The sequence below is a fragment of the Protopterus annectens genome, chromosome 15.part0, assembly GCF_019279795.1.
Source record: "Protopterus annectens isolate FY-2018-M chromosome 15.part0, PAN1.0, whole genome shotgun sequence".
NCBI lineage: Eukaryota > Metazoa > Chordata > Ceratodontiformes > Protopteridae > Protopterus > Protopterus annectens.
In genome coordinates this window covers 286,633,791-286,777,969 of record NC_056749.1, presented here as the reverse complement: position 1 = coordinate 286,777,969, position 144,179 = coordinate 286,633,791, and positions in this window count along the sequence as shown.

Sequence of the window (144,179 nt, the reverse complement as noted above, 5' to 3'; positions counted from 1 at the left end):
GTCTTATTTTTAAGCTAACATGTTTTAAAAATCCGTATAAGAACTGTCGTATTTTGTGGTTGCTATAGCTAGGTTGTTTTGTAGCACTATGTAAATTGCTTATTTTTCTTCTCATATGCTTTACTATATGTAACAATATGTAACTATGTAACATGTATGTAACTATCTGACTATGTTGGATCGTTTCTCCCTGAGCATCCGCTGAAAATGGACATGTATCCAGTCGGACCATCCCGGTCAACAAATGTAAAATAAATAAATAAAATAAATAAAGTTCAGGTAAGTATCTATGTGCAAGTGTGTTGGTTAGGGGCTTGAGTGTGTGTCAAGTGTGTGTTGTGACTGTGATGTGTGTGTGTGTGAGGGACTGTAAAATCTGTGCGTGTGAGTTTCCCTTGTGTGTCTGTGTGATCTCGGAGTTAGTATATTTAAGTAGGGGGGCACAGGGGGGCCTGTAGTGTAGGATGATGTGTTTGATTGTGGGGGGAAGTTGTGTGTGTGTGTGTGATGTATGTGTGTTGTACATTCGGGATTTTGAATTTCGTGCTTCTGGTCTTTTGGCATTTAGGGGTTTTGGCTATATGGTCTTGAGATTTTGAAATTCAACATTTCAAAATTTTGAGATTATGTAGTGAACCCATCCCACCAGGCAATAACATCACTGTAATGGAAAGCCTGCTTAAATGGATCTCCAGCTCCCTACCACATGAAACCATACTATTAGGGGACTTCAATATTGACTGGCTTAACTGCTCCAGTCATAATCCCTCTGCCTTTATTAACCTCCACAGGTTTACCCAAACTATAACTACCCACACTAGAATTGACAAAACATCCAAACGTCAGTCCATCTTAGACTGGATCCTGGTATCTGACCCTACTCTTGTACAGAAATCTGGCTGTCTTCCAGATACCCTAAGTGACCATCATCCAACCTACCGAATTAGGAACAGATCCCAAACCATCAGCCAACCTATCCTCAGAGTAGTTCGAAACAAAAAGACCTTTATAGCTACTGACTTCATCAATGCCCTAAAAAGCTGCAACTGGACTCCTCTAAAATAACTATCTCTGGACAAAGCCATCGAATACTTTAACATAACTTTCATAAAAATATTAAATCATCATGCACCCCCAAAAACCATTAGAATATAATAGGGGTCCGATGGCTAAGAAAGGATACTAAAACTATAATGAAAGAAAGGGACAAGGCCTGGATTCAGTATCAGAAAAGCAAAACCACTACATTGAGACAAAACTATCTAGAGCTCTGTAACAAAGCCAAAAAACAAATCAAACTAGACAAATCTAACTACTATAAAAATATGCTCAAAACCCCCCAAAATTCTAGACCACAATAAATGGTATACTACACCCAGGAGAGTCCACTACTGCAACCCCCTGTGCTGCCAAATAACCATGAAAACATTCCCACTCAATTTAACAAATTCTTTATCGAAACAGTCCAGACCCTTGCCAATGCCCAAAATAGCATTAGCAGCCCCACACCAATAACTACATCAACCCACCCCAATATACAATACAATACCCCCAGTTTTCACCTTCACTCTGTGTCCACCAAGGCAATTTCTAAACTCCTTAGGAAAATATAGCCTATCATGTCTCTATTCTCATAAATGGATCCCAATTAGAATGCAAAGTTCCCACCTCATGGAAAACATCACATATTATTCCACTGCACAAAGGAGGTAACTCCTTAGAGCTCACCAACTATCACCCAATAGCAATCCTATCACCTTTATCCAAAATATTAGAAAGAGTTCCTCATAATCAACTAATGCAGTACCTCCAAAATAACAACCTACTCTCCATATCCCAGCATGGCTTTAGACCTTCCCATAGCACCACCACAGCATTACTGTCATTCACCAATATAGTTAACCACCATAGAAACAAGGGTCTATCTATTTCTTCCATATTCTTAGACTTATCAAAAGCCTTTGACATGGTAAATCACAGTATGCTTCTTGAAACTCTATCTACCCTAAATATAAGTCCCCCCTTTATAGCATGGTTCAACAGCTACTTATCTGGCCATCAGCAAGCAGTCCTATGGCAGGCACAACTGTCCCCCCTGTTACCAGTTATGATAGGAATCCCTCAAGGAGCCATCCTTGGCCCTTTGCTGTTCTCTTTCTTTACTGACAACATCTCTTCATCCTCACCCACTGCCTCAGTAATACAATACACAGATTACACCACGCTTATACCTGCTGCCCCCACCCTAAGTGAACTACAAACCCTAACCCAAAATAACTTCACCCTAGCCGAAACTTGGTTCATTAACATTAAACTTCTTGTTAATCCCAAAAAAAACAAACTAATTATTTTCAGCCCAGGCAGATTTCCTCCTCTAAATAGTTATTTCACCATCTACTCTATAGAAAACATTCAAGTTTGTCCAACCACACACACTAAACTGCTAGCTGTAGAAATAGACAATAACCTGAGGTTCGACGTCCACATATCACAAACCATCAAGAAAGTTAATAAAAAACTTGGACTCCTCTACAGGAACAAACAGTTTATGACTAAATGCACCAAAGCAACCATCACAAGGACTCATCTTCTATCCACCCTCCTCTATGCCTCTCTCATCTTGACTAATCTCAGCCAAACCGATCTAAATAAAATAGAATCTTGGTACAACACGATTGCTACTGAAGCCTAATATAGGTCCCACCACTGTCTATCCCTTAAGCAGCTCAACTGGCTTGAGTTGCTTCATATACTTATACTCAATCAACTCCTATAGCACACAAACTGTACTACCTTCCTGAGAAAACCCCAGCACTTCAGCATCTAATTCAGCCCCACATTCCCTCTAGAGCCTTAAGATCTAGTAACCAGAACCTCATAACTATCATCCAACGTAGAAATGATGCCAGTAAATCCCTCTTTGCCAGCACCATTGCTAAATCCTGGAACACATTACCAAGCCAAATAATTTCTACCACCTCCTTTATTCATTTCAAAAAACTCCTGAAAAAAAATTAAGTGACTGGCTATGTTCATGTCACTCACCAGGCTAACCCAAACCAAAAGAATGTTTCTTTGGACAGCTAAGTATAAACAATTCCCCTGAAAGCTTGTGAACCCATTGATATTTATTTGACAAAACTTATAACTGTAAAAATACTACAAATGCCGTTTTAAGTTTATTATGTACCTCAATTATTGTCTACTATAAGAATTGTTTATCTCTAACATATTGTGTATATTTGCTAGAAGTATGCTCTATTTGTTCTCTTCTCTCATGTACTGTATTGTATTGTGGAGCTTTTCTCCCTGGGCCTCCTCTGAAAATGGACCTGTGTCCAGTGACTTTCCCGGTAAACAAATGTAAAAGAAATAAATAAATATAGGTTGTGTTTTTCTATATTGCATTAGAACAGGTTCTGTAAGGAAATTAATTGAGATTATTTATTTTATCCTGGAATTTCTTTTAGATTCTGATGCTGAGTCTGTAGTTTGTTCAGTTCTTTGTATTTGTTTTCTTTCAGATGTAAATCCATATCTCTGGGAATGGGACTTGCATAGTTGTTTTTGACAAAAGCTGCTGTTTCGTCAGTGTCATTAAAAGTTTTGATATATGATTTTTTTTTTTTTTTTTTGCAGGAGAAAGTACTTGTGTTTTGATATTGTTTTCTATCAATATTTTAACAAAAGGCCAACACATTTTCCTCATTTGTATAGGTTTTGCTGTGTAGTCATTCTCAAATCTTTTGTTATATTGCCCACATTTTATAGGATTCTTTTGCCCATGCTGATTTTAATGCAAGTTGTCTAAAAAGGAGAGGAGTTTATTATTCTGGATCTTGGTGGTGTAACAGGACTAGTAAATATTAATTTCCCAGTAGACCAATGACCCTTTCAATTTCACAGGAATTGCTTTCCTGAAGGTTTAGAAATGTGGAAATGCATGCTATGAAAAAGTAGTCATATCTTCTCCTTAAATTTATTTAGAAGACAAAAATCCTAGTGTTATACCTTCCCTCTTTATTTTCAAAGTCATCCATTTTATTCTGCAGACAAGTGTACCATTTCAGATCGTCTGTCTGCATTTCTTCTTTGAGTCTTCCCTCAACATCTGTTTAGGCAGTTTCAATGTCTGTAGGATTGGTCATTTGCTGATGAATAATTTATTTCAGAATATTTATTAAGGCAATTTTTAATTATGCAGGTTTTCCTGAAATCCATCTGTTTTTAAAGACACCTACTGAAGCATGGACATTATTTGTTCCAAGTCTTTCTTTAGTGAAAAGAAACAGTGTGACTGTTTTCAGTTGCTCATCATTTCTTGTGCATTTAGTACGTGTCCAGAATATTTTGATAGAAAAATGTCAAGAAATCCTCACAGTTTTTGAAGTATGTTGAGGCAGGTAAGAACAGAACTTTTTACATAATAAATTTTTCCAAATGTTATTTCCCTGTTTAAACAGTAATAAACCTGCAGAACTCCAAAATGTTGATCCTTTCACTTAGTCATTCAGGTTCTACTCCCCCCAATTATATCTGAAGAATAATAGGTTGAAACTGATTATTTATTACTGATTGGACATGTGACATTCTTACTCATGGTCATGTGATATTGTATGTCTGCTTCAACATAATCTTACATTCTGAATTGTTCCAGTGGGAGGAAAGCTCTTGCAGTGACCAAATAAAGTTATATCTTTTGTTTAGACTATATTTCCAAAGTTTGTTTACTTTAAAAATTTACAGACATAAGATATATTTGTTTTTTTTTTGTTTGTTTTGTTTTTGACCAATATTCTCTTAGTGTTTGAATATTTCTTGATGTTGCATAATAAAACAATTGCTGGTCCTGATAGCTGTATGTTAACATTGTTTATTTTTAAATTAATATGTTTAAACACACACTGTGAAGTACTGTCATTTATTGGTGTCCAGTAAATAAACACAAATACATATTCATTAACAATTTAGTAATATACAATGTACTGATATATACAATTTACAAAATAAAAGGCTTGGTGATTCGCAGAATTGAAGACTTTGTCATTTGCAAAGACTTTTTCAAATTATGTACACATTGGAGTAAAGGAGATTCATGGTGTTTAGAGAAGAGGAAGTAGATGCAGAATAAGAGAGAAAAGGAAGGTGAGGTACAGAAGTAGTTAAGTTGAGACAGGAAAGTGAGGGAAGGGCATGAGATTTTGAGTCCTTGGTTATGGAAATAAGGAGCAGTGAGACTAGTAGAATGAATGCTTTAAATTAATAATGGAAATGGAGGAGAAGAAAAGACTGGAGTAGTTTGGGGTAGAAAATGAGGAAGGTACAACAATTTGAGTGTCCCGAAGGGAAAGGGACTAAGGAATAGTGTAAGGTATAATTGATAGGGGGATAGTAAAATGCAGAAAAGGGGAGCAATCCTAATGTAGAACAATAGAATAGCTATACAGTAGCCAGAAAAACTTTTAGTGAAAATTTGAAAGAGTGAAGATTATTTGACTATAAAGTATGAGTACAGATTGAGTCCAGCAAATTTTCGAATTTATTAATCTTAAATTTATTTTTTTATATCATTTGATCATAAGAGGTAGTTTACCACACTGTTGTGAAGATTGGTATGGAAGGCTGGAAAAGCAGGAGGTTTATGTAATAATTTATAAAGTCCAAGTAGCTGAGTATATTCATATGGTTAAGTAAGTTCTAACCACTCTAAATGCATGAGGCCAGAGCAGTAGTGTGCTTAATAAGGTGTGTTAGCTGTGAATTTTAACTTTGTTGTAGCATTTTAGAAATACTAAAAAGTTGTAAAGATAGGTGTTCTGCTTTTACACACACCCCAGAATTCACGTACGCTTCATGCAAGAAGAAACTCTTCTTGCACGGAGCATTCTGTGTAGAGCATCAGAGCGCCATTACTATTAATGAAGACAAGCTGCTGTAGTACTGCACGGACACGAAGCTGTGTACAAGTGCAGGGGGGTGTGTCTGAGAGCAAAGCTCTCACAATATACATGCCCCCAGCACGGAAGTCTGCAGCAGCAAGAATGTTTTATCCGTGGACACTATGTTAGTGTCCATGGATAAAAAAGAAAGTGATAATGCACATTCAAATATGAACTGTGTTACTGCAAGAACAGCTAAGAGCATAGTAAGGGCTTCAAAGGAAATTTGCTACCGATTTATTTTTATAAATGCAAAGAAAATGGGTACACAAGACAATCAGTAATGGGGGGCAAGCAAATGAATTCACAGAAGTACAAGTGGAAAGGAAAAGTGATATGATAGTGGGGGAGTAGGGAGTTTTATATATATATATATATATATATATATATATATATATATATATATATATATATATTTATATATATTTGTGGGAAAGATGTCCATTGTTTTTTTCTTTTTTTCCAAGAAGCGTAGAGACTGAAGGTAGTAAGTTGATGTGGGCAGGAAGGTGGGTATGCAAACAGTAGAAGGGACAGACAAACAAATGAAAAATATAAACAAACCCTGGGATTCACGTACACTCAGTGCAAGAATAAGCTCTTCTTGCATGGAGCATTCTGTGTCTGTGTAGAGCAGCAGTGCGGCTTTAATATTAATTAAGGCGCACTGCTATAGTACTACATGGACATGGAGCTGTGTACGAGCGCAGTGGGGTGCGTCTGAGAGCAGAGCTGTCACAATATACACACCCCCTGCATGGAAGACTGCAGCAGCAAGAGTGTTTTATCCACAGACACTACGTTAGTGTCCGTGGATAAAAAAGAAAGAAAAGTTTGCACAAGCACATACACACACAAGTCCCCTAGTATGTAAGCAACTATGTAAACACTGTCCTATTTATTCCCCCATCATCAAATGTTACCCCAGAATGTGTGCAGGGAAAAGCCAATGCAAAGCCCTTGTCAGTTCCCTAATATTCAAACAGCCCCCACAGACAATGGTGGAGAAAAGAATGTCCATACCCCTAGCAAAATAATTAAAACATGCATGTTAAATTTGTTTTATATTAGTCCCCCTCTGCAATAAATTATACAGTGTAGCAACAAACTAAACAGCCCTTACAGGTCTTGTACCCAGGACCCCATACACCATAGTCAAAGCACTTAACAATTAAGCTATATCAGACATACAATTTAATGATGTTTTTTTCCGAACATATCATGCAGTCTAGTTATTAAACATTAATGGAAAAAAAAATGTCAGTCCCAGGTGTTTAACCCAGGAGCCCATACACCATAGTCAAAGCACTTAACCACTAAGCTATGTGAGACGTAGATTTTTTAATAATGTTTTCCTAACATATCATACAGCCTGGTTATTAAACATTAATGGAAATAAGAACAGAAAAAACACAATGTTTGCCAGGTAAAGCACCCTCTAAACAGGAAGCCACGAGTATTGAAAAAAATCAGAGGTGTGCACCATGGAATGAAACGACAGAATGCTTTCAAAGTTAATGAAACTCACAAACCTAATAAAATCCCAAGTTTTAATATAAAAGGCCAGACAAACGAACAAGTAGACTGCAGTGGTAAGCGCATTAACTTTGAAAGCATTCTGTCGTTTCATTCCATGGTGCACACCTCTGATTTTTTTCAATATTAATGGAAATAAAACCATCAGTCCCAAGTATTCAACCCAGGAGCCCATACGCCATAGTCAAGGCATCTAACCACTAAGCCATTTCAGACGTAGAATAGCATGATGTTTCACCTATCATAGCATGCAGTCTGGTCATTTCAATTAATGGAAAAGAAATGTCAGCCCCAACTCTAGGACCCCGTACACCATAGTCAAAGCACGTAACCACTAAGCCATTGGAGATGTAGAATAGAATGATGTTTACCCAACATATCATGCAGTCTGGTTATTTAAATTAATGGAAAAAATATGTCAGTCCCAAATCTCAAGGCGAGGACCTTGTACACCATAGTTAAAGCACTCAACCACTAAGCCATTTGAGACATAGAATATCATGATGTTGTACCTACCATATCATGCAGTCTGGTTATTTAACATTAATGGAAATAAAATTGTCACTCCAAAGTCATTAACCCAGGACCCTGTACACCACAGTCAGAGCCCCATACCAGTACACCATTTGAGCTACAGAAATATACACGATGACCAACACAGATATAGCCATACACACATTTGCCACACATGCAGTTAGCAGCCCTGCCTATCCTGTCATTCAGTCCATACTGTTACAGAGTTTTGGCACACAGCACATGCCTTATTGGGCTGAAGAGTGTCATCAGTTACCTGTATGGTCGATGGTGACAGCGGTCCTCATACAGTGGACCTAGGGACATGTACTGGGGGTACCATAGTGTAAACATATTACACCCGGTACCTCACCCACATTGCATGTAGTACTCACTCATGCCCATGATAATGCTATGACAAACCCACAATCACACATTTACCAGGAATGAAATGCAAACCTTTGCTTGCCTATGTAATTATTGCTATTACACTGATATGCATTTATCGCACGTGCCACAGAGCTAGTAGGTTGAATATAGTCCCATGGCTCTCCTAAGGTGTGATACATCACCATCTCTTGTAATGTTTGGCACTGTGCAGTGTATTTGGAGAATGTGGCCTCAGAATGCTGTTTCCTACAAATATGCACACAAACACACACTTGCAAACACATACACATGCACACACACTCACATATGCCAGGACTCAGAGGGTAAACCACACCTGTCTGCTCATTGGTAGAACAGTATTATGCTGGTACTGCAAGCTCAAGGTAGCCCATAGGGTGAAGGGTGTCACAAGGTACCTTTACAGTGCAGTACAGCAGCAGTCCTTTCTAACTATAGCACTGGGGGTTGTAGTGGGTGAGAGAGTCCTCAAAGTATTTTCAACCACAAGTTTACAAACTCACAAACACTGTTATATTCAGTAACGCACAGAGACACATTTGTCAGTACTGAGGTTCATTGGTGCAGCTGTCCCTGGGTATGTACCAGGCTAATGTCCATGGAGATATGAGAAGAGTAGGGCATGTGAGTACACTGGTATCATGGCACCTGACATTCGTCAGCATGCCATCTATCGACTACTGCCATTTGAATGATCCCCAGGGTGACAGTTATGTTCACCATTCACTCTTCTGGATTTCTCTTGAAGAGGCCCAGTGAGGTGCTTTGATTGAAATGTATGCAACATATATCGCATAACGTGGCCATTGTCTGGGTTATGGACCTATCTCCAAGCATGTTATGTTGAATGTGGTAATGTGGTTGAAGTATCCATGGCATGTGGTGCATACAAATTGTGGTTTCCTAACTGTGGCATTTGTAAAACAGCTGGGCAGACATGGCATCATCAGTCAAGCAGAGATTGCCTGTAAGTAGCGAAGATGTGACTGGTAACACCCAGAGGTTTTGGGCTCTTTCCATATCAGACAGTTGTTTCATGCCTAGGGTTATACATGTCAGGTACACTTGCAGCCTACCAAGTTGTTGAAGGTGTCTACTGAGTTACATGGCAAATGAGCCACTGGACCTGCTGATTGGCTTAATGAGCGGGGAGTAGAGGGAGACATTGACCTCTTCATTCCTGGATGACACACCCTTAGTTATGCAATGTGCCACATGGAAGGACATTCTATCCACAGTGGCAGTGTGGTGGTCAGAAGAGAGGTTGCTGTCAAGCTGTGTTCACAAACCTCCTATAAGGACATCTGTCTCCATTGGACTACCACCATTGTGGTCATTTTTGGACAACACATTGATTCAACAGGGGATTGTGACACATTTCGTGACACTGAGACTAAGGCCAGTGTTCTGACAACAGGTGGAGGTGTCAGTGGCAACTTTATGCAGGATGTTAACATCATGTGGTATGTAAACAGACCCCCCCCCCAATTAGCAGTTTTCTGAAAACATTGTTAACCACAGTTCATTTCTGCTGAGCTAGATATCAGAGCCACACACACGACTGGACACAGGAGAAGAACCTGTGATACTCCACACATGACTGTTTGGCAGTCTGACACCACTCATGACTGTTTTGCAGTCTGATAGTAGTCCGCTGCTTTCACACTGTGAGATCTATCTGTGAGCCCATTTGCAGACCACTTAGTGATATAGGGATTAATGAATAGATGAGTGTGTTTGCCTATGATTTCTGTGTGTGAAATTGCATCACAGGACTACAAGCGTCACATATCCTGTTTTTGGCTCCATATTCTTCTATAGTAATATCACATTACAAACAGATTATAGGACTCAAGATTGTCCACAGTACAGTGGACATTTGGTAGTTTGCTGGGTGGACCACACAAAAGTGTAGCAAAACCCACCTCCCAATGGATATGGATTACAATGTTAATGATGCAACCACAGACAGACACACCCACACACACACTTGCCAGGACCGAGCTGTAAACCCCTACCTAACTAGTTTACTGCACTATAGTATTACGCATTTAACAGACACACCATGAAGCTTACATATTTGAGAGCTGTCCAAAGGTATCTTTAACAGTGAGTGACATCAGCAGCAGTGATAAAGGAGGGGAAAGCAAAATGTAGTAAATGCCAATGGGCTCAAAATCATCTCTCTATAACTACAGACACTGTCACACAAACACACACAGTTTTACATTTGCCAGGACTGAGATTAGAACTCCTAACTAGTTTACTGCACTATAGTATTACACATTTATCAGATGTGCCGCGAAGCTTACATATTTGAGAGCTGTCCAAAGGTATCTTTAACAGTGAGTGACATCAGCAGCAGTGATAAAGGAGGGGAAAGCAAAATGTAGTAAATGCCAATGGGCTCAAAATCATCTCTCTATAACTACAGACACTGTCACACAAACACACACAGTTTTACATTTGCCAGGACTGAGATTAAAACTCCTATCTAACTAGTTTACTGCACTATAGTATTACACATTTATCAGATGTGCCGCGAAGCTTACATATTTGAGAGCTGTCCAAAGGTATCTTTAACAGTGAGTGACATCAGCAGCAGTGATGAGAGCAATGTTTAAAGGAGTGAGTGGGAATGGCCTCAAAAGCATTCACCTATGAACACACACACAAACAGACGTACCTTTACATTTGACAGGACTGTGATTAGGATCGCTACATAAATAGTTATTGGTACTCTACTGTTACACAGTTATCAGACGCATGAAAAATCCTATAGGGCTGAGGGCTAACAAAAGGAATTTGTACAGTGACTGACTGCAGCACATGTTCTGATATTAGGTAATGGGATGTGTACTGGGTGGGGATGGAGTAAAACAGCAATTCCTTCACACACACACACACACACACACACACACACACACACACACACACACACACACACACAGCAATTCCTTCCCACACACACAGTTGCCAGGACCGAGATTGGAAACCCTACCTATCTACTTAGGTTCTTTAGTAAGTTATGGATTTACCGCACCCACTATTGAACTTACAGATTTGAGGCTTGTCCGAAGGTACATCTAAGGTGATAGACATCAGCAGATAGTGTATAGTGAAACTATGGGATGTGTACTGGGTGGGAAAGGCTTCACAATGGTACTGTCTCTCTCACTGTCTGTGTCTCTCTTCTCCATGTATATGTTTGAATTATTGTAGTATATTGGCCTTAGATTGTGTGCGTATCACACAAAACAGATTGGGACTTACCACATATCTGACACCTGCAGCTGGCTGTGGGTTTTCCTGTCCAGTGTGTTGTGTTGTGTGTGTGTGTGTGTGTGTGTGTGTGTGTGTGTGTGTGTGTGTGTGTGTGTGTGTATGTGTGAAGACCAGTCAGTTTACATTTTGGTGTGTGTGCACAGACATCTGCAGATTACACATATCTATGGTCCATTGTGGTTCAGACATGGGCTTTATTTCTGCAAGTATAGGGCATGCCCAGTATGAGCTTCTGTATTGCATGTAGGGATCCATTCTCCAAGTGTGGGAGCATGCCCATTATGAGCTTCTATATTGCTTGTGGGAATCAATTCCATGTAGAGTTGTACTCCAGTCCATGGTTTTGTGTGCTACAGCTACACCTAGCAAGCTATTTTTTCAGGATATATGTAGATAGGTTGCCAGTATGGAGACACAATTGGTCCAAACATGGGGGGATACTGTGTGTAACTACGTTTCCCTATTACTGTCTGTGTTACTTGTGTAACATGTTCTGTTTTAACGTAGACTTTTGGACATATGTACTGTTTTACAGTGTAATGTATTGTGTCATCAACTACTGACAGATATCATTGTTTGCTCACAGTTGTTTACCAGGGAAATACAAGAGCAATGCAGCAGAGACCAATATTGGGAGGCAAAGACTAGACATTGTGGCACAATCCTGCCATTGTGGAGGGGTGGCTACAGACAATTGAGTGATGGGTCTGTGTAAATGGTCTAGCACCTTGGTGCTAAGCTCGCTTAGGATCCCCTTCTTGTACATTTCTCAACTTAACTGAATGGCTATATCCTGCTGTGGGCATACCTCTCAGCTGTACAGATTTGGTGAGGTTATCCAAATGCAGGACTCGTATAGCTGGTGGATTTCCCTTCACATTCAGGGGGAAGTATGAGCAGACATTACAGTTTGAGACTTCACACTCTCCATGATATCCATGCATGTATGCCCCCCCCCTGTAATTCTATCCTTTTCCCAACATTATGGTACCAATATCTCAGACAGATTTCTATAGTTTGACCTTTATCACAGCAGTATTTATGTCTTGGTCCACAATTCTTGCACTGACATGGAGAGGCATGCTACTGGCATTTGTCAGCATGGCCTTGCATTTGTTTTCTGCTTAATGTGTTATGTTTTTAGTTAGGACCCTATGACATTCTGTATGATGGCACTATGGGTGAAGCATATGATGGCACTATGGGTGAGCCATGGGCATTTGCCAGAGGCCTGTAGGCCACATGAGAGTGGTGCAGGCCACTGCATTTTGTCACTCATACGTTACCAGGCTGCAAGCCAGTGACTTCCCTGGGGTGACATGGGCAAGTCGGTGAAATGTTCCTGGCAATCCTCCTAGTTCATAGTGATGCATCAGTCTGGATGTGTGCAGGGTGCTGCCTATGGCTAGGGACACACCTGCATGGGACACCATGTTAGCATGCTGCATCCTGTGTGTATTCCATAAAAGATGTGCTGATTCTGACATCATTCCCAACAGCAAGGATATGACTGATGAAATACCTGTGGCTGTTGTGGGGGGTGGTGGACTGAGTGCATGTGTGATATGGAAGCTTATGGCACCTGACTCACAGATATGACTGGGATCTTTGCCTTCTCCTGCCTTGTATGTGTACATCAACAGTGTGTCATTACTTTATAACTGTGGTTTATGTGGGCTGCCAGTGATTGGGCAGACAACCAGTATTCCATATTAGACAGACAACTAATATGATGCTAACCTCTATATTTAATTCCAAAGGTGTGTGCAGTTCATAGTTACTTTGTAGGCACTGCATAGAGTTATTCCACCTGTGTACTGTTTCTTTGTATGGACCCCTGTTCATAACTTGTCCAGCTTTCTGACAGTAACACATATTGACATCTGAACAGTGAGTGTGTACAACTAGTAACATAGGTGTAGCTGAATAGCAGATTGGCTGGCACTGCAGTTGTTGGAACATGGCCCTATCAAACACAATACTGTACCTAGGCCACTGAGACACAACATCCAGGCCTACATGCTGTCCACTTACAGACAATATTAAACACTCTCAAAAGATTGATACACTGACCCCTGCATATAGTGGACATAACCAGTTATCATGTTGATTGGGACAGCTCAGACAATCTGTGTTCCACTGATATTACTCTACAAACTTACATGTTAATGCCATTTATACATGGGTTTGGAGGGGAAAATCTGACAACTTTACACATTTCCACGGACTGCACTGGTATTTCAGTTATACTCTGCTTCCAATTAGTATTGTATTGTGCCCTATCTTGCAGACTGGAGGCATATCAGTAAACTACACAAGTTAGATTGTAATGGCATACATTTTAGAGTTTCAGACTTCTTACTCTTCAGAACTATACTGCGACTGCCAGACCTGTTGTAGTATGTATGTGTAGGTCTGTAGGGAGGCTGTTCACCATTGCCAGCATTTATGGAGCTTTGCCCAACCATTATTTCCGGTCATCTACACCTGTCCTACTGGGTGAGGCTTGGGGGGGTGGGAATGGGAACACTCATTGACATCCATGTGTGTGACCTGTGGACACCCACACTTAGTCAACCCACCACATGTACTACAGTGGGGGTTGTCACCCTGAGTACTACTGCTTAGCATGGGGACACCAGTATTGGTTATGGGTTTCATGCTGTCCCATGTAGCTGTCAGCTATCTGCTGCTGTCCCATTTGGCCAACCAATTCCCTTCCATGCTTGCATCCATAGCATAGCTATAGCTATCAGAATATATTACTCCATTCAGTAATTGATAGTAAGGGTGACATACCTTGTGTCTGGGGTAGTATTGAGGATGGTGCTGGAGGGCTGACTATGTAGGATGCATGCAGTACACTCCCTATACATGGTAAAGTACAGATAGTGTCATATTTGGCATCCCTTCTACTGTATGTGCGAGTCAGAGAGAGGTATCAGTCCCTGGGTCCCTACAGTGTAAGTGTATGTGCTATGCATTGCCTCTTTGCCAAGGCATAGACATACTGGGCATGCCTCTGTCGGCCTCTAGGGCCATGCTCAGGAAGTTCATCCTCCAAGTCCCTCTGTGCCTGTGCTGACCTTGGCAATGGTGGTGGGCTGTGTGTCCCCTTCCCATGTTGTTTCTGCTGCGGCTGTTTCCGCAGGATCATACTATGTAGCATGGTACATACTGTGCACATTTGTCCACATGTAGCTGGATAGTACTGCAAGGCTCCACCGAATATGTCAAGGCAGCGGAACCGTGACTTGGGCATCCCAAACAGACACTCTGTAATGGTCCTGGTTTGTGCATGTGCCTCATTATGGCATTCTTGTTTGGGGGTGTGTTCATTTCTGATGGATGTCATCAGCCACAGATCCAGTGCATAGCCAGCATCCCCCACTAGATGGCCAATTGGGATGCCCCCCCCCCCCGGCAAACCCCTGATACAGCTGTGAGGAATTTCACATGTGGGAGTCATGATAGCTTCCAGGGCTGCCAGCACATACTTGCATGATAATGCCCTGGGAATCGCACACAACCTGGCTGTTTATGTAAGAGAAGCACTTGCGGTTGATGTAGACCCTACTCCACTCATGGGGTGGTGCATTGATGTGGATGTGCATGTGGTCTATGGCACCCATTACCTTGGGTATTTAGCTACATGGTGGAGAAGACACTTATTGCTGGTGAATTCCTCACAGGTGTTAGGAAAGTGGATGTGTGTGGTAGCATGGCATCCAGGAACTGATGGAGTACTCTGGATGCAGATGCCTGTGACTCCCCCATGATATTCCCAGTAGGTGTTTGGACAGTACATGTAGCTTGTATTCTTAATGCTACACATACCTTAGTATCCACTGGGATGGGTTCCCTTCTGGTTGTTCTGGATGTGAAGCGATGCCGGCACAGCTTCACAATTTGCTGATGTATATCCCTGTCCACCCTATAATGCTCTACAATCTTTAGGTCATGTAGCCGCTGATAGGTCACCTTGGGTCTGAACACTCTCCTCCTCCTGGTTCTGCAGCAGTTGGCAGCATTATCCTCCTCACCACCGTCAGCCTCCAGCACATGGTGATGTATCCAGGCAATGACAGCCACTAGCATTTTGTCAGTTTAAGTTCCCAGGTTTACTCCAAAAGTGCAGAGTTTGTGAGGAAACGCAGACTGAGGAGTGTTTCCATACTTTCTAGTGGTGCAATGCTACTGCTGCCTGTCAGATTCACTCTTTCTGATTCATTCCAGATGCCAGCTTACTTGCTCATGGCTTGGATTTAGCCACTGTGAGTGTTAGACACATTACTGGTCACTTGTGGATGATTGCTTTATTCTGCTGTTGCCCTTTTTGTAATTAATTTTTACTTGCATCTCCTCATATTTACAGCCCTGCAACTACCTGCCAGCTGTATTATATTTGCAGGGCCCATTCTAAGTTGCAAGACTCCCATAGTAGTGATTCTACATCAGTTCACCTTTATTTTGTGCTATTGCCCTTTAATTCTATTTTACATGTCCTCCCATCTTCAGATCTGCAGCCACCTGTCAGCTGTATTATTCAAGTGCTTTCACTGGCCAATTGTGGGTTGCAGACTCCCATATTGTTGGTTTGTACAGCATTTCCCTTGTTCTGATACTTCCTTTGCCTTTTCCTTCTACCCTTCCTCTTCCAGCCTGTTGGAAGTGTAAACAGCAAGATTTGTCCCTCCCCTGCATGTGCACACTCTCTTCAGTTCAATGTGTATGAGTACACAGCCTCAGACACAACCCCTCTCCTAGCTGTGCTTAGCTAAGCAGACACCAGGCAACAGGGCTCCAATGTGTTTCCAGCAAGCATGACACACACCCTTTTCATGTTCTTTGCTCAACCTGTCTACACAATGGTGTTAGAGCACCTACATGGTTAGGTGCAGTCTGACACTTAGAAATGTTCCCCTCCAACCTGTTTTTCAGTATAACTCCCCTCATTTGCATAGGACTGATTGCTAATTCCTAGTAACTACACTCACACTGAGCCTTCCCCCTTAGCAACCATTATTCCCTAGTATTGCTTACATATGCATGTCATTGACTATAATGGCAAAATCATGAATTGTGTGATAAAGGCTTATTTCACCTTTATTGGTATTTTCAGCCCGATCCCATTGGCATGCCACTGCCCTATGCTTAAATGGCAGGAATCAGCCAAAAAAAAGTTATAATTTTATAATATTTCTTCTATTTTTCATGCCAATGGCCATATATTTGGCCATTGGCATGCCTAACCCTTATAATACATGCTTTTGTATGAGCTGTCATGCCTCCGTTTTGTAGTTTGCAGAAATGTATTCAGCTACTAGCTGAATACATTTCTGCAGTCTACATTATTCCTGCACGGACGCCTGCCTGCTTCCTGGATCACAAATTCACCTCATTTGTATGGTTTTCACCAGCAGATGGGGTAATCAGCATACAGGAGCTGTATCCGTGCAGGAATAGTGTAGGGGCGCTCATACACGTGCCAGGAGCTCTATCATGGATCGCTCGGTGGCCTTATTGAGTGCAGCAGCTCTTGCACTATTCCTGCATATTGTGCAGAGCTTGCTGAATCCTGGTGACAGTCTCCATCGTTAGCCTGTTCATTTTCTAGTCATTTTCTACCACTTGTAGAATCGTTTCTCAGAGGTCTTCGTATTTCTTTCTTTTCTTACATTTGTAGCTCTCCCATGTCTATCTTCTCTTTAGCCCTTTTTCCTTTGTCCATCTTAATTTCCAAAACTACAGGGGGCTGATCAATAGAAAATTAAACTTTCTGTTTTTCATTTATATTTTATTCCCACACAAATTGCTTTGGCATGTAATGAGCAAATAATTATGGGGAACATCTGCACTGATCAATCATATCTGAGAAATTGAAAGGCATTAACAGCTGAAGAGAAAAACAAAGATGTAGACCAATATCATTGGCTCTTTCATGAACTTCCACTGATTCCTTGCAATGCCTCCTCACACTGCCAGGCTTCTTGAGGCTTTAGATTTCAGTCCACATATACTGAGTATTGATTGCCACAGTATATAGTCATCTTTACAACCTGACTCTTCTCTGGGACTTACTTTGGTAGGATCCTTGTTATCTAGGGACGTACTTCATCCAGTCTTCACAGCAATATCCTTGTAGCACACCACATTATGACAAAACTACAAATGTGGAGATGAAAACCTGAAGTACCACAAGCAATAGCAATAGTGTAGAACCTTTTATTACAAAAGATATTATGATAAGAATTACTGGGTTGTTCACATATAACAGAATTCTCAGAGCCCTTAATTCATATCTCACTGGTTGTTGTTTGCCAGTTTCATACAACTCCATCAAAAAAACATTACATTTATAGATGTGTCTAGGAAGAATGTTGCATCCATATTTTCTCTGACTCTAGCACTTATGTCTTTATTTTGTAAAAATGTAACATTACTAGCATTTGCCAGTATAGGTTGCTTTCTAGTGTTTTCCTCCTCAATCAATGCATCTTCTGATTTAATTATATCAGAATGGTCTGCTTTTCCTTCTTCGACTGCTTTACTAAGCATCTGAGATTGTTTGTGGTAAGTCAGAGGTAGCAGGGAATTAGAAATTCTGCCACTATGAACAGTTCCCAAGATCTCTCTTGTTACTCTTTGTTCCAAAGAGATATACTTAACTATGCAGGCTTTCCATCATCTTTCTGTTATCTGATTTTACTGCTGCTGTTCGAATTTACACCAGAGCTATTATTCCTTATTCCCTTTTTACTGAGGATTTTACTTTACCATGCCCTCTTCTGCAAATAAAACTTCATAAATAATAAACACATCAACTCTTCAGATTATATAATTTTAAATACAGAATATGTGCCCCCATTGTATTTGTCACTTTTTCCCTCATTTTACATTTACATGACATACTAAGCAGGGCAAATGGGAATTATATCATACATCAGACCACTAAAAACAGAATACCATCTACAGGGGTGTTAGCTTGTCATTTTTTTTATTTGTTACATTGCTTATATGTTGTCTTTGTAAGAGACTTGCTCAGGGTCAAAGACTAATGCAGTATGTGTGTGATCAGCCAATTAAAATAGACCTTATTGCCAGCTAATTTGTATGTCTCTCAGTGCAGATCATCACTTTCTTGCAGTAGTTAACGGTGACATCCGATGCATCATGTTAATACAGGTACCCTCCATTCACACTCCCAGACATAGTCCACACCTTCAAACACACAATACATGCCACATAGCCCATACCTGTCCCTTTGATGTGACATTCTTCAATGTCTACTTTTTACTGCCATGGTACATCACAGATGATTGCATGTGGTCATTAATGTATGACATTAGAGTTATTGTTATCCAACAGTAAATGTATGATGGTGCAAAAGCTGTTATACTGGCAGCTTTCCAAGTTTATAGAATGAATAATAAAAGTCTGTCCCCGATTTTGCCCTCATTAATTTTGGCTTTATTTTGATGTCTTATGATGTGACATTAAGAAGTATACTTGATGTTTCCTGTCTCCGTCCCTTGTAAATCACAAATTGTTTCAGGCACTGAATAATGCTTCAGATTGTCCTTGTATGCTAAAAAAAAAAAAAAAAAAAAAAATCCCTGCTGTATTTCCTGTGGCAAGGCTGAAGTTTTAAAGGCTTATCCCCCTTTGTAGTTCTCATTTTTATTGTCATTATTTATTTTTACATTAATCACTGGTGTCTAATTTTGGTGCAGAGGTCTAATATCCTCTGTGTCTTTAAGGAATGTTATTTATAGTATCCCTCGAGTCTTGTGTTTCCCCTGTATGTCTGGTACTTCCACCCAATACCCATTATCTTTAAGTGTCATTAGGGCATTAGATGTAAGAGTTCTCCATAGCATCATGTAGTTCCCCACTTTTCCATGTTTAGTGTAACTGCTATTAAGGGACAATTATAGAATGTACTGGGTAGCTAGAGACCCCCAACCCATGTCTTCAGAGTTATCCCTAGTGACTAGTTTTCCATATGACCTAATGTTGCAGGCTTTAATCATTAGTTAAGGTGTGTGTGTTTGTGTGTGCATGCATGCGTGTGTGTATGTGTGTGTGTGTGTGTGTGTGTGTGTGTGTGTGTGTGTGTGTGTGTGTGTGTGGAAATCTGATAACCACTGCAAAATGCCTATACTATTCATACACAAACACACATTCATTACGCATATGCACACACCTAACCTTTCCAATTACTCTTTCTCCTACTGTGACCTCATAGGCAGGCGTGCATTCAAATATCAAGCACAGCTGCATAGATAGCTCACTGTGACGCTCCATGTCTTCATGTTGCAGGACGGGTCTATGTTAAATGAACGATCGATCAAAATGTTGAGTACAAAATACTCAATAACATTTGATCGCTCGTTCACTTAATTGGACACTCCAAATGCCGAAATTTGGAGTTCCAAAATGTTTTGGCTGGCCATCCCAGTCAGTGTAGCATGTGACGTAGACATGCTACACTGTTCGGAATGGCTACGTCACAGGCTGCTTAGTTTAACATACCAACTCTGAGATCCTCTACATTGGGGAAAGGGCAATTTCCCTTTCCCCAATGTACAACAATCTCGGAGTTAGTATATTTAGTTAGGGGGTGTGTGGGGGCGAAGCCCCCAATTTTATTTTAAAAGTAAGTGCGTTAGTGTTTGAATGAAGCGAGTGTGTAGGGGTTTGTATGCTTTGGTTGTATGTGTGTGTTTTGTATATTAGTGAAGGGGACGTGTGGGACAAAAAAATCTTTCAATTTTGTTTGTTTTGGGCTTTTAAGGGTTTGAGGTTTTGAACTTACGATCATAATGTTTCGAGTATGTTGTACTCGACATTATGATCATTCATTCATTTAACATAGACCCTTGCAGGGCCATGGTAGGGCCATGTCTGAATACAAAAAAATTACTATGAAGAGCAGTCAGTAACTTTTCTGTATCAGGTTATAAAATGCAGAACCATCTTGCAACTGCCAAGCTGCTCCAACTTGGAAATAATGCAAATAAAATTGTATAACTGTTAACTTTATTACCACCTGCTCTGCTTGCAGACTGAAAAAGGTCAGTAGACTAGTTCACCCACCCAGTTAACAAATAAAATAAAGTGAAACAATACAACAGAAGCATAGTTAGGTCAGGACAAAAAGAACATCTGCCCGAGGTGCAAAGTATTAGCCAGTATTTAATTTGCTGTCAAACCTGAACACTGTAGAGCTCCCACTGTAGTCTAAACTGTAGCAACTCCTTGCTACACTGTTGCAAGCAGTTTGCTACAGTTTAAATGTCAACAAAACATATTTCTTTTTTTAAACAAAACCCAGACTATAGCAAACCATGAGGGGTATAAACTGTAGCAACTGCTTGCTACAAATGTAGCAAGTAGTTTGCTGCAATTAAAAAAAACAAACATTTTTTTTTCTTTTTTGGTTAACAAACATTTCAGGAAGGAGGGAGGGGGGGTCAGAGGCAGGGAGCACAAATGAGACCTGAGTGGCTCTGGGGCAGGAGGAAGGGAGGATTTAATATATGGCCACATGACTGGTGTGCCAGTACATGGAGTGAGGAAGTAGAGAGTGAATATGGCACTGCCAATCTGCTTCCTACAGTTTTATATGCTCCTTTTTTGTTGCTCTAAATTTTAAGAGCTGTGAGGATGGGTCACAACTTTGTGGTGCTGGCAGAAGGCACTAGCTGAGCCAGCTATGCCTCTGCATTCAATCCTAGGGTTTACAAGATAAAGTCATTCATCAATTAGTAGCCTTAATCCTCTGTAGTAAACTATCAGTCAGATAGCCAATAGAGCAAATCTAAAAACATCAGAGCCTTTTCTAATAAGACAAGAACATCAATGGAATATAGCAGTAACATACAAATTCACCATAATCAAAACAAAAACTTGATTTTTGTTTTTGCGGGGTAATAAGATCCTGTTCTTGAACAAGTAACTCTGTCTACTTAAATATGCTAACTTAATAGTTCCACAACTCAGGAGAAAAGACAATGGCCACTAAAGTAAAACATATGTCCTTCTCTGGTTCTACCTGACATAGTCGAAACCACACAACACCGACAACCACATCACCGACACCACATATTCGACAGTCCATAAACACGAAACCACACATAACCAATAACCGACGGTACACAAACACGAAACCCCATACACTGCACACACCACAATAACAATTAAAACAAAACACATCCCCATTCCACAAACCACACACACAACACAAGCACACCAAAATCCTTACAAGCCCACACTAAACTAACCCTAAGGTCCACTATCGCACACTTACCTACCCGCCTCCCTAACCCTAACTCACTTAACCCGCCTTTCCCTAACTCACTTAACCCACCCCTACCCTAACTCACTTAACCCACCCTATAATCTCCACACTTACCACAGCCTTTCCCATGTCGGCATCCTCATGGTGTTGTCATCCGTCGTGTCGGTCTTCTGCATTGTCGATGTTCTGCCACTCGCGATTCAGGCGGTCTTCTTTTCTTTCGATCTTCTGGAGGTCTTCTGGCTGTTCGGCGCGTTCAGGTAGAACCCCTTCTCTATAGCTTTATTGTTCTGTTGCACAAAACAATACAATTCAGTTGCAAACTCAGTTCAGATATGACAACAAAGACCAACATTTACCACCACCACATTTCCAATGCTTCCAAACTAATGAAAAGAAAAAACAGACAGCATGTATCAAAGATAGTGTCACATAAATCACACTAGAACAGCAATTATTGCTACAGTTGCCATTTTATATATGTGGTCCAGTAAAAAAAATGTGATTGTGCTGTTTTATCTCAGCCATATGATACACAATCTAAATTATCTTGCTTCTGGAATGACCTTCAGTACTCACTTTTCATAAAGAAGAAACATCTCATTGATAAAGTTACACATTTCAACATTTCTTAACTTTTATTAGTGATTACATTTATAACTCTGTTTAGTTTCACTTTTTCTGCATACTTTTAATATGGATTATAATATGCATTAGCATAAGTACTTACAGCTGATTTATTCATTAGCTGACTAAATGCTTAGTAGAAGCGTTTTCTTCTAATAAATATTTGAAGATACTGAAATTAAATTAATAATTAGTCAACGTTATAAGAGCAGTCAATGCAGAACTAGATTTGTTGGAATGAAAGGGTTCCCACAACCTGGCTTATGATTATAAGAACAGCTACTGAAAGTTAACCTGCATTTGTTTTTTTTTTTTGTTTTTTTTATTATTATTATTATTTTTTTTTAGTTATGTGGCAAAAGGCTTTTGTACAAAGAAGTGGAAGCTAGCAACATGCAACAGTGCGTTGTTTCACTTATTATTATTATGGAGGTATTATGAATTAAATTCATACTCAGAACCATTCACACTTAATTATCATCTAATTGATTTGATCAACTTTAAACTGGTAAGAGAAAATGAATTTCTTTGAGGTCTGACGTCCTGAATTTTGGTTTAGTTGCAAATAACATATGGTGCTCTGTCCAATAAATGCTTTAGTCCTGTCTCCCAATGCACATCCATTCTACTACTAAATTATGTGAATGTCAAATTAACTCACAAACAATTTTGAAACTCTACCCATATAAAAAGTGCAACATCACAGAAACATCAAGGTATGAAACTGTAACGATGAAAGGTAATTGCTGATGAAGACCCTTGAACTCTCACACAACACAAATAATAAATTGCAGTCATAACTGTTCTCGCAGGAGTCTACATTGAAATTAAATATTGATTGCTTTACAGCCGTACCACTTATGCAGTGTATTTGTATTTGTTGTAGGAAATATTACTGAGCTGCTGTTTTTTTTATTAAATGAATTTCATAAATTCTTTAGCACTAATGGAATCAGTGTTTACATGTGAAATAAAGGCCTCACCATTTATTAGTTATCTAGTAAAGACTGCTTTGCAATTAATGTACATGTTATACTCAGAATGGCCCAAAGCAAATGTATAATTGGTCAGGGGTAATTTTATTTCTAGTCAATCTGTATGTAGCATAAATAATATACTCATACTGTTCACCATTGCTTTGATATAACTGTATGGCCTGAAATCTTATCAACTGTAACAGGCAACTGATATATACTTTCAAAAAAAAAAAAGCAATGCATTCTGTTATTCACTTTAGAAAAAGTGGTAAAAATTATGAATCACCTGTCATTTACTCATTACTTAATTGTGCAATTATCTAATGACGGCATTTTAGTAAATTATTTAGCAATCTTAAAATAAATTTCACTCAGTTATAATACTAAAACAAGGTTAAAGATTTCATCTTTAATTCAGTTAGTACAAATTATTTGTAGACACAGCTGACCCTTTTATTTTCAGATGATTATTACTGATAGTTTTTAAATATTACAACAGTATTGCTTAAGAATTACCTTAAAAAAATAGGACACATTTGATATGATTGCACTTTAGGATGCATAGCTGCCAAAGAAATGTGAAGTTAGTTTGGTTGAACATGACTGCTGCTGCTGTTGCATTTTTGAAACTGTGGAAGGGCATTAAACTTATAGGTTCATAGGATGATACTAGGCTGTTGGCCTGGAGGCCCTTATAAGCCTAGCTAATATTTTCACCCATGTTCCCTCAATGTCAGCACCTGTTTTTGCTGTCCACCAGGGACACAAATGGGATATCAGGGGTATATTTTCTGTTTCCCATCCAGTTATCCAGGTTCCTCTTAAAGAGGGCTAGTGAGGTACTCTACTTGACATGGAGAGGAAGTCTATTCCATAGATGGGGGAGTTGTTGGGACACAAATCTATCCCACCAAGAAGTTCTATTGATGTCACAGACCAGGTTAAGACCTTGCTTGCAGATTGCGCAAGTGGAGTTTGACTTACAGATATGCAGCAACTCCATCAAGGCTGAAAGTATTAACAGTATTACAAGGAAAAACTTATTTGGAAGAGATATTGCTGCAATTTATTAAAAAATCTAAAGCCAAGAAGTACTTGCATATGCGTGTTTTAGCTTACGGAAGAGAGTAATCTATAAAAAAACAGTATTTTCAGGAAATGCTAACAAGTATATAGTACTTTAATTGGGCAGTAATCAGTTACCGATTAACATTTACATTTGATAGACTGTGATGATAGGTTCAAAGGTAAACACTTTTTCTATCAGTCTGCAAACTACTATATGCATAGCCATTAATTAGAAGTCAGGATTAATGTGAGGTGAGGTAAAGATCTTAACAGTTATGCCACTCTCCCCTTAGCAATGGGAAATATTAATAAGGGTACACTGGATGAAATGAACAATAAACCATTACTGATTAAAACTAGCAGCAGTTAAGTTATGATGACATTTTGTCCTCACACAATAAAATAGATTGTCAGGCTGCATGGTACACAAAGCTCAGTTTTAAGATAGATTTCTCTTCTATATATTTTTTCATTTTTGTAATGGGGAGAGGAACCTAAATATCATTGCCAGTGATAAGTGTGCCACAGTTGTAGTATGAATTGCCAGTCATAAATGGGATTATATTATGAGATGCAATGTATTATAACCATCCTGTGAAAAGTATTGGATGGCTGCAGAAATGGGTATAAACACCTTGTGTTTAATAACCATTGCAGAGTAACAGTTCAATATTTCAGACAAGTGCATTAAAAGAAAAATACATGCTCCTAGTAAACAGGCTTGGTAACAAGCAATACAGTTTCTTGTTCTTTTCATTTATTTCCTGTGGTACATAAGTTAATCTTATTCTGCAGAGGCCAAAAAAGATTGATATCATGCATGACTTCAGGTCGCCAAATATTGCTTATTGTTTATTCTGCTGAGAATGTACAGCCAACAATTGAAATGCGCAACATGCAGCAAACTAATAAAATGCCTGCTCAGTTCAACTCTTCCCTTAGATTTGTTTATTGGTTTTGACTCTTTGTTATATCCAGTGGAAGGTAGTCTGGCTACAGATATATGAGAATATGGACAGCTGAGAAATGTACTTTGTTTATGTTTAGAAAATTTTCTACTTAAACTATGGGCTGAATGTCCACTATGAATAAACATTACTGTATTTGTGCTTTTTGGTCTTGCCACAATACAATCCTGAGTTTTTCTTTTATCATAAGACATTTTTTTTCAAAAAGACTTCAGTGTGTTTTACATATAGCTTAGAAAAAAAAAACTTTGCACATGCTTGGGTACATTTACAAAAAATGTATGTTGTTAAACATTTTTGTTCCATAATTAATTTGCTATGTTTCTGGTTATAAAACTGCATTGTTGTGGCACTCCATGAATCATAACATGATTAGTCTTTAAAATATGGCTTTTACCATGTGAACTATGCTGCCTTAAACACAAACTCCTTATAGATTATACATGATTACTGCATTACTATCCAGGGAATACAGAGTACTGGAAATGTATGTATTTATTTGTTTTAAATAGCATAATCCTGCACACAATGACATTGTGTGTTTTATATTGTATTCTAGGAGCATAAAATGCATTTAACATCGAAAAATGGTCTTCCTAACAAAGCAAAGCCCTAAAGGTTAAATACAAAGGTTACTGATTTTCTTGTAATACACACCACTGACTGCTAAGATTCAAACATGCTTTGGAAATCTCCCATGCATTCCCAAACGTTGCTATTCATACTCCAAAGCTGCACATGCACTATAGAGCAGGGTTACCTTTTCATATCTTATCCGTGGCTTCATAGTGGTAATATGATATTTCAGTTAGAGTGAAGGAGTCCAAGCATTTTCTCCTCCCTAGCCCTGGAGTAACACACAACAAAACTGGCATAGTCATTGGTGCTTGGATTTCTATATCTATTTAATCATATTTTATATATTCATTAATTTGCCGACACATACATTGATTTGGATCTGAGTAATACTGTGCTTCTACAGAGCTTCACTTCAGGATACTTTACATATGGTCATAACTGCAAGTATTGTTAAACATATAAAATTAATTGTTGCATATTTATTTATTTTTTTTGTTTGTGGATAAAGGCATCTAGTATAAGCTAGCATTATTTATAAAGAAACCAATAGTTTTTTCATAAAAGCAAAATAAAAAACAAAAAAATAAAACCTAAGTGTAGCAAATCTAAGAAAATATAAATTATCCAAGCAAAAAAATCAAAGTGTCACCGAGATTCAAAGGAAGATGTCTTTGTTTTTGTTCTAAAACTACACATATTTCACACTGTTTTTGTCTTAAACAAACCCCCGGATTCATGAAGCTCGGCGCAAGGCCGGTGTAAGGCTTGCGCCGGCCGTGCGGCGTATATATGGAGTAGTAGCGCCGTATGCATATTAATGAAGGCATGCAGCCACCACAGCCACGTGCATAGGAAACGTGCGCGAGTGCATGGGGCGTACCGAAGTTGCGGAAGAAGGTGTGTCAATGTCGGTTGTCGATGAGCAACCTAAACTGCTGAATAGTAAAGTCCGCCTGCAGTAATACTCGCACCTATCAGTGTCCGTGGAGACTGAAACGTATACAAAGCATGCAAGATAGTCCCTGCGAACAGAAAAGGAAGAAGCAAACACAAATGCACAATAGGGAATAACAGGTCCCTACCCTTGAACAAATGACAGAAAAACTGCATGCCCGTGGTCCAACGTAGTGTTTATAGCTATACCATGTGGAAGTGAAACATATCATATGCTAGGGTGCCACCAGGAGGTACGTCCAGCCCAATGGAGAGGGTCATCAGCTGACCCATAATGTGAGGGAGGGTACATAGCTGTGCAGATGTGTCCATAACAAAATACACGAGGAGAAAAGTAGATATATGTAGTGACTGTCATGTCCGAATCATATCCCACAAGGGATGTAATAGTCACATACAAAAGGTATGTCTGTATCCCACATAACAAATGTGATAGGGAATAGAATACACATGTAAATGAATCAGGAGCATAGAAACAGCTACAACAATAAGGACACATGTAGGCCGAAAGGAACAGTATGACCCGTACCATCGACTAAGAATACCACCTGTCCCACTTTGCGAGCGACAGTACCGCTGCGGCCAGATGTGTCCTGACACAAGCATGTAAACATGGCAAATGTGCAGAGATTATAGGACATAATTATCCCTCAGACGTCATGTAATAGTGGCATTAAACAGTTGTTCTCCACACGTATATTACATAAATGTCATAAGAAAATGAATAAGCCACTGAAATGCTACAAGACTAAAGCTTATAAAAAATAGTGAGCCAAACAGCCAAATAAACTGAGAAAAGTAGAATGAAGTATCCACCAAGCACAAATAAATCGATGCTCAAAGGAAAAAATGCTTTAATAAGCACTGTAAAAAACACTCCAATACAAAGACCGGGTCTAGAAATACAAAAGCAATAACGTATCCACTATCACGTTTTTGTCGCCAACTTCATCAGTTAAACCAAGACTAAAGCTTAGATATAGGCAAGAGTTGTAAGTTCTATCTGCCGAACTGAACGTGGGTATGTGTCGGCGTAGAAAATGTGTTGTGTCCACCGCAAATGTGACATTGCGGCCAATTGAAAAGGTGGAAACAGTACCGTAGACTGTGGGGAGGCATTGTCCACAACAGTCAGATATGTGGAAGGAATAGCATGGACACCAGAAAAGGTGCCATCCCCCCAATGAGTACAACAGGTGTGCAAATCCCGAGAGTCATCGGTAGAAGCCAAACTAGTATGTGACACAACCGAATGGGTAGTACCCGTGTATACCAACTAAGTAACGAAAGTGAAGTATGGGCGTGTACCCATGTGTGTGAGGTATAGCACGTGGGAAGCAAACATGGCAGGGTAGTCCACACAACCATAAAGGTACCCGACACCTGTAGGGCAGTCAATGTGCTACTCTGGCCGTGTCATGGCCCAACAACAAAAGTAGTGAGCTATCGGATGTGAGTAATTTGCATGTGAGGGGTGGATGGGTAATGGTAAAACCCGCAAAGGCGACACTGTGTCGTATGCAGAAGAGGTGAACCAGAGGTATAGGAGGGGGCAGCGGGTGAAGTGGACATAAACACAAACACATGGAGAAACAGCTGCAAGACGAGCAGACAGGCCATAGTGTAGAACACAATCCCACAAACATATGTATCATGTAAATGTGCGATCAAAATGTATAGATATGTCACCGTCACATACCCACAGGTTGGTCTTGATGGAACTGGCCATAAGAAATGCAACACACCTGGCTGCATAATGGGCTACCCAGCATACCCTCCACATCACACAACCCAGCCCCATAACAGAACGTCCACCAAATCCACCCGTACGTGGCCCACTGGTCTATTGCAGGCACAGCTACACATACTGACCCCTACGCATATGTAATAGGTTTTGTCACCCTAGGCAGTGTCAGGATAGCAAACCATGTATTCCCTGCATGTTAAACCCCCTGCACATTTTCATAAAGCCAAAATACATTTCGGTATCGTTTCTGTGTGGAATGGTCCAATTTCTGGAATATCCCTTACAGGATAAGTAACCTGTGTAAATAGTGGAACGGGTACGACGACAAGATGTGCAATCCTGTACATATCCGGACACAAGTCAGAGCGTGAAGTACAGGTCCAAGACACTGTCCAGACCTGAGTGGTCATGCATAACCCAGTACTCAGGATAAAACACCTTCCCGTGACGCACGTGTTCCCACACAAATATGCGGGAGAATATATCGCACACTCGCATAGTGGCAAATGGCAGAAGGGTGAGGAAGACACCCGACATTAACAGGAGAACCCTGATGAAGTGTGTGGGATACCTAGTGTGTGCCGGCATGACCGACCATACCAGACAACCCGTGTGAGTTAGATATCTGGACAGAGCCGTGACTACAAGTGAGACAAAGGTACAACAGCAGGTACAATATGCAAAGATAGCTGTTAGAAGTTATTCATGTATGTGCAGTCTGAGTACCCGGGAAGTCCACTGGGTGAAGAAGTGCCCAGTAACAGCGGAGGCCCGGGTAGAAAAGCCCCACAAGCAATACAAGGAAATAAAGGCTACATAATGTTAAAGGTAAAATACAAGAGTAAAGGCATACAGTCAGGAAATACACATGCATAACATGTGCATAATAAGACAGTGCAAATCCAGAGTTTGTAGTGGTAATACAGAAATGTACAACAATGACATACTGGGAGTCAAGTCAGTGTCAGCTAAGTCTGGTTAAGCTGGAGGGTAGAGAGGAGCAGGAGTATGGAGAGCTCAGAGGAGTGAGATCCGTAGAATGTATAACAGGTGCAAGCAGGAATATATCCATGTGGATGGATAAACATAGATATATCATAGAATGGCAGTTTGCACAATGGCATTAATGTCCGGAGTATGAAGTCTGAAACTCAACTGTCTGCCAGCACATCCCGACATCTGTCCCTAATGCAGAGCTACTGCTGTGCCAGAACACAACAACGTATTACAGCGGTTCATACCATATCACTCAACTGTCCAGATATTCGCAGAATGACCTGAGTGTTGGCTCATAGTGTTGTGTGCCTCCGACAACCTGCGTCTGTCCCGTAAATAGGTGTGGATTGACGTAACGAAATAATGAGCATTAAGTATAACACTCCACATCCCTCAGAAGAGTCATGACAATGCAAAACCTAGTATTCTATCAACGTTATAAGCTTGTAAGGAAACTAGTTAAAATGTGTCCCTCTTACTCTCCCCATCATGTAGGGTTTGCGCAGATTTGTTGCTCAAAGAGGTCAAGAGGTATGGTCCGTACATATGTACAGTAACAAGCCATGACATTTGTGTAATGTACAACTGCATACCTGTAGTCACAACATGTCCCAGAAAATAATCCCCGTATGAATGAATACAGGTAATAGTCAAATGTGAATGGGAACCCCCCCCTCTCCCCTCACCATGGAGTATGGACCGTAACAACCCCACCCATAATATGTACAGCCAACAGAATAAGCTCCTGATAGGTGCCCAAACATGTGTCTATAAATACAGGTAAAATGTTCATAATAGGGAGATACTCCCTGTCCACATGCTTCATCTGACATTTGAACTTGGCCAGGGAAGTTCTGTTCACCAGGCGGACATGCCCATACCCAGATTACTACATGAACACCCTGACAATCAGAAACGTGTATGTGATACGACTATATGCCCTTGTGTTCTGCATATCCTCGGAGTGATTAACAATGCAGCTGGGGTCCACAGCAGTAGGCAGTACGGAATGTATAATATGTAGTACCGTGTTTCCCACAGCAGGGGAATGGATGCCTGTGTTGTAAGTGAAGCGGTGAGGCATATGTTGATGTAGCTAAGTACTATGGGTATGCATATCAATGAGGCGGAATAGCAACAGAATACTGTTTCTGGCATTCGTCCAACGTGAATGCAGTCCCGGTTGACCTACGACCACTGCAGATATCCCTGTAAAGTGTAATGAATGCGTTCGTGCTGTACACACAGTTAAATACGTAAAGGTGAACCGTGTGTTTCACACCAGTCCGTAAACTGGACTACAGATGAGTAAGTGTTATGGTCAGACGTATGAAAGGCCACGCAAGCACACATTTATTAAACAGATGTAACCCACAACATGTAAATGCAAGTGCGCCTGTGCGTGTGTGATCCGCTCACAGCATAGTAAATGAATGCTGTTTCCCCCACGTTAGATATACATGGCTCAAACCTGTTAACCCCATAAAGTATGAAACTGGACAAAGGCATGCAAACTACCGGTACAAATAGGGACAAACCCCAGATATGTGCCAGAACAAACATAGAAAGTGGATAAAATAACGGGTGTGTCAGTAGCATGGATTCTCTGAAGGGTATGCAGTCGTAACCTGAACTGCTTGCCAGTATTTCCCAACGTAAGTCTTAAATGAAATGCCACTACATTGCCAGATAGACACAAGTTTATGAAAAACATACCGAAGATAAAGAGGCAACCAGCTGTACACTCTGCGACAATCTGTACAGTGGAAAGGTATGGTATGGATATAGATATATGTGTATACACATAATCCACAGACGTAAACCAAAGCAAATTATGAAATGAGGACTGTACATGTATATATGTATACACAACAAACATATGTCCCATAGATATGACATATGTACATAAATAGGCCACAGCATAGCTAATATGGGTAGACAAACAGACATGCACGAAAGGTGAATAAACCGCTGCCTTCCAAACCATTGGCCAGAAAGTGACAGTCCAGCAAGTTCTACACTTTAAACATGCATATAGGTGTCCATTGCAGGACCCCAAAAATTGATCCATACGTAGTGTCAACCGACATTGATGCAAAATAAGTGACCTCAGCAAATACGATACAGCTGTACATGCAACAGTAGCAGGTGCAAGGGTAATGACACATGTGTCGATAGAATGTATGACGTACAAACTGATATCCAGAGAGTGGGGAGTGCATATAAGTGTCTCCACACTTTAGTACCACTCACATTAAACATGTGTAATGGGTACTGTGGAGGGGTGTCAGGTATGGGAATCATGGGTATGCAGAAATGGGCCTAGGTGTTGTTTGGCAGAGATTTAGTAGGCCCGCCCCGTGGGAGTGATGTGGGTATAGCACACGCCTATATTCTCAATAATGGGGCAAACCATCCATTGGATATTGCGTAAACCATTGTGGGAATATGTAGGGCCCTATATCAGTGTCATGTAGGCGATTATCATGGATGGACATGCGTACGACCAAGATGGTAACCATAACTGGCAAACTGTCAGAATAAGACAGCTGCACTAAGGCATAGTACATGAAATACAAATAGGGACTATATTAGATATACCCCAGACAAAGTCAGAACATTGATAGAATACTGGCGTAGCCAGGAATATGAATGTTATGAGTGTTACTAATCATGACATAGAAGTGTCAGTCACTATTATCTAACCGCACAGTTCGTAATGCCTTGCCAGTAATTTACCAGAAAGGCACATTACTATGACAAATGTAACAAGAGCAAAGGTCAAACATCAGGGCGTTTACCCATAATGTGTACAGGTTAGGGTATGAAGGTAACCTGTCCAAAATACATGTACAGAACTAGTGATACTAGGTGGACAGGTGAGAAGAAAGACATCAGGACAAATGACAAAACATGTACAAGTCAAACGCATGTACTCCGACAAATGTGAATGACAACGTATGCCCTGTGAAAGTCAATGTGGAAGGTTAATAGACTCAAAAGAAATGTGTCCCTCAGGGTGTCATGCAGTGTCACCGCTACAATGTCCAGTCCCCCATACTCGTACGTGAGCTCTGCCACTGACGGAAAGAGCAAATACCGGCGTACACATACAGTACATGATAGACTAATTAGTGTGGATAAGCAGCTGTTGGCCTGTGTGAGGAATACAACCCTCTGGGTGGGTGTGTCCTGCAATATAAAAGTAATGGCATGTGGCTTGTGATGCCACCATACAGTGTGTGTATTGGTGTCCGAAAGTTGATATCTTGTATCAGACACACACTCCGCAACTGTACAGATTTACGCAGAATGTGCAGAGTTCTGCCTCATATGTTTGGTGTGTTCCACGTAACATCAGTACCATTCTGGCAAATTCCTGATAACTGAAGTCATGAAATAATGACAAACATGTGTGTTTAAGACACCAAATCCATCAGAAAAGTCATACGAATGCAAAACCTATTATTGTGTCAACTATCTACGTTTGTAAGAGCAACATGTCAATACTGCCCCTATGTGTCCCACTATCAGTTAAGGCTTTGTCCAGATGTTTGCTCTAGGAGGTGGAGTGGTATGATCAGAAACAGATACATGTGTGAGGAAACAGTATTATCGACTGCAAGATAACGCAGAAGGTATGAAAAGCGCTGCAGTAGGACGTTCAGTACTGTCCGCAGGTATGTGCTGACATGTCAAATGACACAGCAGTCTACATGAAGTACCTATAGGGCTGTCACCTTTACAAATGATGATAGTGGGACATACCCACAGCCATGCACACAGCACAAATAGACATACACACAGCAAAACTAGCCCATGATACATGAAGCCTCCGGCGTGTACGAGTAGAGTGAGAGTACAGCAAGGATAGATGTCTGCCAAGCTATACAGCAAATGCCTGTAAGGGCGTGTAACACCGCCCATAACACGGACGTTGCATGGACAATGTTGGGATTTGCAACATACCTCATTGGTATGTGAAAGCTATGCAAATATGCGATACATGAAACAGTCAGCTGTCCATGCAAGAGCAGAGTTATGGGCAGAAAATATAGATATATATATATATATATATATATATATATATATATATATATATATCGATACAGACATACACACACAGACACACACGTGGCAGGGTTGTGAGCAGAACACAAACGTAACCACTGTACCACACAACAGCATTACGCAGTGACAGAACGTGCAACCGTGAGTAGTAGATCACGGAAATCACACAGGCATACATCTAGCCTGTAGACAGCGGCATCAAAGGCAAATACGCCACACAGATGTTATGGTGAGTGAATACTGTAAAAGCAATGTACTGTTGTCATGCAGCTGGAAACACACACACACACTTGGCAGGGCTGGGAATCGAACTTACACATAACTACCCTATCACACTACAGCATGACGCATTTACAGAACGCGCTACCGAGATTACTAAACACAGCAGACCCACAGGCATTCTTCTAGGTGCATGTCAACATCCGCAAAGACATCAGCAGGATACATCTGTGGTGCGAAGCATCTAAAAGCATAACCTGAGTCCCCAGGCGGACGGGAGCATACACACACACACACACACTTGGCAGGGCTGGGAATCGAACTTACACCTAACTACCCTATCACACTACAGCATGACGCATTTACAGAACGTGCTACCGAGATTACTAAACACAGCAGACCCACTGGCATTCTTCTAGGTGCATGTCAACATCCGCAAAGGCAAAGACGTCAGCAGGATATATCTGTGGTGCGAAGCGTCTAAAAGCATAACCTGAGTCCCCAGGCGGACGGGAGCATGCACACACACACACACACACACACACACTTGGCAGGGCTGGGAATCGAAATTACACCTAACTACCCTATCACACTACAGCATGATGCATTTACAGAACGCGCTACCGAGAGTACTAAACACAGCAGACCCACAGGCATTCTTCTAGGTGTGTGTCAACATCCGCAAAGGCAAAGCCGTCAGCAGGATATATCTGTGGTGCGAAGCATCTAAAAGCATAACCTGAGTCCCCAGGCAGACAGGAGCATACACACACACACACACACACACACACACACACACACACACACTTGGCAGGGCTGGGAATCGAACTTACACCTAACTACCCTGTTACACTACAGCATGACACATTTACAGAACGCGCTACTGAGATTACTAAACACAGCAGACCCACAAGCATTCTTCTAGGTGCGTGTCAACATCCGCAAAGGCAAAGACGTTAGCAGGATATATCTGTGGTGCAAAGCGTCTAAAAGCATAACCTGAGTCCCCAGGAGGATGGGAGCATGCACACACACACACACACACACACACACACACACACTTGGCAGGGCTGGGAATCGAACTTACACCTAACTACCCTATCACACTACAGCATGATGCATTTACAGAACACGCTACCGAGATTACTAAACACAGCAGTCCCACAGGCATTCTTCTAGGTGCGTGTCAACATCCGCAAATGCCAGGACACTGGCAGGGATTGTATAGAGAGTGTAGGATCAGACATAGTACTGTCCCACGGTAGACGTATACAACCACACGGCAGTGGTATACTCGGGGCAACTATACATGTATGGAGCACTACAACAATACATAGACACAGTACGCACCACAGACAGTACACCCTTCCAGATAGTCACCCAGTGTGTACTTGGTAGGCATCCATCCTGACGTTGAAGACGGACATCCATTGCCTGGATGACCACCATGGCAATACAGGATGTCAACGGCCATGCCCATGCACAGAGGGACATCACCGACACAAGGTGTCACTGGCCATGGCTGCACACCTGGTAATATACGTCAGTTCGGAATGTACTGTGTGTCGATCTACACAATGGCGTACTGGGCATGCTCACACACTTAGCTGTTGCAAAGGGCCGTCTTGCATGCAGATGGAGTGTAAACATGGAAGGTCTCAATTTGGACTGTACCGTGTGTCCATCTACACAACTGTGTACATGGACTGTTCTGTGTGTCCATCTACACAACAGCATACTGGGCATGCTCACACACTTAGCTGTTGCAAAGGGCCGTCTTGCATGCAGATGGAGTGTAAACATGGAAGGTCTCAGTTTGGACTGTACCGTGTGTCCATCTACACAACTGCGTACATGGACTGTACTGTGTGTCCATCTACACAACAGCATACTGGGCATGCTCACACACTTAGCTGTTGCAAAGGGCCGTCTTGCATGCAGATGGAGTGTAAACATGGAAGGTCTCAGATTGGACTGTACCGTGTGTCCATCTACACAACTGCGTACATGGACTGTAGTATGTGTCCATCTACACAACAGCATACTGGGCATGCTCACACACTTAGCTGTTGCAAAGGCCTGTTGTGCGTGCAGATGGAGTGTACACACAGAAGGGCACAGTACAGAAGGGCACAGTAAGGTATAACTGTCCTCACGCACAGGGCGGTCACACATGCAGTGACCTGTACACACACAGATGCCATCACAGCTGTCACAGGTGCAGGTCACACATGTACACACTGCAGTGTACACTGTAGCTGTCAAGTCAGCACCATGTCATCAGTGCAGCACTACACAGCCTTACAGTACCACAACACCATGTGACACATGACAACTGGGCTGTACAGAGGTGTACACCAGCTGTGCAGAGTACACATGTACCAACAGGGATCCAACAGGTGTTATGCATTGCAATGATACCAGTATACATGAACAGGTCGGCTCAAGACATACCACGGCCCTTACACAGCTGTGACACCTGACTGTTGCTGTACACCAATGAACACACGTCTGGATATGTCATACATGTGATTGTGTGGATGTGTGCATGGACTGCACACACAACACATACATACATAGCCTTTGATGTACCTCGTGCATAACAGTGGCCTAATCAATGCTACACAAGTGAATGGAAGGTGGGTCCATGTCTGTTAAATGCTCACACTACAGGGGGTAGCAATGTTGACTGGGACACATACCCTTGTACTGGTCGCCTGTGACACCCGTGGTATCATACCACAGTCCATGTGTTATGTATGTCAATACACATGTCCAACAATAGCAATGCATACAAACATGGCAACAGGAGACACATGTGACATATGTACTGTGCATGCAGCAACCATGCATGTGCAGTGGCTGATGTCCGTAAAATAGTTGCACCTAACTACGACATGCAGTCGCAATGTAGACCCATCATTGACACCTGTATACGGTGACATACAAACAGCACGTATGGAGGGATGTGTGTACATAACATGGTGAACCACCTGTGTAGATGTATGTGTGCAGGGGGTGGCTCACAGTTGTGTCACACACCATCCTATCATGCCATGTGCAAACAGTACGCTATGTCGCTGTTACGTGACGGTGCTGACATAATGCATACACAGCGGTCAGGTGTTACCAACTATATGTCACATGGCACCTGTAACACCTACAACCTCCCGTGTGCATATAGCAGCACATTTGCAAGATATAGCGTTGGTACACATAATGCAATCAATACCGCTGCATGTCTATCAAACGTGTCATCATATGGCAGGTATATCATTCCCAGCACTGCCATGTGTGTCCGAATGTGTGACCAGAGATGCCACATATCGTGAGGAATATGTCCCAGTTGTTACACATCCCTGTACACCGTTGTAGAGATCTGTACATACGTCAGTGTGGGAAGCATGACGTCGGCCGGTGTGGTGCATCACACACGTTGGCTGTCCGTATACACGTGTGGTCACCACAGTGTGTGTGTGTCTGTATGTATGTCTGGTGCTTGGTTTGAGGGTGTATGCTAATAAACGGTGAGAAATGATCACTAACCCCACGTGGTGACTAACCTGTAATGGTGATGCAGTGCACTACCCTGTTGATGCCATAGGTCCCAGCCATACTGGCTACCTGTGCATGTTCCTTCTCTGTGACACGTCGTGTGGGTGCATAGTACTGATGGCCACATAGGCAAGGGTCCCCACCTGCACACTATGGGGTGTGCGTTATAGTGGTGAACACCCCGTGAATGTGGCCATGTTCCCATACTGTTACAGGGTCCTACTGCTGCACAGTGTGGCCTCCAGCTACCAAGTGACACCTCACATCATCATTGGCCAGACCGCTGTGTACAACCCCTGAACCATGTCACCATACCTGTAATGTGTCCTGCTATGTATGTCATGTCTCTGTCCAGTGTAGCCTGTGGCACTGACCACATGCATCAGGTGCAGTATATGTGCGGACATCTGTGTCATGTTGGTGTTTCCAACAGTCAGGTTGAGGGTACATGTAGCATGCTGATATTGCCAGACGTGCCTGTGAGTAATCCACAGTTACACGTGGGGGACTGCAAACACTGCTACCTGTAGGCCCATGCAAGTACACCATAGGAGGGAACTAGGGTATCACAACCAACATGGTGCTACAGATGTAACTGAGACACATACCGTGAACACATTACAATGCATGCTGCACCTGCACTACATGGTATGACCGGTGCATGTCGACAGTACACAACCTCTGTCACATACACATCTCTCAGTATTCACACACAACCACTGCAACATACACATCCCTCACTATGCATACACAGGTAATATTACATACACCTCTCACTATTCTGTTCACCCTGTGCATCAGAATATTTGTGCATAACCCTGCACCGATGGTGTGGATGACAGGGATGCAGCACAGGCTTCATCATATGCACAGGGTGATATGTTTGCCAGGGGCATAGGCTGCACCAATGGATAACATCATGTGTGTGTGTGTAAGGGCCTGTGAGTTGATTGGACATGTCTGTTCAGAATGCATGTGGATGTTGTGGAGCCCTACAGTTGTGTTTGCTGTGTGCGTGTATGCGTGTACACAGTTCTGCCATTTGTGAGGCCTACACGGGGTATAATTGACAGCCCCAGATTGTACAGAGCAGGTTGTAAAGCTCACTGTGTCCGTCCATGGCCACGTGACCTGTGCCTGCCTGGGGTTGCACGGGCACTACCAGGTGGAGGTACAGAGTGGCTACTGTCTGACGACACATGTCCGCTGGAACTGTGTCCCCGCTGAGAACGTCCAGGGCCACGTCCACGTGGCCTGCTGTGTCCTGGTGTTGACAGCGCAGCACCAGCTGCACTGCTACTGCTACTGGCACTATGGGAGTGGGCATGTGAGGTGGCACGCTCACGTCAACCTACACTAGGTGCTGTTGCTGGCCTACTTCCACATGGCCTACGCCTCACTCCTACCAGATGTTCCAGCACAGACAGCTCCCACTCGTGGATTGCCATGCCTCGGTCAAGGATTCCGACCATTTCACCCAATCGCCTATCCAGAACATCAGCAATCTGCTGTTGAGCATTTGCCAATGCCTAGATGTTGTAATTTAGGGTATGGATAGCAGCCCTCTGCAGCCTCTGCCCTTCTCTGTTCTGCCGTTCAGCATGTGCCTGTGCTGCCATTACAGTCTGGAACATGTGTCTGGTGATACCAGCTGCTGCGCTCTGTCCTGCAGGTGCATGTCTGCCAGAGGTCCTCCTACGAGCAGCACTGGCCACATGCCTGTGTGGCACATCTGTAGTCATTACACTGACACCATGGTGTGTAGACACACCTTCTGTAGCCACCACACGTTCCTTTTCCACGCTAACAGACGCTGATTGTCCTTCCTCTATGGCCACTTGTGATGCGGTATGTGTTGGCAGCAAAACTGTGTGCGGGGAAGAGGGGGACATAGCTGGGATGGTAACCATTGGCACAGATTCAGCCCCTGACAACCCTGCCTGTACCTCATGCATATGTTCATCACCACTAGTATCTGTGGGGACACTAACATCAGATGGACCGCAGGAGGGTAACCCACCTACATCACCTGTGAATGCAAAGAAATACTGTAAAGTACAATACACACAGACACACACACACAGACACACACACACACACACACACACACACACACACACACAGACACACACACACACAGACACACAAACACAGACACACACAGACACACACATAGACACACACACACACAGACACACACACACACAAACACAGACACACACACACACACACACACACACACCATGCATGTGATTTGTCAGATGGCATGCAGCATGCCTGCGATACAGCAGAGGGCATGCAGCTCAGACATTAATAGTGTTAGTAAGCATACCTCCCTGGGGTGCACACTACAGCAAGCAGGTATCATATCAGTAGCCATGCAGTTCACACAATCATGGTAGTATGCATGCATCCCCGTGATACACCATGTGGCCCAGAACAGGATAACAGTACACATGGCTGACGTGACCTTGACATGTAATCTGCTGACGTGCATTAACATGCATACATGTCTGACACAATGGTGTCCTGACACATGTACAGCATCATAATGGGCTTCACATTGCAGTGTTGTGTGTATGCCCTACAGATAGAATGCATGTTTAGCAAATGTGCATGAGCATGGGAGGGTAGTGTGAGCCATCTACATTGCTATACAGTGTGAAGTACAGACACTGTGCCATTGCATGGCATCATGAGGCATCTATGTTGCTGTAGAATGCATAATATGTACACATTGCATAGCCATAACTGCAACACAGTCGTGATGTTCAACAGAACATATACGGTAGACTTCAGTGACACCTCCAGTAGCTGTGCACAGGCTTTTAGGTTGTCCAGTGTACCACATCAACTGTATAATCGGTCAACTAAGGCTATAATTGGACCATGTCTGGACAATGTGCAACAGGGTGTATACACATCCCATGTACTGTGCGGCTACATGTCTCTGGCCATCCCCCATGGCCATGTGTGCACATGTGTTGGCCAATTGTGTGTGATGGCCATCTATCTCACATGTCTGTGTTGTCCCATATGACATACACCCATAGATGTCAGATATGTCACAATCGACAGGGCTATGCAGACAACAGGTTGTATGTTTGGTATGTGGGGTATAGGTCATGCGATAGTGTGACAATATTGCAGACAGAACACTACATGTCTGGGACATGTCAGGTGGCACCTCACAATTTGTGCACCCAATGCAGGGGCATATGACACAATGGTGACACCTGTGGGCTGCCCATATCACAGCTCACTGTGTGCGTACCACACATGTTGTTCCAATGCATACTACATATGCCTCCATTGTAGAACACCTCCACCGTTGTATGCACAGCTGACCACACATGTCGCAATGACAAGTACTGTGGTTTCAAGTCGGTGTATCATTTCATTTGTATATATTGCACATGGGTGGCCTGTGTGAATGATGGGTGATGCGACCTACATATCGTGACTAGAACAAACATCAGGTGTGCAAGTTTTAACTGGCCACATGGCAAATAGATCTACACTGTAACATGCCTGATACTGATGACAGTCTCACCTGCAACGGACTCATGTCTGTGTGGCACGCCAGAGGTACCTGTATAGGGGTGACACACCAGTATGAACATTATCCATGACTGTATGACAGCCACAGGTTGCACTGTGCATGTGAACACATTCACCTGTGTAATAGCATATAGTATGCACATGTGCGCATACACTGCGTAGCATACTGTAGTATGCAGCATGTGTGTCCACATACCTTGCATATGTTGTTACTTTACATAATGTACAGTGACACATGCAACTACATGGAATATAATAGCCATATGTGCAGTACTGACTTACCAGGCAACTCCAGGCTCATTGGTTGGGAGACACCCACCTCCACGATGGCACCTAGTGTTTCTGGATGCTGTTCCCTGGGTGTCCCCAGACTGGCCAGTAGCTCCTCGGTGTGTGTGAGTGGGGGCTGGGTTGGTGGCCCACCACCTGTTCCACCTTGTTCCCTGGCGATTGCAGTAGCACGCTGTTTTGCATGTCGTATCAAGTCCGTGCAGTGTCTGCGCACCTGCTGGTAGGTGCGGTTATGGCCATCCACATCGTTCACCCTCCTGCGTAGATCCTGCCACAGGTCATCCCGCTGCTGGGCATGCTGTGGCACATGGCTGAACAACAAGTCATAGTTGTCATGGAGCTGTTGGATGAGGACATCATCCTCCTGGCGGCTGTATGCTGGGAGGCGTGTACGGGGCATTATCTGTAAGACATAATGATGGTGACAGGTCACAGTTTCAGAGATGTACAGAGATACTGCTGCACATACATTTCTATGACATCTACTACATCTCCACAGTTATCTTTGCAAAGCATCATGACACTGACATGACTGACGTGTTTGTGTCACACACATGTCACACTCATTATGCATTGGATATCATCACCATATATGTGTGTCACCTCATTACAGTGTTCATACTCCATGTAAATGCTGTCTTGCTTTGGGCATGTCTATTTGCCTGCACTTGTGTTCTTACCTATCTGCACATGCCTGGATGTGTCCACGGTAATGCTGTTGACCTGGATGCTGTGTATATGTCACATATCAAGACAGACACAGCCGTAATGGACTTGAGCAGTGACAATGCACACATATGCATGGACACCTGTACATGCATGTGTTTTGCCATATACATCTACACAGCACTGTACAACTGTTCAACATCCTGCCACGGATCACCTGTATTGCACATGTGATAGACATGGGACAATGGCTAGTCAGACGACATTCGCAGGGATGATTATCAGCCATAGCATGTGCGGGCATGGTTTCCAAGCTGTAACAGACAGCCATTATGCCACCGCAGGGTGCATCAGTGCCACATTACTGATCCAGTCAGTTGATAGTACATCTACCATGCGGCCATCACACCATGTATGACTGGGATGACATGTGCAGCTTTGCTGGACAGGGTTGCATGGTATGGTGGGAGTATGTCACATATATGGCACAGGGATCTGCCCAGCCTGTGGCGATCCTAGTATTAGGACGGTGGCTGTCCATGACATATGTCTTGTAGATCAGGATATGGACATGTAGCATGTCCATCATCATGGTGTAGCAAATGTCTTTCTGCAAGGTAGACAGCATGCTGCAAAGTGGAGGTGAGGATTGTGAAGGCTGGTATCGCACATCCATGCATAGCCATTACCCCTTAAAGGTGGTATGTGATCCAATATTGGTCACCACAGTGCTGTATATGCCTGTCCGGTGATCTCTGTGCCCATGGATGGAACCCTGACATGACATGGGTACCTCATATGACTACCTAAGGGGCCTGGAGACATCACCAAGTCGGGGGGCGCACTGCACAGCACCATCCCTTACACAGTGTCCATAATGTTGACCACAGCCTAGGTAGTAGTTTATGGGTACAGGGATGTTCACCTAGTGGTGACAATGCTGGTATCATCCATCAGACTGTGCACATATGTCACACACCTCACCCACACAGCCCATTCTGTATGTTGTTCACAACACTGACACAGCTATACTGATAGGTCATGGCCATTCACAGCCTTACATACACAGATGCCTAACATTTGTCTGTGTGGTGTGGGCTACAATGAGGGTGGGGTACAACACATTAACCCTGTTCTACTGTAGCTGGCACTGGTGTGATGTGCACATGTCACTCTTGCACCTTTTGTAGTTGTGAGTCTGTCAACATACCACTGGTGGAACACTCCTGGGACATACAAAGGTATGTGTAATCAAATATCCGTGCTGCCTTGTACATCTGTACTGCTAACATCTACAGTGATAATGGTTCATGGACATGCACACCATACTCAGCAGGGTTATAGTGCGGTGCCACCCAAAAATGACTGTCATCACCACTTGTGGGTTGATATTATCCAACACCCCATCTGTATTGTATGGTCATGCTAGGCACTTGTTCAGAACTTGTGAGCCTATCATGCGCTACTGATTACTATAGCACCCATTCCACACCATTTCCCACAGGTACACTGGCTGTCCTACACTTCCCAGCTTGCTTATGGTACAACAGCTGTTGTACACATGTAACATACATATCCTGTGGAACATGGTTGTATATACAGGCATGTCCAACTGTCACGTACCAGTGCTACTGCCTGTCTATATGAGGGATATGAAGTACATATTGCAATAGAGCAATTGTCTCATGTACACATTCAATGCTCACCTCCCAACATACAACACTACAGCCTGTGGGGGATGCACTTCTGCAGCCGTGCTGGGGGCATAGCTCTCAAGTGTATCTCATTACGAGGAACGTACCCCATTTGGGGTTCTAAAAGGTGCATGTTCCTCAAGGTTCCACATTGAAAGGGTCTGTCACACATTCATTGTTGGAAATTGTTTACCTGCTAGCCATGGCTAAATAGATGGGAATCATATTAATTCATTAGAATATCTTTTTTATACGTAAAACCAGCCTATTTTAGCCATCATATGCCCTTCCTAGTTGAAGCTGTTAGTAAGCCGGTTGTAAGTGTTCCATGTTTTGCCCATTTGTCACACAGTATGAGGGCTAATGTTCCTCATTTTGGGGACAGGAGGTTGACAGCTATGGCTGGGGGTAATGCTGTCACCAACCCTGACTGCACCTGACAGTCATTTGGGGATGTGTAACATTTGCAACACACCCCACCCATCACATAGTCTCACATGATCTACACCACTGGCCACACCTATGAGGACAACTTGTGCAGTACATCTCCACACTCAGTGTAGGCACCAGAGGTAGCCCCCATCATGGAAGACAACATCACCAGCTTATAGCCCACAGACTCATGTGTGCCCATCACATACAGGCAATAGGGAGTTATAACATTCAAACACACCAGTCATAGGTGACTCTGTAGGGAGTCACACTGCAGTTCCACACAGCAGGCTACACAAGGTGATAGTCACTTACATCTTGCTGTCGGGTAACTGCTTCTGCAACATAACCTATGCACCCATGCCACACCTCACCAGGTACAATGTGACTGTCTTTCTCTATGTTAGTGTGACTGCCCTGTGATGCCACTTCACAGACTACGTGTGCAGGGACATGCAATAGCTCACCAGTCTTATAGCCCTGAGGGTGTGGGCCAAGCCCCGGGGAGCATTTTGCATTCGTCCAGACACGATACCACTGTACAATGACTGACTGTGTCACTTCTGGTATAGAAACTCAAAACCACGACAAGTAACAAAAACGGACTTCGTTCAAACAAATCTTCAGTCTTTATTACACCAAAAATCCACCAGATTGAGCGCTTTCATCTGCCCTAAGCAGATTTCATCAGAATTCTGATGAAATCTGCTTAGAGTTGTTACTTGACTGTGTCACTTCAACAGTTGCCTATGCTCCTATTGTCATTCCACAGGCATCTGGTATCTGTCCGCTTTGACTGACCTGGTCAAACACAATGCTGTTGCACAGATGACTTGCACCTGTCAGCCCTGGGAGTACAGCTCACATGTAAGGCTCTTGCTGCTTCTATACTGCCTGTCTTGCACAATTTTCAATAACTGTCACCGTCAGAACGGGAACTGGCAAGCACGACATGGGGTCATGTGACACAATGCTTGCATCTTCCTCTGTGACGCACGCAGGCAAGGCACACCTTATAATGCACCACTCAAACATCTCTGCAGTGACTGGGACCTGCCTCTAGGCTCTGCAGAGCACACCTGCAATGACAGGTTATAGACGGACCATACCTTTCAGGCACATACCTGGACCGGCACACCCACAGCTGAGGGGTTCCCATATCCCACTATGTTGTGCACACATCCTGGCTAGTTACTTAGCACAATGCATCAGAGGTGCTCCACGTGCAACTAACTGTGTCCGGGACCGCCATACACATTGTAACAAGCTACAGAGTCAACATCATACCCCATGGTTAACATACCTTATTTGTTGGTATATTGGACAGTGGGCCTCAGACAGCTACTACTGATGTGTGACTGACACTACCCCACACTTAACTGGAATAGCCACTCATGTACCGACACATCCATGAGTCATAACCTCCGCTCTGCTGGATCAACCCATACACACCACCTCCAAGACCTACATTAACCTTGACATGAACACTACCACCATGTGACTGGTGTTACACACCTGGGGTTATCCCCTCATTGGTGGATTCTGAACATATGCTAATCAACCTTGTTAGCCACATCCCGGCACCACACCCATCACAGCTTACACAGTACATGAGTACTACAACACCTACTATAGACGTCTGCTGACAGCGGTTGTTAACGTCATGACACCCGTGCAGATGGACAATGCACATACAAATGCTGACACATACCCCAGTGCACTTCATTAGCATGTACACAACTGCATGGATCATGCTATTCCACACAGAGCCATGATGGTACACACCAGATAACAGACGCCACTCTGGTGATCATGTTCCATGGACATATGATGTACAACAACAGGTGTAGGCTGTTGCACAGTGGTGTACATTCTCATGGGTGGGGTGGCTAACTGGTCAGCCGTGGTAGGGCCACAGGGTCCCTCATCACATACTCCAAGACTAGCTATGTAAACATGACTGTGACACATTCCGGGGTGTACCACCAGACATTATGGTGGTATATCAGTAGTCGATGGCAACACCCACATCTGCTGTCACATACAACAGTCACTCAGGAACATTACAGACCCAGGTGATGTTAGCAACATGCTGGAGGATGGATTCAATGTTAACATTACACCCTCTCACTCACTACAGGGCCACAATCCATACAGGAACATTGTGGTGTCCCTATGGTCACACCTACACAGCACTGACCTGCACTCTATATGTCCTGGGACACTGGCCCCATGTCACCTTCCAACGTCCCAGGCTGTGATGTCCACCAACCTCTGCATGACATGTCTCCCCACTAGGCCTCCATATTCAGTAATAGCCTTGTTTCAGACATTGTAGCCCCTGAATGGCACACAGCAGCATTTATCACACTACACACAGGTGGCACCACAATGCACGAGTGGGACTATAGTCCTACACACCTGACTGGACTGTTCTGCATGGCTATGGGGCACATCATCAAGGACGTCATTCACAGAGACATTGTTGGTCTCCCGTCCTTTGCTGCCACCCGGGTTGGGCTTGTTAGGGCCAGAGCATGGCCCCTACACATGGTGGACTCCTTTCATACAGTTACCAGGGCAGTTGCTGATGGTACGGGAGTCCACACATCCTACATTGTCCTCTCATTGCCTTTCAGCACCATTCTCCATTTTGGTATTGACAACATACACATCCACCTGTACATCGTACCCTATGTCTCCGGATGTTATGCAATGTGGCTCATGGACAGGACACACACAGTGAGGCCAGCATACCATAGTACCTACTACATGTCAGGTACATTTGGCATACCACAGTCCTCAGTCATAGGGCCCCTCATGTTCAGTATATGCTTCCCTGCGGTACAGGCTAGCACAGGGGACTTTCCCTGCCTAGCTTTCAAACCCCTGCCTACAAAGTGCCATGATTGCTCCACCAGCTGATACTGACTCCATCCATACGGGTGTCACTGTGACAGATACATGATATGACTATCATGGCATCAAGCTGCATGACACAAGGTGCATGAACATCACCTTTGCATTACACCATTCACCCACTGACTATCACATGGATGGTAGTCCCCTACATACATATCACATTGTACATGTTTGCAGTACACACATATGTCGCACCCACTCCTGTGGTTAACGTATTGCCACTGTGGCGTGGATATCCTTCTACGTGGCCACACCTATCTGTACTGGGTGTGTAGCTGGTACATAGGCACCCATTGTACCTCTGAACTCAAGACATCTACACACATTCAAGGGTACACCACCCCATTTAGGGTGTACCTTACACCATAGCTACAGCTTTACATACCACCACATTAACACACCATGACATTTACTGAGCTCCGACAGTTTAAGTATGCGGCTGCACTACGGACACCGCATCTGTACACATTTGCATACTACATACTCAGGGGTGACCTCTGCTGATCAGACAGGGCCCATGTCCACAACATTATTAATGGATATACTCCTCATACGCAACATAAGCAGAGGCCACTGTAAGCAACATGCTCATGGATATGTGCACACACGCCACAATGAGTGGGATGTGCTTGTGGGTTACATTCCCAAACCGGACACTCACCATGCTTGGGAACATAAGTCCTATGTACATCACACAGGGACACTCAGTAGCACTGTTCATGTGATACCTCCCTTGGTGGTTGGGAGACACATGTAGGCCTGGGATCACTGCAGTGGCTGTACTGTACAGAGGTGCAGGTGACACATGGCTCTGCTGTTCACAGGACACTACCCTAGAGAGGTGCCACTAGTGTGAACACTGTAGTTGTGCTTACACATGGACTTGCCAGACTGCATAGTACCCCACTATGCACCTGTGAAGCTATTACATGTCCTTTGTGCATGGTTACTTGGTAGCCCTTCCCATTTAGATTAGCTATCATGCTATTACAATGTCCCATGCCTACAAGCCATATGTATCCTGTTATTGTACATGCCAATAGACGATACCTGTGGTATGCATGCTATGCCTGTTATGCTGTGTAGAATATCTGTCATATCTACCTATAATACTATACATTACACATATTTCACATAGTATCCCATAATGCAAAGCATACTTGCACAGCGGGACCACCTTAGATATGTCATTAACATTATATGCCCATACACATGCGTGCTGTGACAGTATATCAACATATACTATCCCCTGCTATGGCACGTCCTTATTGGACATACCCTACCACTGACGGCGGGTTGTATGGAATTGTTCTGTTTAACGTCCTCATGTAGCATCCCTTGTGGTGTCTGTGCTGTGTACCTTGTGTCCCACTGCTGGATGCACAGTTTCTACAAGCGTTAGTATGCTCAGCAAGACATCACTACATAAATACCTTTCCCCACTTTATGCATTGCGGACACGTTTAATTAATGCAAACCAGGCTATACATACAGTAAAACTAATTAATACAGATCATGCTATACATAACCTTACATATCGGGTGTCCTACATACCTTGTTACCGTTACGGCATTTCGTTTCTATCTCTCTCACAGTGTTTCAACTGGTATTCAGTATGAGCATATGGTTTGAATGTCTGGCAAGTCATCCTTATATACGTCGATACCTGTAACATGTGGATTCATCCTGCCAATTGGTGTTCCTGAGTGACTAATTACTTGCATATCAGCTGTGCAGCTACTCCATTCGCCAATTACGTGGCAACAGTGGGGTATAATTGAATTCTCCACTTGGGCGTTGCCTATTTGCCCTACCTTCGGGGAGACGGTCTGTATTGTGTTTCGTTATGTGTAATTGCAACTGCTATGCATGGAGACAAGTATACTTTGGATTCATGTCCCCCGTGGATTGTGTGTGACAGGTAGAGTATTTGGTTCAACATGTGGGTGTAACTGTCATCCCAACGTCTGATAACGGAGTATTGCAAACAAAACCGGTAACATGGCTGTTTGTTCCATTATACAACGCCTGCAATTTTGCATGACGCCTTTAATTGTGTCTCTCACACAGTATGTTGAGGGTTCTGCAGATGTAATTGACTGACTGAATGTTTGTGCTGCTATTGCAGTCTGTATTGCTTTAGTTTCTAGTGTGGGGGATGTCGGTGGGTGTACGTTGCATATACAGGTTTGTGGGCCTTGCATTTCTACATAATCCGTATATATGTGTGTGGGCTCCGTCCCTAATTACAGAGCTAACAGTTAGTAGACTTATGTTACGGGATTGTACGTTGGGCCATTGTTAATTGGTTTCTATATCGTCTGCAGGTGAGCTTGCTACTTGTATACCTCCGTAATTGCAGCGATATATCAAGGGATATGTGTAAGTGACAGCTATCCCTTGTATTTCTGTCCCAGATATTTGCAGTCATTGTGGTTGTGTTGGTAAAAGAGCCTGTTTGCCATGGGTTGCCACCTTTTCATACGGTCATTGTTGGACACTTGCGGGACACACAGCGGTGTTTACAGGCCAACACATAGCCATGGTCAGTACACAGGTTAGCACATACTTTTATCCTCAATACATGCCTATTGTGTGACTTTGGCTACTTATCATATTGCATGTAACATTTACGTTTCTTACATACAGGCATAACTATTAAATACGACTGTTACATTATATATGGGACATATTTATGTCCTACCATCTCGAACATTTGCCCTTTGTACTGTTTTATGTCAGGACACACCTGCCCAGGGTGGGGCTGTCCCTCCTACTGTGGGACATGTAGTAACCGTATGCCTACGGCTAGCAATACCCACACCTACCGTACTGATCTGCCTCTGACTTGGCACTAACACATGTTGCGGACACACACACACATTACAGTCACACAGAGACGCACACGGCACCCTCAATGCACACTTACACAGACTACGGCACTCACCTACGTGGACCGCAACACCGGCAGCAGTGACTAAATGTCCCTTCATATCATCATACTATTACTCGTGGCTGTACTGTTCCGGTACTGTGTTCTATCGGTCTTTCAGCCTCGTGGTTATGCATGTCGGTATGTTACACATTCCATGGTTGGCGGTATCCTATTTATTTGTACCTCCAAGGTGTTATGAATGTCGTTGAACTATCTATTATATTTGCAGATATCGCTGAATCCATCTATATCACCATATATCACTCTATTGCCCTTTCTATCTGTATTATATATATGCATATGTGTACATATATATATATATATATATCTATATATATATCTATATATATATCTATATATATATCTATATATATATATATATCTGGCGGGGAATGTGACAGGCACACAGCACCACCATATGCTGTAAGGCTCATGTACTGTTCAGGTGTTGGCATTCCGTGTTCCACTAGCTGTTGTGTTTACAATGTTTGAGGGCTGCCTATGTAGGAGTCACACATTGGGCCACCTATACATTACAATTTACAGGTGGTCATGTTTGTGTGCCATCCATTTTACTGTGTGTGCAGGTGGAGAGGTGTCAGTCCGTAGGGGCCTACACTGTCAGAGTATGTGCTCTACGTTCCCTCTTTGCCAAGGCGTAGGCATATTGGGCATGCCTCCGTCTGCCTACTGGGGCTGGCACAGTGTGTTCATGGTCTGAATCCTCTGTGCCTGTAATGGCCTTGGCAATTGCGGTGGGCTATGAGGGCCTTCACCATTTTGTCCCTGCTGCAGCTGCTTCCGCAGGATCATATTATGTAGCATGGCGCATACTATGACGATGTGGGCACACGTGCCTGGAGAGTACTGCAAGGCTCCACCAGATGTATCCAAGCACCGGAACCGTGATTTCAGCATCCCAAACACACGCTCTATGATGATTCTAGTTTGTGCGTGTGCCTCATTATGGCGTTCTTGCATGGGTGTGTGTGCATTTCTGATGGGAGTCATCATCCACGGCTCCAGTGCATAGCCAGCATCCCCCACAAGATGGCTATGTGGGATGTCCCCCCTGACAAATACCTGATACAGCTGTGAGGCATGCCAGATATGGGAGTCATGGTAGCTTCCAGGGCTGCCAGCACACACATCCATGATAATGCCCTGGGCATTGCACACGACCTGGCAGTTGATGGAGTGGAATTCCTTGCGGTTTATGTAGTGCCTACCATGCTCACCAGGTGGTGACTTGATTTGTATGTGCGTGCAGACTATCGCACCCAGTACCTCCGGGTAGTGTGCCATACGGTGGAAGTGGCGCATATTGCTGGCCAACTCCTCCTGAGTTCGGGGGAAGTATATCTGCTCATTGGCATGTGGTAACATGGCATCCAGGAACTGGTGTAATACCCTGGATGCTGATGCCTGTGAGATACCCATTATATCTCCAGTTGGCCTTTGAAAGGTACCTGTGGCCAGTATCCGCAGGCTTACACATACCTTCGTGTCCACTGGGATGGGTTCCCCTCTGTTGTTTCTGGATCTCAGGCGTGGCCGGCACAGCTCCACTATTTGCTGTAAGATGTCCCTGTCCACCCTGTAACGCTCTACTATCTCCAGGTCATGTAGCCCCTGGTAGGTTACCCTTGGTCTGAACACTCTCCTTCTCCTCCGAGGCCTGCGGTGGTTGTCGGCATCATCCTCCACAACACCGTCAGTCTCTAACACATGCTGATGAATCACAGCTATGGCAGCTCCCAACATGTACATTTTAAAAGTTCCCCGTGTGTTTACACCTATGGTGCGGTGTTTGGGAATACACACATGTTTGTTGGGTGCTTTCACACTTTATACTATTGTGCTGTGAACAACGATGATGTCTTAGGGTGTGTATGTACGATCGTAGCTACAGGGTATCTCATGTGTTTTACTGCCAGAACTACTATTGTGGTGCCTTTGGTGTTGAATTACATTTGCCTGCCGTGGATTACCTCTTGACCTTCCCTTTACATTTCTGCATGTTGCACCTACCATTTTCTGGCGTGCATCCTGCAGCCTACTTTCATTTGTACTTTCCTGGACCTGGTGTATCTTGCGTTATGTGTGCTACTGCTGGTCTGCTGTCGGTTTGCTTTGCTCTGCTGTGTCAGGTCTCCTATCTTTGCAATCCAATACCTCCCCTCCTTTCTTTGCATTCCAATGCCTCCCCTATCCTGTTTTGCAGGTTTCTGCAAGCAGACTTGTCAGCTGCCGTCGATTGGCCATCGTGGGTTGATTGGTGTTGATTGCTCATTAGTACTCCAATTACCCTACTTCCACATTTCCTTCTTTTCTTCCCCTGACCTTCCTGTTTGTGTTATTGTTTGCAGTGCATGCATCCAATTACTGGGTTTCGGGCACGTTTTCATCCCCGTACACATGCGCTTTTGGGCACCATGTGTGCTCTCAGCTAAACGATTCTATACCTTCCTACCCACCCCTGTCCTGCAGCTTTGCTTAGCAACGGACAGGCCAGATTTGCATTGCTCCAATGTGCTTACTGCTACGGTGGCACACCCCTCTGCTGATGTCATGTATCTCCTCTGAGCCACTCCTTGGTGTTATACCGCTGTGCCGTATGGTACAACCTTCATCCGGCGGGACATTTGCGATTCAGTATTATCTGCCTCATTTGCATGGCATTGACTACTAATTCATAGTTACTGCACGGAACACTATCGCAGGCCCTTAGCAACCCTTGCACCTTGGTTGTGGTGTTCCATGCCTACCATTGTGTATTATGCTGTAAACCTGATTTCTATTACGTTACGATTGTATGACATTTTTATATTATTTCTTTATGTTACAGCTTCAGCACACATGCCCTGCGGTTGTGCTGTGCGTTACTGTGGACATGACATTAAATGTTGTTATTTACATGTTGTGCATCTTTTCTTATGCCATTGGCTGTGTATTTCGCCATTGGCATATGTTAACGTTGTGATACCTGGGTCTGGCCCTCTTCCATAGCTCCGATGTTCTGTTTGGGAAAATGTAAACCGTGTTTTTTGGTTTACATTTCTGTGGGCTTATGCTACGCCTGCACCACTTCATGAATCACTATATGCCTTCATTTGCATGGTGCGACACTGCACATGGGGTGATTAGCATACCTAAGCCGGGGGCTGCGCAGTTCTGGCGTACGCCGGTAGTGCACGTGGAATTGGATCATACCTGAATAGCTCAACGGCCATATTTGGTGTTATACCACCTACGCTATGCCTGCACCTGGCGCAAGCTTCATGAATCCCGGGGAAAGACTTTTTCTGACTGGGAGTTCAAAACAGAACTACCAGTTAAACAGTAAAACTCAAACAACGTAAGGATCACATGTGGCTGCACAATACATTTAATGCTCTAAAATCCTTCACCTTTTTTACATTTAAAATTCAGCATTGCATTTAAACTCAGATGCATACAGGTATGCAGTTTACCCTCTCATGCCTATCCTTTATCATTCTTCATATTTTCAACAGCATTATTCATTGCCATGGGATCTAACACATAAAAAGAACTTAACAAAATATACAGAAATGTCTGGCATGTCTAGTCAAGACATCGTTAGTGTTCCCTGTTCTTACAGCACAATCATGTTCATAGGTTCTATCATTGTTCTTGCATAGTCCAACAGTCACAACACACAAAGTGAGCAACGTTTCTGTTCACACAGTTAAACCGTCCAGGGAAACATACGAACTGCTAACAGTAAGATAAAACTAAATCCCTATTTTAATAAATGTACACTAGGGACAGAAACAGGGGGAAGTCTCATTCTTTTTCTGTGTCCCCCAAGTCATTTAACTGCAGACAGTCAATTGTTAATATTCTAACCTCCTTTGTCAGAGGCTTGTTGGAACCCTGCCTTATTTAAAACATCATCAAAACTGCACAGCATCCTCCAGCTATTCCTTAGTATATCTTTAACTGCTGAAGTATCAACACTATAAGGTAATACAAATACTACAGGTTTCTTGTCACCTTACCTCTCAACTACCCATATTTTCACAGGATGTCCAGAATTTTGCTTCATATTTTTGGTCTGTTTCTCATAAAATCTCTGTTTTTTTCTAAAAAAGCACTGGGATGATCTAAGGACTGAAGTCAGAAAATGACAGACATTTCAGTTTCAGACTTCTTATGCTTAAAAAAACACATGCTAAGACAAATTAATTTATTCTGTCAACTTTCTAGGTTTATGAGAGCAATATTTAAAATCTGTCCCTATTTTTGGGGCCTTTGTTCCCTCATTATGTCAGGCTTTGTCCAGATTTATTACATTAAGAGGTTGAGAGGTATGATTGTCACTATTCTGAATTCTTTCACCTTTTCTAGCTTCTGTTAATGTTCTTAATAACTATAACTCATACTTTTTCTTAGTCACTACATTATCTACTTCATTAACCTTTGTGGTTGGGTATTGTCTTTCCATAAATCTCAATACTAGAGCATTCATCTCTTTAATAAGTAAGCTATCTTCTGCTTAGACTTACCAGTATTTTTTCCGGCCTTTCACAACATTCTTCTTCAGTGCATAGGTGCATCCTATTGCTCACCTCATATTTCTGTGAGGTTCTACTTAGAAGGCTGCTTGTACTTGTATCTTTATACACCTTTAAAATCTAAAGGATTTATGGACTCCCAATCACAATTAAGTGAAAATCTTGGTATTTTGAACATTGACTTAAAAATAACATACATTTCCAGTGTTATTTCATCATTCTTCCAAATAATAAAAATATAACTAATATACATGCAAAAAGCTTATCTTTTATTCCAGTGGCGATAATAAATATTCATATTTTCCCAATCTCTTATAAATAGCTTGTCATAGCTGGGTGCCATTGTGCCATACATTGCTTCCCCTTCTTATCTTTAAAACCATAAACTAGCATTAAAATATATTATTTTCCTGAAGAGTGTGGGGAAGACTTTAAAGATTTTGTGAGCTTATTTTGATGAGGCACATGACGGAAACACTAGAAAATATATGGCTTTGTTTTCAGAGGATACTTGATGAATAAGCAATCACTGAAATAGAGAACACACCAGCCCTGCAACAAAACAAGTGAAAGTTAAAGAAATGTAAATCACAACAAATCTAAGCTTAAATTGTTGGTAAAACAACATGAATTTTGACCTTTCTATATAGCAAAGAGAGATAAAGTATGACCCATGTGCAACTAGTACACAGGACGTATTAATGACACTCACCAAAATGTCAACAGTTGTTCAGAGAAGTAGGCAGAGAGTTGGGTAGCATGAGTGGTACACTGAGAAATCAGAAGCGACATGTTTGTTTGTTGGCATATCTCTCCCTGTCATGTATTGCAAGTCTACATGTCACCTACAAGGATGGATTAGGTGGGATGGGAAGAGAACTCTTTGGGATCAGCAAAGTAGACTATTCCCTACCACACAAAAATCATTTCTGGCAACAAAAATGCTGTAAACCATTTCTAACTTGGACATCATCCTAATTTATTTCCCTCCATCTTTTCCTGTACCTTTTCAAATATTGGTTCACGGTTCTCTTCCTGTATAATTGTTGTGTCTTTCGGCTTTTCCCGGTTAGGGGTCGCCACAGCGGAACTCCGGTCCGCTAATGATTGGCAGTAGATTTTTTACGTACCGAGTTGCCAGTTCTGACAAACAACCTTCAACGAAGGTACGCCGATTCACGCATGTCTCCACACAGAAGACGCTTTAGCTGAGAATAGAACAGGACGTCTTACTGTGAGGCGACAACACTACCGCAGCACCACCACCGCAATATTCCTAATGATCTAAACAAAGTATGATGCTTTTTAATATCCAAAATGGAATGTCAATGTATTTTGTCTTATTTTAAGCAAAATAACTTGTCTTTCTTTGTTAATACAGTTTTTGACTTCCTTGAGAAGATTCCACACAGAGTTCATTTACTGGTCCATGTCGTGATAAAATGTCACCTTCTTCTACTTGAAAGTCCATAATTTTATCATGTTTTCTACTAGATACACTCAACAGTAGCAAATTCATAATAAGGAAATAAATGGACATCTTTTCAGGAGCTCAGTGTTTATCATTGCAGTACCAGTCTCTTCATTTTTCAAGAAGTACCAACTATTTGGATTGAGTGTTTTATATTCTACAGCCAACTAGCAATCCAGCAAAGTGCAAAGAGTTTTGTGTTTAGCAGGGGGTGGCTTATTTATGATGCAAAGTGGGAAATCATTTCAAATGCTTTGGCTTAGTTCAGATAAGCAATGAAGATGGGAAGCTCTTCATCTAAAGCTTGATGACTTTATCAAAGAATCTAACAAGATTAAAAAGGCATTCTCTAAATTTGACAAAGCTGAACCGTGAAAGATCTAGAGTATGCACATCTTGTAGAGCCTTATTGATTAGATCTACACTAATTCTTTCAATAGTTTGTAAAGATGGGTTTATAATTCTATGTCAGTGGAGGGGGCAACCTTTATACATGGGGGTGGCTGAGGCATTTCTGCATTGTGTGTTAGGTAGTGAAGAGTACTGAAGATGCATAACCCTTTACAAAGGTTTGCCCATAACACCAAAATGCCTACAGGTATAGTTTTTGATTTTAGCAAGACAAACTTGTAACCATCATGACAGACTGCAGCAATACGTCAGTGAAGCTATTGATGATGTCTTAAAGCACAACAATTAATAATCTTCCCTAATGTGAATACCAGCTTAATCACTTGATAACATGGTTATTAATATTTAAAAATAGTAATGAGACTGCCACCCAAATTATATCAGCATGCAGTGAAGGAGGAGTATCTAGACTACCATTCTTCTTAACTTTAAAAGAATAAATAACTAGGCCAATTACATTACCAAAGGTCCACAATGAGTTGTTACAGTATCAAAAGAAAAAAATAAAATCTACAAAAATGGGACCAGTCTAAAATACCTTACCCAGGCCATCAAATGTAATACATAAGTACCCAGTTAGCAGTCAAAGCATTATGACATTGCTTGAAACCATGTCATAAAAAATATCACTGTCGTAGACAACATTTTGGAAGTGTTGATATCTGACTTCTGTAAAAATGTATTTATGCACCAGGGAAGATAAATGGCTCTGTAGTTTAACACATCCATGACATGAGGACTTTTAGCAACAAGTGTAACAGTACATCTTGACTTATCTGATGGATAGCATTCTGGGTGAATTCTGAGTAAGATTGTAATGTAAGATATTTGCTCACTACAGATACAGTAAGTATATGTGATCAGTCCAGGAGCTCACTTGTAGGACTTAGTCATCTGGAATTAGGAAGAGCAACATGAGTGAGATAAATCTGTGTATAACATTTTGTGTTAACTGTTGGTTACCATTAGTGATTTATTAAATTATTAGGGGATCACAAACATTGTTTTGAAAATCCACTGAATTCTTTATTATCTGTTTGCATTTTTTCATACCACATGGTAGTGTAGCTTGCATATTTAATTTAGTGGAGAGTCCACAAAAGGAGAAAACCATGGCAGAATAGTAAAGGGTATAACCGGAAATGTGGGTATTGCAGACAGTGTCCCTATATCTATGTCGTTGTGTAATACAATTGGCTTAATTATTTATTCTTTTAAAGTTAAGAAGTGTGGTATCTGAGATGCTATTCCTTCACTTGTTTGTCTTTCAGCTTTTTCCCGGTAAGGGGTTACCACAGCGGAACTCCGGTCCGCTAATTATTGGCAGTAGATTTTTACGAACCGTGGAGGTGCCAGCTCGATGCCCAACCTTCAATTAAGGCACACCCATTTACGCACGCATGTCTTTCGAATGCTACCCAACCGCGGGGAGGACATGCAGACTCCACACAGAAGGCACTCCCAAGCCAAGCCGAGAATCGAAGGGGAGAACCTCTTGCTATGAGGTAACAATGCTACCGCTGTACCACCGCGGCTTATTCTTCCTTCCCTTCATGTTAATACACTGTATAGGGGAGACAAGGGAATTGTAGATAGAATAAAAGCCAAATCCAGAACCTGCCAGAGTAAAGGAATGATTTATTTATTCAAACAATCCAGTTGTTCTAGTTATTATATGGAGAAAACCAAAAGGGCTTTCAGCAAGAGACTTTACAAACATCTTTATGACGTTACCGATAAAAACAAAAACAATGCACTATAAGAGCACTGAAAGACCTATATAAGATTTAAAACAATTTTATTTTGTATTTTGGTAAGTTTGTATTTTGTAAATACTTAAACGGACAGTCCCAGAGATTTTTTTTGTTTTGATTCTGGTCTTTGCTTACATTTTCAGTTTGGCTTTTTGAGCCTGCGCCAGCTTTGTCTGCAGTGGGTCGGGGGAGGGGCATTTACAGGAAGTTTCAATGGTTTTCATTAAATTCCATCACAAATTGTTGTACTCACAACTGCTCTCACTGAGTCATTCATTTGTGCTTCTTATCCTCAAAGAAAAGTAGCCTTTCAGGAATGTTATGACCTCACTTGCAAGAAAATATATGAGCAATGCAAAGCTAAAATGCTAGTTTAAACAGAGTTTTCTGTTCATTTTATTTGATATTTTTATTTTCTGTGGATTTCTGAATGTTGGCTAAGTGCTTTGATATGCATGACTGCCACTTCTCTGTAGAAAGCATCATAATGATGCAAGTTTCAAATAGCAGTAGAAGCAGTCTTCTTTTCATGTTTGGTTTTTTGATCTCTGAATATTAGCCAAGTGTAATATAGCAATAACCCACGCCTGGGTGTGGGTAATGCTGGATTTACCCACGGTTGGCATGGTTTGGTCCCGAGGGCGAAGCCAACCGTGGGTAAATCCAGCATTACCCACAACCAGAAGTGGGTTATTATATTAATGACATTATTTAAGAAAAAAAATAATTACTTTTCTTAAATAATGGCATTGTATAATGCCTCCTTGCTGCCCTTCCGCAGCTGTCAGGTATTCTGTGGCATTTCTGATGTACTGCGCATGCGTATGCCTATGCAGTACATCAGAGCTGTGGGCAAAAGCAACGGAGAAAGCAAGATCTCCGTTGCTTGTTACTGTTTTGCTATGTTAAATGGGTTTAACATAGCGAGGCAGCTTTAAAATAAGCAACTGAGATTCTCCGTTGCTTTTTTTAAAGCTGTCTCGCTATGTTAAACCCATTTAACATAGTGAGACAGTTTTGAAAAAAGCAACGGAGAAAGCAAGATCTCCGTTGCTTTTTACAAACTGTTTCGATATGTTAAATGGGTTTAACATAGCGAGGCAGCTTTAAAATAAGCAACGGAGATCTCCGTTGCTTATTTTAAAGCTTCATATGTTAAACCCATTTAACATAGCGAGACAGGTTTAAAAAAAAGGCAACGGAGAAAGTAAGATCTCCGTTGCTTTTACACACTGTGTCGCTATGTTAAAGGAGTTTAACATAGCGAGACAGCTTTAAAAAAAGCAACGGAGATCTCAGTTGCTTTTTTTTAAACCTGTGTTGCTATGTTAAACTCCTTTAACATAGCGAGACAGTGTTTTAAAAAAGACTTATACTAATGGAAAAAGTCCGGGCGACCGGACCTTTTTCCATTAGTATAAGTCGATTTACAACGTGCACGCTGGCCGATCAGCGTGCACGTTTTGGAATATTAATGGGGGGTCATGGTATAATGATTTTTTAACCTGTTGTAAAAAAAAAAAAAAACATGTTACACAAGCAGTAGGTTCATTTTAAACAATGAAGTCCAAAACCTACTGACACAATGGGAGATGTATAGTATGGCAACCTGTAACAGTTTTACATACTAATTCTGAGATTGCTTTACTATGGAATAAGGGTATTATGTCAATAGATTTAGTATGAATACACCAAACTGTACCTTTTTGACTATACTGCTTGCAATTATGCTATGCAGAATAAAGAAAGAAAATAAAGAACTGCACTATTAAAATAAGCTTTTTGACGAGTTCATAAAAAGTAAACGCTTAGAGTCTTGACTAACCTCCCCCATCATAAATGCACACAGAAACGTAATATCCTTTTTGTTTCCTTGAAAGCTTTGACAGGAACTGAATATTAATTGTTTTCACCATGGGGAATGAAAGCAGGGCTGCATAAAGTAAATTGAAACCAGGAGTAGGGTTGATGCAGCAAGTGGGTGGTGACAACTGGGAGCTATTAGGACAAGTTTCTTTATGTCATAATTTTAAACTCATTTTACGATGGATACTAGAGGTGGAGCATGGGAGAACAAATACAAAGAATTTATGTGGCAGTTTGGATTAAATGCTAATAATCCTCCAGGTGGGACATATTTCTATAGAATCCATATTAAAGATGTAAGCAAAATTATAACGGAATGCTTATTTCATAAGAGCTACCATCCCATTCAGAGATGTGGTTTATGCTGGTAGTGTTGGTTTTAAAAGAACAGTCCTAGTAATTGGATGGCCTCTATAATAATTATTTAAATAAGACCTGAACCTTCTTATGAATTTATTGAAAAGGTTTACCTGCTTTTTAGTTTGTATTGAATAACTTGATTCTACTGGAGAAAGTGAAATGGAAAAGATGTTATTACTGTTTGAAGCAAGGTTATTGTCCCAGTCCCCTTCAATAAACACGTCACACCGAATGACGTTTGACTATCTTTATCAAACTTCCAAAAACATAACTTTGTTAACCAATATTTATTAATCACAACTGAAGCATAGTATAGCTGATTTTAATCACAGCATAAACATCCATATAATGTTTATCAGGTCAGTGTGACCTCATTCATCCTGACCCAGTAAGCAGCGTCCATACCTTCACTCACTCCCTTACTTATGAAGCAACATCCCACCACTCACTTCATATACCATTTATTGAATTACACATCCATCCAGATAAGCAGCATCCTTACCTCCACTCACTTATTTTCCTTATCAAGCAGCCTACAACTGCACATTTTCTATTCCCAACTCATTGAAATGAACTTCCAACACCAGACAGGGCGCAGAAAACTGCAAGCCTGTCCCTCTTCTCTGCCTACCAGCCTGACCCGGCTGTTTCCCCTCCCTCTTAGCAAAATGTCCAAAAACCTAACCACCCATAAAGGAGGGAGATTAAAACAAACTTCATTCAGTGTTGCCATCCTCTCTAACAAAAATGGATCCCTGTCATCAACCCCAAAAGCCTTGGCATATAAATACCAAAAGCCACCAGTTGACTAAACTGTTGAAATGATCCAGTGATCACCCTCCAATACTAAAATAACCATAACTTTGCATAACTTACATATATAAACTAAATTTTCACTGATTTTCCCTACCAGTATTAACATTGTAATGAGTCCCTGGACATTTCCTGCCAAAGGCAACATCAGAACCTTAAACCCAATGCCGTGCTAAACAATGTAAGGACAATTGCCTACCATCATCTCTAACTGCAGCCCTAGTTTCCCACCCACTGTATAAAATGATCAAAATGAGATTACCTTTTCAAATTCAGTTTCAGAGCAATCCTGCCATCACACCAACTGTCCAGCCTAAGCAGAAAACATAATGACCATCCTTCCACTTGTTGACCAACAAACCATCTTCTGAATGACTAAAATACATCAATAACATAAAATGCCACAAACTATAATGCCATGAACCTCCATTTCCCAAAACCAACCCCCGCAACAAAACCTATCTTGACAATAGCCAAAATCTTTCAATCTTCACTCTCCACCTACACCAACCTTCAAACCAATGAACCACCGAGCAAGATGTATTAACTTCACTTATCCTTGTCACACATACAGCCCCAGCACTGTGCACCAAATTATTAATCCCCACCCAAAATTACCCAAGTAACTGGCCTACATGCAACTGGAGGACTACAAAAGCTTGACAGCATCCTTATTTCGCTGCTTGTCATTGGCTTTTCCCTTCAAGCTTTCCATCCCATATGTTACCTATGAGGCAAGTAAAGAATCCAAATATGTCCACATCTGCAAGGAAACCCAAAACCATGCCTTGCTTAAGCTGTCTAACCCTCACATAGCCAACAAAACACCTAAATCCTGAAATATCCCGAGGACACCCACATACCTATAATGCTTCCTGAAACCCAGTCTACAAAATTACCAAAGCACAAGTGAAATGATCCACATGCTACTCTTTTTAAAGCCTTAACCTGGTATGGGATATTACCAGTACCCATTTGAGGGACAAATTTGTCACCTGAAAATACCACACCATTGAAACAAACTTTGGTGTCCTGTCAAGCAGAACACATTATTGACTCTGCGCAAACAGTTTAAACAACTGGATGGGAACTGTAAATTCACCCTAAAAGTTCCGCCCATCTCACTCTTGGACAAGGCCAAGTGATGCTGCCCATGGAACCTAAGTTTGAACTTAGCTGGCTTGTAAGAGCCCTATAGTTTTGAATCTACTCCAGCTGTATCAACCCCACACTCCCCATAAACAATCCCAACACTGTTACACTGCCCCAACCTATCTCTCCCTCACTTGCCCCCACACTACTCTAACTCAGATGTGCCCTAATGAACGCAAATAAAGTAGGACTACCTGTGCCCTTACTGTGCACCACTCCAGCCACCAGAAAAGAACACCCATCCCAGCAGAATCCATTACCTTTCAATTTCACTTCCTTCAGGCCACTGACGATTGCTCACTTTAGCGAACTGATCTTTGTGATCTCATTGCGCACCACTCTGGTGACCATGACAATGCCAGTGACCAGCATATTCGGAACAGCAGGAATATCCACCCCAACAAATTCATCACCTTTAAAATTCACTTTCTTCAGGCCACTGACTGCTTCCCACCCACCTACAAAAAAACACTGTAAATTCTCTGCACACACAAACTAGAACTTCTTAATGGCATTAAGCAATATAAAGGCCCCACCTCCCTCCTGAACTGCACCCGTTACACTGCCCTGTCTCCGCTAAAGTCAACCTGATGCCACCTTACCCCTGTCAAATCCTTTCACAGCCAGAGAAGGAACATACAACAAAATAAATCAATGACCCTCATTAAAACACAGAATGTAAAGTGAAATACCAGCTGGAGTATGTTGCAACTAATCACTGCAGATAAAAAATAAAAAATAATTTAAGTATCAATATACATGGTTCACCTCTTGATTTCCATATAAAACCTATACAGCATGGTATAGGCCAAGTAAACTTATATTTTAAAATAGTCTCGGCATCAGTTATGTAAGCAAACTGGTAAAGACGGGTTGTTTAGATCACAGATGCAGTGTACATTAGAAGAAAATAAATATATATTAATGTTCTGTCTCAGCAATTTAAGCTAAACCAGTACAGTATGTACCAAACTAACTTATGTGAACTGTAATAGAGTCCCTACTTCCCTTAACTAAATTACTTACTTTCCCCAGTGTACTGCAAACATTTGACATATAAAGGAGTTATTTCAATTATGGTGACAGCGAGTTATGTCAGATCACTTTCACAAACTTTTACTCCCTCAGGTAATTAATCTTGCCTACCATACAGTTGTTTTATGAACTGCATTAAATTAAGCTGTTGTCAGGAATGAGACAAATGAATCTACCCTTTACAACCTCTGAAGAAATTATAGAACGTTATTAGTGTAATAAAGCATTACAATGCAAAATAGTTTCATGTCAAGTTCCAGAGAATTTGCTATCTAGTGTGATACATATCAGATTACAAAAGATGTATTCAAGATATTCTTGTTTACATATACTCCTATTTCAATAATATTGGTTAATTATTTTGCATCTTTTCTCCCTTTACCCTGCGTTCTAGTCTTCAGACACATAATGTAAATTACTCTTAGCTTTCCCGTTTATACAAAGTAAACTCATTTTAAATTAATTTGTCATAATATTCCTAGACGATGAAAAGTAAACACCATTATACTAACCAGCAAGATTAACCTATGATAATAACATGGTCATACCTACAAAGGATCTTATATCCATTCACATCCTGGTTAACAATATAACCACACAAAAAGATATCCATGAATTAAAATTAGCCAGGACATTCTGTGGTAAACAAAGCAACTTGGCTATAATAAGGCTTACACGAAAGGAGAAGAAAGCACCTGCAGTGGTCAAGCGAATAACACCATTGCCCAACACATGGCCACACATCTTAGCTTAATTGTGACAAATCCCTTTGGGAATAAATCATTTTGACAAACCAAACATCTTTCCAAACCATATGGGTAACAACCCCCTGTGGGTGCCACTGACCGGCTCATACTATTTCCAAAGACAGCTCCTCCAAATGCAGAAATTGTCAATAACTATTTACTCAGCAGACCCCCTAATGTCCAACATGCTTCTTTCAGAAAGTATTTCTCTAGACAGCTCTTCAACTCCCCCCCCCCAGAAAAGGTCTGCATAGTAGAGGTATGGTGTGAGCACTGCCACCCTCCACCCACCAACCTTCAGCACAGATACTGTCAAACTCTTAAATGTGACATGAAATCTGGCCACTTAGTGGAAATCCACACAGTTGCAAGGTATGACTCCCTCCTTCCTATCACATATGCTGTTAAACCCCACCATGCCTATTCTTCCCCCATGACTGTGAACACCACACAGTGCATGTGTGGTAAAAGACCTCCAATCACGGGCACCTTCTTCTTTGCAAACACAAGCTATCCATGCAAAATCCTGGGCAGATCACCATGAGTCATCCCCTTGTACTCAACAAAAAGGAATGCATGGCACACAATATGTATCTGACTAGCAAACGAGCTATGCAAACACGTTGATACTGAAAAGAACCAAAATCCAAAAGAAACCAATATAATTTTACACTGCCATTTCCCAAAGCCACTGCAGCAAGCAAGCAAAGCACTGCTATAAAAAGACTATGGGACAGCATATTTTGACTACTCTCCAGTAAAGTACCTCTGTCTGAAACATCGATCCAAACTCAATATATACTGCTAGCTTTAAACACCATAATAGCTTGACTAGAAAGTAAAACTTGAAACAAGAATAAAATAAATAAATAAGGAGAGACAGAATGGATCATTTGTGCATTCACTATTCTGAGATCTGTGTCCCTTATTCATAGCTATGCTCACCTGCCCCCATGATGTGTCAAGAACAAATGCATATTTTAAGAAACAGCACATACCAACACAACTCCTGCCACTTTTTCAACCCATACAGTTGCAATGCCATGGTATCCTTGGAAACATGGCAGAGCCAAACTACGAACCACCACATAAAGAATAAAGTGCTCCACCCCCTGAATCGCCAATGATGTCCAGAAACTGCCGTTTTAAATGGGCCTGACAAAACCTGTCAATGTGACAGATCAAGACATCCAGTAAAACCAAAAACCAGGGAAACAAAAACACGAGGCAGAGACACTTCTCAAACACTGTTCACCCCACACAGAAAGTGGAAGAACCAGAGCTGAAACATGCATTCCTTTAAAGACCTGAAACCTAAGACTCAACTGTATGACCTCTGCTGCTGCTGCACTGGCCCGGTAATCAAGGATCTTCAATCCTCATCACTGGCAACAGTGGGGATTAACACACTGGGAGAATAAGTACACACACAGTAAAGGGCAATTTCCCTTAAGACAACTCAGAGATCACAGTCAGTCTGGGGCTGTTTTTTCGCTCTTTCTCCAAATCCCCAATAAGGCTCCCCACTGGCAAAGCTATAGGGTTGAGATCTCAGCCATGTGGACAAGCTAAGACCTCCAGCAACCCTCTCTGTCCAACTAGTGCTGTGTGTCCCTGCCTAAGTAGCCGACACACACACATACACATTTTGAGATTTGTTTTATATACAAGCAGACATACACACACACACACATACACACCTGGGGAAGGTATCAACGTGTTTGCATAGGTTTGCCAGCTATGCCCCATTTTGCTCAGACTATACTGTAGTTCCAGCTGCCACCAGCCAACTCTTCATCAGCTACTTAAGACCCTTAACAAAGGGTGTCTAATCCTACTGTCTAATGTTACTAATAATCCAAATGGTAGTCTGACCAAGAGCAAGGCTATTTAGCAGTGGCCTGTACAGTGTCACCAAACAGATATGCAAGTATTCTAAGAACTTAAATATGTCTCACAAATAGCCACAAAGTTGGGTTTAAATATATTTAATAATAAATATGAAAAGAACAAGACACTACTCAGTAAAGCAACACAGTAACTTCAGAGATCAAAATCACAGGAAATATTTAAAACATTGCATGACAGTCTCAAATAAATACGGAAAACAGCTAAACTAATGTTTACTATAATCCTACATATATCTAAAAGAGTTGCTAAGCCCTAGAAACTTGCTTCCAGCAAGGCAAGTGCAGATGATGGTGATTAGTGGATGTTCTTGCTAGGTCCAAGACAAAATACAAAATGCCCAGTCTCTCTCTGAGAGAGTTCTTAAATTAATATCAAATATTACTGCTGGGTTAACTTGGATGACACCAGTTTTTGTCACCTGACTTCAGTTCCCAGGCTAAAACCCCTTTTGTCATAAACTAACAGAATTTAACATCTCTGTGTGAAAAATACATACCTCTCAGATCTTTACATCTGCTAGCAAGTCATAAAGCAATAAAATGCTTCCACATCTCAAGCCTAGCAATTACTTTTCTTTCAAGACAATACAAAAATCTTCTAGCTCTAGCAAGTCATAAAGCAATAAAATGCTTCCACATCTCAAGCCTAGCAATTACTTTTCTTTCAAGACAATACAAAAAAACTTCTAGCTCTAGGCATTGTGTCTGCTACACTGAAACTGAAAGATAACTTTTATAGCACAATTGTAAAACAGTTTCATTTCAAGTTATTTTCTTGAAATTTTACAAGTTAACTCTGTATGTTCTAGTTTCTACTGTTAAAAATATATACAGTCACACAATTACAATAATTTCTATACATTTTTGTTGTAAGCCAGTAGGGCATGCTGTGGTTACATTTTTGAAGTTCAGTACTGTGCAAACCCTGTTCAGCACACACTTCTGTATAAATCAAATTGATATTCACAAATAACAGAATTATTTACAAAATTCCAGATAGCTGGGCTGGCAGTGTGACAGACCTGTTGCCATGACCTCCGTCCTCTGAAGGTCCCAAACTCCCTAAACATACTTTGACCACTGGGAAAATCCACGTCTAACCTTCTCTTCTATACCCATACCAATGGCAAGCACTCCACCGTGCATGCTCCAAGACCAACCGTGCCTCACAGCCCAGGAAACTCGCAACCACCAGGTACAATAATCGACAGAAGATGAAACTGTGGCTCAGTACAGCCAACAGCTGCACTAAGAAGAAAGCTCTCTCCATTCCAGCTCTTGTTGAGCAACACAGCCTAAAACCACCTAGGAGGAACAGAACCATTAAAATGTTTCTTTTGATCGCAACCCAAATCACTACCTCCGATGATCAAAGAGACAGGAGCCAGCTGAACATTATTGATAATTAAGGTCTAAAGCAGTCTAAATAATCCCAGACCAAAACAGTCATATTAAAAGTTAAGATTATATACCTTGGAGGCATCTTTACACAACATAATGGCCTCCCTGCACCAGCAACCCAGTCAAAAACCTATCTAACAAACCAACCCCGCACCCTCACATGCAACAAACCAGATCATCTAGCAAATCCAACCTTAAGGGGGGAAAAAATTATAATACAAATATTACCCACCTCTTCTTTGTGTACTGGCATTAACCCAAGGCCTACCTGACCATCACCGTATTCACAGGTCGTACTGGACGTAAGCTTACCATACAGCAAGTTCACCCCAAAATATGATTCCTTACCCAACTATACTTGCTTAAACATCTTAAGCCCCTCCCTACCCTTACCTCAGTTCCTCCCAGCCATCCCTCATTCCCATTTAACCCTTTCACCCCCCCCCACCCCATAACTCACAATAATATAATTATCTAACCCTCCTTTGAAGATGTCCCTGGGCAAATTAGTTTGGTATCAAACCTCATTTAGTTGTTTTTAGTGCAAAATTCAAATGGAGGTAATGAACAGAATTTTATGGAGTTTTTTAATAAAAAGAGTACATATAAAATATTTACATGTGCTCTCAAAGCATGTTTGTTTTGTAAGATAAATAACTTTTTAATGTGCGTTTGCCTTTTTAAACTGAACATGTAACTTGACTATTGAGGTTATTAAAATGGGTGGAAGGTATGGGATTAATTTGTTCTGCTGAAGTCTGCTCAAAGTTAAGGACATAAGCTGTAAACTATGTAATATTGTACTTTTGTACATCATTTTATGACTGAGGTTCATTTACTTTTATTGTAGTCTACCACATTAAATATTACAGGAGGACTGTTGATGTTCGGTCTTTCTTTTTTATGCTTCTGGCTCCTGTTTCCTGTGTGGCATTCTTAGAGAGCAGTGTTTACTTTTTTTTTTTTTTAGCTCTGCACTTCTTACACTTTAACTACTTTATAATTACTTACAAAAAATATAGTATCTGTTGATATTTTTGAAGACCTATCATGTAATATTTTGTTTCTAATGTGTTCCAGAGTGAAATGCCTACTGTTTGTTAAATTTTTTTTTAAGACAAATGTTTTCTTCATTACCTAGAAAGCATTTGCAAGGTCATCATCTTTTACTAGGTTGTCACCTAATTTTTATAATGTCTTGGAATGTTTTGATTTAAAATGTAGAGGGTTTAAAATGTAGAGGGTCTTTCTTACATGCAGAATTACACTTAAGCATTAAGAGTATTGCTTGCTTGGTAAAAGGATCCTGGATTTCAGTCTAATGCTTGGTGTAATACAGCTTGACTGGAATTATGAAGATATTTTAAGAAAATGTGTACGTTCCAATTTGTGTTGTCCTCCAGCATGCACAAATTCCACTGATACAGAACAAGCTATCCATGTTATGATTGAGAATGTGTCTGCTTATTCTATCCATGATCTCTTATGTTCTCTATTAATAATAAATAAGTCAGGTTGATGCCAGAGTATAGTTTTCATATTCTAATTAGGGATTTGAGATTAGTTTCCCTTCTTGCATTCACTTGGTTATCTGTACCCACCCCTACCCACAGTTTTTAACATCTAGCAATAAACTTCTATGCTTGGCCATAAGTCTTCTATCTCTATCTACTGTTACCATTGAACTCTTAGATCTCCTTTCTGAATCATTTTGTGAATAAAGAAGAGCCTGTTATGTCCATGTAAACTCTGTCCTGATAATCACTACATTTCTGAAACCACCAACTTGTAACGTCCATCATTTACCTTCCTATATTTCCTACATGAAATCAGAAAGCAATTTTGTTTTCTTGTAGAATAGGATGGCATATTTAAAAGTGCAGTTTCAACTTCTTATTCTGTCTGGAGGGAGGTTTAGTCCAAACAATTATCTGTAAATGAGCCTACATTTACTAAGTGGATGATTGTATGTAATGGATGTAAAGCAGTTAAGTAGACAAATTCTCTTGCCACATTTGTAACATACAACACATGAGAAATCACAAATAATTTGGGCAATACCACTGCTCAGCACCCCTTGCAAGGCATGTTGGTAAATCCAAGATCAAGAAGAAATACTTATTAGGGCTCAAATTTTGTACCCATCTAAAATGACTGGGGAAGGGTAAGTACAACATAAATGTATGCAGGTTATTAGGCAGCACTCACGTTCTGTAATAAATAGCTGTGAGAAAATGCAATCTTCATTAGATGTGCACTTTGCCAGTGGTGTCCTGGAGAGAATAAATAGACATATCCCGTGAAGTGAACTGAACACAGACTGCACTATACTAAGTAGGGGGGGGGGTTAGGTCTTGCGTCCCTCAACATGGCAATCTGTGACCTTCTTCCCTTAAAAAATGGCTAAAGTTTCTGTTTTGATATCATCTCCTACCACTTGTGGGCAATTTCTTGCTTCTACTTAATCCCATCAGTGCCATTCCAGCATCACACTGGGTGGAAGTAAGTATCTCCTCACCTTCACATTTGGTGGTTGTGGTGCATCAGCCTCTCTCACATTAGTGTCTAGTGGTGAGGATACTAGAAATGAAGGTACATAGCCTAGAACATTTTTGTTACTGTAGGTGTGTCTGTGTTAACCCATGCTGCTGCGAGGTAAAATGTAAAGCAGTCTTGTACACGGCAGTTATCATTTTTTTAGTCAGTTTAGTTTAGGAATATGTTGAACATGATCTTTAGACATTTTTGCTAAAATATCAGTAACTCTATTGGCTACATCATGTCATGCAAAAGAAATACAGCAGGCAAGTATATTCAGGGAAAAAGTGGTGACAGCAGTGTGTATAATATAGCTTGGAACAAATATGCAGAGACTATCTCAAGGACACTCTTCTGTCCTGCTGTAACTTCTGAGAATGGCATTGAAAATAAAGCATATGGATCTAAAGGCCTTGAAGCAAATATAGTAACAAAAAAAGAACAGATTGAGAAAAACAATGCTAGCATAAAAAGCAGATCTCTTTCTTTACCATAGACACAGAGTCATTGGAAGGGGTTAATCACACCAAGAAACCCAGGCCAGTACAGAAGGTCTTCCTTGATACAAGGTGCGGGATGATTTGGATTTCTTTGCAACAGTCTTTGGTATGTATTCAGCACAAGGATAACAAGTAGCAGTGGTTAAGGTTTTTATCTCCTTTTCCCACAGGTAAAGCACTGTATGCAGTTTCTAAACTCAATGATATTGGCTGTTTACATTTTGCCAAATGTAAAAAAAATGTATGCTTTCTTTTTTTAAGCCAATCTCAAATATGTACAGAAAGAAGAATATAGAGGAAGGTAGAATAAAAATATTACTGAATGTATAGCAGAAGTCAGCACTTAATTTCACAGATGGATGAGTGGATGTAAGGTCACCACATTACTAATGCGCACAGATCTTCTGGTCAGGGAACAGAACCTTAGTAATATACTTTAGGACATGAGGATTTGAATGATAGACCGAGTATAAGACTGCTGAAGAGATAGAGAGAAAATGGGACCTTTACCTACCTAGATGGTTGTCAATACATAGAAATGGGGACCTGGCACTGTACTTTTGTGTTTGTGAGTTTATGCCTTCAGGTAAATGCCCAAGTTTTGAGATTACATGTAAATGCAACCAAATAGGGCATAGATGGTCTGAATGTCTACTAAGACAAAGTTGAGGACAATGATGTCAGGAAGCATCAAGCAAGACTATCACTGTGATACTAGTGTGGTGTTTAGAGACACAGCTCTTTAACTCTCACAGTTATCTGTATCTTTTCCTGGTAAAAGAAGAGGAGGCAATTGCCAAAAGGTACACAGCGTCCATACATAACTATTTTCAAACCTGCAGTAGTAAGAAAGGAACACTGCTTGCATGAATAGTCAGCTCAGGCTAGAGCCCAGGGTGAGCATCCTTTTAAGTACCTTTGGCAAGAGTCTTTCTTAACTGAAAAGGAAGAGAGAGCAATGTAGCAAGCAAGTGGCTCTGTTTGAAAATATCCCTAGTGATGTCTTAATATGGAATACATTTCTAAGTACAGTCCCTTGTACTGTTTTCTTTATTATTTAAGTAAAGTTAATTTATTTACTATTAACCACTTGTGGCTGTTGTGTATGTGTGAATGTATTTATTTAATCAGCTAGTTAGTTAGTTGTTAATTATAGGTGTATTTATTGCACCTTTGTTCATCTTCCAAAAGGATAATCTCTGCTTGGGTGGTAAGCTGTATGTTTCACATATTCCACGAGGTTGCTTAGGTAGGCCTACCACTGGAATAGAGATTAATTGATGCACTCCTTATTTGTCATGATTTTAGGGCAGCCAGTGACTGGTAGTCTCTGGCCACAACTCAGAGTGATGGCAATATTACTGCACCAGGAGGAAATCTATGAGGGACTGGAGAATTCTTCCTGCCTTCCTTGGGAGTATGTGGGTGTATAAAGGGACACTGGAAGACATTAGCTGACAGAGAGTAAAGAGATAAGGCAGGGATCTGGGACTGATGGGCATGAAACTCGGATATTTAAGCTGCTGGTGAATTGGTGAACAGGCCATTTTGGGTGTGAAGACTTGTTATCCCATGCCCGGGAAGCAGTAAATTTTCCCTGTATCTTCTTGGAGTCAGGCTGACATTTGTTAACTAGCTATCAAAGCAGACGTGTGTACTTTTTTGTTTTGCAGTGGTGAGATCCAGACCCAGTGCATACTGGTCCAACATCAGATTGGGTGGCATTGGGTATCTCATCACCTTTACATTTGATGGCATTGGTGACACAACCCCCTCAAACATGGAATGCCATTTTCTTAAGACTTATCCTTTCAATAGATGCTGCTTACATTAAAAGCCTCTATCAAAATGCCCTCTGACTAGTGAAACAACTCGGTGCATAGTGCCAGCACCTACAATATAGCATTTACACTCCATTAAATTGTAACCACTATATACACTATAAGTCTTCTCCAGGCAAATTAAAATACCTTACAATGACACCTGTAAATACAAGCCTCTTAAACATACAAAACAGTGATTTATGAGAATCATATTTCTAGCATGTACAGCATCAGTTTACCAAGCCTGATTATCACAATGAAGTAACCAAGTTAATTATAATTTTCTGGACCACTGTCTGACTTAGAATTACAGTACACAGAATTACAATTTATTTCCATATTATTTTCTCATTGCTCTACTACATATGTTCCAGTGACTTTCAAACATTTGTGGTCTTGGCCATTTTACAAACACTGTAATGAACTGTTTATTTTAGCTGCAGGACATGGTAAAGTTAACATACCTTTCTAAGGAGTAAAACGCTTTTGACAGTTCTGCTTGCAGGTCTTCTTCCTACCTTATTTGTCCATTGGGCAGATTATTATATTTCAGGACAGCCCAAACTTAGCTGCTCACTAGTGGTTGGCTTCCATGTTTACAATAAGTCTGTAGCTCCACAGACTCAGTAGGTATATGGACTAATTGTGTTAGGTGGCAGTACTTTCAGTGTATGATTTCTCCTGGTGAACCATTTAATTTGTAATGGTATATCTACTATGAAAACATGGATGATAAATTCTTAAAGAAATCTTAAGAGGCCTCAAGCAAACCCAACATGGTGAGGAAGGAGAATAGCACTGGAAATGCCAAAAAACATGAGAAATCACTAAGTTGTGCTTTTGCTTACATGTGGCAGGTCACAAGTAATTCTGTAGGGAGGAAACGTGCACAATGAGAGTAAAGTTTCAATTTTAGGAAGAGTTGTCTTTTATGATAATGAAAAAGTCAAACTCAAAATTTTGTTTCATCAAAATTACAAGAATAAGCTAACTATATTCATGTTTTCTAACACTGCACTGTATTCTCTTTCTGTGTGTGTGTGTGTGTGTGTGTGTGTGTGTGTGTATATGTGTATATATATATATATATATATATATATATATATATATATATATATATATATATATATATATACATGTTCTGCTTGTACAGACAGCAGTATTGCAACTGACTGAAGTATTACAAACAGTATTTATAATGCACAATTCCACATATACATGCATATATAACAAAATTGTCAGCTGCCTTTTTTATTTATTTATTGGTATTAATGAAGATTATACTTTAAATATTATCTGTAGTTAAGCCAGACTTCAGTGTGATGGGAGAAACAAATTTAATTGTGTAAGGTTTCTGGCCAAAGGATACAGTATTCAATGGCATGCTGTTGTCTACCTACAGACTCATTACTTCCCAGGACTGTATATAATTATGGATCTTATACTCCACCATAACATTAATTAGATATTCTAAACAAAACGGTAAAAAACAGAAAAATGATAAAACAATAAAATCCAAACTTTAATACAGTAAAACAACAACCAGTAAGCGCTTTCATTCACATAGAACTTCTCAAGACCTGGTTGCATCACACACAATGCATATAAATAGTATTAAGCTTTTTCACATGATAGGGTTAAAACATTGAGTATGTCATGTGACAAGCTTAATACTATTTATATGCATGTATTAAAGCTTGGATTTTATTGTTTTATCGTTTTGCCGTTTTTTTGCCGTTTTCTTTCATTTTTGGATTACGGTATTTTTATAAGTTTGAATTTATTAGTTAGATATTCCTTGATTTGTTATATTAAACTTTTTTTAAATGTAACCAAAGAAAAGGCAACTATTTAAAATAAGGAATTCAAAAACTAAGCCATGCAGTAGATTTGCAGATCACTGATTTCTTATACTTTGGTTTCCAAAATTAAAGTTTGTCTCTTTTTGCATGTTTTTCAAATAGTTCCACTGTAACTTGTAGACAAGATGGTGCAGCTATACTAAACTCTTTTAATGAGATGTTCATTATAAATGTACTTTTCATGCAGTGTTGGGTTCCCTAGAGAAATTTATAGCAAATTAATCTTTGTTAAAAGGTCCACAAGCTTAGAACCTTTCAAAATGCCATCATGCTCTGCCAGCTTTTTTAAGACTCATCCTTTGGGTAAATGTTGTTTACATTAAAAGCATCAGGCGTGATACACTCTGACCAGTAAAAACAACTCCCAGCGTGTGTCTGCTGATATTGTGTTTGTGTAGCCCATTCTGTACATATTGTTTTAACAGCTGTTCATCCTTATCAGAGGTACAGTTAGCAGTAGGGATATTCGTTCATTGAAAACTTAAAAAAAGGTAATACTGGTTTAAAAATGAAGTGAAGTTACAGAAGTGAAGGCTTTTTCTTGCTTCCTCATTTCAGTTGATAAATCAGAAGTTTAATTATTGTGCAGTTTTTGGCCAATAGGAGATAGCTATTAACTAAAGGTTTCCAGGAAAAAAAACATATTCAGAATGCAAGAGAAACTGAGCATTAATGCCCAGGAGAAAAGAAATGCATGCCAGGTAAGTTAGAGATTATATCACATTATGGGCAAATAACTGCTCTGATGTCAAATCAAAAACAGATATTACTATTAAATATAATTACATTTCTTTTAGATGACTAACTCTGTATGGAAAAAGGTAATAAAATATATTTCTTTAACTTATAAACAGAAAGACATAGGGTGGAGTCTATACTCTTTCATGATTTGAATAAAATGTGTTTTCAGCCATTTATATGAAAAAATAAGTCACAGTGATATAATCTCAATAGCCAACTAAAAGTGATAATATGATTTATTAATTAAAATCACACAGAAGTACTTAGAATTATCATATATTTTTTGTACAGAAAGAGAAAGAAGTTTGCTGTGATTCATTATGCCTACATTAAGTGTACACTGTTCTTAGTGAACAGACAACACAAGCATAACTTATACCTTTTTCCTCCTAATTTTAGTTTTCCTACTGATTTTCATGCAGTCTTAATTATTGGGTTTGATTAACAAAAGTTACCACACAGTGCAGACTACATGTATACTTAGTGTAATCTTTCTGAGTGACTAGAAAGTACAAAAAATGTGATATGGATGTTCTTGAATACAGATCATGCACACTTTGTGTACACTTACTGTTGGTGTTAATGAATCTGGCCTTATGACTTGTATTCAGAAAACTACACTACATTGTGGTAAGTTAATTTGTGTGATAATGGTCACATGCAGGAAAACCGTGAGCAGGTGGTATTTGCTATGATAATGAGCAGTGTTATTCCAATGGCTCTGTCTGTGAATGTCAGAGAGGAAAACAAAATGGCAGAGTGATTCATAAATGCATCAATGGCATGCAGTTGAGATGTGCCTCAGCATATTTAAACTTGGCTGAATCATCATGTTCAAGTTAAGGAAATTGCTAAATAATGTGAGGGATTGCCACTGCTTTAGTAAATGCATATCTATAAGATGTATTAATTACCACTGCTGAACCCACTGGTGCAAGATGTTGCCTCAAAGGCGCCAGGTCATCCACTCACAGTTAACATTTCATAGCCTTCATGAAACTGACTTTGTGGACTGGTAGCATGTAGATAAGGACACCATCCAAGAAATTATGAACATGTCTGAGCCTCATTTGCACCCCTGTGGGTGATGGGGCATACCTATCCAAGTGGATATTAAGGTATGTGTGACTTTACATATATTGGCTACAGTGACCTTTCAGAGACCTACTGGGGGCATAGTGAAGATATTTTAGACTTCTGCCTTGAGAATACTCCATCAGTTTTGTGATGCCATGCTTAAGCATGTGGGGGAGTATATGTTGTATGTTGTTCCTGGAGATGACAGAGTCATCACCATTGTGATTTCTATAATATAGCCTGTTTTTCTAAGATACTGAGGGCCATATATTGTATCCACATGAATCAAAAGGGTATAATTCCATAATCTACCAGGTGTTCTGTAACTCACAGGTGATTTACATTGTGAGCATAAGCCAACTAGACAGTTCCATGATTCCAACATACAACACACCTGTGATCCATACCAATGACTTGCAAAGGGTGACTTCCCACAGGACCATATTTTTGTCATGTCAGATATTTAATGTAGCCTTGGTTCTGGACACCCAAAAGAAATCCACAAAATCAAACAGTCTACGAGTACAACCATGGCCATTTGTAAACAAAAACATTACTTAATGTGTATGGACTGCTGAAGCTACACTTTCACTGTCTGAATTCATCTGGGGGTGCCCTGCAGTATGATTTTCAAACATGTGCAGAAATAGTGTCAGTGTACACAGCATTGCACAATATTATACGTACCATAGTATCATAATTAGAGAGTAGTTATAGCTGAGTGGGCAATTACAGGGATGGCAGCCCCCTGCACACCAGCAAGTGCAGGCAGAGTCAGGCAAGAGGTGACCATGCCAGCTGGTAGGAGGGAGATGCAGTATGCTATGACACTGCCACAGAAGCAGCTGCTTCCACCTAACTTTAGATTAGTAGACAAGAATAAATAAGGTACACTACCATAAAAATAATGCAAGCAAACCCAACAACAGGCTTTGATTACACATGCACCAGTTGGCTACAATCTGCATCAGAGGTAGGCAACCCAGGTAACAATGTACAAAGGGCAGGGTGGAGTTATCATCATTAGCATAGGTGGAGAAGTGATCACAAAAGTGGATGCCTTTCGCAGGGTAGGGTGTGAGTGTTGATTAATATGAAAGGTCAGTATGCTGAGATGTCTTCTATCAGTTTAGAGGGGAGATTTTAATGTAAAACTTTCTGAGAAGCACCATTGTTAGTGGAAGTCAATGTGATGCATTGGGGGATGTTTGTATAAGTTGGGGGGTGGGGTCTGCTGAGACACAGCCTCAGAAATATTTGCAGCATGTCAGCATGATCTGCTGGACCGGTCCAGGTCATGTCTGGCAGAGGTTTCAGCATCCCATGTACACCCCTATCCATGAAAACGTGGTCTGCCAGAAGTTGCACTAGATCCTGCATATAATCCTGGATAGATGCTGATGATGTTCATGATCATGAGCAATGTTTGTTATGAGATATGCCACTGTGACAGTGGCCATGACCAAAGGTGCATCTTCTCATGGGTGTAGACACCTCCACAAGAGATATAGCCATAGATGCAGTACAACTTTGGGAGCAGGATTTTGGTTATCCACTGACATGATGTCTACCACCTCTGAATGTTGTAGTGGAATAGCTTTGTGGATGGATCTTCACTCCTGGCAGACAAGCCAGAGAAGTATTTGCAAATCCTGGTGTGTGTTTGTCTATTTAGCAATCACACATAGAGGGCATGTCCACCCTTAGGTCATCACATACACTTGTGCAAAATCATCACTAAATTACTACTGTTGTGGTGGTGCTAACCTATGCCTTCATGATAGCTCTCCAGATATGCTGCATTGCAACCACTGACATAGTAACTTCTAGGGTAGGACAGTGACCAAGTCTCCAGTGAGCATTACCCCACCATCCAATGTGCCCCTCTCCGCCCATTGGGGCAAGAGGCATATTCCAATAGAATCCACATGAACCTGTCCTCCTTGCGAGGTGAGGGTACTCTGGATATCAGCAGGCATAAAGGCAGTGTCTGTGCTGGGATGTAGTGGTCATATTCTCTACATTCTCAAACTCTCCTTGATAACCATGTCAACTCATCCCCAGCATCAGTATAAGAGGCTTTGGGTCCGCTAATACGGTGCTACTGCTGGAGAAAGAATCCCTTTTGAATACACTAAAACAAAATAACCTGTGTGTAAGTATGACCTACACCAAGAAATATAAATGTAATTCAGTTTCATGAATCTTAGCATGATAACCTTAAATAATTCAATTGCATACCTTGTGTAGATGGCTGTGTGAGGATTGACACCTGATGTATTTGTTATTCTGTAAATCAGGCAGCCTTAATCATTTGGACATTAGCTAATTGGTGTAGAGGACTTACAAGTATACTTATGCAGAAATCTGTTTACATACCTGGGGTATATCCAGTAGATTGGCTGTCTGTGGCCAGTCCAGCTCCTTCCTAATATTCAGCACCACACTGTGGGGCTATGTTGAGGTTCCGCTGCCTCTGAAAGAGGCCAGAAACTTCTCCATTGAGATGTAGTAAACCTGACAGCCTCCAGCCACTGACCTACTTTCCCATATCAGGGTCTGACCTCTTTGTTAGGCAGTATGTATGATGTCACTTGCCCTGTCGCATACCATAACTGCAGTTGGTGCCCCAAACCACATTTATGCTTGGCACATCATCCTAGGTATAGTCCCTGTAGGAACAAAACCAGCACAGCAGTAGAAGAGACTTGACTTTATTGTAAAAAAAGTTAAGCACTTTATTCCCTCAATGCTGGGACTTCCTCAGAACCCTGTAGGCCTGGCCAGCTGTATGCAGGCCAAAGAGACATAATCCCTGCAGACAGAGGGCCTGGGGTAGCATCTCATTCACTGTATGTTTCAGAACATCTCACCAAGATGGCACTGATATATAGACTGTATCTTGTATAGCATGGAGAGTGTTAGGTTAAAAGGTAAAAAAGACCCCTGGATGCACATGTCCCAGGATAAAAAAAGTGTCTAGTTCTGGTGTACACACTGGTGCTAGGACTGGGGTAAAATGGCAGTGTAGTATTCTCAAGACAAACATTTCTGCAATGGGGTTAGGCCAGAATCAGGGAAGGATACCCCCCTCCCCACCCCCCTCTCCATTGTAGAAGGAAGTAGTAGTCTACACAAAACACAAAACAACTGACAGACAAAGATGGCAGACAGGACTACTGAGAATAAGGAAGAAATTATGTACTGTTATTATTATGCAAAAAATCCAAATTTCCCAAATAGAAGATAATCAAAAATGAGGAGAAATATTAGAGGAAAGAAAAATATTTGCACAAGAAAAACTGTCAAAAGCTGCAGATAAAAAATTCTGTTTTAGTAATGGAACAGATTCATGCAAAACATTACAAAGAAGAAACGCTGGCCTTCTATGGGAAAAAAAAAACAGAAGAAATGTGAAAATATAAAGAACAAAACCCAGATATTTTTTTAAGAAGTATAAAAGAAATATAGACATGGAAAAGACAGAGATATGATATTATGCAATATTTATACAAAGGAGAAAGCAAAACTAATCAGTATAAAAAAGTGGCACCAAGGATATCTGAAGACAAATACAGGCAAAGGCACTCAGATATGAAAAAATTCACAATACAAAAAGTAAGAAAATAAGGGAGAAAAGTAGGAAAGAGGATTAGTTATGGAGTATTTAAAGAAATATGAAATGAAGTTACAGATAATCTGCAAGTGAAAGATTCAGTGTAGAACACAAGTGATGCTGCAGCAAAATGGAATGAGTCCTCATAATTAAGGTAAAACAGGTGGAGCAGGAGACATCTGAAGCCTAGCCACATGATGATGCTCTGGAGCTTTCTGAAGAAAGTGGTACAAAAGTTCAGTTGCACAACAAAGGAAGGGACAGGGAATAATGGCAACTCTGACACAAGCAATGTTGTGAAGTTATGGGCCAAAGAGTTCCCATATGAAGGACCAGCAAATGACACAGAATATGCGTGTGAAGTGGATATGCCACTTGAAGATGCTCTGCAACTTTCTATAGTATGCCTATAAAGAACAGAGAGCAAAGAGTGTGCAGTTTAAAAAAACTATCTAAAGGAAGAGCTACTTGATTTATTTGAGATGGACAGACATAATAAAATGAATGAAAGATGTAGATCACAGAAAGTAAACAATATACAAAATAGTAGAAGTCTAATAAAACAGATAAACACAGTAATCGGGACTGTTAATAGAAATTCCTGTGATATAACAGAAGTAAATAGGCTATAGCACTTTGCAGCAAAATTAATAACATATAAAGTTCTATTACAAAAATACAGAACAATAAATGAAAGGAAAGGAAGAAATAAAACGCCTCCATGGAAGCATCAAATAGAAAAATCTATAAAGCAGTTTAAACAAGAAGTACCACTGTTAGAAGAATATAGGGAAGGGGACAGATCAACAAAAATACTTAGAAAGATGTATGTGGTAAAATCAATTGCACAGTATAAAACAATCCAGGATATATAATGCAATACTGCAAAGGATATCATGATGGTAATAATGCCATTAGTAGAAACAAGAGCAACAGGACCTGTCCAAGTGGGAACAGTATTGTTCACTTTGACGGTAGCGTTTTGGATTATGTTTTCAAGGAAGTAAATAACCCTTTCTTGGACATCAACTATGTACAAAATGGTGATAATGTAAGTACTGTTTCAAATAATAACTATCTAAACAATAATGATGATGTTGGCAGTTGTAGGAGGGACATTTTTGAAATGGAAAAACTAACGGTCCGTTTTGTTTCATTGGAGGTAGAGGTTTTATACCTCAATGAATATATCAAATGTAAATATGTTCCACGGGGGCTTAGGCTATCAAAATTTATAAACTATTTGAATGTCGGTGACCCTTTTTATATTGAATTGGTTAATTTATTCAATGAAATGGGTATTAACATGACGCGGATGTTGGTTACACATTATGTGAAAGAGATTTACACAGTCAAAGGAAATATGGCAACTTTGGACAGTAAAATCAAGGGACACCATTGTTTTAATGTACCTTCTGATTTATACAGCAGTATTGGGGCAAAGGCTGATAGACATAGAGCATCTGTTGTTACAAGAAAGCAGTCTAAATTGCAGAGAGACATCAGCTTATGCTAATAAAGAGTCCTATCCATTGCAATGCTGTCGGGTGTATCAGGAGAACACCACCATTATGACTGTTAATGATAACAATGTTATCCAGGCTAATAGCAACCAAGATAACAATGCAATTGAAAATGACAATATTGCAACGAGTAATAATGCCCCTAATAATACTGCTGTTCAGCAAGGTTCAACAATTTCTGACAACAACAATGCATCATATGCTAAGGTTGCCTCTACCTTGGGAAATTCTCAAGGGTCGGGTACTTTTTTGATGGACCAGGGTGGCAACAAACAGACTCCAAAGTGGTTGAATCAGGCCCAGAACAAAACAAAAACAAGGGGAAGGAAAAACAGGAAGAAGAACTAACTGTTTCTGACTTTGAAATTTGTATTTTAAATTTGTCTGACAGCATTTTATCTAAAGATGTCATTTCAGTCTAGAAAAAAGTTTTTTTCTTATATACCTAGTTCGGTCAATATCACTAAATTGATAGTTGACTTTAAACTTTTTTTGAGAAAATTGAATTTCCATTAGATTTTGTATGATGTAAATGTTGATAGATGAGAGGTTTGTAACAACTATAATAAATTTAAAAGAAACAGTACATACAATCCCCCATTGTGTAACAACTTGCAAGTTTTTGGTGATATGTGTGAATTAGACATGAGGCACATTATAGGTTCATAGGTATGTACTAGGCTATTGGCCCAAGGGCCTACATAAGCTTAGCCAACAAGGTTCCCTTTCCCTGGCTTACACCACCCAAGAAAGTTATTTTCCTGTGCCACTGTCGAGCAGAGACACAGAAGTGAGCCCCGGGGTGCATTTCCTATTTCCCATCCACTCATCAAGATTTTTCTTGAAGAGTGCTAATGAAGAACTTTGCTTGACATAGATAGGTAGCCTGTTCCAAAGTATGAGAAGTATCTGGGACAGGAATCTATCCCTCAAGCATGTCCTGTTTATTGTGGTGACAAGGTTACATCCCTAGAGCATGTAGCTCGGAGGGATTGGGATTTCTTTAGGTGTAGCATGTCCAACAGCTCTGGGTTTGACATAGCTTTATTTGTTAGGCAGAGATCACCTCAGAGTAGGCGATATGCTAAGGAGTAAAGCTGGAGTTTTTTGAGACGGTCAGTGCAGGGCATTTGTTTGAGGCCAGTAATCCTCTTTGTGAAGTACTTCTGTGGCCTTTCCAGCTGCTGCAGATGTCTTGTGAGGTACATTCCAAAAGGGGTATTGTACTCTATAATGGGTCTAATGATTGTCAAGTAGAGGGGAACAATGACCTCTTTTTTCCTGGATGAGAACCCTTTTATGATGAGGTGTGCCATATAGAAGGACTTCCTGATTACTGTGGTGATGTGACTATCAAAGGAGAGACTACTGTCCACCTGGATCCCAAGGTCTCTTATCACACATTCAGTGTTAAGTAGATTGCTGCCTATGTGGTAGTTCATGGGTACAGAGTTTTTATCAAAGGGAATGAGACTGCACTTTTTGGCATTGAGCTTGAGGCCATGGCTCTGACACCAGGCATCTATCTCAGCGAGGCCTTTCTGTAGGATGTCCACATCATTTGAGGACTTGACTATGGCTCCTAGTTTGCATTCATGTGCAAACTTCATAAGCCAGAGGCCTTCTGTGTTAGCCTGTACTTCAGCGAAGTAGATATCAAACAGGAGAGGTCCCAGGACTGAACCCTGTGGTACTCCACTTGTCACTGGTTTGAGGTCAGATTTGAAGTCTGCAACTTTTACAGTGTGGGTTCTGTCAGTGAGCCAGTTGTCAACCCATCTTGTGACGTAGGGATTTATACCTAGTTTAGTGAGTTCAGCTATAATTCCAGAATGGGGGATAGTGTTGAAAGCCTTGACAAGGTCAAGATAGGCTGTGTGAACCACCTTACCCTCATCTACGGCTTTGGTGACTGCCTCAAAGAAGTCGATCAGGTTCAGAAGGCATGATCTGCATTTCACAAACTGAACTGGGTGGGAGCCAGAGTTTGGAGGTTACCAATGTCTTTGTTTATGAGTTCCATAATGATACGTTCCATGGCCTTGCAGATCAGGCTCGTCAGGCTAATAGAGCGATAGTTCCCGGGATCAGTGGTGGCTCCCCCTTTGTGGAGTGGGATAACTGTTGCTGTGCTGTTCTCAGTAAGAAGCTGAGATCCCTTATAAGATCTTCCAAAGCTAGCTATGAAAAGAAAATCACCAATAATTCTAATGACAACTGCAAAGCATTCTATAGCTATGTCAAGAATCTCGTTGGCAACACCCAGATCTGCTCTGAGTTACAGCACAACGGTATGAAAATTACTGAGCCAAATGATATTGCCAACATTCTGGCAGATAGGTTCAGTGCTGAAGACTGAGGCTGACCAGGGAGCTCCTCCACTCATTGTTTATGGCAGGGGACCAGCAGATTGACTTCCTTTTTTTGGAGTATAGCATCTTGGTTCTGTTTGGGATAGAACGATCCATGCACTTGTGTAAGTGCTTATAGAGTGCATTTGTGTAGGATTCAGCAGTTGTAACTGTATTGTCCATCTGCATGGGTGTCATGAAGTTCACCACTTCTGTCTTAAGAAACATGAAGTTGGCTTTGGAGAAATTTTTTACTGTGGTTTCCTTAATGGGGGGTGGGATGTGGATATCAAGGGTGATTAGCTTATGGTCGGATCGGACCAACGAGGAGTTGACTTCAGGTGTGGAACACAGGTCACTCATGTTGGTAATGACCAGGTCTAGGATATTGTTGCCCCTGGTGGGGGTGTGGATAAGTTGATCCAGGGCATTGGAATTTATGAATTCTAGAAAACATTGAGCTAAGGAGTTGGTATATGAGTATTTTCCCCAGTTAATGGTGGGGTAGTTGAAGTCACCCATTATTAGGGTGTTTGGTTGAACCCTAATATTTTCCAGTATATCAAGAAAAGAGGATTGGGAATCCTGGGGCATGGTGGGGGATCTGTAGCAAGCTACAATTTGGATTGCAGTTTTGCCCAGAGTTAGTTGCACTCGGATAACCAAGGATGCATTATGCTGAGCATCTAGCCTGGAGGTGTGGATATCCTTAATAAATATGGACACACCTCTGCCTTTGGTGTTTCGGTCCAGGTTACATGGCCGAAAAGTGTGGTATGAGTTATAGCCTGGTAGTGAAGGGGTGCTCTCTGGAGCCTTGAACCAGGTCTCAGTCACTGCACAAATATCGATGTTCTCCATTTTAAGGAGTGCCTCAAGTGAGTGCATTTTGAGATTTAGACTTCTAGCATTGAGTAGCATTACCCTCAGTTTTTTCTTGCCTGTTCCTGTTACGGTGGTGAATTTGTCATTTGACCCTTGCCTAAAAAAGGCACTATAGGGGCACTATAAAAGCACTCTGTATATATATATATATATATATGTGTATATATATATATATATATATAATATATGTATATATATATATATATATGTATATATATATATATATATATATATATATATATATATATATAAAATATATATATATATATATATATATATATATATAAAATGAGATCTGATAAAGGTGGAATGGTAGTGATTATGTGTACTGAAGAGTATGTCAAAAACATAGAAAATATGTTATTCAATGATACAGCTTACATGCATGTGGACAACAACATCATTAATAACAGTGTTTTAAGAGTTAATACATATCTCCTTGACATGTTTTGCCAAGGTAGTATAGATCATGACATTTATGAATTTTTATTGGTTGAACATCCGTGCATGGGATATTTCTTTGGTATACCCAAGGTACACAAATCACATGTAAATTCACCATTTAGACCAATCATTTCAGTTAAGAGCTCTAAAACAAAGAACATTTCCCTGTGGTTGGATCATCTGCTTAATCTGATTGTGCAACATGCAAAATCCTATTTAAGGGATTCTTGAAATCTTTTGGAAATCCTGAGACATCAGTCTCTCTCATGGTGACTTCCATTTTGCATCTTTGGATGTAGATTCACTGTATACATGCATTAATCAGGATATAGGCTTGGAATATCTGAGGGACTACTTAAGTGAATTTTCAGGTTTTACACATGCTAAAGTTAAGATGATTTGTAAACCTATGGGCATGGTTTTGGACAATATATTTTTGTAATTTAATCAGCAATATTATAAACAGATATCAGGAGTGGCTATAGGGGCTAGGGTTGCTCCAGCCTTTGCTAACTTTGTTATGGCCATGTGGGAGGAGAAGTATCTTTATACATATCCACAGTTGTCTCATATCATCTTGTATCAGAGATACATAGATGATGTGATTTTTTATGGACTTGTGATGAGAAAGAATTTGAGTCTTTTGTCAAAGATTTAAACCAAACTACTGAATTTTTAAAATTTACTTTGGGAAGTTATGGAAAAACTATAAATTTTTTAGATATACATTTGGCCTCTGATGTATCCACTAATACTTTTGTTAGTAAAATCTATAGGAAAGATGTCTTTGTCAATCAATATTTACACAGAGATAGCTTACACCCTAGACACATGAAGAAAGGAATAATTAAGGGTCAATTTATTCATCTCAGCAGACTTATATCAGATGACCAAGCTTTCCTTCAGGAGATAATCACCCTGAAGCATTTTTTTGAACAAAAAGGGTATAGTCCAGCTTGGTTTACAGGTATACAGAATGAGGTTAACATCTTAAGAAGGTCTGTTGCTAAACCGATTGTCAGACGGATAGTGTATCTAAGTTGTATGAGGAGAGAAAACGATGACACCAACTTCACCATTTCAATTCCTATACCCAATGTGAATGAGGTGGGTGTTATTAAACACATTATTGAGGACAACTGGAATGTCTTGATGGGCAACAGAGAACTTATACAGATTATTGGTGCACAACCTAGGTTTAACTACAAGAAAATTAAGAATGTTAAGACCATTTTGGAACATCCAGTAGATAAAAATTCATTAGTTAATGACAATAGTGTCAAAGGGACATTCTCTTTTATGAAGTGTAAACAATGTAGGTACATCAGTAACACTTCTTGCACATATTCTAGACATTTGAATAAAACCATTTGGGTGAGAAATCACTTTAATTGTGAGAGTTCTAATATAGTGTCCGTGGCCATATGTAATTCCTGTTTTTGTTATTATATTGGGAAAACTATTAGGTGTTTAAAATGTAGGATTTACGAACACACATTAGCTATTAGAAAGAGAGACTTCACCAATGCCCTAGCCAAACATGCTTGTCAATGTACAAATTTTAAGAAGTTCACTTTTTCAGTGATAGATTTTGTTCCCCAGATGGAGTTTATAGGGAACTCTAAGTTGATATTAGAATGTAAGGAGTCTATGTGGCAGATTAGTTTGGCAGCTGACAGAGATCCTGGTTTGAATGAGAGTATTAATATTAAGTGCTTTTTAGCACTTAGATAATTTCATTTTGAATAGTATTTAGTCAAGACATGTATGTGTGTCGTATAAAATACATATGCATTGTTTTACAAGTATGTTTTATATGTATATTTATTTATACTGTGACATTTCTTATGTTATGCTTTAGGCCTTTAAGGATGTAAAATATCATTGTTGTGTGATAACTTGTATATTTAAGGGGAGTGTTTTTGGGAGGTTAATATTTTCTGAAGAAGTTCATAAAGAATATATTTGGACGAAAGTGCTAAGGATTTGTGTTGCTCCTTCATTTTCCAGACTGCCTTTGGTTCGTTCGTTCATTTTTAGATTACAGAAATAGCATCTGTGAGCATTTTGCATTCATGGATAAAGGAGTGTTTACAGATGTATAGGATATACTCCACATTGATCAATTATATTACAGTGGCAAACCACTTTACAGCTAAGCTATGACAAAGGGCAAATTATTATCTCGGGGATAAAAATTCAAAGGGGGATGTTCCAGGGTGATTCTTTCTCATTACTGCTGTTTTGTCTTGCTCTTAACCCATTAAGCTGTTTACTTAACAGATCAGGCAATGATTACGATTTGGCTCCTAGAAAACACTCTTGGTTAAAGACTTCTCATTTACTATTTTTTGATGTCTTAAAAGTGTATAGTTTACTATATGAGGAGTTGAAAGCACAAATGAAAGTTGTTAAACTTCCTCAGATGATATAAGAATGTCATTTGGTCCTCATAACTGTTCAAAAACAATGTTTATAACAGAAAAGCTACAGCACCTAGAAACTACAAGTCTTGGGTAAGAATGTGATATAAAGGAACTTGAGAACTGTATAAATATTTGGAAATTGATGGAAGATCAGCAATAAATCATGAACATATGTAAATAAAACTCAATAAGGAATAGTTTCAAGACTAAAATTAATACAGAAAACAGCCTTACCATCTCAAAATAAGGTCGAAGCTATAAAACAAATTGTTGTTCCTGTTTTAACTTTCAGTTTTGGAGTGATTGACTGGACCCAAAGGGTATTGCTAAGTTGGAGAGGAAAGCAAGAAAAATACTTTGCCTGTCAAATGATATGTAAAAAATCCCTGTATGCCTAGGTTATATATTTCAAACTCTGAAGGAGTCATGAGCCTCCTTATAACTGATTCCATACATAGATCTGCAAATGGGGGACTGTATACATGTCTGCAGACCTCATCAGAGCCAAGCATAGTGAAAGTTTTAAAATGTAAGGAAGAGTCTAAGATGACTTTCTGGCTTAGTTTAGCAGAAGTATATATCGGTATTAAACAGGAATGAAAATTAAATAAAAAATACACCAAAAACATCCAGCAGCTGAATGTGCCAAAAAAGAAAAGAAATAATATGAGGAGAAGGATCAGAAATATAAAAAAGGTATAAATAATGTCATGTAAATCAGTATTTGACATAGAAATGGTTAAGGAGAAGTGAATTGAAACAAAAAGATAATGGCATCCAAGGATAGTGGGCTATGCACACATTGGTACACAAAGTCCATTGAAAATGTGGGAGAAGCAGACAAATGCAGGTTCTGAAAAAAAAAACTAGAAACTGTTGCGCATCTTGTTGCTGGGTATGATACAGTCATGACAGATGTCTTGTATACTGAAAGGCACAATAACGTGGAAAGGTCATTGAATTGGGGATTGTGCAAACAGTACAATATTGAAGTAGTTGAGTAGCATTGGAAACATGTGCCCCAAAGCATTGTAGAAAATGAAGTTTATATCCCACGGGCTCTCCCATTACCATAAGTTAAAAAAATATCAGAAAAACAGTCATTCAGGGAAAAAAAGAAGAAAACAGTTTGGATCTTTGAAATTGCTACACCCAGTGATTACAGTGTCTTACGAACAGTGAAATAAAAAGGCATAAGATACCATGATTTGCAGGCCGAAACAAGAGGAATGTAAAATAAAGATACCTAGGAAGAGGAGTGAGTCTAATTAAAAAAAAAAAAAAAAAAAACTACAATCATATTTAGATACGCTGCCCATACATGTAACTCTGTATAACTCAATCGGTTATGAGCACATTGGGGTGCAAGGAAGAGTACCTTTGGATAACATCAAAGACTGAAACAATACTACTTCCATGAAATTTAATCATACCCTGGGTTTGTACTAGAATCCCAAAGTACTTGGAGAAATTAAAGTATCAGAATGTTAGCTTATGGGTGCATTTCTTGGCCAAAGTCCCAAAGTCAGCAGAGTGCTTCTGCTTTCCCTTTTTTAGGTATCGCTTTATAGTTATGGAAAAACAGTTTAATTACCAGCCTTGTTCCTGCAAACATTTTAGACCACTAGATTCCTTTCTAACCATATAGCTTGCAGTTTGTGTGCCTGACAGCTAACTCTGTGTATCCACACTCTGAAATTACTGTCAGCTACATTTACAAAGTATATCCTCACAAAACAATACCCATGCCATTGCAAATGACTATGGTGACATTACTGTTTTTCTCAGGAAGAAAAATATGAACTGTACTTTGAGTATGTATTGATGAGTGTATCTCTCAGGCTACTAAACAGTCCGTCATCCCAACCTAGTGTTTTATCCTTGCAATCCCCCCTTCATATTCATTAGCAGTAAAAATCATGTGTACTTGAAAAGATAAAGTTGTAAAGCATAGTACTTATATCATACAAGAAGAACATCAGGTTCGCTTGAGTAATTCTTGTGCATCTTAGGTATGTTCACTTTTCGATCTTTGTTGCTCTATAGTTTCTTCCATAGCATGAGGAGAATCTCTGCTTACCTTTGCCCTTATATCTTGCAGATTCACCTAGCTGACCAAAATGATTATACTAATTAAAGTTCAGCTCATTATTCTTCTGAACTGTACAATTAGTACAAGAAGTGCACTTGCTAACAATCTCATTCAAATCTCCTCCATGCTCAGCAGACACCTCGATCACTGTGGGTAGCACTGCATATACACAATCCAGACCATGCCTTCAAGGTGTACTCTAATTCCAGATGTAATAGTCTATAAATGGAGTCACTGTATGTCCTGATTTCCTAACAGCACACAATGGGATACAGAACAGCCATGTTTTACATCTTAAAGTGCTACGGTTATCCATATGATACAGTACCTCTGTTTTCTGAGTCTGCCAAGCATCATGCAAATTAAGTGCCTGAGACCTGCTATGGACACCAATTTTCTGCAGTTTTTCACTAAGATTGTTCAAGGTGAGGCATCGTGGTTGCAGCTGGAGAGGATAGTACTCCTTTTTGTAAACACAGATGTTCTGTGGAAGAGTCAAAAATCTTTCTGCACCTCCTGGATCTGGACTACAGGCAGATAGTCAGCCCAGCCTGTAAACCCTGCCACTGGTATCCCATGCAAAGGTGAACATAGCAATCACCCTTACAGTGACATGAGGCAATGCAATCCTGATTACCTATGATAGAGGGAGGATGAAATTAAATAGGGATCATCACGTATGTACTATAAGTAGAACTCCATTGCACTGATAACCTACCCGAGTTTTGTCCACTGACATTACATAGTGTTCTGTTTCTCTTCATAACACCTCAAAACATTGACATGAATAAGCAGTTGCACAGGAGGAGAATGGAATTGAATATACTTACTTCAGAATGAGCAGTGCTTAATGTTGAGTAGCAGAGATTCATTTTCAAAAAGTACACCTTTCATAAATCACTGCCACTTCTGTGATACCTATCATTGATGGGAGGAAGCAATATGACTGTTGAATCTTGCTAGTGTGTGTTTGTGAATGCATTCTGTCATACACTTGGACTAGCAGATCAGCAATTTAAGGTTGTCCATATTGTGATGATGCCTGTGAGTTTTATCTCCCCTACCCATTTGCTATTGTGTTTGTGCTGTGGTTTGTTTTTTATTATACAGCCTAAGGTATTAGATGTCGGATACATATATGACCAACATTTTTGGATGGGTGGATATCTATGCTGTTGACAGTCACTCTCAATATACTAATTTTTTTGCTTATAACCTGTGAGTGAAAGGTATATCTGATCAGCAGGTTTTTATTTACATATGTATATTTTTCACAGACACCATTGTTGTGTGTTGGAATATAGACCTTGTTACTTTTTCCAAATAGCTCATCGCATTAATCCTTTGCCTTTTTGGATACAGGTGTTGATGGCAGTTGTTTCAGGTCCCCCTTTCCCTTGTGTATGGTAACTGTGATGCTAACTTTGGAGTTGTTTGTTGTTAATTCATGTGTTTTAAGTGTAACTTAATCATGGGTAAAGGACATATCAACAGTACGTTTTCTTGCATTTGGATTTTTCACACTCTTTGTCACTGTCCTTAGTTCTACATACATTTATTTTACTTCTTTATTTCCATATTGTTATTGAAAGCAGCAGCATCATGCCCTACATCCATCCCTCTGGCAAGGCCTATCATCTCTCACAGGTTGTAGCAGCACCACCACTAGAAGCACCCAGAACAGTTGAGTCCCAGACTGCTACAGTCATATCCACACTTCCTGTCCTACCTACAGCACCTACTACAGGTAGCCCTGCACAAGATGCTGGGACTGCTGTACATGCTGGTAGCAGTGACTGTGGAGATGACAACGTTGATACCCATCAGAGCTGGTACACAGTGTGATAGATATTATCAGTAGAAGGCTGGATGCCCAAATCATCCAGGAGGAGAGCCGCCTTCTATGATTCATTGAGTCATAACCCTGTACAGCACTGTGTCCTTCATCAGAGACAAGGACTAGCAGTGATAGTATCCAGGGTGCCATTGAATCTCCCATTGGGTCAAAGATTGAAATTACTGCAGCTGCAGATACCCCACACTATCTCCCATTCTGGTGTTGCCTTTCAGTTTATGTCCCTGACCCCCTGTTGGATGTTCAGTCGCCCTCAGCATTGTCCTCCCTCTTTTTGTCTAATGTGTCCATCATTGTGTTCCCCCTCCCTCATTCTGTTGAGACAAAGCTTATCAACTGCGTCTGTCCTCTACCACTGCCAAACCTAATCCTGCTATCTTCTTCTTATAGCCCTTACTTCATCTCTCAACTTGCCTTCCATTTATACATGAAAAATGGGTACTTGTCTCAAAAAATTATCCCATCTTCTCCACCTCCATCCTGCTGATGGGAGAAGAGGGGGGGGTCTACTTTCCAAAGGACATGATAAAGCATTTTTTGGCATTCAATTTTAGTTCATGAGTCTGGCACCAGTTGTTTCTTTCAGACGATCCTTCCTGTAGTATGGTAAAATCTTTTAGGGATTCAATCACTCCTCTTAGCTTGCAGTCATTGGCAAACTTAGTTTGCCAGAGGGCTCCCCCATTGAAATGTTGGCACTCAAAATTTCAAATGCCAACATGCCAAAAAAAAAAAAGACTGGACATTTGGAGAAGAATGAATTTCAAAAAATCAGTCTTCTCCTTAAAACTTTTTTTTTAAGGGGAACTAGTTTACTAAGCTTTTATACTACACCTGAGTGGAGGTTTGTGTCAAAAACCTTGGTCAAGTCAAGGTAGGTGGTGTGTACTGTTTTAATTTAATCTATTTCTTTGGTGATCTTTAAAAAAAAAAGTCCACTAGGATGAGTAAGCATGACTTGTTTTTAATTAATCAAAACTGAGATAGGTAGTTATCTATGTCTTTATTGATTAATTATATGATAATTCTTTCCGAGGCTTTGCTTATGATGCTAGTCAGACCTAAGAGTCTGTGATTTCCTGGGTCTGTGGAAAGTCATCTTTTTTGCAGGGGATAAGTGTTGCTTTTCTCCATTCAACTTGGAACAACACCCATTGACCAGTATTGTTAGGGGTGTAGCTAAATCATGCTTCATGCCATACAAGATGCATCCTTGGATTTTGTCAAGACCCACTGACACAAAATCTTTGCTTTAAATAGCTCTTTTAAGACTTGGTCATGTGTAGCTTCTGTTGGTGAGTCTATTTTGTTATATTTCATTTGAGGTAGGGGGGGCAGAGGGTTAAAGTTTGCTCTGATTTATCAGCTAGTAGGTTAGCTACATCTTCTGCTTTGGTGTAAATAACATTGTTTTCAATAAGTTCAGGGTATAGTTCTGTTGTGCTCCAAAGATTACTAATACAACTGAAAAAAGCTTTGTGTTTGTCCTTTGCATGGATGGCTACTATCACTTTGAAATTGGCTTTGCCAGTCTAAATTAAGCACCTGACTTGCCTGTTATTTTTTTTTTCCTCTCACCCTCTGTTCATTATTAATGTTCATTTTTAATGGTCTAGCCTTCATATCTCAGGTCAGCCTGGTATCCCATGCCCCCTGAACGTATTCTGATAATTGCTGGGGCTGGTCACAGATCACAGGCAACAGAGCTGGGCATGCCCGAGCTTGTATCGGTGGGTTCTAACTTAAGTACCTTATTACTCCACCCTCTCTTCTGTGACAGCATTGTACAGTTCTGGGAGATGTGCAGTGTGGGATCTGCGGCATATCGCTCTGCCTCTGCTGCAATCCAGGTAAGCCCATAACTCCCTGCTTGACCACATGTCCTCTGATGAAATCCCCAACCTCCATCAGAGATCATTGTTTAAAGATGCCTAAATACCATCCTCCCCCAGCACAGCCCCAGCCCTCCTGGCTGCTCTGTCAGTCACCCAGGATGCAAATTGAAGCAAGGTTGCCTGGGACGTGGTCAGGGCTTAATCTCTGTATGCCACCGGAGCAGGCTTGTTTAACTTAATGACAAGTGCTCTATCATTCTGTGTATTGCTTTTCTTACTTATAGTCATTAATCTCTTCCTTTCCTTATTGTGGTTATTGATATTAAAGTTCCTCCAACGGGCATTTGTTTTTGTGTGATGCCCTTCATTTTTTTCCAGGTACAGCCACATCTGTGCACCTATGTACATGCTGGTATAATTTAGTGGTATGTGAATTTACATGTTCTGTAGAGTTAACTGGGTTTTGTTGAGATTTAAAACAAGCCAGTGCATCACTTTGAAATAGTTTGGTTGTTTTGGAAAAAATTAGTAAAAGTCCAGGGGTGGAAGTGGCCCTTGGATGAAATTTTATTCTGAAGGGGTGGCTTTATGACCAGACCTATGAGTGAAGAAGATATGCAGGAGATGGTACTGGATAACCCCATATTAGTAAGGATAAGGTCTAAGATGTTATTCTGCCTAGCGGGTACTAGGACTAGTTGTTCCAGGGAGTTTGCATTGACAAAGTCCAGGAATCCCTGTACTTGTGCCCTAGCTGTGGTGTAGGTTTCCCAGTCTGTAGTTAGATAATTTAGATAACCCATTAAAATGATATGGGGTTTAATAATGAGTGACTCATGTTCTTGTAGATATCAGTATTGTTGCTTTCTTGAGTCAAAGATGGAACTCTGTAGCTAGCTAATAAGGGGTAAAGGACCATTCTGATGAAAATGTGACTTGAAGAAGATCTCCTGCTGCTTAACCAGTCTTGATATGAGTCTATTCTGAATGAAGATAGAGACACCTCAAGCTTTTTATTTTTTATCATCCTGCACAATGGCTTGTCTAAAGTTGTAGAAAGCATTATAGCCCTGCACAGCCAGATTATTCTTTACTTTTTTAAACCTTGTCACTACAAGTTGTCTACCTCTTTCAGGGTGAGGAAAGCTTGTAGGGAGTGGAGTTTCTTGTTAAGGCTCCTAGCATTAATCAGTAATACCGTCATATTTTCCTTTTCTTGTTTCATTATATTGGTAGGTATATCTGGTTGGCATTGCATAAAACAGCCGCTATGGGGGTAGGGGACAGGTGCAGCCCATACCTGGTGAAGTAGCATGGTCTGTCAATCATGTGCTCTGCGGATGATCAATATTAGTTACCATCTTAATGACACCAAAACATAAACCAGTTATTGATGTCAATTCTTTTTTGTTCATATTGCGTCATCATCCTTGAAGAAAGTAGAATGTTGCTCAATGCTAGGATCATCCCTGTCCGGGATGCACAATATGAGAGTTCCATCATGTGTTTCTTCACGTAGTTCAAACAGAGATGCTTCAAAATTCACTGATACTCTCATGTCCTATGACAGAATCATGCCAGTTAATTGTTCAAGGATTTGAGTGTGTGCATGGTATCTGATATATTATGGCATTAAATAGACAACTAACCATCGCTCTTTCTTGGCTCATCCTGGTGAATAGTACATCTGTAGGTCTTACAATGGAGTCACCTATAACTAGGATGCTTGGTTTAATTGATGCCTGCCATATAGGTTTAGCATGCATGACTTTGTGTTATACAAGGTGACAGTCTTTGCAGGCATATAATGTTGCTGAGTGTGGTTTGTGCCTGTGTTGCATTTTTGAGGTCTTTGAGGTTTGTGCAAGTTCATCTTTAGAAACTCAGCATATGAGTGTCATATGAAGATTATGTTGAAGTGATCAAGCTTTCATGGTTAATATAGACCCAAGAGATGCCAATCCACATATTGTGTTAGTCAGGGTGGACAGATTTCTCAAATTAAATGCATGCGGTTTCCAATTTTCCACTACCAGTTTACATCCTTACCCTTTGCTTTGTCTGTCATATCCAGTTTAGACATTGCACTAATAATTGCCTACTGCAGGAACTGAAGGCTTTCACATAACCTTTAACAGAAAAAGTACCTCATTAAAGCAACAATTTTACAGGTGATTCAGAAGGTGCTGTACCTCATCTGGGCTTCATTTTAAAACCCAGGTCACCCTGTACCTTCCTAAGTCCGATCTAGTACCCAGCAAGCAAGTTTCATTTTTAGGCACACTGCTGAAGACAAACCATGAAGGGCCTTCATTCCCTCTATATGCTTTTTCAGTTGAACTGCAGTACTGCAAAACAGGAGAGACAAATAATTGCAAGGAAATTCCTAAGCTTACTATGCTGCTTTACATTTGATGGTGTCCCTGTTAAGGCTGCATGTGAATTTATAGTAGTACCTGAGGGACAGATTAGGCAAGCAGACCCAACCCCAGCAATGTTCAGTACCACTGTTGCCCTACTTTATGCACTTTGTCTTTGGGGACTAGGGGCAGTAGTAGACCAGATTGAAGAGACTCTCTTCATTGAGTTGTTTGGGTCCTTCTGTAAAGAATAGTATACAAAGTTTGCACCTAAACTGAGTTTTTTTTCACACTATGATTGGATACCAAGATGATAACCATGGACTGCTTAAACATAGCCTGTAGAAGCCCACAGGTGAGCATAGAATCCATTGGATCTAGGACAAAACCCAGAGGAGATGTAATGAAGAGACAGAGGCCTTTATGTTTTGAAGTTCCCTGTTTAAAATCCATGTTTGCGTGGCTTTGCACGATTGTGCGCATAGCGCAGCGCCGGTTAAACAGGCTTAAACTATTCCTGGCTCTGCCAAGTCTGCACTTCAATTTTTCCCTTAAGAAAGCTCTGCTTTCAACAAAATCAGTCTATTCGCTTTATCATAAGCCTAGCACTTGCTCCTAAAACCTTTCTTTTAAGTGAAGCACCCTTAAACTAACTTAAGCACTACATCCACCTACAACCCGTGCTAATACCCATTTCCCTTCAAAGTCATCTCTCTGACCCAGTTACATATCACCCCCTTATACTATTCTGGCATGTCGAGTGGTATATTACTGACGTCCTCTCCAGTTCAGCTGGTTAATCTGGGAATCCTGAGACAATGTTACAATTGTCTCATGTACACAGACAACCCTCTCTTCCTCCCAACAAACACAAACACATGTGAGAGATGCAACTATATAGCCAAACTGGAGGCTGAACTCTCTCAACACAGGACTAGCAAGACCAGACAGGAGGAGAAGGTAACCACACACACAACAAACCCAGTCTCACATAAACCAACCACAACTGCAAACCAAACACATAATAACACAAAGACATACTCGGAGGCTCTAATAAAAAACTTACCGAAACAACAGAGGCTCCCAAAGCAGACATCCAAGAAAACACCACCTCAAAACTCTGCACATGCAACACATAGTACACAAAGTCAGTGTGCCAAACAATCACAGCCCTTAAGGCAAAACACCATGCCTGATACACTAGTAATAGGTGACTCTATAGACAGACACACTGACGTCCCGCTTACCAGGCTGAACAAAGAGAGGGTAACGGTGAGCTGCCTGTCGGGAGCTAGGATCCGCCACATAACACAAGCACTCAGGTCACTCCAAAGCAGGTACAAATATGACTCCGTCATTGTCCATGCCGGTGTGAATGACCTGAGACGTACCTCCTTGGACTACATGAAAAGAGACATAGAGGAGCTCTCTGATTATGTAGCCCAGGCCGGTATGACCCTGAGCAGCATCTTGCCCTCACCAAGAATGATGCCACAATACAAAGACAAGATGATCAGCTTTAATAATTGGCTCAATTACTGGTGTCATTCTAGGGGGATCCAATGTCTGTCTGCTTGGGATGACATGCTGGACAAGCCACGCTGCTTCGCAAGGGATGGCTTGCACCTGTCACCACTGGGCTTCCGGATATTGGCTAAGGATCTTGCCACCCCCATAGTGCCTTTTTTAGGCAAGGCTCAAAAGACAAACCCACCACCTTAGAAAACAATAAAGGAAAAAAACTAAGGGTAATGCTGCTCAACGCCAGAAGTCTAAATCTCAAGATGCAGGCTCTCGAAGCACTCCTCAGTATGGAGAGCATCGATGCCTGTGCAGTAACTGAAACCTGGTTCAAGGCTCCTGAGAGCACCCCAGCCCTACCAGGTTATACCTCGTATCATTCATTTCGGCCCCAAAACCTGGGCCGAACCACAAAAGGAGGGGGGAGTGTCCATATTCATTAAAGACACCCACACCTCCAGGTTAGTGGCAACGCACGAAGCATCGGAGACCATCCATGTGCAACTAACCGTAGGCAAAACTGCTATACAACTTGTAGCATGCTACAGACCACCCTCGTAATCTCAGGAATTCCATTCAGCCTTCCTGAAGACACTGGAGGATATGAATGTCTCACCAAATACCATCATATTGGGAGACTTCAACTACCCAAACATAGACTGGGTGCATTACTCAAGCCCCAACACCCTAGTCCAAAGGTTCCTGGAATTCATCAACTCAAATGTGATGGAACAACTAGTCACCTCCCCCACAAGGGGAAATAATATACTTGACCTGATAATCACAAACATGGGGGCAAAATGCTCAACACCGGAAGTATACCCCTCACTAGTGAGATCAGACCATAAACTAATAACCCTAGATATTCATATCCCACCTCCACCCCCAGCACAAAAGACCACAGTGAGAAACTACTCAAAAGCCGACTTTACACTCCTTAGGACTGAAATGGTATCCTTCAAGCCTCCTGGGCCAGTGGAAACCACATCCCACACTGCTGAATCCTTCACAAATGCTTTCTACGGGCATCTCCAAGAATGCATGGATCATGCAATCCCAAATAAAATCAAGACCCTTTCCACCAAAGGCAGACATCCTATCTGGTGGACCCCAGCCATAAACAAACTTTATAACAAGAGAAGGAAGCTACTGCAAGACAGAGCAAAATCCCATAAAGGGAAGGCATCCCTGATCAGCACTAGCAAAAAACTACGTTCGCTAATAAAATCATCAAAGGCCAACTTCGAGAGAAAAATCGCTAAGGACACTAAAGATAATCACAAGGCCTTCTTCAGTTATGTTAGAAACCTAGGCGGAAACCCGCAGATATGCGCAGAATTAGTTCATAACGGCAAAAAATACACTGAACCCACAGATATTGCCAACATACTTGCAGACAGGTTCAGTGCAAATTTCTCCCTCCCTCTCCCCCAAAAGACGAAATAAATATCTCAGCTGAATGCAACCTCCCTGAAATCTCAGATGTCCAGGTGAGAGCTGCCCTCAGCAAAGCTAAAAATACAGCATCCATGGGACCTGATGGTGTCCCGGGTTGCGTGCTACGTGAACACCTAGAGGAGCTAAACCCGCACATAAGACCGCTGTTTAATCTTAACCTTGCTAAAGGATACGTCCCTGAATACTGGCATACAGCTACAGTGGTCCCACTCCACAAAGGTGGCACCTCTACAGACCCTGGAAACTACCGCCCCATAAGCTTGACCAGCCTGGTCTGCAAAGCTATGGAAAGGATCATTATGGAACTCATAAACAAAGACATCGGGGACCTACAGACAATTGACCCTACCCAGTTTGGCTTTGTAAAAGGCAGATCCTGTCTTTTAAACCTGGTGGACTTTTTTGAAACAGTCACTAGAGCCATCGATGAAAGCAAAGCAGTTCATACAGCCTACCTGGATCTGGCAAAAGCCTTCGACACAATACCTCACTCAGGCATCATAGACAAGCTCAACAGCTTAAATCTAAACCCGTTTGTCACAAGATGGGTTGCAAACTGGCTAAAGGACAGAACCCACAAAGTCAGAATAGCTGGAGCTATGTCAGACTCTAAGCCAGTCACAAGTGGAGTCCCACAGGGCTCTGTCTTGGGACCTGTCTTGTTCAGCATTTATTTCTCAGATGTGCAGGCAAACATAGGGGGGTTGTGGCTGACAAAGTTCGCAGACGACTGCAAACTAGGCGCCATAGTCGACACACCAGCTGACACATGCATCCTCCAGAAGGGCCTCACAGAAACAGACGACTTGTGCCAGAGTCATGGCCTTAAACCATAGTCATCCCCTTTGGAAAAAACAAAGTACCCACAAATTACCACATAGGTGGTAATCCATTAAGTACGGAAAAAGTAATCAGAGACCTGGGGACCCAAGTTGACAGTGACCTCTCATTTGACACCCATGTCGCCAAAGTGGTTAGAAAGACCTTCTACCTTGCCCACCTTATCATGAAGGGATTCACATCCAGATCAAAGAATGTCATTATACCCTTATATTCCTCCCTTATCAGGCCTATGATTGAGTACAATGCCCCATTTGGTATGTAGCTCACCCGGCACCTGCAGCAGCTGGAGAGACCCCAAAAGTACCTTACCAAGAGGATCAAGGGTCTCCAGCATATGTCATATGCTGCCAGACTGTAAAAGCTCCAGCTCTATTCAGTAGCATACCGCCTGCTCAGAGGTGATCTGTGCCTTACGTACAAGGCCATGTCCAATTCAGAATTAATGGACATGCTCCACCTCAAAAAATCCAAATCCATCAGAGCCACAAGAGCTAAAGATCTAAACCTCAGCACAAATATGAATAGGACATGCTGGAGGGACAGATTCATAACCCAGAGGCTTCCTGTACTCTGGAACAGGATACCTGTCCATGTTAGGCAGAGCCCCTCACTGACTCTCTTCAAGAGAAATCTGGATGAATGGATGGGTGATCGTAGGTTTACCCCAGGGGTCATCTCTGTGTCATTGCTAGATAGAGGCACAGTAAACTAAATTTAAATTAAATTGTACACTTTTGTATCATTACATGGGGTGGCAAAAGCCACATAAACTTTGGCTAGGCTTATAAATGCCCTAGGGCAGATAGCCTAGTACTATACTATGAAACTATGTATAAAGGTATCTGGCATCAGAATATATTTTGGGGATAAATCCATAGACAACATGACACTGATTTACATCACAAAACTAGGAAGAACTAGTTTATTACCTGTTGTGCATGTTGGAAGTAGAAATATGAAACATGATGAAACAGAAGCCACAAACAAACAAGATGGTAATATACTAACACGTGTCTGTATTAAAAATCCACTTTATTCCAACAAGATTAAAAGTCCCTGTAGCCTCTGCTTACCAGCCTTCCAGAAGGACAAAAGAAACCAAATTTTACAACCTTAAATTAAACAAACAATTGACATCAAATTGGCTTCAGTGTAGAATTATAGCAACATTGATCAATTAGTATCCACTTTCAATCTCTTCAGAGTATGTCTATTATTTTAAGATAAAATAAACTTCTTTTTTTGTTGTAACCATGTTTTAAAATCCTCCCTCAAATTACACAGACTTCGTAAAAGTACCATGAATTTTAAATTTGTTAATGCATGATTTTGTGAAATAAAATGTTGAGCCACTGGACTACTGTCCCTACCATTTCTTATATCACGTATATGTTCAAAAATCCTTTTCTTTGTTTCCTTTTGGTATCTCCTATGTACACTATAGAGCAAGTACACCAAAGGTTATATATAATCCCTGCCATTTTGCAAGACAAAAACTGATTTAAGTAAAAAATGTATTTAATTCAATAAATAGGAATTATATTTTTGCATATACTCACATGCTAAACAATTCACACATTTCACGTTATAATTTCTAAAATTCAACGAAATTATATTATAATAATTACTGTGTACTTACAAAATCAGATATACTTTGTCTTCTCCTTAAAACAATTTTTGGAATATCAGAAATTACTGCTTTCAGGGTATCATCTTTCAATAATATATACCAATAATTTTTAACAACCTCCATCATCTAAGAGGTAAAATAACCGTGCGTAAATACACAAACAGGAGAGGTGTTATCATCCAAACCCATATGAAAAACACCCTTTTTGTTACTTTTCTTCATACACTCCCCCATTCCAGATAATTTGGAAAATGCCTCTAAGAGTTCATGTTTAGTATAACCTCTGTTATATAATGTATGCAAATATATTTACTCTCATCCATAAAGTCTTCTGATTTGTACTTAATGGCACAGCCCATACCATTTGACCATAGTGCAGAGAATCTGACAAATGTCTTGGATGGTACCTTTGAGCATGTAAAAAAAATTGCAAGTAGCTGTGGATTTTCTGCAAGTCCTTGTATATATCTTTCTATCTAAACCAAACATATAAAACAATATTTAAATATTGTATCAACACAGGATCAACCTTGTATGTAAATCCAAACCCATACTGATTGCTCTGCAGTTTATTCATTGACTCTAAGCCAGTCACAAGTGGAGTCCCACAGGGCTCTGTCTTGGGACCTGTCTTGTTCAGCATTTATTTCTCAGATGTGCAGGCAAACATAGGGTGTTGTGGCTGACAAAGTTCGCAGACGACTGCAAACTAGGCGCCATAGTCGACACACCAGCTGACACATGCATCCTCCAGAAGGGCCTCACAGAAACAGACGACTAGTGCCAGAGTCATGGCCTTAAACTAAATGCCAAAAAATGTATAGTCATCCCCTTTGGAAAAAACAAAGTACCCACAAATTACCACATAGGTGGTAATCCATTAAGTACGGAAAAAGTAATCAGAGACCTGGGGACCCAAGTTGACAGTGACCTCTCATTTGACACCCATGTCGCCAAAGTGGTTAGAAAGATCTTCTACCTTGCCCACCTTATCATGAAGGGATTCACATCCAGATCAAAGAATGTCATTGTACCCTTATATTCCTCCCTTATCAGGCCTATGATTGAGTACAATGCCCCATTTGGTATGTAGCTCACCCGGCACCTGCAGCAGCTGGAGAGACCCCAAAAGTACCTTACCAAGAGGATCAAGGGTCTCCAGCATATGTCATATGCTGCCAGACTGTAAAAGCTCCAGCTCTATTCAATATATACCGCCTGCTCAGAGGTGATCTGTGCCTTACGTACAAGGCCATGTCCAATTCAGAATTAATGGACATGCTCCACCTCAAAAAATCCAAATCCATCAGAGCCACAAGAGCTAAAGATCTAAACCTCAGCACAAATATGAATAGGACATGCTGGAGGGACAGATTCATAACCCAGAGGCTTCCTGTACTCTGGAACAGGATACCTGTCCATGTTAGGCAGAGCCCCTCACTGACTCTCTTCAAGAGAAATCTGGATGAATGGATGGGTGATCGTAGGTTTACCCCAGGGGTCATCTCTGTCTCATTGCTAGATAGAGGCACAGTAAACTAAATTTAAATTAAATTGTACACTTTTGTATCATTACATGGGGTGGCGAAAGCCACATAAACTTTGGCTAGGCTTATAAATGCCCTAGGGCAGATAGCCTAGTACTATACTATGAAACTATGTATAAAGGTATCTGGCATCAGAATATATTTTGGGGATAAATCCATAGACAACATGACACTGATTTACATCACAAAACTAGGAAGAACTAGTTTATTACCTGTTGTGCATGTTGGAAGTAGAAATATGAAACATGATGAAACAGAAGCCACAAACAAACAAGATGGTAATATACTAAACATGTGTCTGTATTAAAAATCCACTTTATTCCAACAAGATTAAAAGTCGCTGTAGCCTCTGCTTACCAGCCTTCCAGAAGGACAAAAGAAACCAAATTTTACAACCTTAAATTAAACAAACAATTGACATCAAATTGGCTTCAGTGTAGAATTATAGCAACATTGATCAATTAGTATCCACTTTCAATCTCTTCAGAGTATGTCTATTATTTTAAGATAAAATAAACTTCTTTTTTTGTTGTAACCATGTTTTAAAATCCTCCCTCAAATTACACAGACTTCGTAAAAGTACCATGAATTTTAAATTTGTTAATGCATGATTTTGTGAAATAAAATGTTGAGCCACTGGACTACTGTCCCTACCATTTCTTATATCACGTATATGTTCAAAAATCCTTTTCTTTGTTTCCTTTTGGTATCTCCTATGTACACTATAGAGCAAGTACACCAAAGGTTATATATAATCCCTGCCATTTTGCAAGACAAAAACTGATTTAAGTAAAAAATGTATTTAATTCAATAAATAGGAATTATATTTTTGCATATACTCACATGCTAAACAATTCACACATTTCACGTTATAATTTCTAAAATTCAACGAAATTATATTATAATAATTACTGTGTACTTACAAAATCAGATATACTTTGTCTTCTCCTTAAAACAATTTTTGGAATATCAGAAATTACTGCTTTCAGGGTATCATCTTTCAATAATATATACCAATAATTTTTAACAACCTCCATCATCTAAGAGGTAAGATAACCGTGTGTAAATACACAAACAGGAGAGGTGTTATCATCCAAACCCATATGAAAAACACCCTTTTTGTTACTTTTCTTCATACACTCCCCCATTCCAGATAATTTGGAAAATGCCTCTAAGAGTTCATGTTTAGTATAACCTCTGTTATATAATGTATGCAAATATATTTAATCTCATCCATAAAGTCTTCTGATTTGTACTTAATGGCAGAGCCCATACCATTTGACCATAGTGCAGAGAATCTGACAAATGTCTTGGATGGTACCTTTGAGCATGTAAAAAAAATTGCAAGTAGCTGTGGATTTTCTGCAAGTCCTTGTATATATCTTTCTATCTAAACCAAACATATAAAACAATATTTAAATATTGTATCAACACAGGATCAACCTTGTATGTAAATCCAAACCCATACTGATTGCTCTGCAGTTTATTCATAAAAGATTGAATTCCATCTTCATTCCCCTTAACAATAAATATTAAATCATCTATACACCTGAAATATTTAATTATCTTACAAGTCTATATGCCACAATTCATAATATACTTCATTTCATATTTCCCCATAACCAAATTTGCATATGGTGCCGCAAATGGTGCCTTCACTGCCGCTTCTTCAATACAAGGTAGTTGTAATGCATTAAGCCAATGAGACTATATGACTAAGATCTTGTGCTGCAGGTCTAAGGTCCCAGTAGTCTAGAAATCCATTAGTTTAATTTTTACAGTGGGGGCAGGGCAACCTGTGGTTACTGTAGCAGTGGAAGTAGCAGTAGGGAGAGTTGTACTTTATGTAATAATTGAGAGGGTGAGGAGCTGTAGTAATGTAAAAATCAAATAGGAACATCAGCAGTAGTTGCAACATCCAGAAAACTCTGTAAGTACAGCTTAAACAGGCAGTTGAACAGAATAGCCCATATTTTTGACAGTGATTGAGAATAAGTTTATATAGATGAAGCAACACGTACAATACTTTCACTATTGCAAAATACCATTTCAAGCCTTGGCACTCAGTCAGGCATATGCAGTTATGGCAAAACTGCAGTGAAAGATATATATGTTTGTAAATGAGGCACAGATCCTTCAGTATTTCAAAATGATCTCATTATTACAAATACTTCTGCAAGACTATAGCACCAGACCAAGCAGAAATTACCAACAAGTAATATCCTAGGTGAAAAACAAAATAAGTGAAATATACAAAAACAAAACAGTATCAAGTCATAAGCAACATGGAATGCAATAGAAATATACGAAACAATTTTGAAACAGCAACTTTTTTCCTTCCACTTTGGATGAAAATTCTAACAGTTCATATCTCTCCGTGTATCTCAGAGTATTGAGTAAAGGGTGAGCACAAGTCATCCTAGCTTTTAGAATACAAGCTAAGGTGAAAACCAATCCAAAAAAGCCAATAAATCCAGCCAATTGAGTTCTGTAACTCAGAAACTGTAACAGATCACAGTACTCTAACCACTCCCTTCAAAACTTTCCCTCCAATCAAAGACTAATATATGGGTGGGTAAATTTTAGGAAACGTAATTATAGACCACTTATTTTATAAACTGAGAGGCAGACTGCAGACAGCAATGAATAAACTAGTTTGCAGTGACTGCATACATTGCTAAGAAAATTAGATGAGCAGGTCTCTCATTATGTTTATAAGGAAAGGTGGTGTGCAGAATACATGCCTACATCTTTTAGTTTGGGGAGCTGGCCTGTCAAGCACAGTCATGTATTGCATTGGAGTTGCAGCCTTTCCTTTCTTCATAGTCTAACAAACCTGCGTCTGTACATCTACTTGAGGAGAGCAATAGAAAAAAACACTAACAGCCTAGAGGTCAAAAGGGTGGTAAGTCTGAAAGGGTGCGCAGAAAAGGGAAATGCACAAAGGTGTTATTCCATGCAATATGAGCAGCAGATAAATCAATAAAATGGAAACATTTCTGAATTTGTGAATGATTTAAAACTCCATGATATGAGATAAAATAGGTACGCAGTGACTTCATGCTAAGATGAAACAAACATATTAACTTCAGGTCCCCTGCAAGTAGTCTTGGGATATTGACAATCCAGTAATTATGATAGTCAGCTAGATGAAAAAAAGCAATATGAAGCAGAGGTTTCTTTTCTCAGAAGTTAGAGAACAGGCTGACTAAGAAAATACATACTAATCACCTCTGGTGAGTTCCAGAAAGTACTGTGAAAGTCTGTTGCAGACCATCACCACGTGTGTCATCAAGATCCATACCCTTCAATGCACCTCATTATGAAGCTTAAGATGGATTACTTTAGGACTGACTAAACATTTTCAGTCAACAATTAAAATGTATGCTGCTGTGAGGATTTGTGTCTTACTGTTTTCTTTCACATACATTAAATCCCATTTGATATAGCTATGCATTTTTCTTTTATTCATTAAACTGGAATAAAAATGTATAAACAACTTTTATCGCAGTATTTGGGAACTGAGATAAAAACAAGTTGACACGCAACTAAGGCTAAGCAATTAGTCTCAATTAAACAAGAATGCCAACCTGTTCTTGTATTATGCATTAAAGTTATTTCTTTGCAAAGAACAGATATACATTAGTGACAAAATGATTATATGTTTTATGTTGAGTTAGTCACTAAAATTTGAAAGAAAACCATAAAGAATAAAAGTCATGGAAAGTAAACTGCTGCTATGAAACATATACTGAAATCAAAGCCCTTTTGTTAAAATGACACAGTGGGCCCGATATCAGAGTCTCACTCTATGTAAGTGGCTTCCTCGGTTTAAGACCCATTATAGCAGGGGACTAATTCCAAAACACATGCTCTCCACGTTAAAGGCCATTTACAGTGATAGCAAGCCTTTTGCAATCAGGCCACAGTTTGTTTAAACAATGGACAGTAGCGCAATGCAAAATTGTGTTCTGAGCAAGATTTCCGGTTAAGCGCCACATCCTTGCATGGCAGAAGCTTTGTTGAATATATTGTTCAATACAAAAAATTTACATATATGTATCTTACACTTATTTATCAATAACATTTTTGTTGAGAAAATAATTTTGTTTATATAAATATATAAGCAAAGCAGCTGCATAACAGTAGTCTGAAATATGAAGTATATCCACACAATCTGCTGATGACCTTTTCTGTATCCATATGATTTCCTTATAAATAAGGAAAATTCCACATTACATGCCAGCTTAACACACTCCCTGAGTTCTGTACCTAGTTTCCTCCATGTTGTCTGCCTCAGTTTTGAATCTAGTTACCTGTATGTTGTCCTGTTCCATTTTACTTTCCTCTTTGACTAGTCCCACATGAATTAATATATACATGAGCTTGTGTAAATACTCAGTCTTTCACTCCAAGGAGTTGTTGGCCCTAGACATGAATGAAAGTTTTATCAGTCAGTGTATAAATGGGTAGCACTTTGGGTTAGCATGGACAGTAATGGTTTGTTTGTTCTGAGCATGTTTTCCAGGCCATCTTGGATTGGAAGGGGCCTGTCTGCATTTATGTTAGAGAATTGTGTTGATTGGGACCTAGCTAGTAAAGGGAGGCCAGTCTAGGGCTTGGAATAAGCATCCTCATTGGTCCTTTTGAATTTTGTTACAGTTTTTTCAAGTTTTAGCTTCTGGTATTTAGGCCCTGCATCTGAACAGGTTTCTCCATCTTTGCTCGTAGCACACCACCACACACTGCCACACAGTTGTGCTCCAAAGCCAGACAAATAAATTCAACCAATCTTCCCTTAAAGCCCAGGTAGAAATATCCATTCACAGAGCTCCTCCATAATAATTTCTGAAAAGTCACCTCTAATGACAGTCATCAACCTAGCGTTATGGGCAGTTGAACTTTTCTTGTTGACTTGGGGTCCATTGAGGCAGTATAGCAATTGCCTCATGTACACAGATGACCCTCTACTAATAACACAATGTAGTACACAGTGCAAGAAATGTATTTACTCCAAGAATTTAGAATCCATGCTCTTTTTCTCTCACTTAAAACAGTAACACGAAGAAGGTTGTCAACTGACCCACCACTACAAATTCACATAGTACCACTACTCATACACATATCACTACTCAAACACATAGTATTAGTATGCATCAAACAAATAAATTCACATATGCAGAGGCTCTCTCAAACTTACCAAAACACCAGAGACCTCCAAAACACAAGTCTGTTACAGTTAACACAGTCTACACAGCACCTATGATGCATACCAACACCAGTGTCTCACCCACCAAGCCTGTAAGGGCTAACACTCAAAAAATAAGTTTTCTTGTCATTAGAGACTCAGTAGTGAGACCCACAGATGTCTCACTCACCAGGTTGGACAACGAGAAAGTCACGGTCAGCTGCCTGTCCAGTGCCAGGGTTCACCAAATCACACATGCATTCAGGTCTCTCAGCTAAAAATACTGTTATGACTCTGTCATAGTCCATGTAAGTGTGAATGACCTGAGATGTACCTCACTGGCCTATACGAAGAGATATATGGTTGACCTCTCTGAGTATGTGTCCCAAGAAGGTATGTCTGTAGTCTTTACTATGTCACGGTATAAACAAAAATGATTGATTTCAATAAATGGCTTAGTTTTTGGTATCATTCCAAGGGGATCCAGTTCCTTTCTGCCTGGGAAGCCATGGTTGACAAACCTTGCTGCTTTGCCAGAGATGGTTTGCATCTGGCACCCCTAGGCTTTCAGCTGCTGGCAAAAGGTCTTGCCTCCCCCATAGTGCCTTTTTTAGGCAAGGACTCAAAAATGACATTACTGATGTAAAATTAACCAATCAGAACAAAATAAGGGGCATGCTGCTAAATGCAAGGAGCTTAAACCAAAATATGCACTCCCTAGAAGTACTTCTATCACAAGAAGATGTAGATGTCTGCGCAGTCACAGAAACCTGGTATAAGGCCTCAGAGAGTACCCCGGCCCTGCAAGCTTACAATGCCTTCCACACCTATAGACCACAAAATGTACAAATGAAAACCAAAGAAGGTGGTGTTTCAATCTGTATTAAAGATAAATTCACCTCCCATCTAGTTAGACTGGATGACTTCATGGAGGTACTCCAGTTCCAGATTACGGTGGGTAAGACCCCCATTCAAGTCCTAGCCAGTTATAGATCCCCCTCCCTTGGTCACTACAGCCATGAAGCCTACTTAACCAACTAAAGACAATCCAAATTCTACTGAACACACTGGTTATGAGTGATTTCAATTATCCCACCATCAACTGGGAAACCTACTCTAGCCCAAAATTGCTAGCACAAAAGTTCATTGACTTTGTGAATTCAAACGCCCTGGATCAAATTATCCATACCCCAACAAGAGGAACAAATGTTCTAGAACTGGTCCTCACCAGCATATCAAACAGGTGCCCTGCTGTAACTGTTGGACCCTCATTAGCTAAAACTGACCACAAACCAGTCATGTTTGAACTGACACAAGCACCAGAACTCTCAAAGGGTGAAATCAGATGAAAAGACTTCACCAAGGCAAACTATACTCTCCTAGATGAACTTATGAATGCATTCCAAGCCCACCCCAAGCTGAAAGTGGTAACTATGCCAAAGCTTGCACTAATTCCCTTTATAATCACTTGCATAAGGGTATAAACTTGTCTGTACCAGATAGAATCAAAGCCAGAACAACAAGTAAAACCAAGCTGCCATGGTGGACTTCCAGCATTAAAAAAACTCTACAATAAACCCAAAAAAGTTGCTGTCCAGAAAAACAAAGACAAGGACCCAACAATGGAAAAGCACCCTCCTCAGCCTTAACGGGCAAATAAGAGAACTTGTCAAATCCTCAAAGAGCTCCTTTGAGAGAAACCTAGCAAGTGCTGCCAAGGATAACCATAAGGCCTTTTACAGCTATGTACGTAACCTAAAGGTTAGGATCCAAGCATGTGCAGAATTGGTGGTCAACGGTATCACACACTGACCCCACAGAGATAGCAAACCTGCTAGTGGATAGGTTTGGCAAAAATTTCACTCCCTTATCCCCTCCTAACGTACAACAAACTCCCACCCCCCAACCTTACATATCTGAAGAACAGGTCCTCAAAGTCCTGTCCAAGATAAAGAACACAGCCTCTATGAGACCAGATAACATCCCAGGCGGTCTTCTAAACAGACTAAAACATGAACTAGCATCACCATTAAGTACACTTCTCAATCATAGCCTAACTACAAGCTTTGTTCTTGCAGAATGGAGAACAGCTACAGTTAATTCTCCTCCACAAGGATGGCCTAGCAACAGACACTGGGAAATACAGACCCATAAGCTGATCAGCCTCATCTATAAGGCCATGTAATGTTTTATTATTGACCTCATAAATAAAGACAAAGGTGACCTCCAAATGCTGGATTCTACCCAATTCAGCTTTGTGAAGGGCAAATCCTGCCTGTTAAATCTGGTGGATTTCTTTGAAAGTGTGACCAGGGCCATTGATGAGGGCAAATCCGTGCACACAGCATACCTCAACTTGGCAAAGGCTTTTGACAAAATTCCACATTCAGGCATTACCAATAAACTTGGCATACTGAATGTAAACCCCTCCAATATAAGATGGGTTAGCAACTGGCTCACAGACTAGATCCACACTATCAAAGTGGGTGTCTCCACATCAACCAGCAGACCTGTTACCAGCAGGGTGTCACAGGGCTCAGTGCTGGACCCTCTGCTGTTTGGTATATACTTCCCAGAAGTTCAGGAAAAAACTAAAGTGCTGTGACTGACCAAGTTTGCAGATGACTTCAAACTAGGTGCAATCATTGAATCCCCAAATGATGTCAATATACTCCAGGAGGGACTTGCACAGACTGACAACTGGTATATTAGTCATGGTCTCAAACTGAATGCAAAGAAATGCATCATCATTCCCTTTGGCACAAACAATGTCCCTTCACACTATGAAATCAACACTGAGTATGAAATTAAACCAAAATCCTTTAATGCATAATGTGAGTGCTTTCGCAGTATATACACTGCTTCATCAGACATGATTAACAAACACTCAGCACAGCTTAAATAGTGAGGTCAGAAACCCTACATCCAATCAACATTCTCCACATAAAGTGACATGCACTCATATAATACATATACAAAATACATCATATTGTATCAGTGTATCATCTTCTACATAAAAACTTAACTTCTAAAATCTTTCATAAAAAAGACACGCTTAAACATCACTTCAAAATCACTGTAAAAACTAAAAAGAAAATCCAAAGGCAACCATAATCACCTATAAAGATCCCTTTATTTTAAAAATGGTTTCAGTGAAATTTTCTCATTTAAACCTTTGCCCCTGTCTGCTCGTAGGCTCAACATCCACTTGACTTCCTGCGCTTCAGTGTAGTTCTCAATATCACCACCCCTGTTACTGATATGGACTTTCTGTATAACAATAAATTTAAATTTATGTGTAGGTCCAAATTGAACAATGTGTTTGGCTAATACATTATCAAACAATAGAGATGTCATAAATATGCTTTCAAATGCAGTCCTTTAACTGCCAGTTGGTCTTATCAATGTGAAAACAATAACAGACTTGGCAAACTGCTAAATATACTAAATTAACTGAGTTGCAGTCTACTTCAGTCTTAAAAGTAAAGATTTTCCATGTGTCCGGATGCGTGAAAGTACCAGACATATCTATATAACTGCAGAACCTACAATTGTTACAAGGTCGTGTGGTAGCATATGTACATTCAGAATCTATTCTCTTGTCATCCTGATAACACAACATATTCCTTAGAGATCTTTTGTTCTTAAATGAAAAACTGGGACAGTCACCCGCTCACTTGATTAGTAAAGGCATTTCCTTGAGAGCAAAAGAAGTTATAACCTCCCTATACTTGGCACTTATCTGGTCCATAATTGAGTACAACTCCCCATTTGGTATATACCATATTAAGCACCTGCAGCAATTAGAGACCTCAGAGGTTTCTAACAAAGAAGGTCAAGGACATCCAGCATGTGCCTTACACGTACCAACTAAAGTCCTTGTCACTATACTCTGTATTGTGTGGACTTCTTAGTGGAGACTTATGTCTGGCCTACAGAGCAACCCAAGACCCAAACCTAATGAACTTACTGCATATCTGTAAATCAAATAGATCTAGGGCTACCCATTCCAGGGAGTTGAATATGGCCTGTGACTTAAATAAGTCATGATGGAGGGACAGATTTTTCTCCCAGAGACTGAAACATCTTTGGAACAGGCTACCAATTCATGTGAAACAGAGCACCTCTATGACACTGTTCAAGAGGAAACCAGATGAGTGGATGTGGCATCATAAATTCTTACCGATGATAGGGCCCACAACTCTGCTGAACATAGGCAGTCATCAATAAATGCAGTCTTGAGTATTGACTAGCACTTTTAGGTATTACATTGGGTTGGAATGGCTAGGCTTAAATGGTCGATAGCCTAATAATCTCCTTTGATCCTATGTGGTATGGAAGTATCATATTCAGTTTATGGCATGCGACAGCATGGCTTGTCTCATTTAAATTCTGCCGATCATCAAGGTTTTTAATGTTGTATGAATTGTCCCAGTTCTTTGTCAGGTCATATCTAATTGTCCAGGAATCAGTATTGCTTTGCTTGTTACATGTATTCCCATCAGTAACCAAGAATTGCCCTCTATTTCCTACTACTATAGTTTGTATGTGGCTACTCAGATAACTAACAGATTTAATTGTTATTATAAGGTTATTAGTTAACCTGCTCCCAAAATTCTAGAACAATTTGGTTGACTTAATTCCCAATTATGTTGGTTTCTAATAGCATGTCTTAATATGTTAGCATTTTAAATCTTTAAGTATATAAATCTCATGGACTAGGGTTACCGTTATCCATTATTTTCTTCTGCAGCAGTATCTGTATTTTTTTTTCTATCTTCTTAACAGTTGACATTAGCATACACACGATCATTCCTTCATTTTCAGTATTCATTGTGGTTAACATTTTCCAAACATCTCTGCTACATGTTCACTCTGACTGCAGTTTCTGTGGAACCAACTTACCACATTCTTGTGTCTTTATGTGTAGGCATCTTCATCATCATCATCAATCACCTTTCCCATTTTCTAAATGGGGTCAGGTTGTTGTATCAAATGTCACCATCTCTCACTATTCAATGCCACTCTACTGCCTTCTTTAACATACATGTCTGTTTCAGGTCTTCTCCTTCACAGCCTGTCCACCTCTTAAGTAAAATATGCATACAGTTAAAAATCCATTAGAAACAAATGAATACATTTCATGTACATATACATATAATAGGTATGAGAGCCATAAAAAAAAAATTTTTTTTGCACCATATCTAATGGGAATGTTTCACCTCTCTAGAGCCCTCAATTTAAGCAGACTGCTTATGGAAAGGCTGTCATTTAAGCCTGGCCAATGAGTGGCATCAAGTCATAATTGCCATAGCAACTTGGCTTTTTCGAGTAAATATGGCCAGGCTGCCCCCCTATTATGTTTTTTTTTGGACTTCAAGTACTATAAATTTGAACTGGTGATTGTTGTACTCACTAATCTGTCTAGCAAGTGCATTCACTTCACTAGCATCCCTTATATTCCTAAGGTGCTCGCTGATCCTATTTTTAAAGCATGGGCAAAAGGAACATAAAGCACAATAAACCACTCTTTCGGTTAAACAACTACACCTCTCAGGTATTTTTATTTTGTTCTATTAATTTCACATTCACTGACTTCCAAAATGAAAGGGCAAAATTTTCATGCTCCGCACTTAATCATATGACCCTTCCTAGAGATTCCATCATTATTACGTTCGAAAATGTTCTTCAAGTTAGGGCCCTTCTTGAAAACACACACAGCTTTTTCTCCAAAGATTTAAATAAATTCTCTGAGACTACTCAACAAATTCCAATTCTTACACAGAATATCTTTAATAGTGTATGCGTCATTTGAGAAGACAGTTGAAAAACTCGTGTGGTAATTAGTTACTTCAAACCCAGAGGAATGGTGCCCCCAATATATTTCCTGGTTATGGACAATTGTTTGGTCATTCACAACAGTGTCCGTGACTGCTTCAGTTATGTTAAATTGGGATGGTCAGTATTAGGGGTGCCCAAAATTGGTGCAAAATACCCACATTGTCTTTCTAACCTCCTTCATAATGATGTCAATTAAATTGGGGGATAACCTCTTCTCAAGAACATTTCCTTCAAGTTAAGGCATTCTCTGGTGAAACGTATCCAAGTTGTCACCATTCGTGCTGCACGTACAAATTGCCCCTTAATAACTGCACATTTTTGAGTGAATGGGTGGCAGCTGTCAAAATGCAGCAAACTATTGGAATAGGTTTCTTTTCTGAAAATTTCAGCCACAAATCTCTATTGTTCCAGATCTTTTTTTAACAGAACATCAAGACAGGAAATTTCACATGCATTAACATTATATGTGAACCTTAAAAAGTAGGTTGAGTTGTTAATATAGTTAATGAATTCAACAATTTGGTCTCTAGGGTCTTCCCATAAAATAAACATGTCATCCAAATACCTCATATAAGTATGACAGAATCGGAAATATGTTGATTGTTTCTAAGTAAGTTTTTCCCATTCCAACATGACGATATTGGCATACAGCCCCCCACATGCTGAACCCATAGCAACCCCTTGTGTTTGTAAATAATACTGATTGTCAAACAAGATAAAGTTGCTTCTCAGCACTATATCCAAAATCTGTTCATACATATTGATGGGCGTGGGTAAGCCACATGGTTGGCATAGTCCCTCTCATCCCTGATAATCTTTTTAATTTTTCTCTTTTTGATAAAAGTCATTTGTTCATCAATAGAACTGAAAACCCTGCTGTAGTCAAACCTGTTAGTGCTGAACCCGATGAAATGTATTCATTTATTCCTAATGGATTTTTGACTGTATGCATATTTTACTTATATGTTTTTATATACATACATATTTTTTCAAAAGCATCTTAAAAGCATTTTTATGTATACACATATCTGCATATTTATTCTTGTAATACATAGTTTAGGGTGTTGACATTTGCACATTCAGTTTTTATATGTATTTTTATATATTTTTATATTTTGATATTTATACTGTTTTGTGCTGAAACATTTATGTGTAATGTTTCAGACTTCTGTTCCAAAAGATTGTTTCAGACTTAGGAGTGATTTTCACTAATCCAGGAAGTGATGTCATGTAAGATTTCCTATTTAAAATAGTTTACTTCCTTAACTTCCTTGTATCTGATGAAGTTCCTGCTTTTATTTTTAGAACAAAAGCACTTATACCTTCTTGTTTGTCTGAATAAAGAAAGCATCATTGTACTGAATTGTATTGAACTGGACGTGTTGGCTTGATTTAAAGCACACATTAGAATATTTCAGGGCTCACTGGCTCTCATTGTCTGATTACTGCTTGTGCGATGATTTTCTTGGTGGTTTGTGCATTTTGTCATCTTTTACTACGACAATAGAGGTACGATTGCTGAATCTTAAACAATTGCACTTTATAAGAACGTACACGAGTGCATGGATCGTGCTATCCCTAACAGAACCAAGATGCTATCCTCCAGAAAAATTAAGCCAATCTGGTGATCTCCTGGTATAAACAAACTCTACAACAGAAGAAAGAATCTGTTGCAAAAAAAAGTAAAATCCCATGATTGGAGGAACTCCCTGGTCAGCCTCAGTAAGAAGCTGAGATCTCTCATAAAATCCTCCAAAGCTAGTTATGAAAACAAAATCGCCACTGACAACTACAAAGAATTCTATAGCTATGTCAAGAATCTCAATGGCAACACTCAGATCTGCTCTGAGTTACAGCACAATGGCACTAAATATACAGAACCAACTGATATTGCCAGCATCCTGGCAGATAGATTCAGTGCTAACTTTACCCCCCTCTCTCACCCCCTATAGGGCCCATCTCTATACTGGAAGAATGCAAAATTCCTGTAATCATGGCGGCACAGGTAAAAACCACATACTACAAAGCCAAAAACACAGCATCCATGGGACCTGACAACATCCCAGGCTGCGTTCAACACGGACTACAGAACAAACTGGCACCCCACCTAATTACCATATTCAATCATAGCCTCACCTCAGGCTTTGTACCCACTGAATGGCACACAGTGATGGTTATCCCACTCCACAAAGGGGGATCCACCACGGAACCCAGGAACCTTGTCACCATTAGCCTGATGAGCCTGGTCTGCAAGGCCATGGAACTTATCATCATGGAACTTATAAACAAAGACATTGGTAATCTCCAAACTCTGGACCCCACCCAGTTCAGGTTTATAAAAGGCAGATCATATCTCCTAAAAATGATAGACTTCTTTATAGCAGTCACCAAAGCTGTAGACGAGGGTAAGGTGGTTCATACAGCCTATCTAGATCTCGCCAAGGCTTTCAACACCATCCCCCACTTTGGAATTATAGATAAAGTCACTGAACTAGGTATAAATCCCTATGTCATAAGATGGGTTGCCAACTGGCTCACTGACAGAACCCACACTGTGAAAGTAGCAGACTCCAAATCCAACTTCAGACCAGTGACAAGTGAAGTACCACAAGGTTCAGTCCTGGGTCCTCTCCTGTTTGGTATCTACTTCTCTGAAGTACAGGCTAACACAGAAGGTCTTTGGCTAATGAATTTCTCAGATGACTGCAAACTAGGAGCCATAATCAAAACTCCTAATGATGTGGACATTCTACAAAAGGGCCTCACTGAGACAGATGCCTGGTGTCAAAGCCATGGCCTCAAGCTCAAAGCCAAAAAGTGCATTGTCATCCCTTTTGGTAAAAACTCTGTACCCATGAACTACCACATAGGCGGTAGTAAACTTAACACCGAAAGTGTGATGAGACTTTTGGACACAGGTGGACAGTAGTCTCTCCTTTGATAATCACATCGCCACAGTAGTCAGGAAATCCTTCTATGTGGCACACCTCATCCCAAAAGGTTTCTCATCCAGGAAAAAAGAGGTCATTGTTCCCCTCTACTCGTGACACATTAGACCCATTATAGAATACAATGCCCCTTTTGGTATGTACCTCACAAGACATCTACAACTACTGGAATGGCTGCATAAATACCTCACAAAGAGGATTAGTGGCCTCAAACAGATGCCTTATGCAGACCGTCTCAAAAATCTTCAGCTTTACTCCGTCACATATCGCCTATTCAGAGGCAATCTCTGCCTAACATACAAAGCTATGTCAAACCCAGAGCTGTTGGACATGCTCCACTTAAAGAAATCCCAATCCCTCCAAGCTACACGCTCTAGGGACCTAAACCGTGTCACCACAATAAACAAAACATGCTGGAGGGATAGATTCCTGTCCCAGAGACTTCTCATACTCTGGAACAAATTACCTATCTATATCAAACAAAGCTCCTCATTAGCACTTTTCAAGAAAAATCTTGATGATATGATGGAAAATAGGAAATTCACCCTGGGGATCACTTCTGTGGCTCTGCTTGACAGTGGCACAGGAAAATAATTTTCCTGGGTGGCGAAAGCCAAGGTACCTTTTTGGCTAGGCTTATATAGGCCCTAGGGCCAATAGCCTAGTACCTACCTATGAAGCTTTAAATAAATAAATATTGGGTACATATGGCTAAGCATATAAAGACCTTCAGGTCATTAGCCCAGTAACCACCTATGAACTTAAGCATGCTTAAATTATTCACCCATTCAACAAAATAATAACTAAATCACTAAATAAGTAAGTAGAACAAACTGGGATCGGCAGCGATGAAGATATCTGTAAACATACAGATGGCAAGTAAGCTTATCATACTAAACTGTTATTCGAAAGGAAAATCAATGCACATATATAATCATCATGCTAAAAGCTACATATTTTTAGATCTAATGAAAGCTCTCACTTAAGTTTAGAAGGACAAGTGACTGTATCTTGAAATTGTGTAACACTCTTAATATGATAAATATCAAAATATTTGAAAAACAAACGTTAGCTTATTAAACTAATTAACAAATATATGTACAGTACTGAGGTCAAACAGAATGCTTTGCTATTTCTATGGAGTCAAACAATGTTGTCTGTATTGTATTCAAACGTTATAGCGTGCTTAATTCAAATCCCATTCTCCTTCCCACCTTCAAACATATTGAAAAATCTACTTTACTTTTTATCAAAATGGATGTACTGATTCAACAATATAACACTCAAGTTTCAGTTCTGACTTATAAAATGAGTTATTTCAGGTAGTATTATTTAATCCAATAAGAAATATGCAAAATGCTTTACAGTTCACATGACCTAGCTTCAAATTTCATCTTTCAGTATGTTTTCAAATATTTTTATTTAATTTTCTATATAAATTATACAAGATCTTGTGCATTCAAATTTCTGTCATATGCTGGTCTAGGTAATACATATCTTTCTTGTAAGTAGCTTGTTATTTAAATATATTTTTCTGTCTTATTTGCCAACTAATATTCTTATTCTATATGGCTTGTATTTCTAAAATCTCTCATCAAAGAGCTAAATAATCTCTTGATTAGAGATTTCAGTAGGTGTATGTATTTCTTAACTTACACATAACTCCTCTTTTATTAATCTTACATAGTAGATATTTCATTCCTTGTGCAGATACATACTATGCATAGGATGTTTACTTTTTTGTTAATTCTAGTAATATAACCAATCTTGACTATATGAAAGAATTTCTGCTTGTTTAATTTGAATGTGTGCTTTTAGCCATTGCAAACTCTTGTTCTGATCCAAGCGTCATATCCTAATATTAAAATTTGATTACAGCATGTGAAAATGACAACTCATAGTACACAGCAGCCCCTAATGTCCTCTGGAAGTTTCTCATTCTTCTCAATTCTTTTAAACTGATCTAATCAGTAACATCATCTAACTTTACTTCTTCCCATTAAATATGTACAGTTAGAGTTAATAACACTACTACATAAGCTGTTAATGTTCAGCAAAATGTAAGCAAATTACATGCCAGCAAAAGATCAATATAAAATATTACTATAGCTTTTGTTTTACCAGTTCTTCACTTCTAAGAAAAAAAGGAATGAAAGAAAAAACAAGTTCTTTTGTTTTCACAGACGTCAGTGATGAACTTTGACCAAGATTTTCTTCATAACAAGATAAGCAAGAATCCTATATTCATTCTCACACAACTGGAACTTTCTTTTGTTCTCAAGCTTTTTTAAAGTGTTACTTGCTTCATAAATGACCTGTGAAAGGAATGTGTTGCACAGGAACAAAGAAAACAAAATCACCAGCACCTTAGCATTTCTAATTGGCATATCCTTACATCTGACAGTCACTTAATTGAGCAATGCACATACTAAGCAAAGTTAAATAAAATAAAATTCTTAACTTATATAGTCTTAACATTAACAATTCTATTGCTTATAAATTAATGACATTCTTTTACAAGAAGTGTTTAACATTTATAAATAGATTTATAAGTTTAGTTAAATGAAATGTATTAAATCTTTACTGTAATATAGTAACAGTAAAACTATTTATATTCCTTATAAAATATTTTAGATTTAAATTCAAATACATAATTATATACGTTTTGAAGCTTAACGTCCAATACAAATCTTTTTACTTAGAGTAAATTCATCATTTCAAAAATTAAGCATCCTGCACTCAGAGAATAAAAAGTTGCATGTTGTTTAAGCTTTTTTAATTGTAAAAGCAGTTTTCCATAATTTCAGTTCACTTTTCCTCTTGAGAGATATGCTGCTCTGATCCATTTCTTCAGTATAATTAAGGAATTTACTTTTGTTGATAAAAGTGGATGCAGTGTGTCAAATGTTTTAGTTCCTTCAGAGAGCAATAATTTTATCTTTGCAGGAAACAACAAAGTGGCTTTAATGTTGTGCTTTTTACATTCCTTGATCAGTGGTAAGCAGGATTTTCTTTTACAAATTATGATACTTGAATAATTATTTACAAATATGACTACATGTTCACATATTTTAATATGTGGATGGGACCATGCTGTTTTTAATATTTGATATTTTTCTAAGCCAGACATAAACTTAATTATAATCAAACATGGTGGTGAGTTTTCCTTCTTCAAAGGTGCTGTCAGAGACCTGTGTGCCCTTTCAATTCAAAACATAAAGCTTCAGGTAGATTTAATGTTTTATGTAGCCTGCTTGTAAAGGAGTTTATTATATTGTCTCCCTTATACTTTTCAGGTATACCATAAATTTCAGTGTTATGTCATCTCAATCTGTTTTCTAAATCTTCAGCTTTATCTGTATGCCACTTATTTTGTTTGAAAAGAAATTCAGTCTAAGACTCGCCTTCATTTATTCTCCCTTCATAATCATTTAAAGCTTCTTCTGTACTGCTGATCTGCACAATTTGTTTCATAACATTTCTACAGCTATGGTCTAATGCAGCTGATATAATAGGATCTTAACTAACCACAATGCTACTGGCTATGACTTCATAGTCATCCTAATTCCTATGCTTACAGCTGCCCCCCCCCCACACACACACATACACTGAATAAAAAACTCAATGAAGTTAAAAATATAATTTAAAAAAATCTATTTTTCCACATCAACTTATTACTCAGTCTCCATCCAAAGCAAAAAAATAAAAATAAGTTATTCCTATAAAAATGTTTTCCTAACCTAAGAAAAAAAATAAAAATTAAAAAAAAAAAGCCAGTCAGTCACAGAATACAGAAAATGTAGAGAACAGTATGTCCTTAATTTCTTCTATCAGCGACAGTAAAATTGTGGATATAGTCCAGGGGTAAAATGGATATTCTAGTAGAACTGGTGATGGTCATGGAGCAATGGGGATAACTGTCAATATGAAGCAAGGGAGCAAAACCACCCCCATAAAAAAAAACAAAAACAGCACCACAAAAGATAAAACAATAAGCAAGTTACCCGTTCAGTATGTAATCAGTACATGCAAGAAACTGAAGATCGTCCTACCCCGCTAGTTACTATATCACATAATAGAGATGACACAACATTAGGCAATATCAGAAAGGTTCTAAAAAGTCAGGGACGGACTAGAAGCAGAAGATAACGCTTATTCATTAAAACAACTTACAATTACAACAGGTTTTGCTTCAGCATACATTTTCTGAGCAATAAGAATTAGGAAAGACTGATGTCAAACATTACAGTTACAGTAATCTTGAGTGATTTATTAGAGCAAATATATATATATATATATATATATATATATATATATATATATATATATATATATATATAAATGAGGGATTGCAAACACATAAGACACTAGCACAACCATTCTACACAACTGGGGGACAGATGAAAGGTAGAGAGACCACTTTAAAATTTGCTAAAAACGTTAACAGCAAATACAAAAACTGTTTTGTATGGATGTGGATAACAAGAAACAAGCAGTTAAAATATTTTAGTCCTTTTAGTTTTATACACAGGTCAGGCATATTTTTATCAACTAAGGAGAAATTGTTTATAGCAATTAAAAAAAGAGCTGAAAGATTGTATCTAGGAGGGGAAGATAGCAAGAGTTAAGTGGGATAAGCCGATTATTCCAACAGAACAAGGCAGTTTGGGATTACCCAATGTGAAGGGGTAATTCAGAACTACACAGTTATGGCTCTTGTACATAGCACAATCAGAAACATGTAATTAAAAGTGGAAAGGAATTATGATGAAATGAGGGGAAGCTCATGAAACAAGGAGAGACTGGGATTTAGGATGCAGATCCTTAAGGAGAATAACAATAACCATACAGAATACTATAGTCATAAAGTAGCAGAAAACCTTCTAAAAACTAAGCCAACATGGGAATGGAGAAAGGAAGAAGATTTTGTCAAAAGGGATAACTGCAATTATGGATACAGACAATAGGCAACAGGGGGCTGGAATTTATTGGAGACAACTGGCAAAAGAACCATGGTATTGGGAGCAAATACTTAGAGAGGTAACAGTAATGGAAAGGAAAGAGGCCAAGAATTGTTTTGGACTGGAGGCTAGAGATTGCTTTCCCTATCAAGGATGGAGTATAGGCAAAGAGAAAGAAATAGGGAGATTCTAAGTGAAAGGCCAGCACTGGTATTGTTTTTAGTAGAATCTAGAAGAGAAGCTGCTGTTAAAGAAATCATTTGTAGTACATGTAAAGTACTAAAACACAGAGACTGAAATACTCATGAAAAAGAGTATCTGAAGAACAAGGACAGAGATAGGGCAAGACAGGAGTGCTTGCTATTCCTCTACCTCAACTCACATGTGGGTTCGATGCGCTAGCAGTGGATGTCAGACATAATTTAGCAATGCTTGAAAGAAAAAAACTCACTTTGATAAAAATCTCACTTTGTGTTATACACAATTGACTTCATGTTAATGTCAGAGGATGTGGCTGCAGTGATGGGTACTATAATAGAGAAATTAAAGAATTTAAGGAAGTGTCATGACTCTGGTACAACAACAAAAAGACAGTGTTAGATTAGAAAAAGGGGAAGAGGGAATAAGCAAAATAAGAGGCAGAGTTCCCCAACTACCTAGGGTGCTTTATTGGAAACAGCAAGAGAGACAACTGGGATACTCTCCCTAGACGGAGGAGAATGATAGACATTGCTTCAGAGAATAAATGCAGCAAGGATGCTAAATGAAGTTAAATAATTCTCTACCTCCTTCACGATGTATAGATAGACACTTGGGAGTAAAGGCTATAGCAAATGCAAAAAGACTTAGACTGCTGGGTCAGTAAGGGTAAGTGGAAGATAGTATGAAGGGGAAAAATGAGAATGAATAGGAAAGATGGGGCAGGGGGGTCCTACATATCCCAACATATTCATTGACATGTGACATCATTCACTGGATACAAACAGATAAGAAGGAAGTTATGCAAGAATATGGGAGAAGGAGACTCGGAGAAGATCACTAAAAGACTTGAATGAAGCAGCCCTAAAGGAACCAATATGCCTGAAATGGAATACATCTCTACAGCATTTAATATTAAAAGTTTTTGGATGACAAATATAGAAATTCCCTTTTAAACTTTACATAAGTTGCTTCTTTAGTTAAAAATGTAATGGCGATTAGTGTAGAAAATTAATGTTTTAGATGATAATGAGCTACTTTCTTAGAAGCTTTGATTTCTTCCACCTCACTCTGACTATTGTGCAAATCTGAGCTAGTCACCTAACCAGACAGATTACCCCTGAAATGGGACACATGTTTCCAGTAGGTTTACCTTTTCAACAAATGAATATTTTGCACATTTAAATACTGGCATACTATCTGAACTATTCAGAGATATGCCAAAATCTTAACCGCTCATGTCCTTTCCTCCACTCACCCCCATAGTTGCCTTTACAGGACAGACCATGGTATCTCAGTCTTTCCTCCCACACTGTGGGAATATATCCCTTCTTCTCTTAAAGATCGTTTGTCTTATCCCATTTTCTGATCAGAAATAGCACATTTCAACCCTGTAGTAAATTGCAGTTGCTGTCTCTCTGGTCATATACCTTAACATCTTCCCTATTCATGGCTTCTCTTATTCTACTGTCTGTGATTCTCTCATCAACTTTGATTTCCACTCTGTATATAATACATGTATATATTGTCTTCCTTCATCTCTGTATATAATGTCAGACATCTGTTTCCTTTCTACCCTCAAAGCCAACTATGATATTCACTTTGTATGTATATATTGCCTTTTGTCATTCACTCTGTCATATATCTGTTGTTTACCCCAGGCTGAGACTGAAATATGTACAAAGGGATCTGTGGTCTAGCCCGGTTAACAAACTCAAAATAAACTATAAATGTATAGTGTGTGTGTGTGTGTGTGTGTGTGTGTGTGTGTGTGTGTGTGTGTGTGTGTGTATATGTACGTGTGTAATGGAGCAGCTGGATGTTGGTTTTCTCAATGCCTGTTCATAATTCCTGGTATTGTCTTATTTTTATCTGTCTAAACTTTTCAAATGCTTGAAAGTATCACCTTTATAGGCAAATGAAGAGTGGTCTTATTCTGATGGTGTAAATGCAATACATATCAATTATTTTGTACTTAGGTTCATAGGTAAGTACTAGGCTATCTGCCCAAGGGCATTTATAAGCCTAACCAGAATGTGTTGGCTTTCGCCACCCCCTTAGATTAGTTCGCTGTGCGTCTGTCCAGCAGAACCATCAGTTCCCTGCACCACTGTCCAGCAGAGTCATTAGTTCCCTGCACCACTGTCCAGCAGAGCCAGTGCAGTGATCCACAGGGTAAATTTTCTGTTTCCCATCCACCCATCAAGGTTTCTTTTGAAGAGTGTTAGTGAGGGGCTCTGCCTGATGTATATTGGAATCCGGTTCCAAAGCATGGGGAGTCTCTGGGACAGGAATCTACCCCTCCAGCATGTCCTATTTATCGTTGTGGTGAGGTTTATATCTCTAGAGCATGTGGCTCTCTGGGATTTGTTTTTTTTTTAGGTGGAGCATGTCCATCAATTCTGGGTTGTACGTCAGGCAGAGATCACCTCTGAGTAAGCAGTATACAACTGAGTACAGCTTGAGTTTTTTGAGTCGGGCTGCATAGGGCATCTGTTTGAGGCCAGTAATCCTCTTGGTGAGGTACTTTTGTGGCCTTTCCAGCTGTTGCAGGTGTCTTGTAAGGTACATCCCAAATGGGGCGTTGTATTCTATGATGGGTCTAATGAGTGATGAGTAGAGAGGCACAATAACCTTTTTTGTTCTAGATGCGAACCCTTTTGTGATGAGGTGGGCCACATAGAAGGATTTTCTAACCACCTTGGCAATATGATTATCAAAGGAGAGATTACTATCTACTTGGGTCCCCAGATCCCTTATTACATTTTCTGTATTTAGGGGACTACCACCTATGTGGTAGTTCACGGGTATTTTGTTTTTTCCAAAGGGGATAACTATGCACTTTTTGGCATTTAGCTTGAGGTCATGATTTTGACACCAGGTATCCATCTCAGTGAGACCCATCTGAAGGGTGTCTGTATCAGCCGGAGAATCAATTATGGCCCCTAGTTCGCAGTCGTCTGTGAACTTGGTCAGCCATAGTCCTCCTATGCTTGCCTGTACCTCTGAGAAGTATATACTGAACAAGAGGGGTCCTAGGACTGAGCCCTGGGGGACACCACTTGTAACCAGTTTAGAGTCAGACGTAGAGCCTGCAACTCTCACCATGTGGGTTCAATCCATGAGCCAGTTGGCAACCCATCTCATGACGTAGGGGTTTATGTTCAAGCTGGTGAGCTTGTCTATAATACTAGAATGGGGAATGGTGTTGAAAGCCTTTGTGAGGTCTAGGTAGGCTGTGTGGACTTCCTTTCCCTCATCTAATCCCTTGGTAACCATCTCAAAGAAGTCCACCAGGTTTAGGAGGCATGATCTGCCCTTAATAAAACCAAACTGGGTAGGATCCAAGGTTTGGAGGTTCCCAATGTCTCTGTTAATGAGTTCCATGATGATGCATTCCATAGTCTTGCAGACCAGGCTTGTCAGGCTTATAGGGTGATAGTTCCTGGGGTCCATTGTGGCTCCACCTTTGTGGACCGGGATAACTGTTGCTGTGTGCCACTCAATGGGTATGTAGCCTGTAGAGAGGCTGAGTTTGAAAAGTGTGTTTAGGTGAGGGGTTAGTTCATTTTGGAGCTCTTGTAAGACACAGCCTGCGACCCCGTCCAGTCCCACTGAAGCTGTGTTTTTGGCTTTGGATAGGGCTGTTTTAACCTGTGCATCAGTGATTGACGTGGCACTACATTCTTCTGGTATGCTTATGGGCCCTTTAGGGGGTGAGAGGGGGGTGAAGTTTGCATTAAACCTGTCTGCCAGAATGTTTGCAATGTCAGTCGGTTCAGTGTATTTTGTGCCATTCTGCACTAACTCAGAGCAGATCTGAAAGTTTCCACTTAGGTTCTTGATATAGCTAAAGAACGCTTTGTGGTTATCTTTGGAGTCATTGGCAATTTTTCTTTCAAAACTAGCCTTGGATGATTTAATGAGGGATCGTAGTTTCTTGCTGATACTGACCAGGGATGTCTTTCCTTCTTGGGAATTTACTCTTTTCTGTACTAGTTACCTCCTTCTGTTGTATAGCTTGTTTATGGCAGGGGTCCATCAGACTGGTTTCCTTTTCTTGGAGGAGTGAGTCTTGGTTTTACTTGGGATAGCATGAGCCATGCATTCCTGCAGATGCTCATAGAGTGCCTTTGTAAAGGTTTCAGCAGCTTGGACAGCATTGTCGTTTAGCATGGGGGCTGTGAACCTTTCCACCTCGGTCTTAAGTAACGTGGAGTTTGCTTTTGAAAAGTATTTCATGGTGGGTTCCTTGATTAGGGGTGGGGTGGAATGTGGATATCCAGAGTGATTAGTCTATAGTCTGATCTAACCAGCAAGGGTTGACCTCCGGTGTGGAACACCGGTCACCCATGTTGGTGATAACCAGGTCCAATATGTTGTTCCCTCTGGTGGGGGTGTTGACCAGTTGATCCAGGGCATTCGAGTTTATAAATTCTAGGAAGTGTTGGGCAAGGGAGTTAGTACTTGAGTAGTTCTCCCAGTTTATGTTTAGGTAATTGAAATCACCCAGTATTAAGGTGTTTGGTAGGACCTTCATATTTCCCAGTGACTCCAGAAATGCGGAATGGGGATCCTGGACCATGGTGGGTGATCTGTAGCAAGCTACAATTTGGATTGCAGTTTTGCCCATTGTTAGTTGTACATGGATGATCTCTGATGCATTGTGCTGCGCCACTAACCTGGAGGTGTGGGTATCCTTGATGAATATGCATACACCCCCGCCTTTTGTGTTTCGGTCCTGGTTCTGTGGCCGAAAGGTATGGTATGAGTTATAGCCTAGTAGTGCTGGAGTGCTCTCAGGAGCCTTAAACCAGGTTTCTGTTACTGCACAGATGTCGATGTTCTCCATACTTCATACTAACTACACAAGAAAAAAGAAAACAAACCTGTTTGTTGTAAACCAAACTTAAAAATCCATTTACTCTGGGCATTCTGCAAAATGATGAAATAAGAATTCTAAAATCCAAAGCATGAGTCCACCATTTTTCTTGCAATTGTTTTACAAAGTACACCAAATTATTATTTTGGTTCACTTCACATACTGAAAATCCAAACAGATATGCATTTGCTGTTAGAAACATCCTCCTTTAACCAAAAAAGGTCACTTAAGCTGGGTACAAATAAAAGTAGTGATAATATTTTGCATAACCCCTTCCCACAAACATATGCATTCACATAGGTTCAAACAACTTAAGCCAATTGTTAAATATTATCAGATAGCACCACCACTGGTTATTCATTCTCATGCATAAACAGCCTACCCGTCCCCCAGTAGTGGCTTTCTGACTGGGTACATCTATAATGTTTGATTGTGTTGAGCTAAAATTCTGGGAACAATGATGAAATTCAGCTTATTTCATAAGCACACGTGCACACACACAGTTTCTCTGTCATACACATACAGACTAAAATGAAGATCAGTTACATTCACACGATTGTCTCCTACCTTCTAGAAACAACCACTTTATAAGTATAGCTCTAATGTGTGACTTGTATGAAGTTTAAGAAATTCATATCAGAGTAATAAGTCATCTTACTTCTCTCTCGCTCTGGCATTGTGTTCCTAATGGGCTAAATCAACAAGCTGTGTTCTGAATGATTTTTAGGGATTTGAAGGGTTCATTACAGCCAAATTTTGAAAGCAAAATATCTCTACAAATAATTCTTCAAGAACCTCATTTCAGTAAAAAACAAAAAAATATAACATATACTTGATGACTGGTAGATAATGAAAAAAAAGAGACTTCAATAGATCTCCCCCCAGCACACACACACACACACACACACACACACACACACACACACACACACACACACACACACACACACACACACACACACACTGTGACTTTATTTTTTGAATGTGTTTATATATAAATTGTTTTACCAAACATTCATTAAGCAAGAAGGACACACATCATGGTTAGTATGTTAGTAGGGGGAAAAGGCCAGCTTGATTTTTTTAATATTATGACCCCCCAGTGTGACTATTATATTAATACAATGTATTGTACAATATAAGTAGTCTTGCAGATTAGACATCCTTCTAAGAACAATACCTCTAAATACTTTACTGTTGCAATTATTCCTTCAGTAAACTTTGTGTATACAACTGCCATGGTATTGAAATCTTTGTGAAATATCTGTTCAAAGCTGATACATGAAATCATGGTTTCTAAAAAGTAGTTATAGTTTCTTATGTTATTCATTAACTGGAGTAAAGAGGAGTACTAGTAGGTATATTTTTTCCTACACCTGCTGCTATCAAATATAAATATTTTCACATGCAGGGGAGCCAGCAGGATTTTTTGCAGGGAGATACAAACCCAGAGCCCTTCCACTCAGCCATTCCAGTTTCCCATTATTTGCCTATTTCTTGTTGCCATAAATACTATTCAAAACTCTGTGTGCATACTGTTTTATGCTTTACTTCTACAACGATTACAAATGTTTCAATTTAATTTATACATTTTATTTCAAATTTTATAGCACCAACACTGATAGACATTTGCTAACCAAAGCAATAGTCTTACAATGAAAACAGACTTGGCATTAAAATTTCTCTACCTTTGAAACTCACATTCACTCAAAGAAAATGCATCTGGCGAGTGGCGGGTTAAGTTTACCTTTGGGTTGTTTTCAAATAATAGGCCCCTTGCCCACATTTTTAGGACCATGCAAAAGTTCTTTAATACAATCAGGAAGGTGAATCTATTATAATATATAATAATTGAATTATACCCCTTGTATAATACAGCACCACTTGCTAGAGTGTGTTTTAAATTTATAGTTTGCAACATTTGCCAGTAAGCAATGAAACAAAACATATGCACCAATAATGAGAAAATGCCCAATTCAGAATATTAAAACCATAAAAGCCCACTCAAACTTATGTCATTACATTCCACAATCTCTGCAGAAGTAAAAGCCATCTGAATAATTCCACACTGAGATACGAAACTATTGAAAAGGTTGTTGCTAGAAAACTACTTTATGTTTCAGTGTTTTATCTACAAATCCACTGCCTGTAGCACTTTAAGAATAAATTGCCTATGTTACATTAACAAAATGGTAAGCTGCTATAGTGCAATAGGGCATGGGTGACAAGCTGAAAAACAGATTCATAGTTACTAGGCACCTCATCCAAAGGAGGGCATACTCAGGTCTGCAGCACACCACCCCCTTAAAATACAAATCTACATGTTGTGGGAGCAGAACCTATAGCCGTCTGCATCAGGATGCAAGTATGCTACCTACTGTGCTACTCACACTGCTTTAAAATTCAATACAATAATAATATCATTTGCTGATCAAAACAGTTGTACATTTTAAGCAGACTTAGCATGAGCAGCAGTTAACGTCTCTTCCCTTGAAGCTCACAATTCCTTGAATATGCACTTAAAAATAAATTCCACCTGCTAACTCTAACTAGGGCATTTCACTCTTTCTCTCACACACACAGACCTCAACCTCATAGTGCAAGAAATCTGGACAAAGCCTAAAATAAATATGGAGAGATTACAAATATCTCACACATGAACTTAGAAAATTGCTAGAATAACAGGATTTGTGTTAGTATGCATTTTTCTAAAGGATATGAAGCCTAAAACTCAAATGTTTGTCATTATTTAGCAACTTCAATCCTTTTTAGGAGGAATATGATACAAAAATCTGGACAGCTGAGGGGTATGCTACCTCCTTCTTATACATGCATACACATACACCCACACAAGCCCCAAAGTAGTGGCACATTTAGAAAGCTGCTAGAATAACAGCCTTTGTGTTAGAATGCATTTTCTGAAGCATATGAAGTCTGAAACTGAAATGCATGTCATCATTTACTAACTTTAATCCTTAGCTCATCCCAGTGATTTGTCAAAAACAGAATTTTTATGAGGAACAGACCAAAAATATAAGGCAAATATCTGGACATTCTGTGAAAATATGCAGAGTTGAGAGGTATGAACACACACACACATCCCCCTACCACCTTAGAAAGTGGATAGAACAACACATTTTGCATTAGTATGCATTTTCTGAAAGATATTAAGTCTAAAGTTCAAATGCCTGCCATTATTTTCTGACTTCAGTCCTCAATGATTTGCCAGAAAAACACAATTTTATGAGAAACCGAAACTATAAAGCAACAATCTAAGTAACTGTGAGCCATAAATAAAAGTGGGACAAAGGCCCAAATTTAGGGACAGTTTTTAAGTATTGTTCTTACAAACTTAGAAAGTTGATAGAATAACAGGTTTTGATTAGCACAAATTTTCTGAAGGGTATGAAGTCTGAAACTTAAATGTATGTCATTAATTTCTAACTTCAGTCTTTAATGACTTGCCATTAAACCACAATTTTATGAAAATCTGACCAAAAATATGAGGCAAAAATCTAGACATTCTGCGAAAATTTGTATAGTTGAGAGGTATGTTGCGAGGTATGAACCCCCCTCTTACACTCACTCTACTACTCCCTCTTACTTGCACACAATCACACACACACACACACACACACACACACACACACCTCTTTCTCCCTCTTACATGCACACACAGACCTACCTACAACTTACACACACACACCAACCTTTACCTATTTCTTACATACACTCATATATGCCCCTACCTACCTACCTACTTCTTACATTCACATACCCCTACCTACCTATTTCTTAGACACACATGCACACCTCTTAAACACTTAAAAACACACATGCACACACCCACCCCTCACTTGTACATTTGCCCATAGTCCAGACATCTTCTGGAATTCAACTTTCATGCAAGTGCGAAAGATGAAAATGTAAACCATTGATCGCACAGATGGACAAGACAAAATCAGGTCGCAAACATATGTTCAATCTGCAACTGGCGCAAAGGGCATTCTTAAAGAAGAGCACCCTTAAAATATATATATATATATATATATATATATATATTTTTTTTTTTTTTTTAAGTAAAAGAAAATTAATCTTCTCCTGGCCAGCCGGTTCCATGTGCCCTTGTTCACATGCCAACAAAAGCCTCACATTTTTCACCTCAGCCTGCACTAAAGCTAGTCTGCAGAAGGTGTAGCAACAACTGTTATGCATGGCAAGGAATTATTAATGCCTTCACTGCCCTAGTCCTCTGTTAGTGCCCACTGCTATCTATCACCAGTATACTTTGTCTGGCACAGCAAATGCACAAATCTGGAACTAACCAGTAAAATATTGATAGATCTGACTGTAATTGCTATGAAATGCAACAGTTACAGACACTTGTTTTAGAAATTATTCAGCCACCTTCACTATACCAGAGAGGAATGGTCTTGTGTCATTTTTAACTGAAACCACCAAAAAATCACCCTAAATTAAGTGAATTGCTTCTAAGCTTTAGGGATACACGGAATGAATTATTTGCGAAATTTGTGCCTAGAAGTAATCTACATAACATATTTAATTCGGTGTTGCTGCATATTATATTACTTTAGAGAATGTGCAAAATGTATATCAGCACCCTGATTTGAGAGTGAACATTCTCCAGTAGGGTATTAATGTACAAGTAATGTCCACTGAAAAATGAGTCCGCCACTTCATGGCAGTATATCAAGTTGCCATGGAGCTCGGACTGAAGAAAAATGAATGTCACCTATTATTTTACACTTGCTAAGCAGTGCTTTTGCTTTTAGCAAATGTAAAAATAAAAATAAACAGGATAAAAGTGTGTGTGTTTGTCTGCATGTGTAAGTGAATGCGTGTATGAAAGCAGAAGAGACTGTGTGTGACAGATTGAGAGAGAGAGACAGCAATGTGAGTGAGTGAATGCATATATGAAAGCAGAAGAAACTGTGTGTGTGGGAGAATGAGTGAGAGTGCTCATGTGTATAACAGTCAACTGTCCAAATTTTCTCAGACTGTCCAGTTTTTTGCCTCATATTTTGTGTCTGTTCCTCATAAAATTTGTGGCATTCTGAAATTCTGTGGCAAATCAATGAGGTGCTAATTCACAAAATAATGACAGGCATTTGAGTTTTCAAGCTTTATATCCTTCAGAAAATGCACTGTAATATAATAATTTTTATTTTAGCAACTTTCTAAGTTTATAAGAGCAATATTTAAAATGTGTCCCTATTTTGGGGGCTTTATCCCCCCATTTTTGGCTTTGTCCAGACGTTTTGTGCTAAGAGATTGAGAGTTATGCTTGTGTGAGTGAATGCGTGTATGACACCAGAGGAGACTGTATGTGTATATGTATGTGAGTGTGAAAGCAGAAGACTGTGTATGAGACGGAGGCAAAGAGAATGGATTCTTTGTAAAACTGTTGTGTTTTCCTTATTTTTTTAAGAACTATATTACTTTTTTATATATATTTTTGGTGTAAAATGCTTTCTCCGACACTATAAATATATACCACAAAAAGTTTGAAACATTAGGCGGAGTAACTATTTTACATCAAAAATGTATAAAAAATTAATATAGTACCTAACCAAAAAAAATAAGTAAAACAGCAATTTTACACAGTGCCTTTCTACAGGTTATTAGTCGGTGCCTTTCTACAGGTTATTAATTTTACACAGAGCCCATTCTGTAAGTGCGATAATGCCCTTCAGGGTATGTGTTAATTTGTAATTAATGCCCTTCCAGGGGTGTAGAGCCTCTCCACCTGCACCATTAAGCCTCATAACACCCCTGGGTGGGCATTAATTAATAATCTAATTTGAAAGGTCAAAATTCTGAAATTCCATCTGCCAAGACTAGAATATTGAAGATTTGGAACTTTGAAACCTTATTACGATGATTTTTTAAACATTTTTTCAGGGGGGCAAGCCCCCTGAACCTGCCCCACACTCCCTGCTAAATAAATATTCCAACTCTGAGATCGCACTACAGTGAGGAAAATGGTAAATTTCCCATTCCGTGCTGTATGGTGATTTCCATTAAGAATGTTCGAAGTTCCAAAACTTCGATATTCTAGTCTTGGCGGACTGAATTTCGAAGTTTTGAAATTTCAACACTTCAAAGTAGACCTGTTAATTACACATTAACACACACCCTGTTGGCTATTATTGCTTATGTAATACATGTGCCATGCAATTTGTCCCTCCTACACATGCCTGAGGTGAAACCGCTTGAGAGTCATTACCACAAAGAAAACAAAGATTAATGGCGTGATGCTGAATGATGTTTCCCATAGGAAATCATTGCTGGTGTTGTTTCTAAGTGTGCACCATAAATATTTCACTCGTTTAGGGAGATTTCTTCCTTCTTCTAGTTGGTACAAACATGGAGCTGGTATATATAAGTTTAGGGGTGTTGGGGGAAAGTTGGTCTTGAAGCCTGCAAAAAGTGCATTTTCTTTTTTCCTTTTGATGTGTCAAGTTGGCATTTCATAGTAGAGTCCATGCACTCACTCTATAGTCAAGGAAAAACAGGTGTGCTATGTACATTCTTTACATCATGAAGGTTATTCACAGACCTTTGTTACACACCGCTCACTACCATTAAGCATTTCTTGCTGTTTTTTTTTTTGAAAGGCTGAATAAAGTATTTTAAAGATCTTGTCACATGTCACCTTTTTTTTCCATGGTGGAAGCAATTAGTATGTTACAGGTTTCAGTGCTGTAAGCACTTAGCACGATACATTTTTTTGTCTGATTTTTGTAGATATGAACAGGTACAACTTCATGTTCTACAAAGAAATATGATCAGGTGTCACTAATAATAACTTAATGGTCATGTGTTCTTTGCTGCCTTTTCAAGGTGAAATTCCTGACATGTTCACTTCTGTCATAAAATTGCAACATCTTGTTCTAATTTTTCAGTATATTATTTTTCTTAAAATGTTATACATGCTACCCATTTCATTATATACATTCTACCAAGGACACACAGCATCATATCTGCATATTAGTGAACACTGAGTTAAGTCTTGTATTTAAATACTTGATCCCTTTTCGCTCATAATTCAATTTCTGTCTTTTTTGATGTCATTACTTATTTATTTGGGACAGTTACAGGTGTCTTGACTTTAAGCATCACTGTGGTTAGCTGAAAATCAGTGTCATCACTTTATCTGTGCATTACTGGTGTGTGTTTTCTTTTTAGTAAGACCTAGGGATATCCATATTTCTCCGTGCTCTCTAAAATGCCTGTAAGGTATATCACTGGAAGATTTCATTTTAAAAGTAATTAGTAGTATATGCACTAATGACTTCATCTATGGGTCATTAATGAAAAAAAACAATAGTGTTATAGTTGATTCCTTCAATCAGCAGTTATGAAAGTTGTGATTGAGCATATCACATAATACATGTTCTCGGATCACATCTGAAACATGGAATCAGATACTAGTCGAAACTAAATTAAAGAATAAAGTAAGCATTTCATTAGACTGATGTCATGCAATGGTGTTTTGCAGATGTCTGAAAAATATTACCTCCTTGTATGAGTAGACTAACAAAATGCTTTCGAAGAGAATGCTGTATAAAAATTCATTAGAAGATGGGTAGCAGAAAATACACCCCTGGGGTCACTTCATTGGCTCTTCTTGACAGAGGCTCATTTAATCAATGGGGTGGCGAAAGCTGATACACTCTGGCTAGGCTTATAAATGCCTTCGGGCAGATAGCCTAGTACCTACCTATGAACCTAAAAATACAGTAGCTGTTTAAGTGTGGTATAAAAAATATGCAATGAATATAATGGATATAAAAAAGATTTGCAGATACTTTAAGATCTTCTTTTCAGTGAAATAATATTTTCAGCCTGTATCATTAATGTGCTTTTGAGGCTTATTTTAAATCTGAGATGAATTCTGCTTCCATGTTTACACAGAATGATATTTTGACTAATGCTTTGTTGTACCACACTGCATACGTTCCTTAACATCCCTGAAATATGTTAATAAAATAAAGGAAAGACCATGCAAGGGGAGGATGGGAGTGAGAGGATTTCACCGGCTTGTCCATCTGGCATTAATGGAGGTAGTGTGCCCACTATACTACTGATGACAAGAGGTTTAAGAAATTACAGACCCCAACTACAGGTCAGGTGATGTATAATACATGCAAGTCAGGTTAGGCACCTCTGGGCATCTTCTGAGACATACAAAAGGAATTTTATGAATCAAAAGCAATAGTGGTATGGTCACCAGTCACAGGAGGCAGATATTTAGTGGGAAGAAAGGACACTTGTATGTAAATGAAGGCCTTCTACCCCCAAACGCTCCACTGTAAAGGGGAATAAATGGTCTGATTACTTCTCACTCCAGTTCAGGAATTAATATAGTCTTTTAGCTGTTGCTGGTAAATGAATGGGCTGGAACTCATCCTTGGGGGGTAACAGATCAGTTGAATAGTGGACTGGCTAGGGTGGTATGGTTACTGGGGGAGTAACAAAATAAAGAAGGGGCAAATATAAGCAAACAAAAAACGTGGCCTGTTATGACACAACCTGTTCTCCCTTATAACCAAAATGCTTTTTCACCAACATGTTAGTGCAAGAAAATTGACAATCAAACCTAGTGGAAAGTTCACAAGTAATTGTTTTAATAGTTGTGAATTATTTGCAATATGTCTGTTGTGTTATGTCATTTCTTTTAAAAGCATGGAAAGGAATAAAGCTAACTTATGCATTATATGGTATATAGTAGTCTCAGACCACATGTAATATTGTAGAAGTACCTGTAATCATAACAATTACTTTAAAAGATGGGGCACTATTCACTGAAGAAACACTGGTGAGTCTTGGCTGCAAATACCATCTAATATAGATCTGATAAAATTCATTGGCAACTATTTAAATAAATGGCATATGGTTCTACAAATTCCTTTTTATAACTGCTGTTATATGTAATCTCCTCTTAGTGTTTTGTGGACATTGAGTATAGCATATTAAATGTGGCTACAGAAAACTTGGTCTATTTACTTTTGTTCCATTTAAGTCTCAGCTGCATTCTTTGCAAACTCAGCAACAGGAGCAGTGGCATTTCTTCTTACTGCTGTCTAGGTACTTTGTAGTAATTACAGAACCTAGAATATGTACATCAGTGTCTACAACAGACATTTTTTTATCCTTGACTTTAAAACTTGGTACTTAAGCAATTTAAGGGAAGACACTGTATATAATGGTTTGTTGTATACTACATTTTATAAAAGCCATTGTATACCATGTGTTCCCTAGTATTCTTTGCAAAGGAGGCTTTAGATTAAGCTGAACATTACCTTTTATTTATCTACTTATAGTTATCTGATTGATTGTCTGCTGTCTTTAAAGTTCACTGTGTCTCCAGGGCATTGTACCAATAAGATACGGCATCTGCTTTAACCAGACTTGATTTAAAGCACATTTTGTCAGTGAAAGGACTGAATTTGAAACCAGCTGAAAAACTTTCTTTTGAGAAGTCATTAAAATCAAATAACATGCTTTGGTTCCGTAATTCCTATTAGTGTTCATTACATTATGAAGAAACAATAATGCAGTTGTGTCTTACCCCTTGAGTAACATTAGCTTTAGTTATGGCAAACAGAAGCCTCATATGACACAAGCTGCTGCAGGGAAACACACAAATACAACTGGGCAACAGTGCCCCCTGTTGTTTACCTATTAAAAATGCATTTAAAGCTGGAGAATCCATGATTTTCATCTTCAGTCAATGGTTAAATCTTTGTAAATTGATTTTAAATACTACTGCAACATACGCATGCATGCAGAGTTATAGATTAGCTATACTGTGGTTAACAAAATTGTCATCAGGCAAGCAAGAGGTATTTTTTGTAAGTTAAAACATACAGGCTTATGTGACACATGAATGATGATGATGTAAATATTATTATATGTCATTGTGCACCAAAAAACAGAAATGAAAGGATTCCAACATATTTTAACATATTTCTGTTGATTAATTAAACATTTGAGTAACAGTTCATATCCACTTAAGCTGTAGGCTGATTACATTTTCTTTTGAGAGTTCAAGATATATAATACAAGTACAGTGTTTTATCTTTATCATACTTAATAAGAGTTTTTTTATTTAGTTAGTTGGGTTATATTTATATATTTATTTAAAATGTGTTTATCAGGCAGGAAACTGATCAGAAGTGATCAATTTCGGCTTCAGGCCAATAATAAAAAAGTCAGAATTACATTTAGTGAAATGTAGCAAGAATGTAATGAAAATACACGCCTGTAATATACGTTATAAAGTAACAAAAACATAGAGTACACACAACTGTGATATAAATTATTTAGAAAAGAACAAGACAGATAACATTTAGGAAGAGAGAGAGATCAGTGTAATAATTACAGCTACATGTCTAAATGGGAGAGCTAGGAAAGTCAAGAGGAATGAAGGACATTAGACAGAAATAATGACTAGTTGGAAGGAGAAGTTATGTTTAGCAAAAGTCTAGGTGAGCAAGGGGTGTAGATTGATGCAACAGAATGTGCTATATTAGGTACAGTAAAAGTGTTACTAGTAAGAGAAAGAGAAAGTGATTTAGTTCAGGTTAGATGATATGGCTGGATAAAAGACAATGACATTTGGCTGACAAGTGAAGGTTAAATAGCATTGGAACTAAAACTATTGCATGGTTATAGCACATCGTGTACCAGCAAACCTTCTCTTCACAGAGGGCACCAGTCTCCATGTATAAACAATTGCATCAGTGTAGCTATTGATGATATTTCGCCATTGAAAATAGTGTGCATTTGCATGTTTATATGTGTATTTTACCAAATGAAATGCTAACAGGACTGATAGTGATGATCTCACCAAGCCAGGACTGATAGTGGTGATCTCACCAAGCCAGGACTGATAGTGATGATCTCACCAAGCCAGGACTGATAGTGATGATCTCACCAAGCCAGGACTGATAGTGATGATCTCACCAAGCCCAACCTCTGATACTAGCACTACAGTTATATTTACTGATAGCCATCTTCATACTGTACATTAATCATTCTTCCAGTACTTTAGCAATGCACCTCACTCTGTACTATCCAGAGACTCTCACAGCATCTTTACAAACTCAAACTTGCTCTAAGATGCTCAAGTCCTTGTCAATGAAACTCACTGTTTCTGCTTACTAAGACAAAAATGCTGATATCTCTTCCTCTCATTCTTCTTGCAAATGGTTAATGCCAGCAGCTGGCATTTTCTCACACATGAGGACAGTGCTGTAATAGACCATGTTTTGGACAAATGACCATATGGCCAGTCCTTAAATGAGTGTACACAATGTTTTTGTGTTTAAACTCTATATCTTTGTAGGCATGCTCGGTAGTATAGTAATGGTTATAATGGATGTTTGGCAATGTAAGTTCATTGTTAACAGCTAAAATCACCATTACCTTTATTAGATTGTGTGTGTGTGTGTGTGTGTGTGTGGATATATATATATATATATATATATATATATATATATATATATATATATATACATATATATATATATATATATATAAAGAGAGAGAGATGAAAGACATGTGTTTGCTATAAATATGGGTTATAGGCGTTTTCACTGTGATTGGTTCACTTTAGTATTCTGTTTTGTCTGAATTGTTCCTAAACATATGTACACTGCAGCTTGTCACAAAAGCACTACTGCCATGTTTTTATGTACCAACAATAAGTAGCCTGTTTGGATCACCACGGTCTTTTTACATTCTGTACTCGGAATCTTTTTTGTAAACTGCCTAATGGGAGACTCTGGATCAACAAACAGAGATAGACAAACAATATCAGTTTGCTAGGTACTACTCACCATAAATGAGTTTTGAAAGCTGCACAAAAATACCAATCAACCCAGGATGACAAAGATACTGTGGCTGAGGATTCAGATCAAATTCTTAGTCTTATTTTTCAGCACACGTAAACACTCATCTTTACTCCTGTGGGTATCACAAAAAGCTGAACAGATGCAAACAAAATATCAAAAGAAAGGGAAGCTGAGTAAGGGAAATATAACTATATTAGCCAGAGGTAATTGTCCCAGTCCCCTTCAATAAACACATCACACCAAATGACATTTGACGACCTTTATTAAATTTCCATAACATAGCTCTGTTCATCAAATTCATTAATTACAACTATTCATAATATAATTGATTCTAAACACAGCATAACATCCTTATAATGTTAATCAGGGCAGCGTACCCTCTCACTCTGCCCAACAAGCAGGGTCCATACCTCTGCTTGCTTACTTTACTCATGAAGCAGTGTCCCATCTCACTTCATACACCATTCATTGAATTACCTTCCACCAAATAAGCAGCATCCTTACCTCAGCTTGCTTACCTATTCAGAAAGCTTCCTCCAACTACTCATTTCCTTTCCCCAGATCCTTGAAATGGACATCCATACACCAGAGGGGGAACAGAAGAGGGCAACCCTATCCCTCTTCTCCACCAACCAGCTTGACCAGGCTGTCCCCCCTCCCTTCTACCCAAAATTGCTCAACCCACTACTTCCCATAAAGGGAAGGGTCAAGCCAAACATCATTTGGTGTGCCCATCATCTGTAAAGCACCTTAGAATCCTGTCATAAACCCACCTTGCCATACCATCACCGAAACACACCCTAAAGAAACCAAATAAAGTAGGATTACCATGACCCCACTGTACCACCGGAACAGCCACACCAAGAGAATACATACCCTTTTAGCCCATTAATGTAGGGAATAGTCTAATTCCAAAACTTTAATGTCCTAACCTTAGATGGCAAAAAACCAACAACCCTTGACCTAGTTCCTGAAAACTCGCCTATGCTCAGCAATGAAGTAATCTACATGCCCAGCCATAAACACCCATATTTACCAAACCATTCTTAACCCGTGTTTGTTCCGAGCCTTTCCCCTCAAAGGCTCTCTTCCCTTATGTTACCTAAACTACTAGTAAGTAATTAAGACTTGGCCTACAGCTGCCATATCCTGCAACCAGGCTTCCTTTAAACCTTATTCCCCTGTAACAATGCACCCAGTTTCTAGAATTATCCCAACAAAGCCACCTACCTACCATGCTTTCTAAAACCCTAACTATAAAATTCACCCAAACCACAAGTGAAATGATCCTTGTGCTACTCTGTAAAACCTTAACCTGGTATGTAACATTAACACTACCTACTCAAGGAACAAGTTTGTCACCCCAAAGATACCACCCTTTAGGAACAAACTCCAGCATCCTGTCAAACACCTCATTGGCCCTTCCCCCAAATATGGTTCAACTGGATGAGTAAATACAACCACCCTGAGGTTCCATGCTCCTGAAAGCAAGGGTTAAACTTCACTGGCTTTAGCCTAATAAGTTCCTCTGCTTCTATGAATGTTGTGACTCTATTCATCCCATGGGATCCCCTCACTCCCCATAAACTATCCCTAACAGTTTTCCCTGGTCCCCCTACCTATCTCTTCCTTACTTGCCCCCTATACCAATGCAATAATCAGTTCCCACTAATTGAACACAGAGCTCTAACATGCCTTAATAAGGTGATTACTCAGACCCTCATTGTGCCCTATTCCAGTGGCAAAAACATCCATCCTATCAAACAGCATCACCTTTCAGATCCCCTTCCCCAAGCCACCACCTGATACCTTCTGCACTTCAGTAATCTGCAAAGAAATGAAAAAAAACAATAAATTCTATGTGCACACATACCAATAATTACTTAACATGGAGGCAGTGACAAGGACCCCTGCCACCTCCATCAAGTGTTTGCCAAACTCTGCACCAAACTAAATAAGCCTATCCCCACCCCTACCCCAACATAACTCCCTAATCACTTCCACCTCTAGTAAGAGAAAATAGTCATACATATTGTCCCCCATACTTCCTGATTCAATAGAAATTCCTTAAAAACACACGCCATCTATTATTCCTGTAACCAGAATAGCCTACACAATTCAGAATGCTATAAACCAATTAACCCACATGCCTTTCCCATCTGTCATTTGCACCTCTGAATACTTGCCCACATACTTCCACACCACCCACAAACATGCCGAATCTCCGCCCCTTCTATGTAGCAATATTGACAAGGGCAAAGCCGAATCCTGTTGTAACCCCACTGCCATGCACTACATACCTAACACCTCAGGAAGCTTAACACCGCAAGGTCCCAAAAAAATTTTTGCTTAAGCCAAGTTAAACCTAACCAATTAAATATCTGGTTCCTCACCTATACCCAAAACACCCGCATACCTACCATGGTTCGTCAACCCCTACCTACTGTTATACTTGTGGAATCATCTCCCAGTATTGCAATGGAATGAATATCAAACAAAACCCAATAACCTAACTGTCCCCATTCCTATTCAAAATCTCCACAATCCCTTCCTCTATAAGAGGCAAACAGTTCTACCCATTCACTCCCCCACCAGAGAAACCCCCCATGTATTATGTCATGCACGACTTCAAGAAATGACAACTGACACAATACCCATACATTAATGAGAAAATTGCATGTCCTCATCTTCTTGACCTATGGAAGGGCACGTCTTATCTACCCCCTGAAAACTCCCTTTACCTCAGTTACCCTGAAATCCAAAATGTAGTAAGACTGACAAGGCCAAGACAGCATCCTTCTGCAACCAAACCACCATGCATTAAACCTAAAATTCAAAAAAACGTAACATCCAGTTTTCCCCTGCCCATTAGGCACATCACAACTCAAACCTCCCAAGCCATAGGTCAGCTATTTGGAATTCCTGATTCTAGATGTTGAACCCCATCATATCAATTAATTTAAATTATCCACATAACTCCCCCATTCCAAGCCTGTCTACTTGGTATAAACTACCTACCCCTGAGGCTTGGTTAGCTAATCACTCAGCCAAAATCCCAAAGTCCACACAACCACAGTTATGACTCAGCCCCACCCACAGATGGCCCCAAACTCACCCTAATTACCCAGCACCTGTCTCACCCTACTCCAGACATGTCTCAACCCTACCTGTCCCAGCACTACTCCCATACCATACAAACTCTGACCAGCCTAAATGCACACATGAAAATTGTCCATACCTGCGATCTCTCTGCGTACCTCCCTAGAGTCCAAACATTCCCTTGCAGTAATGTCCATCTCCTGATGAGACTATCTTCGAACCAGAGAATGATGCTAACTCTGAGACCTCACTGAGTAGCCTTCAAACAGCTTAAGCAGCCCACACCAAACCACCATTTGTAAAGAAAAGACACATGTAAATCCTCTGAAACAATAACTTTAGTAGTTTAGTTCTACTGGCTAAGACATTTTGTAAACTACCAAGCCAAGACCCTTCAGAAACATCTGACCCTGGCCCAACACCAACATGACAAGATCTAACAAGGTTTCCTGATATTCTGTAGTATGAGTGATTGGGTAATAGCAGGTGCTAATAGGACTGGGTAGTAATTTGATCTTCTAACTCTTCCATCCTTACTGGTATATAAACCCTGTGTCTCGAAAAGGTTGTGCTTGTATTTATTAGGCTGTGGATGGTAATTCCCTACTGAAACTAAGCAGAAATTCCTTAAGATTACAAGAGCAGGATAAGTTATTTCTTACACTTATTTCATTGAATGCACTTATGTAATGCTTATAATTGTGCTGTACAGTTAATTTACTACATTTTGCACTGTTATAAAGCTTTTTTACTGTTTCATTGCATTTATGCACTGTTTTATACTATTTTAACTGTATTTTTCATTGCTAGATACCGTTTCATTACTCTAATTGCGTGTTTACTGAATTACTTAACTGTAAACTGCTTTTTCATACTGAGAGTTGTATTTTGTGTTTGTGAGTGCTCTATGTGTGCTTTTCTGTGCATTTTAGATTTTTAGAGGTTTCTGTTTTCTAGTCTAGTCTGTTTGTAGTTAAAGCATTCTCTACAGTCTGCTTGCTTCTTGATCTGCTTAAAACTTTCATTTAGTGGCTACGGCTAGTAGCTACAATAGTTTCAAACACCCCCTCCTTATTGATGTGGTGTTCTTATACTTGGTGGCTTTGCAGTTGCCCGACCATACTGTATATTTGATCTGTGACACTCCTCCCAGTCTAGTGTCATTAGTTCATTCAATCTAATAGAGAACATTTGTGAAGGCCAACCCACTCAGATTCCTAACCTTGAATTAACTTCTGTTTTAGCTTCCTCCATTTCCACTTTACTGAAAAAAAAAAAAATTCTAAGCTTTTTTTCCCCCTTTCCTGTAACAAGTCTAGTCAAGATACAGATTTGCTGTATCCAGGACTATTTTAAGCCCCTAAGCCCGCCCCCTGCTTAACCAGAGTTAAACTATCCCTGGCGCCATAAAGTCTGCTCTTCAAATTTTCCCTAGCAACTAGCCAGCTTTTTAGTTTTAGCACTCAAATCTGTTGCTTTGAGCTCAGCACTTGTTCAGAACTTATTGTAAGCACTAAATAAGCTACAAATTACTACAGCACTCAACTTTCCTCACTTGTCTAGAGGTAAACAGTTTTTAGTATTTAATAAATAAACAACTATGCAGGCATGTCTAAAGGTCAGCTCCCGGTGTTTTCTCCTGTCTACCTGATGAATCTGGGCATCTTGGGGCATTGCAGCAATTGCCTCATGTACACAGACAACCCTCTCCTCCTACCACCCAACATTACAACCTGTGAGAGATGCACTTATGTAGCCAAACTGGAAGCAAAGCTCTCTTCACCGAAGACTGGACTAGACAGTCAAGAGGAAAAGGTAAACACCATACTTATCACATAGTCCCTCAAAACCTACACCACCAAAACACACACATAGAAGCACAAAACACACGCCTACATTCAAGGAGGCTCTCAATAAAAATCTGTCCAAACAACAGAGACCTCCAAAGCATAAATGCAAGCAACCTCCACCCCCAAACACAACCCAAATGACACATAGCCCAAAAACTCAGTGTGCCGCTCAACTACAGCCCACAAGGCATAACATACCCAACACTCTAGTCATAAGTGACTCTATAGTCAGGCACACTGATGTTCCACTCACCAGGCTAAACAAGGAGAAAGTTACTGTCAGCTGCCTGTCAGGTGCCATGATCCGCCACATAACACACGCACTCAGGTCACTCCACAACAAGTACAATATGACTCTGTCATTGTCCATGTTGGTGTGAATGACTTGAGATGTACCTCCCTGGACTACATGAAAAGAGACATGGAGGAGCTCTCTGATCTTGCAGCCCAGGCAGGTATGACCTTAGCCCTAAGTAGCATCCTGCCATCACCCAGAATGATACTACAGTACAAGAACAAAATTATTGGCTTCAGCAATTGACTAAGCTTCTGGTGTCATTCCATGGGAATCCAATATCTGTCTGCCTGGGATGACATAATCGACAGACCACAATGCTTTACCAGAGATGGCCTGCACCTGTCGCAATTGGGATTCCGGATACTGGCAAAGGCTCCTGTCACCACTATAGTGCCTTTTTTA